At 43.9% G+C, this 144179-nt stretch overlaps 2 protein-coding genes across 3 annotated transcripts; both read right to left on the bottom strand.

The window, feature by feature from the left end:
* Nucleotides 1-34690: 34690 nt before the first annotated feature.
* On the bottom strand, nucleotides 34691-38383 carry RPL37A (ribosomal protein L37a). Its single transcript, XM_025404269.1, has 4 exons — nucleotides 38299-38383; nucleotides 37778-37906; nucleotides 37145-37227; nucleotides 34691-35815 (listed from the first exon to the last, which is right to left on the bottom strand). Exons 1-4 carry the CDS (start codon nucleotides 38299-38301, stop codon nucleotides 35752-35754), a joined length of 279 nt encoding a protein of 92 aa, XP_025260054.1. The 5' UTR covers nucleotides 38302-38383; the 3' UTR covers nucleotides 34691-35751.
* Nucleotides 38384-54949: 16566 nt separating this feature from the next.
* On the bottom strand, nucleotides 54950-120737 carry SMARCAL1 (SWI/SNF related, matrix associated, actin dependent regulator of chromatin, subfamily a like 1). 2 transcript variants are annotated; one of them, XM_025404267.1, is made up of 18 exons: nucleotides 120508-120737; nucleotides 119283-119319; nucleotides 117729-118583; nucleotides 116929-116979; nucleotides 112714-112947; nucleotides 109551-109601; nucleotides 104450-104636; nucleotides 100163-100313; nucleotides 97540-97698; nucleotides 94165-94230; nucleotides 85534-85674; nucleotides 81613-81831; nucleotides 73896-73966; nucleotides 69913-70015; nucleotides 62763-62945; nucleotides 61000-61100; nucleotides 59596-59692; nucleotides 54950-55266 (listed from the first exon to the last, which is right to left on the bottom strand). In XM_025404267.1, exons 3-18 carry the CDS (start codon nucleotides 118522-118524, stop codon nucleotides 55027-55029), a joined length of 2850 nt encoding a protein of 949 aa, XP_025260052.1. In that variant the 5' UTR covers nucleotides 118525-118583; nucleotides 119283-119319; nucleotides 120508-120737; the 3' UTR covers nucleotides 54950-55026. The 2 variants fall into 2 exon arrangements, with proteins under 2 accessions (XP_025260052.1, XP_025260053.1); XM_025404268.1 differs by lacking the exon at nucleotides 120508-120737 and adding an exon at nucleotides 120360-120408.
* Nucleotides 120738-144179: the final 23442 nt, after the last annotated feature.

Raw genomic sequence — 144179 nt, 5'->3', positions numbered from 1 at the left:
TCTACGCCCAGCGCTGTTTTTATGACATAATTTAGCATCTCCTTCACACTAGGAAAGCTGCATCTGGAAGTTGGGGGAGGAGTTATGGACGGAAAAGCAAGACTGAAGAGTTGAATACACTGCCTGGCAAATTGTTTTAAAATGAGAAAGTCATACTTCGTTGCAAGGAAGTTCCTGTTTATGTAAGTCTGGTGAAGTCATCAGACCTTTTGCCTCTCCCCCGCCACTCCCTGAGGCATCCGGAGGTCCACAGAGGAAAAGGACACTGGTACAGAATGCACCCTACACTCCCACGCCGCTTGCTGTTCCCCCAACACTCCTGAGAGCATTCCACATTCCCACCACAGGATATTTGCTCACGCTGTTCCGGGACTGAATCCTCCCATCCCTACTCCCATCCATGCCTGGCGTAACCCTCCCTAGGCTTCAGGGACAGCTTAAAAGCTGCCCCCTCTGTGACTCTTTCCCAGCCATCAGAGCCAGGATGGACTTCCTGAGCTCCAGGGGCAGTTGAAAGCTAGTGGGGAAAGTTCTGGCTCCTGCATCAGCCAGGTCTGGATCTCTGTTTTGATTCTCTGTTCTCTGCTCACTTAAGTGTGACCCTGGGCAAGAACCTTCATGATCTCCCTGTCTCCATTCTCCCACTTATCAAATGGGAATAATAATAGTCCCCTCCTCATGAGGTTATACAATAAGATCAACATATATAAAGAAAGCATTTAGTACAGGGCTTGGTACTTAGTAAATGGGAGACATGATTGCCGCTCTTGGAGGTCTTATTCCACATGCTTTTTTGATTTATGGTTGTTTGGATTTGTATCGTATCTCCCCTTCTAGAGAGATATCTATCTGTTGGCAGGAACTGTGTCAAGTTCAACTTTCCAATCCTGCTGCACTCTGAGCCTTGTGCATAGTTGTGCTTTGTGAGCAATGTGTTAAGTTGAATTGTAACAAAAAAGATAATTGTGGCGAAAAGCAGGGCATTACAGTTTTTGTAAAAAGTCTATGATGACTGTCTTTATAAATAGACTTCAGAGGTTCTGGGTAGATGTGCACAGTAGAATACTGCTTTCAGCTCTCATTACTAGTGTTCTTAAGGATGAGGTTGAGAAAAGCAATAATAATAACATCCTCCTATCAAGGACTTCAAATGGTCCATGTTAGGTTCTTTGTACCTTCATTTATTGGCTACTAACACTCTCTAAGGTAGACATTATTATCCCTATATATGGATAGGAAATTGTCCCTATATATGGATAGATTCAGAGAGATCAAGTCACTCAATAAGGTCGGATAGCAAGTACAGAGCTGAGGCTGGGTTTGAATCTAAGCCTGTCTGACTCCCAAGGCCATGCTGTACCCTGAGCAGGTCTGAAGACCGCCTTCTGCCATCTGACCTAGGGCTTGTTTTGGTGTGGCCATCAAGTCAAGGTGGGTTTTTACACTTCTAAATAGTTGAAAAAAATGAAAAGATTAATATTTTGTGACACATGAAAGTTACATGGAATTTAAATTTTAGTGTCCATAAATAAAGTTCTACTGGAACACAGCCACATCGGTTCATCTATACATTATATAATGTATAGTCCTGCCAACTATACGTTGGCTGCTATAACAGAAGTGTTGAAATATTTGCAGGAGACACTGCATGCCCCTTAAAGCCTATATTCCCTATCTAATTTTTTCAGAAAAAGTTTGCTACACCCTGCTGTATGTCATACTGACTCTTACAGACAAACTTAATGCAAAGAAAACTGCCCTTTCCATACAAGTCATGCTACAAAAAGGGCACCCATCTCTGCAGCAATAAATCTTGGTCTCCAGATTCTGACTTTCCTTTATGCGTGCTGAGGCCCCTTGGTTCTTGCTTTCATCCAGCTCGCAATGTGATTTGAAAGGCAGAGCCAGGAGCAGCCACCAGACTCTGCCGGGCAGAGACAACAGGCCACAGCAAGCCTGAAAGCAAAGGGAAAGGAATTTAGAGCCAGAAGTCAGCTCAGCTTCATTAATGCCTTCACCCCCTTGATTCATGGTTTCCTGCCACATCTTGTTCAGCTGTGAACGTGCCCAGGCCCCAAGCAGGGGCAGGAGGCTGGAAATGATGAAAGCACAGGGGCTTCAGGCTCCCTGATTCTTTATCCGGCCTCCACCCTGACCACTGGGCAGAGGCCTGGCTCAGCAGATCTCTCCCTGGGAAGCCTCAGGCAGTCCCTCTCCCTGCAGAGTACTCAGTCTGAATGTAAAATGAGCGCCTGGCCCAGCTGTTCCATTGCCCATCTACCTCACTCACCTGTTTTCCTTCTCCTTCACACTGCACAAACACCTTTTGACCCTCCATTGTCTCCCTATGGGGTGAGCTCTTTGTGGCATTCCTTCATCCAGCAAGGGCTTTTGAACATCTGTTGTGTGTTCCGCTTTGTAGAGATACAAAGGAAGTAAAAGTAACCCAGGAGGTTTCTATTTGTTTCAGGATACCAGGGATACACATGGGAAGCCACAGAATGATCCTTGAAGAAATGCTGAGCACCAGTTATGTGCTTGGTATGTATGCTCTAGGTGCCTTCATAACCATGCTTTTGCTTAAGCCATAAAACACACCTGTGGGCCCAGGCATCCTTATGCCCATTTTACAGATAAGAAAACTGAGAATCTGAGAGATTGCCTGGAGATCAGATGGCTATTAAGGGATGGAGCTAGGGTTTCAATTCAGGTCTCACTGGTTACAAAATGCATGCATCTTTGAAAAACTGGGCTGCTCCCTCTACCAGGATGTCATTGGGTGCCTCAGGGCTACAGGATGGGGATTTTAAGACAAATTTCTTCAGGAAAACAATCAGAAGTCCTTACACAGCAGCAGAAAGCACACTGGAACACCAACAAAAAATTCTAGACACAGCCTGGCCAATCCTATAGTTAAAAAAAAAATTCTTCTAGACCCAACTCTTCCTTTAATGAGTCATATGTCTCTAGGTATGATTTCTTCCCTTCCCTGGGTCTCAGTTTCTACATCTGTAAAACTAAAGTAGACAGTCTGGACAAAGTGATCTCAAAGCATCGCCCACCTTCACTGCTTCTCTCTGTTCCTGCTTCACAAATGCAGTGCTTGGGCACAGGATTCAAAGTTCAGCTCTAGCCCTGAGTCACAAAACTCAACCCAGGTGCCCCCATCTGAACCCTGAAAAGACAGAAAAAAAAAAAAAAAGCCCTAATAAAACTCAGATAGTCTGGTTATATGGGTTCAAACCACAAAACTAAATTTTTAAAAAATGGAGACAAAAGATATTATATAGTTGTTATATTCCTTTCTAAATTTCTTCCTGCTTGGTTTTCATGGAACTGTTTCCAAGAATAAATCAGGCTTCTGTTGCATTTGCATTGCTAGAGCCTCCTGAAGCAGGAGATAAGAGGCAGCAATGTCAAAAAGGAAGCTGGGGTGGTAGGGTGGGAGGTGGAGGCAGAAGGAGGCCTGAAGCTTGAAGGACAGGAAGGATTTAAACAAAGTGGGGACAAAAATTAAAAAACAAACAGACAAAAAGAATAAAACCCCAAGGCCTTTTGGGGAAACTGTAAGGCGACCAATTAGTTTTAATAGGAATTATCAGGGAATTAAGGAGAGACTAGAAATATAGGCAATCTTAAATGTTTTCAGCAAATTAAAAATGTGACTTAACATCCCAGTAGCTATAAGTACACTTAGCATCCAGATCTTCGTTTTCTAGTAACACTGTCCAATATAAAAAGAATTAGCATTCTTTGAAGAAATGCCTGATTCTAGTAGGACTGCAGCAAGAAATATACAAAATGAGTTTGGAATATCTTGAAATACCAGAAAATAAGGAAATGATCAAAAATGAATTTTTAAAAAAACCTACAATACAGCTGGGCACAGTGGTACATGCCTGTAATCCCAGCACTTTGGGAGGCCAAGGTGGGAGGACAATTTGAGCCCAGGAGTTTGAGATCTGCTGGGCAACATAGCAAGACCACACTCAATTATGTATAATTTACCCCCTGCAATTTTCTTTTTATTCTTTTTTTTTTTTTTTTTTTTTTTTTTTGAGACAGGGTCTCATTCTGTTACCCAGGCTGGAGTGCGGTGGCGCAATCTCAACTCACTGCAACATCTGCCTCCTAAGCTCAAGTGATCCTCCCGCCTCAGCCTCCCAAGTAGCTGGTACTATAGGAATGTGCCACCGCACCTGGCTAATTTTTTTGTATTTTGGGTAGAGACAAGGTTTTGCCATGTTGACCAGGTTGCTCTCCAATTCCTGGTCTCAAGCGATCCATCTTTGGCCTCCCAAAGTGTTGGGATTACAGGCGTCAGCCACCATGCCTGGCCCCCAATTTTTTTTTAATTAGCCAGGTGCGGTGGCGCATGCCTGTAGTCGCACCTACTCAGGAGGCTGAGGCAGGAGGGTTCACCTGAGCACAGGAGTTGGAGGTTGCAGAGCCATGATTGTGCCACTGCATTTCAGCCTGGGCAACAGATGTATACTCTTGTCTCTTAAAAAACAAAACAAAACGGGCCGGGCGCGGTGGCTCACGCCTGTAATCCCAGCACTTTCGGAGGCCGAGGCGGGCGGATCACGAGGTCAGGAGATCGAGACCATTCTGGCTAACGCGGTGAAACCCTGTCTGTACTAAAAATACAAAAAAAGTAGCTGGGCGTGGTGGCGGGCACCTGTAGTACCAGCTATGTGGGAGGCTGAGGCAGGAGAATGGCGTGAACCCAGGGGGTGGAACTTGCAGTGAGCCACTATGTGCCACTGCACTCCAGCCTGGGCGACAGAGCGAGACTCCGTCTCAAAAAAATAAACAAAACCCTACCATAATGGGGATATGTCAAAGGGATGCAGGAGCCAACTGAAAGAGCTACCAATGGACAAAGCTGGAAAAATTTAAGCAATAAAATGAAGTAGTGTTGATTTGTAACCCAAAAATAATGTAAAATAAATATCCATAAATCCACACTGATAGAAGTAACCGAATAAATGGAAAGAGAAAAAAAAATATCCTATAGGAGAATCCCAAATAATTGATGTAGATATTGTATCCTCCAGAAGAGGGAACGTAACTCTCCATTCCTTAAGTGTGGGCTGGGCAGAGTGACTTCCTTCCAAAGAGTAGGAAAGGGGGGAAAGAGTACCTTAACAGTGGAGAAACAGATAAACACTGCTGAACCGGGTGATCAAGATCAACAGTAACAGTGATAAATCATGTCGGTAACATGTGCCTTTGATATGATGTCATTAAAATGGCACTTTACCTCTGTGGTCCTCTTCCCAAAAACCCAAAATCCCAGGCTAATCACGAAACAAAACATCAAACTAATTCCCATAAAGGGGCTTCCTGCAAAATACCTGGCCAGTGCTACTTAGAACTGTCAAGATCATTAAAACCAAGAAAAGTCTGAGAAACTGTCACAGCCAAAAGGAATCTGAGGAGGCATGACAAGTAAATGTACTGTGGTACCCTGGATGAGATCCTCAAACAGAAATAGACATCAGGTAGAAACTATGGACTGTAGCACATAATAATGTATCAATATTGTTTCACTGATTATAACAAATAGAGCACACGAACGTAAAATGTTAATAGGGAACATTATGTATATATAGAGGGCATATGCGAACTCTCCGTGCTATCTGCTCAAATTTTCCTTAAATCTAAAACTATTCTAAAAAATAAAGTCTACTAATTTTTAAAAAGCCTAAAAAATGTGACTTAGGAAACTACCATTAGCAGGCACTTGGTCAGAAACTAGGGTAAAACTCCTGCTCCAGAACCTTCCTCCCTGGGAAAGTGCAAGAGGCAGGCACCTTTCTAATTTCTAGGACAAGGCCAACATGTGGTGAGCCTCAGGGACCTCCTCACTTTTACCCAGTGAGCCTATAAGCAGGATCAAGCCTTCCTTGTGCCCAGACAGGTATGTGTTACCAAACTGAACTGGGTCTGTTTGACTGCATGCAATGAAAAGCCAAACATGGCTGGGGGTAGTAGCTCACATCTGTAATCCCAGCACTTTGGGAGGCCAAGGTGGGAGAACTGACCAAGGTGGAGTTCAAAACCAGCTTGGAGAGCATAGTGAGACTCTGTCTCTCCAAAAAAATGTTTTAAAATTAGCCAGGTGTAGTAGCATGCACCTGTAGTCCCAGCTACTTGGGAGGCTGAGGCAGGAGGATTGCTTGAACCCCAGAGTTTAAGGCTACAGTGAGCCATGATTGTGCCACTGCACCCCAGCCTGGGTTACAGAGCGAGACCCTGTATCCAAAAAAAAAAAAAAAAAAAAAAAATCCAAACACCAAAGCACTGGGTTTTTGTAGAAAGAAAAGTTTATTGCAAGGCTGCAGAGAAAAGACAGGAGACTGGCTCAAATCTGTCTCCTGGAGCTGGGGGCTGGGGCAGGTTTTATAGGCAGAAGGTAAAGGCATGATCTTGGGTCTTGCAATGAGGTGATGCCAGGAAGTGTGATCTAACTGGATCTTGCCATGGGATGATCTTTCCAGGGCTAAATCTGATTGGATCATGCCATGTGGTGTCCCTATTCCTTGGTCTGAGCACTTAGATTCCATCAGCTTTGCATTTGGTCCATTTGGGTTTGCTTAGGTCACCTGCAACATGGAGGTAACTGAAAATTAACCATTTTCAGTTACATGAAGTAACACAAAGTTGAACCGGATTGGGCTGGTTTTGCAGTTATGTGTGTAGAACCACCTAGCTGATGGCTCCCTTGGCTTACCTAACACAGTATCGCCTCAGCTACACAACAGCAGATTGGGCGGAATGGCAGAAGGTAAGAGAGTCTGGGACCACAGTCAGACTGATTTCCACTGTTGGATTACATCAACAAGAAGCCTCAGTTTCAACCTGTCATTAACACCCCCTTAAACTTCCTGATTTCTCTTTTTAACAAGAAAGAACACATCTCAGACTCAGACCTTTCTATAGGCAACAACATCCAGCACACATTTAACAGTACTTTTTTCTTTGTTTTTATTTTGACAGTTACATTCTATATGTGAAAAACATGCTAGTATTCAATTTACAATAGTAATAGAGCATTTCCTTGGTAAATAAAATAGGTTAAGAATATAAAATAATCACTTTCACCTTTCAGTTTAGGGGAAAACACTAAGTTTGAAAACAATTTGATGGTGAAGCTGTGGGTAAAAAACATGCATCGCTGTGTACTGCTGAAGGGAATTAAAGCGGGTATCCCTTTCATTCAGTAATTCGGCAACACGTATCAAATTTGTAAATGCATTCCCCTCTTGACCTCCATGTTTCTATTTCTGGCAATTTTAGCTTTCAGACATGCTTACTGTATTAGTAAGCTCAGGCTGCCATAACAAAACACCATAGACTGGGTGACTTAAACAACAGAAATGTATTCTTACAGTTCTGGACGCCAGAAAGTTCAAGATGAAGGAGCCAGCTGATTTGGCTCCCGGTAAAGGATGTCTTCCTGACTTACAGACAGCCACTTTCTCACTGTGTCCTCACATGGCAGAGAAAGATCTCTGATGTCTCTCGCACTTCTTACAAGGGTACCAGGCCTAATGGGTCAGGGCCCCATTATGCCCTCATTTAACTTCATTACCTCCTCACAGGCCGTATCCCCCAATAGAATCACATTGGGAGTTAGGGCTTCAGCATATTTGATGGGGAAACACAAATACTCAGTCTATAACACATGTATAAACAAAATGACATATGTTCAATCTTACAGACTGAAAAAATCATAAAAGAAAACAGCAAGATTCACAGACATATATATATCATATATAAAATATAAATCATATTATATATATCATATATAAAATATAAATCATATTTTATATATATAAAATAGCACTATTTATAATAGCAAAGATGTGCGGGTTAAAGCAACTCCATTTTACATGCTAATCTACCATGTTGACTTCTGATTAATCCCAGTTTCGGGAATACCTCTAAGATTTCTATTTTATCTACTGTTCCTTGTGTAAGAGCATGTACTTAACCATAAATCCTGCACTTAGATCAAAACAACCTTGACCATAAATCCTGCCCTTAGGAAGATTCACATAGCATTCTTGCCTTTCCTTAAGGGGCCAACTTCAATTATCCTACACATTTCTTCTCTAGGGTATAGAAGCCCTGGGTCTGGGGGAGTAATGGCCCAGGATCTACTATCTCCTGCTGAGATGATGGCTTCTGTTCATAAATCCCTATTAAATGTGAGACACTGGATTTGTCAGCCTCTTTGATCTGTCAGCTTCCTCAGCCTTTAGGAAAACATTTACGTAAGATCTGCCCACTGTGGAACAAAATAATGGGAACAAACCTAAATATTCATTAATAGAATGTCTGGTTTAAATAAATTCTGGTAGATGCATACAATGAAAATTCTGGCCGAGTGCGGTGGCTACACCTGTAATACCAACACTTTGGGAGGCTGAGGCAGGAGGATTAGTTTGCTTGAACCCAGGAGTTCAAGACCAGCCTGGGCAATGTGGCGAAACCCTGTCTCTATAAAAAAAGAAAAAAGAAAAAATTAGCCAGGTGTGGTGGTGCATACCTATCCTATAGTCCCAGCTACTCGGGGGCTGGGCTGAGGTGGGAGGATGCCTTGAGTGTAGGAGGTAGAGGTTGCAGTGCAGTGAGCTGTGATCACACCATGGCACTGTAGCCTGGGTGACCAAGTGAGGAGGAAAGAAAGAAACAGAGAGAGAGAGAAAAAGCGAGAAAGAGGGAAGGGAAGGGAAGGGAAGGGAAGGGAAGGGAAGGGAGGGGAAGGGAAGGGAGGGGAAGGGAGGGGAAGGGAGGGGAAGGGAAGGGAAGGGGCAAGAGGAAAGAAAGGAAGGAAAGGAAAGGAAAGAAAGGAAAGAAGGAAAGGAAGGAAAGGAAGGAAGGAAGGAGAGAGAGAGAGAGAGAGAGGGAGGGAGGGAGGGAGGGAGGGAGGACAAAACAAAGAAAGAAAAGGAAAACAATTCTATGCAGCTAGTAAAAGCCAAGAATGAACATGCTCTGTATGGAACACTATGGAAATATCTCCAAGGTATATGGTTAAGTAAAACAAGTAGGTCCATATCTATTTAACCTGCAAAACTTTTGTGTAAAGAAAGATGGGGGCTGGGGATAAGAATATTTGCATGGGCCAGGAGTAGTGGCCCTTTGGGAGGCCAAGGCAGAAGGATTGCTTGAGTCTAGGAGTTTAAGACCAGCATGGTAACATAGTGAGACCACTTCTCCACAAAAAAAATTTAAAAAGTAGCCAGGTATGGTGGTGCACGCCTGTAGTCCCAGCAACTCTGAAGGCTGAGCGGGGAGGATCACTTAAGCCCAGGAACTGCAAGCTGTTACCAACCAGACCTGTTTTCAATAAAACAGCAGAGCAGCTTTCCTGCAGCCTCATTTTCATTTTCATTTAAGATTAAGGTGGGGGAGGAGGAGCACATTGGAGTAGGGGTTTGGTGCTGAGAATATACATACAGACGAATGAGTCAGGGCTGGAAGTGGCCACATGGCCAGTATGAAAAGTTTTACAGTCACAGTCAGTCCTCTTTCCCTTGAGGGACCCAAGATAGAGGACTGTGAGGCAAAACAGAGTCTAATTCTGTCTGTTTTACAGGATGTCGCAGCACATGGACTCCTGTGTGACTGGCCCTACCCCTACACTTCAGAGAGCACACAGAAACAGAACAATCCAATCAGACGTGCGTTTGCCTGTCTATGGTATGTACAAGTGTCAATGCATTATTCATCGATTGCATCAGTTTACCAACTTAATTAATTCTTCCACTTGCTCAGTGCCTAGCCTGTGCCTTTCAGGCCCCTCCAGTACAGGCCCTGTGACCACCCAGAAAAGCACTGACCTCAGCTTAGTTCATGTAGTAAAATATAGTAATAAAAACAACAGCTAACACTCATGGACTTCTTTCTTGTGCCAAGTATTTTGCTAAGCACTCCACTCTTGTCTTATTTAATTTTCAGATAAATTTCTTGAGATAGAAATTGTTATTATCTCCATTTTACAAATGGGGAAACTGAGGTTTGGAGAAGTTAAATGTCTTCCCAGAGTCACATAGCTAGGGAGAGCCAGAGTCAAGACGACCCAGGTAATCTGGTTCAAGCCCACCCTCTGAACCAGTCCCCTCTACTGCCTTATTAGCTTCTGATGGCTACGACAGCTTCACTGGTGACCCTTGCTCATGTTCATGGCAGGATGATCAGTGGAAATCCCTCGTTGGACTCAGAGCTGTCACTCATAAAGACCTGTCCTCAGGAGTTGCACACCTCCATTCTGACTCTGCACAAGTGTCCCCCAGGAATGTTCCATGCTGTGCAGCTGGCACTAATTCCCCTCTGCACAGCTTCTCCTTTCAGTATCACAGACACCCTCAGAGGTGGACAGGGTGGGCCTTTCTATATCCACTCAACAAATGGGGGAACTGGGCCTAACAGGGGTAAAGAAACTTGTCAAGGTCACTGCAAATGTTTGGTGGAGCTGGGATGCTAGCCCAGTTTTCTAAAGACAAGGCCATCTTCTATTGCTGGTGCCACAACAAAGAACTAACACAGAAAGTACATAACAAAGAAAAGGAAGGAGACTCTCTAGGGTCTTTGGTTTTTTTCCTCCTTTCACCAGAGGTCTGAAAACAGTTCTCTGGAATTCTCCCTGCTATGGTCAGAATGTTTGTGGCCCTGCAAAATTTCTGTGTTGAAATCCTAAACTGCAAGGTGATGGTATTTGGAGGTAGGGACTTGGGGAGGGGAATTAGGTCATGAGAATGGAGCCATCATTAATGGAGTTAGTGCCCTTATAAGAAGCCCTAGAGCCAGGTGTGGTGGCTCATGCTTGTGATCCCAACACTTTGGGAGGCCAAGGTGGGCGGATCATGAGGTCAAAAGATCGAGACCAACCTGGCCAACACAGTGAAACCCCATCTCTACTAAAAATACAAAAATTAGCCTGGCGTGGTGACGGGAGCCTATAGTCCCAGCTACTCCGGAGGTTGAGGCAGGAGAATCGCTTGAACCCAGGAGGCAGAGGTTGCAGTGAGTCAAGATCATGCCATTGCACTCCAGCCTGGCAACAGAGCGAGACTCCATCTTCAAAAAAAAAAAAAAAAAGAGAAAAAGAGGCCCTAGAGAGCTAGCTGACCGTTTCCATTATGTGAGAACATAGCTAGAAGGCACCATCTATGAGCCAGAAAGCAGGCCCTCACTAGGCATCAAATCTGCCTTGTTCTTGAACTTCCCAGCCTCCAGAGCTGTGAGAAATACATTTCTGTTTTTCATGAGCACCTAGTTTATGATATTTTGTTATGGCAGCCTGAATGGACTAAGACATTCCCTAATGACAGACAACCGAGAGATTCCTTCCCAGTCAAGACTCTCCCCCCGAATCATCTGTTCCTTAGGGTTATACAGCTCCCAAAATTGGCCTTGTGTTCAAAGCAAAAATATACCCCTGAGTAACACACAAGCTCCCTAATTTTTTCACTTTGAGAGAGTTCACAGTCTCATTGGGACAGAAAGGAGAACACCAGGCTAAAAGTTAGGCAAGGGGCCAGAGGTGAAGGAGACAGTTGACAGGAGATGAAGAGGACTGAAAACCACATAAAACTTCTTTATGGTTTTCCTAAAGTTCATCCCGTGGGCTATAGACAGTCTGCTGGGTTTAGGGAGTGAGATGAGGCCTCCATCTTCTGACCCTTCGTTTGGTCTTTTCTGCCTTCTCTCCCTCATACTTACCTGGACCACCACAGTGTTAAGGGATGCCAGAATCCAAGGGTGGGGATCAAGTGATAGGTGTGGGATTCATAGAGCTTTCTTGTAGGAGTGAATTCTCTGCCAGAGGCAGTCTGGGTATAAATGAGGCCAACTGCTCATTCAGAGTTATTAGAGATGATGGAATAGTCCCAAAGACAGTTCTCAACAAAACACATCTCAGCATGGCTAGTTTATCATCACCTTACATAACCTTGGGTAGGTTGCCTATCCTCTCCAAATCCAGCTTCCTCAACAGAAAAATGAAACTAATAAGAACACCTATCTCCATGGTATTGGTGAATCAAATGAGACAGGCTGGGTGCTGTGGCTCACAACTATAGTCCCAGCATTTTGGGAGACCAAGGCAGGAGGATTGCTTGAGGCCAAGAGTTCAAGACCAGCCTGGGCAACAAAGCAAGATCCCATCTCTACAAAAATTTAAAATACTAGCCAGGCATGGTGGTATGCAGCAGTAGTCCTAGCTACTCATGAGGCTGAGTAGAAGGATTGCTTGAGCTCGGGAGTTTGAGGATGCAGTGAGCTATGATTGTGCCACTGCCCTCCAGCCTGAGCAACAGAGGGAGACCCTCTTAAGAAAAAAAAAAAAGATAGAGACCAATCTAAGTTCTTTGTAAACTGTAAGCCAACAGAGAGATGTCATTAGTCCTTATTCATTAATCACCTTTACCTCTAATTGGCTGTTGTACACAAAGTGGGTACCAGATTCTGCCATAAAATTGTTTTATTGGAAGAGATAAAAGGCAACACAATTAAAAAAAAAAAAAGAAAGAAAGAAACATGTTAGCACAAGAAAGCAGTTTTGAAGAGATGGTCCTGAACTGAAGTCAACAGCAGCCTTGAAAAAGAAATGCCAAGTTCTCTAACCTTTATACCACACTTCAAAGGGCATTGGCCTCTGACTCACAGGTAACACAAATATTTTTTACTCCAATGTATTTCTTTGTTCAATATGCTCACCCCATTTTTCCCTGGGCCCTCTCTACATGCATCAATATTATGACTCTCTTTTGAGCAGTAACCTTCAAACTTCAAGTGTGATCAAAATATCATAGGCACTTGTTTGAAATGTCAATTTCTGGGTCCCACATCCAGAAAATCTAGGGTAGACCCCACAAGTCTGCATTATGAACAAGCTCCCTGGGAGATTCACCTTTTCTTTAAGACTTATTCTGGTCTTCAAGAGAGACCTATTCTTTGAGACCCTATGCTTACTTAAGTCCCAAAAGGCATGGACTGTGTCATTTAACTGCCTAGCACATTGCCAATGCCCAACACTCAGAAAAGATGCTTGCTAATAAATAAGAAATACTAGGAACCCGGAATACTTGCTTCTAAAAAGATATAAATGTTTGTCTCCAACATCATCATGATGACTAGTTGCATAATTCTCACACCTTTTTAAGAATGAAATTCCAGCAACCTCAGCTTTCCCATGCCAAACTTTTCTGACATTCCCATGCTAGATGAAGTGACTCTCCTTTGTGGTTTCACAGCCTTCAGCCCATACCAGCACTTACAATATATTCTATGTATTGACTTTACTATTAGTCTTCCCCCACTGGAAGGAAGTTTTCCTCCTTCCTTAAGGATAAGATCTGTGCCCCCTTCTCTTGTGTTTCTACCATCTAGACCAGTGATTAGCACCAAATCAGCAGACACTAATGGAATGAAATGCAAAAAAGGGAATGAAATAGGATGGGATAGGTTGAAAACACTTTAAGAGGGGAGAAGGGAGGTGAGCCCTCTGTGATGTTCTGGTATAAGGAAGGACATCCTAGGGTGAGTCACATGACTCAGTGTGGTTAATATTCAGTAAGTGGAAGTTTTTATTCTGTCCGTGGTTTGGGGCTTTTGAGATATTTTTTCAAGGAGTGGGCATCAATAGATGTTTCTGTTAATGCCGCGGTAGGGTCATCTAGTTTTGCATACCGATTTTGACATCTTGGGGCAGGTGTTTCAATTGGTTAATGCCAGGGGATAGCTCACACTAAGATCATCTTTGCTTAGATAGCAGATGGTCATAAATTATATTATTCTTCACCAATATCTGGTTACCTCCCTGTAAGATTATGCTTACCCACACTGTTGAACTCCCATATGCCATGTGGCTTGCTTTGTTCATGAAATGTGGGCAGAAGTGGTCCGAGTCACTTCCAAAGGACTGGCCATGTACTTCATCTGCCTGGGTCCTGAAAAAAGGACAGTAATAGGACCTAGTAGAGCCTACAGCTGGACCCACAGTGGACATGGAATGTAGGCAGGAAGTGGACATTTGGGAGTTATTACTGCAACATAACCTGGCCTTTCCTGGCTTATGTTCCCTTATTTCCAAGCAATGGAAATGTTCATATACAATTAGTTTGCATTTGTGACTTTAAGAAACATTACCTCTTAGGGCCTTAGTTTCAATGTCTATGAAGTGAAGAGGATAACATAATGATAAAAAATATCAAACATAAATTGATTGCTTATCATGTGTCTGGCTAAGCGTTTTAGAAAAATTATCTCATTTTATCCTTATAACAACCTATGAGGTTGGTATTATTATTAGCCTCATTTTATAGACCAGGAAACAGAGGCCTCAAGAGGTTAGGAAACTTGCCCAGTGGGTAGCAAGAGTACTCAGATACTAAGAATAATTACTGATAGAATGCAAATGGCCTGACACCAGAGCCCAGCCTCCTAATCTCCATGTTGCATCAGGTCATCTCTAAGACCTCATCTGTCTGGGATACACCAAGACTCTGTGATGTCATCATGTGGTAACAACTGCCCTAGTCTTCAATTTTTAAACCAAGACCTGTTTTCACCACTGCCCTCCTCTTGAGGGGTGAAGACAACTCCTTCCTCAGCCTCTCAAGTAGCTGGGACTACAGGTATGAGCTACTGTGCCTGGCTAAGCTGGCCTCTTGAGCTTCTTTCATTCCCAAGAGACAGATCATTGAGAGAGGGCCATGGAGAATGAGAATGTCCCCTTGAAAATATTTTGGACTTCTGTCTACCAAAAGAATGGCAGTAATAAGGAAGGACGCACGAGGGTCTGTTTGTTGCATGGTCTTTGTTGCATGGTCTTCCTGGGCACAGGATATGGGAAGTCTGGGTGTGTTCCACCGATGCTGTTCTATAAAAGGTGTAGGACTTCCCTTCCTGGAATCATTATTGTTCCTTGTTCCTGTCTTAGGGGGCTGAGGGGCACCTGTTGTGAGGCCTAGTAGGACAAAATGAACAAACCTCCCTGGGACCTGCAAATCTGAGTATAGAGACACATCATGAGCCCATCCTTACCTACCTTCCAGCAATATCCAGCTCTCCCCCTGTCCACACTACTAGTGTGCACAACCTGTGCATGAGCAAATACAGAAGGAGGGCAGCCGATGCCATCAGCCACTGAGGATGAAAACTCAGCAGCTCCAGCAAAAGGATAGGGTTGAGCTGCTGTTGGGATGTATCTGAGAATTTCACTTACCTGCCTTTTCCTCGTCTTCCATTAGCAGAGTTCATGGAGATTTGGTTCCATTTTGGCATCTCTAGAAGAGTAGAGCTGAAGCACAAAAGAGACAAGACTGGGGTTCCTTTTTAGGGCCTTAGGCAATGACTTGAGTAAGCTCTTGTGATTTACTACAGGAAAGTGCTCCATCAAGAGCCACTGGTCAACAACATCAGCAGGTCAGAGAGCATCCTCCTCTGACCACCTCCCACAGTGCCAACCCTTCAGATGCTCCTGGCTATACCTTCCTTTAGGACCACTAAATTCTTACTCCATCCCCACAATTTCCTGCAGTACTCCCCACTCCCCGCAGCTGATTTTGGCCCTGACTCATTGGTGCTGACTCAACAAAGAAAAGCAGACCCCTCAGGCAGCCGGACAGTGGACCAGGGCCAGAGCCTGCAGGCGTGGGCGAGAGGGCAGGCAAGGCGGGAATCCATCAATCAGCTTGTCACCAAGTCTTTGCTGAGCCCCCCTGAAGACTTGGTCCCATGCCGAGCTACGCAGTGGGGGTCCCAGAAAAAGAAGGAGAGAAGACAGGAGCCTTTATTTTGTGGCAACTATGGATGTGGAATTGGAGCTCCTTCGTTTTGAGGGTCTCCAAGCACACACAGCCTGGCCCAGCCCACCATTACTCACCAGAGGGAGCCTGAGGGCTGCCAGGAAAGGCCAGAAACAGTGGAGCTTAGGGAAGGTTGGGAGGTGGCAGCCAGGAAGGATTTTGAAGCGTATTTGCAAGCTTTTGACATAAGATTCAGATAATATCAATTTTTTTAAAAGAGACCAGGTGGGGGTGGTGGTAAATGGAAATTATGGGGGGATTTTAAAGCCCCCATATCCACATCCTGGATACTGCCATTGCTACCAGCCTCCACATCTTTCCCCACAAGCCTGCTGGGTGTGGGGTACCTCCCTTGAGTTAATGCACTGTGTTTCTGAAATGTCCCTGCTAAAATGAACCTACTACGTTACTCTGAGAGTGTCTTTCTAACGCCCTTTGCATTTGCAGAGGGGGAAAAAGGACCATAGATGTGAGGGCACAGAACAGTGACTTTGGCATGAGGATTCACTTAAAATCCTAGAGCCCTAAGAATTGGAATCCTGACTCAATTACGTACCAGTTGTGTAATTCAACCTGGGGTAGTTCTCTGAGCCTTACTTTCTTCATCTTGTAAAGAGGAAGGAATAAAGCAGCAAGCTCACAGAGCATTGTGAGGACAGGCACAACTGCTAGCACATCATGGCCACTTCTGTTAGGAAATAATATACAACTGTTATTGTAAAGAAGTAAAGACAGAGTGGGGAGAAATAAGCTCATGGTCCGAGAGCACCAGGGAAAGTGTCACTCTCTCCATCTTCTTACCTTGACGGTCAAAACTCATCAAGGGCTCCCTCTGCTGTCCATTCTGTGCATTCATTTTCCTATATAGAAAGTAACACTCATATTCCTTCATGTGGGGCACAGAATGTGCAAATGCCCTAATTTAATCAGTGGAACTCTGTTTGCTCTTCATTAACATTATCTTTCAAAAACATTCTTTCCAGGCTGGGCAAGGTGGCTCACGCCTGTAATCCCAGCACTTTCAGGGGCCAAGGTGGGAGGATCCCCTGAGTTCAGGAATTTGAGACCAGACTGGGTAACATAGTAAGACCTTGTCTTTACTAAAAAATAAAAAAATTATAAAACAGCCGAGTGTGGTGGTATGTGCCTGTAGTCTCAGCTACGCAGGAGGGCTAAGGCAGGAGGATTGTTTGAGCCCAGGAGGTTGAAGCTGCGGTGAGCCGTGATCACGCCACTTCACTCCAGCCTGGGAAATAGAGTGAGGCTCTGTCTCAAAAAAAAAGTAAAAGAAAAAAGAGAAAGCATTCTTTCCTTTCCATTCTGTTGTTCTTCCCCTAATTGTATCCCTTTGTCTCATTCCTGGGTTGGCCCTCCCAATCACCAAAATCTGTCGCAATATGCCACTCCACATGGGTTTCTTATACTCTCTGAGGGTTTTTGTTTGTTTGTTTGTTTTTGAGACAGAGTCTCGCTCTGTCGTACAGGCTGGAGTGCAATGGCACTGTATCAGCTCACTGCAAACTCCGCCTCCCGGGTTCAAGCGATTCTCCTGCCTCAACCTCCTGAGTAGCTGGGATTACAGGCGCATACCACCACACCCAGTTAATTTTTGTATTTTTAGTAGAGACGGGGTTTCACCATGTTGGTCAGTCTGGTCTTTAACTTCTGACCTCGTGATCCCCCCGCTGCGGCCTCCCAAAGTGCTGGGATTACAGGCGTGAGCCACTGCACCTATCCTCTCTGAGGTTTAAGCTAGTAAACGGCAGAGCTGTAGTTGGATAACGTAACTTCTAGGTCCAAAGCTCATCCTTTTCCCACATTATTATCCCTTTCTGAAGTGTATAATCTAGACATGACATTCAACTTATCTAAGCTTCTTTTCCTCATCTGTAAAATGGGGGAAACAATCATATTAATCCATGAGTTTGAGGGAAAGAGAAGGGGAGACAGTGCAGGGGGAGACACGCTTGCCAATAGAAAGAGTACAATAAATACTAGCTACAGTATTCAGGCATGTTCAAGTAACTCAAAGAAGTTCAGTACTGCTGGTGCTTAGAGTGGAAATAGGATGTGACAACAGATGCAGCTGGCAAGACAAGCAGGGGTCAAGTCATTAAGAGCTTTGTAAAATATGGTCCCACAGTTACCTAGGGCAGAGCTGTCATGAGGATTAAATGAGTTTATATAGTTCAAGTCCTCGGAATGCAGCCTGGCTCACAGCAAGGTGCATGTGTTAGGTATTCCTGATAAAACCCTCCCAATGCTAATCATGACTTAGGGACTAAGGAAGAGAAGCATATAAGCAGAACAGCCTTGAGTTGAAAGAATAGTTGTTTTGGGGAGGGATGTGCAAAAGACTTTCAGAAGAACATCAGGAAAGAGAAGAGCCACATCACCCCTATAATATTGGTCTTCAACCTTAACAAATTACATCATTTCATGTGTAAAGGTGTGAAGGTGAGGCATGCACCTTAGAGTGCCCACTGGACAGAAACAATGACTCTCCTCCTGGCTCCCCTCCAAGTTATGCTTCCACTGAGCATCCCATTGGCTCTGCCCGGTGGCAGTGCCATCAGGGTGTCTCCCTCCGTCAGTGTAACCTTTTGACCCACCTGCCAGGGTCTGGGCTCTCACTTAGCTTCCCTCATCAGTTCACGTCTTCATTGCTCTACTCAACTACAAAGTCCAGTGTTTATAATGGTGTATTTAATACTGTCCTCCTATACTGGTTTTCCTTTTTAAAGGAAAAAAAAATTCTTGAACACCCTGAAAATGTGGCCACAGACCTAAACACTATAATTTGAGAAACACCTGATAAAGTCGCAGTCAATGAAATATACTTTAATGATACATTATCACTGAAGTTTTGCTTTTATATCTGATAATTTTTAATATAATCAACAAAAACAAAACACTAAATTCAACTTTTCTAATGAACAGATCATAGAAAATACACCCAAGTTCATCTTCATTATGTATTAGTGGGTGGTTTGTCCCAGAAGACCTATACTTATTAACTCCTTTTGGTCTTTTTTTAAAAGCTCGGTCGTATTATATTAATTTAAAAAGAATTGGTATTTACTAAACTGTAATTTTACACAGGCTTGTATCCATTTTATATATGCCCTCAAAATGGATCTTCCAAACCTTACATTTAATTCTTGTCAGGCTATTTTCCTTCCTCTGGCTATGTTCTATCACCCTCTAGTGTTACATATGATGCTTACAGTCAATACATAATTGACAAATTTCTCTGCTTTGTTGAAGGAATGAGTATCTGCAGATAAGTACTTTCTTGGTTTACAGGTTAGGTTCCCCAAAAATGTATGAAAATGCATTAAGTTCCAAGGCAAAAGTGCACTATGTATATCTTCAAAAACTAGAGGACCTATTGACTATACTGTGACACCTAGGTCAGTACACAAAACAGATAGTGAATATGGTGATATACATGCAACAATAACTATTGTATTTCCCTCTTGACATTGTTATGAATAGCCAGGCATGGTGGCTCATGCCTGTAATCCCAGCACTTTGGAAGGCTGAGGCAGGAGGATCGCTTGAGCTCAGGAGTTTGAGACCAGCTTGGGAAACATAGTGAGACTTCGTCTCTACTGAAAATGAAAAAATTAGCCAGGCATGGTGGTGCATGCCTGTAGTCCCAGTTACTCAAAAAGCTAATGCAGGAGGATCACTTGAGACCAGGAGTTTCAGGCTGCAGTGAACCGTGATTGTGCCACTGCACTACAGCCTGGGCAACAGAGCAAAACCCTGTCTCAAAAACAAAAGAGACATTTTTAGGAATACATCAATGTTTAATGCCAATTCAGGAAACAAAATGGAACAGGCAGGCTTCAGGAGCAGAAAACAAATCACAAAGGTGTTGGTTTTTGTACAGTGTGAAAAGTCAATTTAAAAAAAAAAATGATTAGCATTGGCCAGGCCCATGGTGGCTCATGCCTGTAATACTAGCACTTTGGGAGGCTGAGGTAGGTGGATCACTTGAGGTCAGGAGTTGGTCACCAGCCTGACCAACATGATGAAACCACATTTCTACTAAAAATACAAAAAAAAAAATTAGCTGGGCATGGTGGTGCATGCCTGTAATCTGTCATTGAGAGGCTGAGACAGGAGAATCGCTTGAACCCGGGAGGCAGAGATTATAATGAGCCAAGATCACGCCATTGTACTCCAGCCTGGATGAAAGAGCAAGACTCTATCTCAAAAAAAAGAAAAAAAAAAAAGATGATTAGCATCTATTACTGCTACCTCTTGAGTGCTGAGACATTTCTTTTTTTTTTTTTTGAGACGGAGTCTCGCTCTGTAGCCCAGGCTGGAGTGCAGTGGCCGGATCTCAGCTCACTGCAAGCTCCGCCTCCCGGGTTCACGCCATTCTCCGGCCTCAGCCTCCCGAGTAGCTGGGACTACAGGCGCCCGCCACCTCGCCCGGCTATTTTTTGTATTTCTTAGTAGAGAGGGGGTTTCACCGGGTTAGCCAGGATGGTCTCGATCTCCTGACCTTGTGATCCGCCCGTCTTGGCCTCCCAAAGTGCTGGGATTACAGGCTTGAGCCACCGCGCCCGGCCGAGACATTTCTTAACATTTTGAGTTTTGCTCCACAGGGATTTCTATTATTTAGAAATTAACAAATTCACAGTTTCCATCTTATGATGATTTCAACTTGCTGGGTCATCTTGTTCATTGCCACTGATGTTCTTTTTTCCTTTTTTTTTTCTTTTTTTTTTCATATAGGATCTGGCTCCGTCGCCCAAGCTGGAGTGAAGTGGTGCGATCTCAGCTCAGCTCACTCCAACCTTTGCCTCATGGGCTCAAGCCATCCTTGCACCTCAGCCTCCCAAGTAGCTGGGACCACAGGCACATGCCACCACACCTGGCTAATTTTTCTACTTTTTGTACAGACAAGACTTCGCCATGTTGCCCAAGCTGGTTTCGAACTCCTGGGCTCAAGTAATCTGCCCACCTCGGCCTCCCAAAGTGCTGGGATTACAGGTGTGAGCCACCATACCTAGTCCCTTGATTTTCTCTAGTCAGTGTTCCTCTGAGTTCTTTAATTAATTGTTCAATTTGCACCTCAAGAATATTTTCAGAGCCACTGCCACCTACTTATCTAGTGTTTCATATCTTTATTGATGCCCCAGAATTGTTGAAAAATCATGCACACATTTTCCATATGTTTAACAATATAAATGTCCTTCTTTGTCTCTGGTAATGCTTTTTTGCCTTTAAGTCCACACTGACAGATATTAACATAGCTTTCATTTCATGGATCATTATTTCTTAAACGCCTGTTATATCTTTTTCCATCCTTTTACTTTCAATCTTTCAGTATCTTTAAAACTTTTGTGAGTCTGTAGCCTTATATTTTATTTTTATATCTGATTCTCTATGCTTTAGGTTTTTCTTGAATCCTTATACTTTGGGTATGTAATCCAATTTGATTATATCTTTTAATTGACACACAGTCTATTTGTATGCAAAGTTTACTGGCACATTTACATATATAATATGTATATTATACATGTGTATATATACATGTCTACACAGGTATAGGTTATATATAATATTGTAATACATATGTAGTATGTACTATATTATAAATATATAAATATATATTACAAATGTATATTATAAATGTGCCAATAATATATATATGTGTGTGTGTATATATACACGTGTACGCAGGTATGTTTAAATCCACCTTACTAGGTACTACTTGCCTTACAAATTCCTCTCTCCTGTTTTTCAATTCTATTTCCATTGTATTGTTAGTTATATATTACTTTCTATTCTTTTCATGACTATCCGAGATTACAACATATACTAACTTTGTAGTTTGACTTCTTACAGAACAATGCAAGAATCTTCGGATATTTAACACTATTTACCCTTTCCCAATGTATATGCTGCAGTAATACATTTTTGTATCACTCCCCAAAGCTGTTGCTGCTACTATTCATGTGGTCTAAATTCACTTGTATTTACTGACACAGTTCCCGTTTGTTGACTGCCATTCCTTCCTTCATCTTCAAGTCTCATCCATGGATTCTTTACTTTCTGTGTGATGTGTGGGTGTGCTAGTGATCAATTCTGTCAGTATTTTATTGCTGGTGGTGGCGGAGGAAACTGTTTTTGTTTCACCTTCATATTGTGATGATATAATTGCTGAGTACAGAACTTGAAGCTCTTTCAAAGTATAACTCTATTGTCTTCTAGATTCTATGGTTGTTAAGAAGTTAACTGTTAGTGTTACACCTTTTCTGCTGCTTTTATGATGCTCTTTTTATCTTTGGTATTCAGTAATACTATGACATTCTTAGGTGTAACTTTTAAATTTTTATTTTGTGTAAGTTTACAGGGATACTTTAATCTGTGGCTTGGTATCTTGATCCAATCTCTACCAAAAAAAAAAAAATAGTAAGCCAGGTGTAACACACGCCTGTTGGCCTAGCTACTCGGAAGGCTGAGGCCAGATCACTTGAGCCTAGAAGTCCCAGGCTGCAATGAGCTATGATCATGCCACTGCACTCTTGCCTGGGCAACAGAGGAGACTGTCTCTAAAAAGAAAATAACTCTTAACTAGCTCCTACGGCTTGTACACGTATTTGTTCTTTTCCTTTTTTGGTGCTTCTTTCTGGATATTTTCTTTTGATAGAGCAAGATATCTGAAGCACAGAGCTCAAATTGGATGGTAAAGGTGATGTATCTGGAGAGACCACGTTTTCCGCCTGCTGGTTCAGCAGTAGAATGAGCTCAAAGTGATCAGAGAACTGACTCAAGATTTCAATTTAGATGGAACCAAGGTTGAACTCCCTGAGAGAAACATTACTTCCTTAGGAACTAGGACCTCCAAAGTCACCAAACTCAAAAGCAGGTCAAAAGCAGGGGAAATAAAAATGTTTTCAGTGGGTTAACTGGCAGAATTTTCAATGTAGTAGGCTCCACCTCCATCACTTGATTTCTTGACCTATCCGTTCTGGCTATGGAAGAGATAGCACTATATACTGATAGATTTAAGATATAAACTACATCTTGTAGGACAGTACCTTAATCTCTATATGGTATGGGATATCACACTGATAGATAAGGCATTCTGCAAGCCCATGAATGGTAATGCTGGCAGATATACTGTAGGTAAGAAAGACAACCCCATACCCATAATACATGTCTATCCCTGGGATGACAAACTGCTGCCCTTTGCATGATGGGAGACATCTAACGTACCCTTAGGGAATAGTGTCACATTAGCTGCTCAGCAAAGGCCTCTTTTGTTGCGGTTCTATCCACATATCCATGCTTGAAATATCCTCGTCTTCCAACCTTGAAGAAGTATCCCGTCTTCCATGCTTGTTCCTTCCAAATCTCTGGCCAGCTGGTACCAATCCATTAGCCATTTCAAGGTGATGTGAATACCTGGAGACACCACCTTTTCTGCCTGCTCATCAATCAGTGTAAGTCTCTACTTTAGGCCATCTCTTCTTGCATGCAAGGGGATATTATCTTAAGTTCTGCCCACTGGGAGGACTTCCCTTTACCACTGTCTTCCCTCTACCTCTGTCCATTTTCAGCTGATGCCAGTATAGTATGTAGTTCCATCCATAATGCACTTTTCCCTCTTCCATTAGCTGATATAACGAACTCCCCAAGAAGACAACTCATTACAGGAGAAACAGTGAGGCAGTAAGAGAATACACCTAAATATATTCCATGGGAATCTACATGCTTAAACAGCTTACTTGTATTTTCTGGATATTCTCTGGTCCAATTTTGTATAAACCGTTTCCATTTTAGAATGGAATGCTGTGGCACATATCTAATTTTATAATTTTATAGATCAGATAACATCAAGTTTATAGTAAACAGATTCAGTTGCAAAGAAAGTTGATGTTCCATGCTCAGGTATTCTACCAGGGTCGAGTAGCAAACCAGACCTAATTTTTAAATAGATAACAGATGTCAGCAGAAGAGGTCATTAATTTCAAATCCCTAGTGCACTACGATTTTTCTTTTGCAGCATCATAGAGCATCTCTGTCTGCCACTAACACCTCAAATCTACTTAGATTTGCTAGGTCATACAGAGCAAGTGCCAGAACAACTTGGGACTACAACTTGGATCTGCTGCCAAGTCTGTTCTTTCTCCAGGCTCTACTGAAAACTCTGACAGACTCCACTCAAGTCTTACAGGTTACTCAGTAAATGGGACAGAGAAGCACACTCAAATGTGATTTATTTTGCAACCATCCCCCTCAATCCAAACGGACCCAATAAAGATTCTCTCTCTTAGTTGGGAGTAGTCTAAAGTGCAGCAACTTGTCTATCACTTTAGGTAGGAAATCCCCGATAACCTAAACACCATATTCATATCATACTAGGCATATCATTCTCAACACTTCCTGATCTCTTTAGGTCCACTTGTTATGTCATCGGTATAATGAATCAATATCTTCCCTGAGACACCAAAATGGTCAAGATCTTTCTGGATTATATTATGGTATATGAGGCCGGGCACAGTGGCTCATGCCTGTAATCCCAGCACTTTGGGAGGCTGAGGCAGGCAGATCACCTGAGGTCAGGAGTTTGAGACCAGCCTGGTCCATGTGGTGAAACCCTGTCTCTACTAAAAATACAAAAAAATTGCCGGGCGCGGTGGCTCAAGCCTGTAATCCCAGCACTTTGGGAGGCCGAGGCGGGTGGATCACGAGGTCAGGAGATCGAGACCATCCTGGCTAACATGGTGAAACCCCGTCTCTACTAAAAATACAAAAAACTAGCCGGGCGTGGTGGCGGGCGCCTGTAGTCCCAGCTACTCGGAGGCTGAGGCGGGAGAATGGCGTGAACCTGGGAGGCGGAGCTTGCAGTGAGCCGAGATCGCGCCACTGCACTCCAGCCTGGGTGACACAGCGCGAGACTCCGTCTCAAAAAAAAAAAAAAAAAATAAAAAAAAATTAGTCGGGCATGGTGGTGCATGCCTGTAATCCCAGCTACTCAGGAGGCCAAGGCAGGAGAATTGCTTGAACCCAGGAGGCAGAGGTTGCAGAGCTATCACACCACTGCACTCCAGCCTGGGCAACAGAGTGAAACTCTGTCTCAAAAAAACAAAAAGGAATTAATACTGGGAATTTAAAAAAAAATTTACCAATTCATTTAAAAATAACAATAACCCCATTACATGTTAACATCAATAACATATATGAGCTGTATATGAGTATATGAGTTGATAGCCCTGAAGTAAAACAGTGAAAGTATACTGCTGTCCCTGCAATGTGAAGATAAACTAGTTTTGACTACTTTGCAGATAGGGATGAAAGGAAAAAACACATTTGTTAGGTTAATAGCAGCGGTATGTCGTGGCCAGGAGATATGTTGATTTCCTCCAATACAGATTTATACCCAGAATCATAGCGGAGGTTAGTTATGATCGTAAGATCATTATTCATGAAAATGTCAGATGTTTGGCTAAGCCATTTATCTGTGATCGACCCAGGGATTCCTTTTGTTTTACTGTGTGTAGGAGAGGCAACCCTAGAGGTTTGCATTTGATTTTCCAACCCTAATAGCCCTCCCTCCATGGGCCATGGGTCAAATAAAGCAGTTTCATCATTCTGGAAATAGGGTAAAAAACAAAGGATGGAGCCACCATTCCACATTACCCACTGTGAGATATTCAATCCAAGACATCATCTACCATCTGACCTCCATAAGCTCCTACTTTGACCAGTCAGTGGTCTCAGGTTCTCATGGGGAAGAGGTGGAGGGTACTTGGCCCCCCAACTTGTATACTCTGGCTCTGTTGTAGTGTTCTTCCATGAGTTGAAGGACAAAATCCAAGAGGCATTACCTTCTAGTAAGATGGTTTATAAAAGGGTAAGTAGTACAAATACACTCTAAATGGTAATTCAAGCTTGACGTGAAGAACATTTTATGGATAATCTCTAATTCCCTATTAGAGATTTATTTCTCCTCTGTCATCTGTAGTCTTGGTGGGACTGCCAACTAAGGTGCCAAGGGATAGAAGTGTGGCCCCCAACTAGGCCACTGGACTCTTCTGTTCAGGTTTTTGACTCCTGAATAGTGTCAAGACAAAACAGACCAGAAGCTCAGCTCCCCACTGGGGATTTTTTAAGGGGATTGTCTTTCACTCATCCCTTTGGTATCTGTGAGAACGCCCTATTTTCTTCCCCTTATAAACCTGATCCTTTAGATTTTTTTCAATCCTGTGAAGCACTCTATTACTCTCCAATAAAAACTTTTCTGCTTTAGTTACCTGCAGTCAGTCTTTATTGCATGCAACCAAACACTCCGGCTGGGATAGGAATTGGGGCAGTGTTGTGATCCTGGCAGCAGGAGGCATGCACTTTTCCCAAAGCTTAATGATCTTGCCTTCGTTTAACTCAGCTCCTGTGTCATTTGATCCAAATTCTCTAAAGATAATTGATTGGTTCCATTTACTCTATCAATCAACTGAGCCTACTGAGAGTGTTCAGTTATGAGAAACAGAGTACCAAAGGCTAGATGACAGAAGTTATTTTTATGTTTTTTATTATTTTTTTTTAAGACAGAGTCTCACTCCCTCACCCAGGCTGGAGTGCAGTGAAGTGATCTCAGCTCACTGCAACCTCCACCTCCCGAGTTCAAGTGATTCTCCTGCCTCAGCCTCCTGAGTAGCTGCGATTACAGGTGTGTGCCACCACGCCTGGCTAATTATTTTATTTTTTTAATAGAGACGGGATTTCACCATGTTGGTCAGGCTGGTCACAAACTCCTGACCTCACCTGGTCCACCTGCCTCAGCCTCTCAAAGTGCTGGGATTACAGGCGGGAGCCACCACATCCGGCTAATTATTTTATTTTTCTAGTAAAGACAGGGTTTCACCATGTTGGTCTGGCTGGTCACAAACTCCCGACCTCAGGTGATCCACCTGCGCCTCCCAAAGTGCTGGGATTACAGGTGTGAGCCACTGCGCCCAGATATGATTATGATGGAATCTCTAATGCATTCTACATGCCTCTTTCCTTACATGCAATTCCAAAGATGCCCCAAAGTATCACATGTGGAACCAAAAATCTCTTCACTAATCAACCCAAATTCCCAATTAGCTACCATACCAAGATGCGATACTTTTGTAAGCTGCTTCTCAATCAGAGACTGGTGATGACAATCCTCACAATTCTGCAAAATATGGAGAGTTGACTGGCCCAAGAATAGGCAAAACTTCATGTATCAAAAGGACTAGGTAATCTGATCATCAGAAAAGTATCAAGACCAGCTAACAGACATAGGAAATATGATGTCAGTAAAGGGAGAATATGAACAAGTCACTAAACACCAAGTAACAGGCAAAATGAAGAGACAGTAGAATATTTATATTCTTGTGACCATAAAATTGAAATGAGCCAAGACAAAAGTTGGAATATGACACAGATGGCTCAACACACCCCTTTCAAGAGTACCAGCAATTGTGCTTCCTCTGAATGCCTAAGACATTATAATCAGACAGTTTTACAAATACTTAATAAGTAGGCTGGGGGCAGTGGCTCATGCCTGTAATCTCAGCACTTTATGCCAAGGTAGGCATATCACTTGAGTCCAGGAGTTCAAGACCAGCCTGGACAACCTGGCAAAACCCCGTCTCTACAAAAAAATACAAAAAAAATTAGCCGGGCGTGGTGGCACCTGCCTGTAGTCCCAGTTACTCAGGAGGCTGAGGTGGAAGGATCACTTGAGCCTGGGAGGCAGAAGTTGCTGTGAGCCCAGATCATGCCACTGCACTCCAACCTGGGTGACAGTGAGACCCGTCTAAATTAACCACCAAAAAAGTAAACTAATAGGAGATGGGGACCACAAAATGGTCAGAGCTTTCAGGACATTTAAAATCTCCTCTCTAGTACCATCCATTTATTTATTAAATCATAAAATAACAGAGGACCCATTTTATCCCAGACCCTATTATGGGGACTAGATTGCACAAAGTGCCATAATTCTGTATCTACACCCTTTGTAATGTGTAGCTTGTTGCATCAAGAAATGAGTATATTTTCTTACTCCTTAAATCTGGATTTGCCTTGAGACCGACTTCTTTGCACTATAATGCAGAACAAGTAATGATGTGTGAACTTCAATTACCCTGCCACTGAACTGTGAGCCAACCCAGGCTAGCTGCTGAATGACAGACACATGACCCAGTCACACTTACTGCTCCAAACGCCAGCCAACTACCAGCCAGATATGAGGCCATCCTAGACCAATCAGATCCCCACCGACCTAACAGCTGACCACAGATGCAAGAACAAGCCAAGCCCAGAATGACTCAGATTATCAGAATGACTTTTGAGTAATATTAATGCTTATTGTTTTCAGTTCTTGAGTTCTGAGGTGGTTTGGATTTTGCAGTAGCTAATACAAGAGGACATAAAGAACGAAACCTAGTCCCTACCCACAAGGACTGCACAATGACAACCTATTGAAGTTGAAAATCTTCAAGATCCGGCCGGGTGCGGTGGCTCAAGCCTGTAATATCAGCACTTTGGGAGGCCGAGACGGGCGGATCACGAGGTCAGGAGATCGAGACCATCCTGGCTAACACGGTGAAACCCCGTCTCTACTAAAAAAAAAAATACAAAAAACTAGCCGGGCGAGGTGGTGGGCGCCTGTAGTCCCAGCTACTCCGGAGGCTGAGGCAAGAGAATGGCGTAAACCCGGGAGGTGGAGCTCACAGTGAGCTGAGATCCGGCCACTGCACTCCAGCCTGGGCGGCAGAGCAAGACTCCATCTCAAAAAAAAAAAAAAAGAAAATCTTCAAGATCAACTTCTGATCTTAACAGAATGCAGAGCCCTAACAGATGGTATACGCTTGACAGTTTTCACATGCATCTCCGACGTCATCCTCCTCTCTTCACTATCTTGATCTCTGCTCCAGGAGGCTGACCTCTATGTACTATGTAAATGGGTTCTTTTGCCTACTGGTTGGGCTTGGTCACTGGAGAACAGTAGCAGATAAGAAGAGAGAATGAGGATGGGATATTCATCCCCTTGGGTCACTCTGCATGGCCATATTTCATTGGTTGAATCACTTTAAGGTCACCCTTTCCACAGGGCTTTCCTTAACAATTTCCAGTAACTACTCACTCTCCTCCCTTTCAGGCCACTCTACTATCTCCTATGGCTTTTCCAACGTACTGTACACACTTTTGTAAATGTCTTTATAAAAACCTTGTATTTTTGTAATTTGAATGTGTCATCTGTTCCCTGCTAGGACACTGACATATTACCCAATCAGGGAAATAGTAGGGAGTCTGGGAGGAGTTCAGGTATACCACAAATAATGTTGTCATAAAAAGAAACTTTAGTTGTTGATATGGTCTGGATCTGTGTCCCGACTCAAATCTCATGTTCAATTGAAATCTCCAACTTTGGAGATTGGGCCTGGTGGGAGGTAAATGGATCATGGGGACGGTTTCTTATGGTTTAGCACCATCCCGCTAGTGCTGTTCTTGTGAGAGTTCTCACAAGATCTGGTTGTTTTTAGTGTGTAGTACCACCTCCTACCCACCCCCCGAGCCCCCACTCTTCCTCCTGCTCTAAGCTCCAGCCATGTGAAGTTTCCTGATCTGGCTTTGCCTACCACAGTGAGTAAAAGCTCCTTGAGGCCTCCCCAGTCATGCCACCTGTGTACTCCATGAAACTGTAAGCCAATTAAATCTTTCTTTATAAATTATCCAGTCTCAGGTATTTCTTTATAGCAGTACAAGAATGGACCAATACGGTTGTATATAAAAGTGTTGGCTGGGTGTGGTGGCTCATGCCTGTAATCTTGACACTCTGCGAGGCCAAGGCGGGCGGATCACTTGAAGTCAGGAGTTCGAGACCAGCCTGCCCAAGATGGTGAAACCCCGTCTCTATAGAAAAATTAGCTGGGCATGGTGCCACATGCTTGTAATCCCAGCTACTCAGGAGGCTGAGGAGGAAGATCACTTGAACCCAGGACGCAGAGGTTATAACAAGCCGAGATCACACCACTGCATTCCAGCCTGGGCGAGAGTGAGACTCCATCTCAAACAAACAAAAAAAAAGTGTTACCTTTTGCTTGCATGCTCCAAACTCCAGCTTACTCTAGTCTAGTGGGTGTAGACAATAAATCATGTAGTTGTAGATCCGTGTGGTTGGTCTCCTACTTTTTTCATTGATTATTGCCTGGAAGGAACCACGGGACACACAGATAGAAACTCGTTCTTCTAATGTTCTTATAAATGGGCCTAAGATGCAAGTGATGTTGGCATCTTGCTGCTTATAGCAATCTCCCAGTCACTGGAGGTCCCAACCTTCTATATCTAGAAAAACTAGGTGCAGCCAACTCAATGGGAGAGCAGAACAGAGAAGCAATAAGAACCAGCTCTCAGCCACCAGGAATTAAATCTGTCCTCAGTTCTTGTGGTTTCTATTTTTTCAGAATGGCTTTTTCTATCTCTAGTCAGTGCCCTCTAACTAAGCAAATGGCACCATCCTTTTCCCACAGTGCTTGGAACAATCCTTTTATGGTTCCTGTGTAAATGCAGCCAATACATCTCATTTTCTCTATGACCTGAAGTAAGCCAGAGACTAACTAACCAAAAATTACACGAAATTACTTAAGTGAAGCCCCTGGGAAAACAGGGCATTACTTGACCCTTAGCACAAATGTGCTAGAATTTAACCGATGACAAACAGGTCCACACGACAACTTCCCATAGACAATATAAACAGCAAAGGCAGATCCGATGGAAAAGAGGAAAATAAGCCTTTCTTGGAATTTCTAAGATTCAAGAGATTTGAACCTCAAGAGTGTTTCATATTCTGGGCACGGTGGCTCACGCCAGTAATCTTAGTACTATAGGAGGCCGCAGCAGGTGGATTGCTTGAGCTCAGGAGTGTGAGACCAACATGGGCAACATGGTGAAACCCTGTCTCTATGAAAAATACAAAAGTTAGCCAGGCAAGGTGGCACACGCCTGTAGTCCCAGCTACTGGGGAGGATAAAGTGGGAGGACGGCTTGACCCTGGGAGGCAGAGGTTGCAGTGAACTGAGACCACACCACTGCACTCTAGCCTGGGCAACAGAGCCAGACCCTATCTCAAAAAAAAAAAATTAATAAAAAACAAAAACAAATCAGTTGTGTATTAACGTACACACACACAAAATGACTTCAAAGTATTTTCAATTACTTCAAAGTATGTTCAAAGATCTTACTGAAGCTCCTTGGGACAAAAACAGAAAGGCTTCCTTGGCCTGAACCCTGTCTCTCCCTTTCCCTGACATCATAACTCATCCTTTCACCACAGACAGTCTCCCTCCTGATTCCTTCTCCTTTGGCCTGACAGCACCCTCTAACACTCACCCACCACCCCATCTTTGAAAAACAGCATTATGTCCAAAGTGTTTTTTGTCTTTCCAAGATCTACAGTCCCTGAACCTCACTATGAGTGTTCTAGATCCAAATTTATCTAACTTGTTCTGTTTAAGAGGAAAACTATTATATCCATCTTACAGATGAAAAGATTAGGCCGGGCACAATGGCTTATGCCTGTAATCCCAGCGCTTTGGGAGGCCAAAGTGGGTGGATCACCTGAGGTTAGGAGTTCAAGACCAGCCTGGCCAACATGGTGAAATCCCGTCTCTACTAAAAATACAAAAACTAGCCGGGCGTGGTGGCGCACACCTGTAATCCCAGCTACTCGGGAGGCTGAGACAGAAGAATCGCTTGAACTCAGGAGGCGGGCGGAGGTTGCAGTGGGCCAAGATCATGATATTGCACTCCAGCTTGGCGACACAGCAAGACTCTGTCTCGGGAAAAAAAGACTCTTGTCTCGGGGGAAAAAAAAAAAGAGTAAAGTTCAGGAGAGGATTAAATAATTCCTCCAAGGTCACACAGCCAGTATAGCAGAACAACCAAATAACTCCTGCTTCTGACTCTAGAATCCACATTCTTTTTTTTTTTCTTTGAGATGGAGTCTTGCTCTGTAGCCCAGGCTGGAGTGCAGTGGTGTGATCCCGGCTCACACCATTCTCCTGCCTCAGCCTCCATTCTTTTTTTTTTTTTTTTTTTTTGAGACGGAGTCTCGCTCTGTAGCCCAGGCTGGAGTGCAGTGGCCGGATCTCAGCTCACTGCAAGCTCCGCCTCCCGGGTTCACGCCATTCTCCGGCCTCAGCCTCCCGAGTAGCTGGGACTACAGGCGCCTGCCACCTCGCCCGGCTAGTTTTTTGTATTTCTTAGTAGAGACGGGGTTTCACCGTGTTAGCCAGGATGGTCTCGATCTCCTGACCTCGTGATCCGCCCGTCTCGGCCTCCCAAAGTGCTGGGATTACAGGCTTGAGCCACCGCGCCCGGCAGCCTCCATTCTTAACCATTATGCTGGAGACAGTTCTTGTCCTTTCCAACTGTTGTTTGTGTTCCCGAATAAATTTGAAAAATATTTTGCACAGCTCTGGGGGTTAAAAAGAAAAATTAGCGTTCTGATTGGAATTGGCATGTATATATACATAATTAGGAGGAAATAACACTTTCACCACAGTTGTGTCTAGCTCAAAGAGTTTATAATTAAGCTTAATTAAGCATACTGTTTCCCCTGTTATACTGGGACTTGAGGATGGTGATCAGGTCCTGTCCATACTGCACGGAGTGGTCAACACAGGTTGGTTTAATGAAGAGTCTCTACCCTCAACCAAGCCCCCGCTTCATTAAGTGAACCCATGTGGGTCTCTGTGTCAACCATACCACCCACTCTCCAGACACTACTCTGCTCTCAAGGTTCCTGACATACAGGGTTGATTGTGGCAGAACATTAACTTTACCCTCAATTTATCTTGATGTACCCCAAAGCATATAAACAATGTTTCCATTCCCTGTTGATGAATTCTGACCTGAAGTGCTATCAACAAAATGGCTTTTAGTTTCCCAGAGGAAGACAGCCACCAGTAAAAACGCTGTACAGATTGCTTGGTTCTAGTTGCTACATTCCCAAGTTGATGTATTATTTCCAATCTTAATTGAACAGATCCTCCCCAAATCCCTTCAGTCCCAGTTCTCCACACCTCACCTATTGCTGACAAAATGAAGTTCAAGCTTACCCATGTCTCAACTTCATACCCAAAACTTGGAATTAGACGTGCTTCTGTATTGGCTATCTGTACATTTATCACAGCCACCCGCATAGTTAGGATACAATGAAATGGCCTGGTGAAAAACACAAGCCTAACTTACTTTTTATATCACGACACAATGTTCAATTAAATGACTTAAGAGTCAAACGCTCAGAAAACCACTGTGAAAACAAGCCAGGGGATGAAGTTGCTTAAATAACAAAATGAAGGTGGGCATCTTTAGTATGGGAAGAGGCAGGTAAGGAATACTCTTGAGCCCATAAAATAGAAGGCAGACTAGTACAGCAGGAAATCACAGACTAGGGGTCAGAAACCTGATTTTCAGCCCTACCTACATCACCTGCCTCCCTAACATCTTGGGAAAATCACTATTTCCTTAGATATAAAAACATTTATCTCAACACTTTCACTGGTCTGTAAACTGTCCGCTGCCCTTTCCTCTTTAACTGTCATAAAAAAGCAATCAATACATGGCTGGTTGAGGCGGTTTACAAAATCCCAGCACTTTCGGAGGCCAAGGCTGACATACCACTTGAGTCCGGGAGTTCGAGACCAGCCTGGTCAACATGGCGAAAGCCTGTCTCTACTAAAAATACAAACACTAGCTGGGCTTAGTGGCATAAGCCTGTAATCCCAGCTACTTCGGAGGCTGAGGCATGAGAAGTGCTTGAACCTGGGAGGTGGAGGCTGCAGTGAGCTGAGATTGTGCCATTGCACTTCAGCCTGGGTGACAGTGAGACTGTCTCAGAAAACAATCAAAAAGCAGTACTTCACTTATTACAAAAATTGAGTAGTTTTCCATGCCTAATCATGTTCAAAGGCAACATACCAGCTTTGTTAAGACTCCAAATTAGTAATCCAAACACCCATCATCTACTCCATTCTACTACCACGAATTATACAGGAAACTGAAGCAGAGAGGTTGTTACTTAACCCAGGTCACACAACTACCTAGGCAGTTTGGCTAAGTTGGTGTTCTTAACCACAGCATTAGGCCATCTAATGCTCACTCAGTTCCCTATGCTTATGTGAAATCCTGGTCACTCACCTGGAGATCCTACGGAGAGCTTCTCCAGGAGATTCACCTGGAGAGCTGCGTCACGCCTATGAAGCCTGAAAATCCTGACTTGTCACTCCTGGTCCTACCCCTACTGACCTACAGTACTTGCTTCACAGTACAAAATCAGTAGTACCACTTTGTGACACAAATGAGATCCAAAGATGACCAGTTACTGCTATGGATCTAGCAAACGCTTGACCCAGTTAAGTATTCTTCTAGGGTAGTTATGTTTCTGCCAGAGGCAATGCAGGAGGTAAAGGTCAAGGGAGACATCTGTGCAAAAGCCAGTAATGGGCAAAAAAAAAAAGTTATAGAAGACAGGGGTCAGCCCAAGTGAAACAAAGGTTTTTACTTTGTCCTAAAGATGAAGTAAATCCACATTCTTACCGAATTAAATTTGCATCCTTAAAGGATTACTGACTCTGGAATAGACAAAAGACATACCAATTAGGAGGACTGAGAAGTCCATACCACAGATGGTTGAGAAGTTAGACTAAATTGGCAGTGAATTAAGTGCATAAAAGTGTCAAAGACAGACCTAAAATAACTTGAATTCCTCCAAGGCAATTCACTTTGTTACTACAACCATCTGTCAATCTGAAATCAATCCTACAAATCCTTATGTGCAAACTAAAAACTGGAGAATTGCAGACGTTTGCAACATTTAATGTGAAATTAGTTTCATACTGTTTCCTGAAGATGCTGACACAGTGTAGGCCAAATGAAACATCATAGAAGAGGCAGTATATGTATATCCTTCAGTATATCTTTTACCTTCAGAAATTTTTTTTGGGGGGACAGAGTGTTGCCCAGGCTAAAGTGCAGTGGCACAATCCTGGCTCACTGCAACCTCCCCCTCCTAGGTTCAAGTGATTCTTGTGCCTGAGCCTCCCAAGTAGCTGGGATTACAGGCATGTGCCACCATACCAAGCTATTTTTTATATTTTTTGTCAAGATGGGTTTTCGCTATGTTGTCCACACTGGTCTCAATCTCCTGGCCTCAAGTAATCCACCTGCCTCAGTCACCCAAAGTGCTGGGATTTCAGGCATGAGTCACCGCACCCAGCCTAAACATATTTTATAAAAATACTAGACTGTAAGGCTGGGCTTGGTGGCTCACGCCTGTAATCCCAGCACTCTGGGAGGCCGAGGCAGATGGATCACTTGAGGTCAGTTCAAGACCAGCCTGGCCAATGTGGCGAAAACCTCATCTCTACTCAAAATACAAAAATTAGCTGGGCATGGTGGTGCGTGACTGTAATCCCAGCTACTCGGGAGGCTGAGGCAGGAGAATCGCTTGAACCTAAGAGGTGGAGGTTGCAGTGGGCCAAGATCAGTACACTGCACTCCAGCCTGGGTGACAAAGACCCGCCTAGAAAACAAACAAAAAAATATTAACTGTAATTTAAAAACTAAAGTTCACAGTTGGCTCCAATGTATCTCAAAGTCAAACTGGCAAGAGCAGACTTATAAAAAGCTAATACACATATCTAACTTGAAGACTTATATTCTTATGCTGCATTTTACCATTTGACTACTAAAAAGGAGACTGAATTACAATATTCCATCTTGGCATGCTTTTCCAATACAACAGTATTTACACAATGCAAACATCAGAATGTCTAATAAAGTTAACAAGCCAACGCAATTTTGTTACATAAATTAACCCATTTATTATAGGCCAGTGATGTCTCAAAGAGTAGAAGAGCGTCTACTGGTCTTTCAACTCCTTCAGTCTTCTGATGGCGGACTTTACCGTGACAGCGGAAGTGGTACTGGAAAGAAAGATTCAGTTTCCAACATAATTAAGCATGTTAACATAGAAAATGGCAAGTAAGTAAATCTGCCTCGTTTTTGTGGTGAAGTCTCTTCCCAAATTTTCCCGGAAAGAATTATACTGAGATAGACTGCTCTACCAATACTTTGCTGCAGTCGATCCAAACATCTAACCAACATTAGATTACTCCCCCGAAATGAGTGGCTTCTAAACTACAGGATGGCATCCTTTAAGAGCCATGCCTTCAGGATCTTGCAGAATTAGACATGCAATCACATGCACGTGATTTCTCAACCAGTTTTTTTTTTTTTTTTTAGGAACTCAGTTGTGGACAAGCAAGCTTTAACTCCCCCTACCCCACCCCACAAAACAGAAATGGTTCTAAGAGGCTGACCCAAACTTACTAAAAGGGAATGGACAGATTACAAGAAATGAATAAATTACAAGATGGTACAGTGAGAATAATGAATAAGGAAATAGAGTGGACACTAAAGTGCCTTTCGGAAAGACAGCTACTGAAATGACTACAAAAGTTTTACCACAAAATTCAGGAACTATACCTGAAAATCACCATCCTATATGGTGAGTATATAAATGCGAATTAACTTTCCTATCAGAACCAAGAAAGCACTCTAGTTCCCATTTTCCATTCTGCCCTAATAAAAACCCCCACAAGGTGTGTGTGTGTGTGTGTATATATATGTATGTATTTCAACATTTTCCACTTTGGTTTAAGTTTAAATTGACTGAAACTTAAAATCCCATTCTTTAATTACACTAGCCATATAGGTGCTTAGTGTATTGGACAACACAGGTCTGGACACTGGTTTGTAGTGTAGTGTTTGTAGTATCGCCCTGTCAAGTGATACTGAGTTGCAGATTCACAAACCTGCAGGAGTCTAACACTGTTCAGAAAGACGAAATTGCGGTGGTCCTGATGGCCTCAAGTTTCCAAATACAGTTTTGAACTAATTGACCTCTTCACCTATTTTTGTCAACACTTGCAATGCACATCAACGTTCAGCAGATTCAGCCCCACTAACAGACCTGCACAGTATCATGACAATGTTCACAACTATGTGCCCAGTGACCATCTAATTCTAAAACAGTCTGTGAAATAGATTTCCGACTTCTATTTTGGTAGTTTTGTGTTTACTCTTTCAGTAACTGAAAATAAATCACCACAAAAGAATCCTGAAAATACAAGGGCATCCTTATTCTCTCTGTCCTGAGAAAGTGTTAACACGAGTCCATCCAGCAACAACCTGGAATGTGGGCCTATGTGGCCCACACACTTCGAAATACAAGGACAAGGAAACAGACTCACTTGTATGTCCAGGCACCGCCGGCCACTGTCTTCATGCAGGAACCACAGTGCCAGATCCCCACAGCTCGTCTCTTCATCTTGGTCTATAAAAGAGAACAAATTTTCACCATGAACCAAGTATTTTATCTTACAAGCATCCAGAAGTCTAAATTTGGATTCACCTTATTGTCAAGGATGTGAAAGCCTTCCTTCCTCCCTCAAAAACAAAAACAAGGATTGCTGTAATGTAGTATTTTGCACATAAACATTCAAACCTTTATCAAACAAAAATCGCAGAACAAGTAGAATGGTATTAGATGGACAGACTAGGTATCTTGGGGGTTGGTACAGAAACATCAGTAGACAAAACTGATGGAATCATTTCCCACAAAGCAGGTTTGGCTTAGGCTGGGGGCGCTCTGTCAAATGATTATTTTACCCATTACCTTTTAAGTGGTTTTCTTTAAATGAAAAACGTTTCACAAAATCTAAAGTTACCATCAACACTTTTACCTTAAAACTCATGATCAACGAACGGCACGAGTAATTCTAACTGCTCACGAGCACACGGCTTACAAAATACCTTGAAGTCAGACCTCACTTGGGTAAGAAACCTGTCCTCCCTCTCCCCTCACCAGACTTTGCCTTACTTACTTTGCCACAGAAAGAGCAAGTGTACTTGGCGTGCTGGCTGATTTCAATTTTCTTCACCATTTTCCGGAGGGAGGCCCCATAGCGCGTCCCGTATTTACCGACGATCCCGACTTTCTTGGTACGTTTGGCCTGTTTAGAGTGAAGGGAGAAACCAGTGATAGACCTGGAACCCAGGCAGGCCCCGGAGCCTCCACACACCGTTCCTCCACCTCACTGACGGGTGACCGACATGTGAATTACATGTGACCTAGTTTTCCCTAAATTCAACCCAACAAAACCAGCGCCCAGGACTCGCTGCGCGCTCCGAACGCCCGGCGTTAACCCGGCCGGAGCGCGCCAGGACCAGCCAAGGCGCCTCGCTCCTCCGCTGTGGGGCAGCGTCCGACAGTGGTGTCTCCTGCGAAGGCATGGAGACAGGAGAGAACACGGGGCAAGGCAGGTGAGGAGACGGGTGCGCGAGAAGAAAACAAGGACAGATGCAGGCAGATAGAGACCTAGGCCGCACAGAAAACCGCACTCACCATGTCGTCGCGAACTAGGTCCGAGCCCAGAGAGGAAGAAATGCGGTGCGCAGGCGCGGTATTAGGCAGACGAGCGGAAGTGGCTGGTGGAGGCCTAGCTAGGAACTGAGCTCTATGGTTCGGGCGTTTTCCGGCGACCTCCTGAGAAATATTTGCAATTGTAAGGTGTCTCTCTCACCAAGTTTATCCGGATTTGCAAACTATGGCGACAAACAACCATAGCAGAAGCACGTCCAGATTATTTCAGATATATTACAAAATCCTGCAAAGGTACGAGTTCCTCCATTCGATGCACAGCGCTTGGCTTGGAGAAGTGCATAAATCTTACCTCTGTGGGGCCGGACGCAGTGGCTCACGCCTTAATTCTAACACTTTGGGAGGCGGGGCGGGTCAGGAGTTCGAGACCAGCCTGGTCAGCAGGATGAAACCCCGTCTGTATTCCAAATCTCATTTCTTTCCCTGCTGCATTATACTCTCTAAAAGTGGCTGACTGCAGGATGCTAGCGACAGTAGTGACTAAAATCCAAAGTTCCACTCCCAGAACAAGTTGCAGGCCAGCAGCAAACAATCGTATAGCCACAGTAAGAAGTTAGATAGTTCAAACTGATCAGAGTTCTGAAGGAAAGGACGATGGTTCCGCCCGCGACTAATTCAGAAGAGCCTGGCGTTCCCTGAGGAAAGTCTGAAATTGGAAGGCTGGGGAAAAGTTAACAGTCACCTTGGAGTTTTGTGTTCCAGCTGCTCCATCTCAGTGCGGATGGCCCGCCTTCCACTTCATTTCAGAACCCACTCCCATGGCCCCACACTAGGCTGTTAGGCAGCTTCCTGGTCCAGGCCTGAACCCTTAAACTCTAACATCTTAACCTCTACCCACCATCAATTCTCTGTCCCTCCAGGTCTCTCAAAGGGGTCAGCAGGGAAGAACTGGATTTCTCGTTGAGGCCCGGGGTGGGGAGGGTGTGTTCTGGGACTAGACACATGATTTTCTTTCTTTATGTAGAACACACACACTAGGAAGTTTGGCTGCCTTTTTTCAGGGGATGGCTAATCCAGAGGATAAGAAGCTCAGAAAAATACTGGAATAAGACTGTAAGAGAGAATCCATGATTTGAGGACCAAGAAAGACCATGAGAGCTGAAAGGCATTGTGTGGCCCTAATTCCAATCAGAACTCTGCTAACAAGTAGCTTCCGTTCCCGAAGCTTAATATTAACAATATTAACTGTCTCAAATAATTTTGCACCTGTTCACTTTTCCTCACAATTATATTAAAATCAACTTGCATACCTGGGCTGAAGTGAGAAGATCACTTGAGCCTGGGAGGTTGAGGCTGCGCTGTCATTACACCACTGCAGTCCAGCCTGGGCAACAGAGTGAGAGCCTGTCTCAAAAAATATATATAAATCAAATCACAGCAACTTGTAGACAGCTATGCACTTCATATGGTTACAGTTGTTGGAAGGTAACACATGGTAGGCACTGAGTATTTTATATGGATGTGCTCATTTAATTTTCCATTATCCTTTATGATAGGAATGATTATCTTCATTACTAAGAAAAAGAGAGGAAGTCTCATGTAATGATTAGGAACTTAGAGGCTCTGGATTCAGTCTGGGTTCAAAACAACTATTTACCAGCTGTGGGACCTCTGACAAGTTATTATATTCTTTCTTTTTTCTGTTTTTTTGTTTTTTGTTTTTTATTTTTGAGACAGAGTCTCTCTTGCAAAGGATTCTTTGAGGCCAGGAGTTCTAGGCACCCCGGACAATATAGCAAGACCCCATCTCCACAAAAAGTAAAAATAATAAGCCAGGTATGGTGGCACACACCTGTGGTTCTAGCTGCTCAGGAGGCTGAAATGTGAGGATTGCTTTAGCCCAGGAGTTCAGAGGTTACAGTGAGCTATGATCACACCATTGCACTCCAACCTGGACAACAGAGTGAGATCCTTTCTCAAAACAACAAAAAAAAGAAAAAAGCAACTCAATCTCAGGGAAGTTAAGAATCTTGCTCAATGTCACACAGCAATTAGAACTCAAATCCGGTCTGTCTGACCCCAAAGTTAGTTCTCCTAATTGCTGGCTTGTACTACTCTAAATCATAATATTTAGTGCACTGAAAAAGCACATTATGAAAAATGTGCTTTTTCAAGTATGAAAAAACATACTTGAATTAGAATCAGGTCCCTGGCACTCGGTCTGGGCCAGGCTCTATAACTACCTTGTGGTTTGACTCTAGGTAAGCCACAGTCCCCACATGAAGAACCACCTCCCCACCTCCCAGCAACCACCATCTTTATTTACAAGGAGCTGGACCAGGTGGTCTCCAAGGTCCTGTCCCGTTCTTCCCTCCCATGATTCCAGGAAGAGCTTCCAGACTTTGAGTGCCATTGGGGCAGTGACCTACCATGTGCTTTATGTCATCACATCTTGCACATGTTTGTGGAAAAAGGGTAGTAGTCTCTTTATCCTCCCCAATCTGTTATTCCAACTCTGGCTGTGTAAATTCAAGGAGGAGAAAAAGCAAAAAGTAGTGGATAGTGGAAATAGTTAAATTGATTTTTGCATACATTTTTGAATTTTCTAATTATCTGTTATAATAAGCATGTGTTTCTTTTATAATCTAAAAAACTCCCATTAAAAAAAATCCAAACATCTCCAGTAACAACGAGTATACCTACCGCCCCAGATCTCAGGGTTTGTTTTTATTTGTTTTGTTTTGTTTTGTTTTGTTTTGAGACAGGGTCTTGCTCTGTCCCCCAGGCTGGTGTGCAGTGGTGTGATCACAGCTCACTATAGCCTTGACCTCCCCAGGCTCAAGCAATCCTTTCACCTCAGTCTCCTGAGTAGTGCTCAGATAATTTTTTTATTTTTGTAGAGACGGTCTCGCCATGTCGCCCAGGCTGGTCTGGAATTCCTGGGTTCAAGCAATCCTCCAGCCTCAGTCTTCCAGAGTGCTGGAATTACAGGCATGAGCCACTATGCCTGGACCCCAGATCTTGGTTTATAATATCATTCTTTAATGAAAGGAACCAGGACCCCTTAGAGAAGTGACTCATTCTAGGACTGCAGCAGGAAATATACAAGGTGAGCCTGCAGTATCTTGTAGTGCCAGAAAGTAAGGAAATGTTCAGAAAACCCTACACTGATGGAGATATGTCAGAGAGACATAGGAGTCAACTGAAAGAACTCCGAATAGCCAAAGCTAGAAATTTTTGAGCAATAAATAAAGTAGTATTGATTTATAACCCAAGTGTAAAATAAATATCCATGGGTCCACGTGGGTATAAATAAATGATAGACTAAATAAATAAATGAAGGACAAGAGGCAATTCTCTTTTGCAGAAGAATTTTTTTTTTTTTTTTGAGACCGAGTCTTGCTCTGTCACCCAGGCTGGAGTACAGTGGCGTGATCTTGGCTCACTGCAACCTCTGCCTCCTAGGTTCAAGCAATTCTCCTGCCTCAGCCTCCTGAGCAGCTGGGACTATAGGCATGCACCATCACGCCCAGCTAATTTTTGTATTTTTAGTAGAGATGGGGTTTCGCCATATTGGCCAGGCTGGTCTCGAACTCCTGACCTCGTGATCCACCTGCCTCGACCTCCCAAAGTGCTAGGATTACAGGCGTGAGCCACTGCGCCTGGCCAAGAAGAATTTCAAATAATTTATGTGGATATTCTGCCCTCAAGGGTGAGCATAACTCCCCACTTCCTTAGTGTGGGTTGCACAGAATGACTTCCTTCCAAAGAGCACAGTATAGAAAGGGAAAAAAAGAGTAACTTTATGGCCAACACGACCTCAGCCAAGGTGATGAAGGTCAACATCAAAAGTGATAAATCATCTTATTAGTATGTCCCCTTGATGTGGAATGAAAATGGCATTTTGCCTTTGTGATCTTTCTCCCAAAACCTATAATCTCAGGCTAATTGTGAGAACAATAGACAAATTCCAAAAGAGGGACATCCTTCAGTATACCTGACCAGGGCTCCTTAAAACTGTCAAACCAGGAAAGCCTGAGAAACTGTCACAGCCAAGAGGAGCCTAAGGTGACATGATGACTAAATGTAACATGATGTCTTAGAACAAAAAAAGACAATACGTTAAAAACTAGGAAGATCCAAATAAACTATAGACTTTAGGTCATAATAATGTATTAATCTTGCTTTATGAATTGTAACCAATTTACCATACTAATGTTAAGACGTTGCCGGGCGCGGTGGCTCACGCCTGTAATCCCAGCACTTTGAGAAGCTGAGGTGGGCAGATCACAAGGTCAGGAGATTGAGACCATCCTGGCTAACACAGTGAAACCCTGTCTCTACTAAAAATACAAAAAATTAGCCAGGCATGTTGGCACGTGCCTATAATCCCAGCTACTCGGGAGGCTGAGGCAGGAGAATCACTTGAACCTGGGAGGTGGAGGTGGAGTGAGCTGAGATCGTGCCACTGCACTCCAGCCTGGGCGACAGAGCAAGACTTCGTCTCAAAAAAAAAAAAAAATGTTAACAATAGAGAGAATTGGGTAAGGGTATACAAAAGCTACTCTCTCCTCAATTTTTTTTAATATAATTCTAAAACTGTTCTACAAAATAAAGTCTATTTTAAAACAACCACCACCACCCAAAGAGGTCACCACAAGTCAATTCCATGAGAACAGGGCTTATGTTGTTCACCTCTGCATCCCAGGACCTATACAAAAGCCTGACATGACAGCAGTAATATCTGTTGAATGGGGGATAGTTACCTTGCATGGTATAATGGTGATGGGTATATGAAGCGTTTTATATGTTTTGGTTTCTCTGGAAACCCAAACTGGAAACTGAGGCCCACGGAGGTCAAATGACTTGCCCAAGGTCACATAGCCATTAAGTGACATCTAGACGTGTGTTCTCTCCACTGTATCACATGATTCAGATCTCTAGGTCTCTTTCCTCAGCTGCAAAATGAGTACACTATACACCTCTTAAGGGTCTCCAGAGGATAAAATAACTTTCATGAAGTGTCTAGTGGACATTTTAAAATACTGGCCAGTGTGTTTGCTGAGATGCTGCTGCTACCTGATTTCAACATCTCTTTCTGCCTTTTCTTTTTTCTTATTTTTTTTTTTTGAGACAGAGTCTGGCTCTGTTGCCCAGGCTGGAGTGCCCTGGCGCCATCTCGGGCTCACTGCAAGCTCCGCCTCCTGGGTTCACGCCATTCCCGGCCTCAGCCTCCCGAGTAGCTGGGACTACAGGCACCCGCCACCACGCCCGGCTATTTTTTGTATTTTCAGTAGAGATGGGGTTTCACTGTGTTAGCTAGGATGGTCTCGATCTCCTGACCTCGTGATCCGCCCGCCTCGGCCTCCCAAAGTGCTGGGATTACAGGCGTGAGCCACCGCGCCCAGCCCTCTTTCTGCCTTTTCAATCCTCTCTCCTCTTCTGCCATACTCAAGGAACTACAGAAGATCTGCCTTCTCCTTTCCCTTAAAAATATGCCCATCTCTTTTCTCCTTAATTTCTTTAGCTTGAACACAATGAAACCACTACAGTCATGGTAACTGCTACTTGAGGCCCACAAAGGGAGTGAGACGTGCTGCAGATGTTTCGCTTCCACCACAGGCCTCATGCACCCTCTGCCCCCATAGGTTAGGGTGGAAGATGGCAAGGGGCCAAGGGAACAAGTCCCTCTTCCTTCAGAAGGGAAATGCACTGCATTTTGGGGTTGTCTGGAAAACTCTCCACCTAAACAATGCCTGCCTCCAGAGAACTATAAATTAAAACAAAAACATATCCATATTGGTACAAACAAAGGAAACTAGTGGAAGGAATCTTAAACACTCACCACAGTCCTCCCTTTTCAGACTGTGCCTCTTGGCCAAGCAGGATGGTGCTCAATTGACCTGGGGAGTGGGTGAGTCAGCTTCATGCTGGGGCAGTCCAGGCAGAGCTGAGGTGAGCCATCCTGGGCTGGCGCTAGTTAGCAAATGTGCTGCCTCCCCCACGCCCTCCGCTGCAGAGCCTCCTACGACTCTGGCCTTCAGGGGGTCTGAGAGAGAGAGCAAGAGAAGAGGGAATGCATGAGTAGGAATGCAATAAGCAGCTGAAAATGAGACACTCCATAATAGGAGGAAATTGTTCATGTTCAGAGCAATTTTGTCAAAACTGAACAATTCTCTTTAAATAGCAGGCTTGAGGATGTACAAATAGCACTCATGAAATCAGCTCTGAGTGACTTCAGAGAATTGGCCCTCTCCTAAAGTCTCAATTTGTCTTATCTGTGGGCTCATAAATTTCCATCCCTATTAGAGGACATCCGGTGTAGAGAATGTTAACTGTAATGTGTCCCCATAAAAAACTCAGTAAAAATCACTGCTGACTCACCTCTGCTCCTAAGGAGCCCTCAACATTCACTGTTTGCCTTTAGAAAAATAAGTAAGTTGGCTGGGCGCGGTGGCTCATGCCTGTAATCCTAGCACTTTGGGAGGCCGAGGCGGGTGGATCACGAGGTCAGGAGATCGAGAGCATCCTGGCCAACGTGGTGAAACTCCATCTCTACTAAAAAAAAAAATACAAAAAATTAGCCAGGTGTGGTGCCGGGCGCCTGTAGTCCCAGCTACTTGGGAGGCTGAGGCAGGAGAATGGCGTGAACCCAGGAGGCGGAGCTTGCAGTGAGCTGAGATTGCGCCACTGCACTCCAGCCTGGAGAAAAATAAATAAGTTAAAAGTTGCCTCCAGAGAGGAGTTCTTGTAGCTATTAACCAGTTCTCTTGAGGCATATGGAACATTTTATTCTTGAAAGAAATCTGAGGTGCAAGCGTCGTTCCAGATTCTTCTTGTGCTGGAGACAGAAAGGATTTATCGGGGCGTTTTTCTTTCACTTCGTGCCTCAAGAGAGCCTGCTCTCCACAAAGGCCCTGGTGGCCACAGACAGGAGTGGGGCCCATACAGCATTGTTGAGAGCCCTGTAAGCCCAGAGCCACAGGTAAGAGCTGACCCAGCAGGAGAGGTGAGGCCCTCCAAGGCAGTCCTGGATGCCCCGCAAGAATAAGAGTGTGGGAAATTGACTTAGGCAACCCTCCATTCCTTTCCTCCTTCTCGCCTCAAATTCCGTTTAAACTTGTTCTAGTTATTAATGGACCCGTCACAGAGCATTTACACAGGAAGTGCACGTGTAAAGACTGGAGTAGTCACTTGGCAACTCTTAAGTGGGATAAGGTATGTTAAAAGAAAAACCTTCAACAAATTAAATTTAATAGAGTTTAATTAAGCCAAGAATGATTTGTGAATTGGACAGGCCCCACAACCAGAGAGGTTCAGAGCAGCTCCAGGGTTGCCACATGGTTGGATTACATTTATGGACAGAACAAAGAAAGTAACATACAGAAAAGGGAAGTGAGGACAGAAAGAGCTGGATTGGTTGCAACTCCACATTTGCCTTATTTGAACACAGTGCGAATGGTTGGCCACCTGTGATTGGCTGAAATGTGGCTGCAGTAATTGCCTGAAACTTGGCTACTTGTTACAAGCGTGGGTCCCAGTCTGTTTACCAATCCAGTTAGGTTACAGTTCACTCTGTACAGAGAAACTTTTAGGCCGACTTTAAAATATGTAACGAGGCACCATTGGATTAAACTTAGTTTAACTAGTAGCAGGAGGCGGAGGTTGCAGTGAGCTGAGATCACACCATTGCACTCAAGCCTGGGCGACAGAGAGAGGCTCTGTCTCAAAAAATAACTAACTAAATAACTAAATAAATAAATAATAATTTAATGGGTAGATCAATATGAAACAATGGTCAAATACATCATGTGAAGTGAGTCATTTTCAGTATGAAGAATTTGATAAAATTTTTGTAAAAACATTCTATGTGTATTTTGCATATATTTGTATGCATAGAGAATGAATTACAAATGGCTTCATCTCAAATTATTTAGTTATTACTTCTAGGAGGTAGGGCTGAGGGTGGGAGGGAGGAGAATGCAGGACTCTTATTTTTGAGCTTATACATTTCTAGATGAATTTTTTTTTTTTTTTTGAGATGGAGTCTCACTCTATTGCCCAGGCTGGAGTACAGTGTCACGATCTCAGCTTACTGCAACCTCCGCCTCCCGGGTTCAAGTGATTCTCCTGCCTCAGCCTCCTGAGTAGCTGAGATTACAGGCGCCCAACACCATGTCCAGCTGATTTTTTTTTGCATTTTTAGTAAAGATGGGTTTTCACCATGTTGGCCAGGGTGGTCTCAAACTCCTGACCTCAGGTCATCCGCCTGCCTTGGGCTCCCAAGGTGCTGGGATTACAGACATGAGCCACCACGCCCAGCCTTAGATGTATTTTTACATCAAGTTCATAATATTGGAAAGAAGGCACTGCAGAGCAGTAGGTGGAAGGACCGCCTTTTCCGTAAGTGGTGCCGAGCTAACTGCATATTCATATGGAAAAAATTAACCTTGGCCTTACCTCGCCCCATATACAAAAATAAACTGCAGGTGGATTGTAGATCTAAACATTAAAGGCAAAACACAAAAGCTTCTACAACATGCTATTTTCTTTTTCTTTTCTTTTTTTTTTTTTTTTAGACGAAGTCTTGCTCTGTTGCCCAGGCAGCCTCGCCCTGTGGCCCAGGCTGGAGTGCAGTGGCATGATCTCAGCTCACTGCAACCTTTGCCTCCTGGGTTCAAGTGATTCTTCTGCCTCAGCCTCCTGAGTGGCTGGGACTACAGGACTACAGGCATGCACCACCACGCCCAGCTATTTTTTTTTTTTTTTAGTAGAGATGTGGTTTCACCATGTTGGTCAGGCTGGTCTCGAACTCCCGACCTCAGGTGATCCGCCTGCCTCGGTCTCCCAAAATGCTGGAATTACAAGCATGAGACACCGTACCTGACCTCACAACATACTATTTTTATAACCTTGGGGTCATGGTTACATGGATGTTTATTTTAAAATATTTTGTTAAACTATAAATTGTTTTATGAACTTTTCTGTATATTGTATTTTGCCCCCAAAAAGAGGGGTTAAAAAAAGAGAAAAAGAGCCTCAAAATCTGTTGAATAGGGGGTGGGAGAGACATGTGTGCAGAGGATCTTGCAAAATCAAATAACTGTTGATTGTCATCATGCCCAAAAGACTGTGACTCACAGGCTTCTTAATGCTTTCTGCTGTGGTCAGGAATTCATTTCCTTCACCGAGACCTCACAGGAAAACACAAAACCAAAACAAAACACAGGTAGAAGAGACTTCTCCGATTAACCCTCTTTAAACTTCCAAGCCATTTTTTATGTTGGTAATTCTGAACTTGGTGAGAAGTGGGAGGATGGAGTAAATATAAGGTTGGACTTCATTCTCTCCCCTTTGCAAAAAAGAGGATAGAACTTTCTGAGCATTGAGGTTCTAACAGACAAGAATGAACAGACAAGGCAACACCTCAGAGCCAGTGGTGTGGGGATGACACCTCCTGCTCGATTTCTCAGCTCTCCCACTGATCTAGAAAAAGGCTCCTCTGAAGCCAAGAAGGAAAAAGACATGATTAATTCAAGCACAAGTGGATCAAGACTAACAGGATCCTTTGCTGCCTCTTAGAGGCTTCCTTGATGCCAGCCCTAGAGGCAGAAATCAACCAGGATCACTCAGGAAACAAGATACCTCTCAGTGACCCTGGTGAGGGAAGGCAGAGACCAGCTCCAGGGGCCAGAGGGGATCTCTAGTAAAATCCTGTAAGGGTACAATTGATGGCAGGGACAGGAGTGGGAGGAGATGGGCCCAGATTTTCTTCATTTCAGTTGACGCTTCCAGAAAACACAGTTCTGGGGGTCTGGACTGTGCTGTGAAATGGAGGAGGAAAAGGAGTTAGTGTGGAAATATTAATACCACTTTAAACCCAGTGATATTCACTCTCTATATAAATAAGCCCAAGTGTCTTTTGCCGAATTATGCAGAACTGGCTAGGTGACTCGTAACAAATTTCAGAGGTACATATGGGATGGTCTAACTTAAAATAGATAGGCTACATGGTATAAATAAAATTTGCTTTGGAGGACCTCAGCGACATCTCAGAGAGAGAGTTCGTTTTTTTCCAGAACAGCTAAAACTGAGGTTCAACTAGAGGCCTCAGATGGAGGCTCAACAGGCCGTGTTTACTAAGACTACAGACGAATAATGGTTTTAAATATGAGCACCAGGCCGGGCGCGGTGGCTCAAGCCTGTAATCCCAGCACTTTGGGAGGCCGAGACGGGCGGATCATGAGGTCAGGAGATCGAGACCATCCTGGCTAACACGGTGAAACCCCGTCTCTACTAAAAAATACAAAAAACTAGCCGGGTGAGGTGGCGGGCGCCTGTAGTCCCAGCTACTTGGGAGGCTGAGGCAGGAGAATGGCGTAAACCTGGGAGGCAGAGCTTGCAGTGAGCTGAGATCCGGCCACTGCACTCCAGCCTGGGCGACAGAGCGAGACTCCTTCTCAAAAAAAAAAAAAAATGAGCACCAGGCAGGGTGCGGTGGCTCACGCCTGTAATCCCAGCACTTTGGGAGGCCAAGGTGGGTGGATCACCTAGGGTCAGGACTTCAAAACCACCCTGGCCAACATGGTGAAACCCCATCTCTACCAAAAATACAAAAATTAGCCAGATGTGGTGGCGGGTGCCTGTAATCCCAGCTACTCGGGAGGCTGAGGCAGGAGAATTCCTTGAACTCAGTGGGTGGAGGTTGCACTGAGCTGAGATCGCCCCACTGCACTCCAGCCTGGGTGACAGAGTGAGATTCTGCCTCAAATAAATAAATAAATAAATAAATAAATAAATAAGGGCACCAAATTGCAAGGAACGAGAGCAAGGCCTCCCATTGGCAGCCACTGACCTGACTTCTTGCAATATCACGAGGGCCACTCTGTGCTGCAGGTCCCGGGGTGAATACAGCAGGAATTTAGTAATTTAATGATGATCGGTGATTCACCATAGCAACACTGGGTATGAAGGTCTCTAAAATCACCTGTACATTTCACTTTTATTTTTGAAGCATAACCATTGTATACCATCGTATCCTAACCACATTCCTGGAGGAGAAACTGTTAATGGGAATAGAGAATGAGATCCTAAGAGATCCAAGTCCATAGAGCCCACATAAAAGCTGCATCAAAACTCTGGTGGGGACTGAGTGAGCAGCAGGCAGGTGGAAGCATCTCGGGAGATGTCCACAGGGCCCCGGGTGAGGGCTTCTTCATGTTTCTCAAGCCATGTGATTCAGATACACAGAGCAGAGGCTTTGGATGGGCACTGGGGCAGGTGAGGAAGAAATATTCCTTCCTGAAGTTCTCTCAAGATCTGCCTGTGATCCAAAATCTTTTCTACTTCCTGGGCCTTGACTCATTCCAAAGATTTTTCCCTAATGAAGTGACTGTGTTGTTTCCATTGAGAAGACCCCCAAGTCTGCAAAAATCCATGCAAACAACATGTGGGCAAAATTTATGTACAATTTTAGCATTTCTTTTTATACAGGGTCTGTCCCTCTTGGACCACCTCCCATTATGCCACACAGGACGTGAACGACTATGTCCTTCTCCAAACCTGCATTAATCTCTGGGTCCATTGCCAATTATAAACCTCCAAGGGCAATAGCCATGAGGTGATGTACAGTCATGCATCACTTAATAATCAGGATACATTCTGAGAAATTCATCGTTAGGCAATTTTGTCATTGCATGAATCTCACAGAGTGTACTTATGCTAACCTAGATAGTAGCATCCAGTAAACGCCTGGGCTATATGGTCTAGCATATTGCTCCTAGGCTACAAACCTGTATAGCATGTTACTGTGCTGAATATGTAGGCACTTGTAACACAATGGTAAGTGTTTCTGTATCTAAACATATCTAAACATAGGAAAGGTAATGCATTGTGCTACAGCATTACAATGGCTATGACAGACACTAGGCAACATGAATTTTCCAGCTCCATTATAATCTTAAGGGACCACCATGGTACATGCAGTCCATTGTTGACCAAAAGTTGTTATGTGGTGAATGACTATAATTGGCTTTTCAGAGCAACCACTCACAAGGGGGTGTAGTATAGCTTACTAGATGAAACTGCACCCATTGCTCTGTTTTTTGCTCTTCGAAAACTGAGTGCCTGATTTGGACAAAATCATAATAAAATTTAGATAGAGCCAACATTTGTCCTCTGGAAGCTTCTGACAAGACACAAGTCACTGTTATAATAGTCAAATGTCAAACTGGTATATCTAACAAAATTAAAACAAAGAGCTAGGAGTGAGAATATTTAAGAAAATTCAGGTGGCCCAAAGGAAAGCCAAGACAAGACATTCTCTCGGCCTTTGGCCCCGGATTTTCATTTCAGCAGATAATGAGGGGACCAAAGGCCTAGTTATTTATGGAGATCTGGGGCCACAGCAGAGCTCCTTGTGGCAGGATAAGCCAGTGGAAAGCAGACTCAAGGGCTAATCCCACAGTCCTCCTCAGCAAGCTGGGAGAAGCAACTGATGCCACTTAGACTCAGATGCTTAGACTGGGCCTTCTGGAAGAGATCTGGCCTAAGGAGCAGCTGGCAGCTTGACCCAGTGACCAGCTTGAAGCACAGCAGCTGCACGCCATGCAGCAAGGTGATCATCTTCACTCATTTCCTGAGGCCAGAGCCTTCCTTATGCAGGACATGGATGCCCTGGTCCCAACTGTGCTGAGGTGTCAGGAAGCCTCCCCCGCCCCCACCCTGAACAACAGTGAAGGGGGTTAGGTGGCCTCAAAAGATCTACTCTGTCAACTGGAGCTTTTGAGAAGCTCAGGAAAGGGAATTAAAAAGGATAAGAAAGTGGTGCATTCCAGTGTCTTCCTGTTCTCTGCTGCAGAGAGCCAGCAGGTGGACTGCAGAGACAGACTTCCAGCCAGGGCCAAGCCCTTCAGGAAGGGAGCCATGTACCAAACTCAGCTAACGGACCACCAAGGCACCACTGAGCCTCCTGCTGGGGAACAGCACACCTGTGGGTGGGCTCTAGGGGTGGGGTGGCCTGGTTGCAGTTTCTGCTATGCCACTTCTTAGCTTCTTAGCTAGACTCGAGCAATTTGTACTATTTCTTGGCTCAGTTTCTTCACCTGCACAATCAAAATACCACTACCTTCCTCCAAGATTGCATTAAGTGTGACAATTATGTAAAGCACTTAGTCCAGTGCCTGGCACCTAGTAAGTACTGAATAGTGAAAACAATTTAAGTCTAACAAATCCACACACCATGACGTCAGACAAATTAAGTATCTTTCATTGCTGCTGTGAAAATTGCACTAACTCTAAACTCTAGCGTACATCTGGCTCACTGCCCTTCTGTAAGACCAGTTAGAGCAGCAGCTCCTTCTTTGGTAAAATACTTTTAAAAACTCCCATTCCTGGTTGGGTGCGGGGGCTCACACTTGTAATCCCAGTAGTTTGGGAGGCTGAGGCGGGCGAATCACTTGAGGTCAGGAGTTCGAGACTAGTCTGGCCAACATGGTGAAACTCCATCTCTACTAAAAATACAAAATTAGCCGGGCGTGGTGGCAGGTGCCTGTAATCCCAGCTACTCGGGAGGCTGAGGCAGAAGAGTCGCCTGGAGGTGGAGGATGCAGTGAGCTAAGATCGTGCCACTACTCTCCAACCTGGCAACAGAGTGAGACTCTGTCTCAAAAAACAAACAAACAAAAAATCCCAAAAACTCCCATTCCTGGACACCCATTCTGGTTTTCTTCCTCATTTACTTCCCTGCACAGTCGTCTCTCTATGTTGCAGTTTGTGGGGGTCAGTCAGAACTGCTTTTTTTCGTAAGCCACTCTTACCCTTTTGGTGACCTCATTCAGCCCATGCTGGGGCAGAATCCACAGCTCTTTCTCTGACCTTTCCACAGTCTGAAGACTCACACATCCAACTGCCTGCAGGACATCTCCACTTGGATCTTGCTAGATTGTGTGGGTTTTCCAGAAACAGGCACCAAGATAGAGTTTGGGGCACAAGATATCTATTAGGGATTAACACCCGTGAAAGGAAAGGGATGGAGGCCTGTTTGGCATGGGGAGAGGGGAACTGTGATACAGGCCTGCAGGAACCTTAGACAATCCAGCAGGGAGCTCTGCAGCGAGTACTGCCCAGGACATAGTCCCTGGGCTATATGGTCTAGCCTATTGCCCCTAGGCTACAAACTATATAGCATGTTCCTGTACTGAATATGCAGGCACTTGTAACACGATGTTAAGTATTTCATCAGAGCTGCCCTGCATCAGGCCAAAGTGGCCCAGCCTTTGTGCCCTGCCTTGCTCAGTCATGGATGCAAGCTGCCTTAAGAAGGGTGTGACCTCAGACAAAGTGGCTTTCTGCAGACCAGTTGTGGCCAGGTGGAAGTCATCTGCCAGCTTCACTCCCCACAGCTGAGCAAGCCCCTCCTTGAAGGGGATCTGGGTGGGGTGTCTCCAAGTTTGCTAGATTATCTCCCAGCCATTTCGAACTCAACAAGTCCACAACCAAACCCTTGATTTTACCCGGCTCCCCAACCTCCCCTTCCCACTCTTTCTTCTCTTACCACGTTGCTCACGCCAACACCAAAGTCCCAGCCTCTCTTCCACAAATGCCCGACAGTCAATCTATCTACACATATCGTTCCATCGCTTCTTTCAGAATACGTCCAGAACCCAACCACTTCTCATCTCCTCCATGGTGCAGCCCATACTCAGCCACACTCCAGCACCAACCCCATGGATAGTCACAATAGCTTCATAGCTTCCTACCTAAGCGTTCCCTCTGCCCACCTTTCCTGCTGTATTTTCTGCACATGCATTGGCGTGAAATACTTTTTATTTTATTTTATTAAATAGAGACAGGGTGTTGCTATGTTGGGCCTGATTATATTTATAAAAAATAAAAAAGGGCCAGGCGTAGTGGCTCACACCTGTAGTCCCAGCACTTTGGGAGGCCGAGGTGGTAGGATCACTTGAGGCCAGGAATTTAAGACCCGTCTGGCAACATAGTGAGATGCTGTGTCTTTATTTAAGAATATATATATATATATATTTATAATTTTATAAGTTTTAAAAATATAATCAGATTGCCTCATATGTCTGCTCAAAGCCATTTGGTGGCTTCCATTCATATTCAGAATTAAACCCAGATTCCTTTCTATGGCCTATGAGCTCTGCATCATTCTATCCCTCTCCTCAACATTATCAACTATTGCTCTTCCCCACATGACATCCTACTCCCTTATCACTCTCTAAACCAGAGCTCTCCAACACAGGAACCACCAGTCTCATATGGCTACTGGGCACGTTAAACCTGTGGCTAGTCCAAATTGAGATGCTGCCCATGTCAAATACATCATTTCAGACTTAGTTCAGAAAAGAGAATGTAAAATTTCTTATTTGTTTTTTTGAGACAGAGTCTTGCTCTGTTGCCCAGGCTGGATTGCAGTGGCACAATCTTGGCTCACTGCAACCTCCACCTTCCAGGTTCAAGTGATTCTTGTGCCTCAGCCTCCTGAGTAACTGGGATTACAGGCGCGTGCCACCACACCTGGCTAATTTTTGTATTTTTAGTAGAGATGGGGTTTCTCCATGTTGGTTAGGCTGGTCTGGAACTCCTGACCTCAAGTGATCCACTCACTTTGGCCTCCCAAAGTGCTGGGATTACAGGCATGAGCCACTGCGCCCAGCCCAAGAATGTAAAATTTCCCATTAATAATTTTTAAATATTGTTTGTAAATTGAAATAACATAATCTATTGGGTTAAATATATTATTAATCTTTTTTTTTTTTTGAGATAAGAGTTTTGCTCTTGTTGCCCAGGCTGCAGTGCAATGGCGTGATCTCAGCTCACTGCAAGCTCCGCCGCCCGGTTCAAGTGATTCTCCTGCCTCAGCCTCCCAAGTAGCTGGGATTACAGGCATGCACCACCACACCTGACTGATTTCATAATTTTAGTAGAAACAGAGTTTTTCCATGTTAGTCAGGCTGGTCCTGAACTCCTGACTTCAGGTGATCCTCCTGCCTCAGCCTCCCTATATTATTAATCTTAAATTGAAATCTTCTATTAGAAAAGTTACAATCACATATGCAGCTTGCATTACATTACTATTGGACCATGCTGCTCTAAACCAGGGTTGGCAACTATGGGCAGTGAACAGCTTCCAGCCCACTGTCGGTTTCTGTACAGCTGGTAAACAAGGAATGGTTTTTACATTTTTAAATGGCAGAAAAAAAAATAATTTGTGATACATGAACATTAATAAAATTCAAATTTCAGTGTCCATGAAGAGTTGTATTGGAAAAGAGAACCTACAACCATTGCTTCTCCCACTGCGTAAGTTCCACAAAGGCTCATACTTTGTCTTTTGTTGGACGAATGACTGCCAGCACCTAGGACAGTGCCTGCACAAATTAGGTGTCCTATAAATATTTGTTGAGTCAGTAAATTTTAAAATTCTAGATTATGGGGACTGTGTAGGAAGGACCTCATTATTTAGAGAACATGAATTACCCACTACTACGACTTGCTGTGTCCATCCCTAAGCCAGAAGAGCAGAGGTTAAGACCCCAAGCAAGCCCACACATAATGACACAGGAATGGAAAGTTGATGCTCGGCCTGGTCTCCTGCTGAGCCTGGACACAGGCACAGGCACTGCTGCAATGGCAAGAGAAGTGCAAAAAGTTTTAAAACAAAATACATTACTTTATTTTAATTCCATGATTTTAAAATACTTTTTATTTTTTTTCTTTTTGCCCCTTTTACAGGGGAGAGGTAAAGCTGTCCCAGTTATCAAAAAATTCAAATCTCCTTTTCTTCTGTGGACTGGCTGTCAATGAGCTTTCATCCAGGGTGTCTCCCATGTTCTGGGAACTACTTCCAGATGTTCCTGAAGCACTTCCTGGGTCAAAGGACTCTGCTGCTTCCAGGAGCTCCATATCACTTCCTTCTTTCTCAAAGGACTTCTGGAATAGGTCATAGATCTTCTGCTGCTTTGGGTCCTTCATCACAGAAAGAAAAGAAAAGATAAAAGGAAGAACCCAAGCTCCAACACTGACTCTCCTCCACTGGGGCTGATGGGAGAATATAAAGATGAGAGACCACATATTTTATGGTGTCAGGGAGCTACATGATGGCAAGTGCACATCATCTCAGCAAACCATCACTAAAGCAGCCTCATTGTTTTAGTGACTGACATCTTACCCTCTCTGCACTCACAGGGTTAGGAAAAAGAAATGATTGTGAGTGCAAAGAAGCTGCTCTCACGCTATAATTTACATTGGAAATGTTTTCCTTTGAACTTTCCAAATCACTATTTCAATACTGCACTCAAGATGTCATTTCCTCCAAAGCCTTTCTCTACTAAGGGTCAGTTAAGGTGTAATTCAACTTCTAAATCTCTATTTTTAAATTTATTTTTATTTTTTAAATTTTTTAAGAGACAGGATCTCACTAAATGTTGCCCAGACTGGTCTCAAACTCCTGAGTGTAAACGATCTGCCCACCTCAGCTTCCCAAAATGCTGGGATTGCAGGTGTGAGCCACCATGTGCCCAGCCCCCTAGACTTCCAAATCTCTGTGTTCAGCCATGGCTTATACCTAATTTTCAAAGTGGTGGAAAAAACATACACACATTTAACATATTCATAAGTAGATATATGTACCTATTCTGATTACCTTAAATTACAAATAATCAAAATACCTACCAACAGCATCTATACATTGATGACAATGGTGTAGTGTTAAAACCATGACCAGTGGATACCACTACAACACACGATCACTATCATCCCTCTGCCGATCTTTCTTACATCTAAATTTTCAACCTTGACCATTTTTCAATCCAGAGGTATATTTTCCATATCTCCACTGACATCCCACAGTTTCATAAAACTAAACTGGTTTAAAATCAAATGATCTCTTAGCTGGGCACAGTGGCTCTTGCCTGTAATCCCAGTACTTTAGGAGGCCGAGGTGGATGGATCGCCTGAGGTCAGGAGTTCGAGACCAGCCTGGCCAATATGGTGAAACCCCCATCTCTACTAAAAATACAAAAAATTAGCCAGACATGGTGGTGCACACCTGTGGTCCCAGCTACTTGGGAGGCTGAGGCATAAGAATTGCTTGAACCCGTGAGGCAGAGGTTGCAGTGAGCCACGATTACGCCACTGCACTCCAGCCCGAGTGACAGAGGGAGATTCTGTCTCAAAAAAATAAATAAATAAATAAATAAATAAATAAATAAATAAATAAATAAATAAAAATAAGGCTGGCTGCAAGGGCTCACGCCTGTAATCCCAGCACTTTGGGAGGCTGAGGCGGGGGGATCATCTAAGCTCAGGAATTAGAGACCAGCCTGGGCAACATGGTGAAACCCCATCTCTACCAAAAATACAAAAAATTAGCCAGGTGTTGGCAGCGTGCGCCTGTAGTTCCAGCTACTTGGGAGGCTGAGATGAGGGGATCACTTGAGCCTGGGAGGCGGAGGTTGCAGTGAGCCGGGATAGTGCCACTGTACTCCAGCCTGGGTGACAGAGTGAGACCCTGTCTCTAAATAAATAAATAAATAAAAACAATCAATGGTCTCTCATCTCTCTCCTATACTCCCAAAGCAGCTTCTCTTCCTGTAAGTCTATTTTTTATAGTCTACCTGCATTCTCGTAGTCTCCCAGGTGGAAATCATCCAGGCAGAGTCCTCAGCTCATGCAAGTTTGTTCCCCCCATCAGTTCCCTCCTCTCTCCTTCTAGGCACCATCTTTACTTGGGCCACATCACTTGGTACTGCATGGATTTGCAACAGCTCAATTGCACTTCCTGCCTCAGGTTTCTTTCCATTTCAAACAGCGTACAGATCTTTGCCAGCTGGCCACTGTTTCTCACTATTCCTTAACCAAATCCCTCCACAATGGTGAAGGAGGGTTCCTTGAAAACTGATGACAGCCTGTCACTTAAGAACTTCAGATTATTCAATTAACCTGCTCCCAAAATCTCCTAGCCTTTCAGGATCCCAGCCCTGCAGAGGGAAGTGATATGAAAGATCATCAAGGTTGACCCCCAAATAACCCACATGTCCTCCTCCAGGATGCCCTCATCAGCCTCTTTCTGAATGCCTGCAATGTCAAGCAAATGCCACCCTGTAAGGCAGCCTATTCCAAGTAGAAAAAGCTGCTAATGTGCATTTGATTATGATGATGGCAACACTGTATGCTAACTTGGGGCATGCATAATTAATTGGAAGCGAGTTCCAAGATCAGATTAATATTTCATTTCCCCTCTCAGAAGGAAGCCTATCTCAGTGAGATATAACCTCTTCTGCTTTTGTCTCCTATATTGGAAGCAACATTTTCTTTTTCTAGTAGTTTGTTAAAATTTTTCAGCCCCATCTTAATTAAAAAATAAATTGATATAGTTATTAATCAAAATAAATATTGAGAAAACTCATTGATATTACCTTGCACTTATATTTTAGGTAGAAATTCTTAACTAATTTAGAGTCAGAGAAAGGCAAGGAGGAATAAATGAGTTCAAGTGAGACTCTTTTAAAACTAGGCTTTTTTTTTCTTTTTTGAGACAAGGTCTAGCTCTGTTGCCTAGGCTGAAATGCAGTGGTGTGATCTTGGCTCACTGCAACCTCCGCCTCCCAGGTCCAGGGAATCCTCCTGCCTCAGCCTCCTGAGTAGCTGGGAATACAGGCATGTGCCACCATGCCTGGCTAATTTTTGTATTTTTTTGTAGAGATGGGGGTTTCACCATGTTGCCCAGGCTGGTCTCAAACTCTTGGGCTCAAGCCATCTGCCCACCTCGGCCTGGGATTAGAGGCTTGAGCCACTATACCTGCTCAGGCTCTTTCTTTTCAAAAGGCGTATGATAACCTAGGCTCTGTTACCATTTACCATTCAGCTGAACTGGACAGTTCTTTAAAAAGCTTAAAAATAAGGTTGTTTTAAAATTGGCTTATTAACTATATATGCCTGAAAGGATAATTTGCAATCTGCATTTAAAAATATGATCTGAGTCTTATTTATCCCAATATTTAGCAAATAAATTCTTGCAAAGAAAGAATTTATTTGCTAAATAAATGTAAGTGAATGAGCAGATCCAGAGAGTCTTAAGTCTTGGTGTCAACGATAAGATTTAACTCAACTTCTTATTTATTTAAACTTTTTTCTTTCTTTTCCTTTTTTTTTTTTTTTTTTTTGAGGCAGGCTCTTGCTCTGTTGCCCAGTCTGGAGTACAGTGACCATCATGGGTGACTACAGCCTTGACCTCCTAGGCTCAAATGATCCTCACCTTTTCCTCCCGAGTAGCTGGGACTACAGGTGTGCACCACCACACTTGCCCTAACTCAGCTTCTGATGGTGATTTCACAGGAAGGAGGAGGTGCTTCACTTTCCTGATAAGCTACCGTAAGGCCCCTTTCTGCATGAGGCTCAGACCTGATTCAAGCTCTGGCAGAAACAATTCAACCATGAGCTGTGCTCGAGGAGGCCATACTCCTAGTTTTCACCTTCTGGCCAACAATCCAAGCTGGGGAAGGAAAACAAGCTTTCGAAAGGCTCTCGGTCTCTTGCTCCCTCCATTGTGTTTCACTGAAATGGGGGAGGAAGAGTCTGTGGCAGCCACTGGGCTGGAGCACTGAGGCCAGGCAGGCATGATGCGCCCAGGGCTGTCCCGTCCAGAGGCAACAGCCTTCCCCCTCAGCACCTTTGACAAGGCCTGCCTGGTTATGGAGGGATGCCTCTTATACTCCTCTACAACAAGGGGCTGAACTCAAAAGAAGAATGCTGGGCCAAGTCAGGAAGCCTTCTTCCTTGGGCTGGCTTCACATGCCCTGTGACTTTGTGCAAGGCTACTGCACTGCCATGTCTCAGTTTACCCCTCTATCAAGTGGGGAGACACTGAGAATAAAATAAAATGACAGAGGGGAAAATATGTTCTGTGAAGCCAGTATCCTATTTTAAACACTCCCCATTCTGTGCTGGGGACACATTCCTGCAGCAGCCCTGTGTGTGGTGTTGCTGTGTACTTTCTGAAACAATTCAACATTTGCCATAGGGAGTTTTGTCAGTTTCTAACGGTCTGATTGAAGAGGCAGCATTCGGAGTCTGTGCGGGAATGTCAGCAGCTGTAGGAGCTAATGCCATCACTTCCCCATAAAGCGACGCATGCATGGTTCAACTGAGAATGACTGCAGGCCATTGCTTTCAGCTCTGGGGCTAGGGGAGGTCCCTAGGAGTGATTCACATCCTCCTACTCAGGACCCAAAGACTTGGCAGACAGCTTAATGCCTCCCTCTGCTCCAGGGGTGAAGAGCCATGTGCTGGCATTACCTTGTAGAGGTAATCAGTGGATTCTGTCATTTCTGAAAAATTGGTCTCAGAAAGCCCAGCTTCCGCCAGAACTTTAATCTTCTCTTGAATCAGGGGCCTGTTGGGGAGAAATAAGCTGCAGTGAATACAACCTGTGCAGAACCACCAGACTAATGAAAATGAAGCCACCCTCCTCCTTGTTCTTATGGGACCACGGCTTGTTCACAGTTTCACATCTTTGCATCTCTCAAGGCGCAAACATCCATGTTGAAAAATTTGCCCCCTCTCATTTGTAAAAACTCCAATTTAGGGCTAAGAATACCATCAGGTTCCATATTCTTTCTAATGGAAGATGTGTAGGAAATAAATCCTGCCTCATTACAACACAATTTTGAATCTGGTAGTGTTATGAGCTGCCCAATTAACGAATCCACTAAACAGAGGGAAGTAGGAGTGGCCCACACACATTGCAAAGGGAAGACTCCTTAGTCATAAGGCTGGAAACAGACAAGCAGTGGAAATGAATAAGATAATCAAGAAATTTAATATCAGGAAGAGGGAGATAAAGGGAAGAAGCTTTTTGAGATTTTTCACTTAGGTAACAGACAGAAACCCCCGGGTTGAAAATCTTACTCCAGCTCTGCTAACAAAGTACACTACATGGTCCAGGGTAAGCCACTTCCTCCCTGTGGTCCAGCAGCAGCAATGTAAGATGTACCCACCAGATAAATGCACATCATAAAGGGTAAAAAACTGTCACCCTGTCCTAACAAATGCCTTCACGTCTGGGAACAGGGTGTTTTACAAACTAAATTCCATCTACATTTTGTCACAATCGGCACCTCTCCCTGCCTCAGACCAGCAGGAAAAGGAGTCACAACCCCTTATTGCTATAAGATTCCACATGCACCCTGCAAGCCACCAGTGAACACTAGTGAGGGAGACCAAATATGGTCATGATGAAAGCAGGAGGGCATTACTAGTCAATTTTCGTTTTCTTTTTTTTTTTGAGACAGAGACACGCCTTATCACCCAGGCTGGAGTGCAGTGGCTCAGTCTCAGCTCACTGCAACCTCTGCCTCCCAGGTGCAAGCGATTCTCCTGCCTCAGCCTCCCGAGTAGCTGGCACTACAGGTGTGTGTCACCACACCCAGCTAATTTTGTCGTATTTTTGTAGAGACCGGGTTCCACCCTGTTGGCCAGGCTGGTCTCGAACTCCTAACCTCAAGTGATCTGCCCGCCTCGGCCTCCAAAAGTGCCGGGATTACAGACGTGAGCCATTGCGCCTGGCCACTAGTCAATTTTCTATAGATCCTTAAAGACCTTACTTAGCAAAAGCAGAAGCACTTAGGGAGCAAAGTAAACATATCATCAGCTTCCACCCTTGCTCAACTCCAAATGCCAGGCCATGCAGCCAAACCATACCAAAGGTAGTCGTCAGCTGTGCCCTTTGCCACGAGGTAGTGAATGCCCACTGAGCTGGTCTGTCCAATGCGGTGCACGCGGTCCTCAGCCTGGATCAGCACCTGTGTGTCCAGAAATCGAGACAGGCAGGTAAAGGCCTGAAGCAGTTCCACCCACCATAGCAGGTAGCCTCTCCACCCCATTTCCAGCCCCACCACAACCCTCCCTCCTCAAAGCACTTCACTGTCTCAGACCTAGAAATAACCTGCACTTCACTATCTCAGACCTACAAATGACCTGCCACTTTAACAAAAGAGAGAACCCAAAACAGCCCTGGTTGGGGAACTGGCATCTGGAACAGAAGATCTGCAGGTGGCCGTTCGGTGCTGGGCACTGAGCTAGGTGCTGCAAATGAAAAGGCACAGGCTCTGCCATCAGGCTGCATGGGCAGGGGCCAGTGATGGAGGCCTGCACACTTCCATTTCTTCTCTGTGTGAAATAAAAAGTTATCTTCTAAATAAATAAAAACATCACACACAAGGGAGAGGCTATCCATGATTTGGGCATAGGGTGGTGGTTTAATATAGTGGTAAGCCTTATAATAAATACTTAAAGGCTGGGCGTGGTGGCTCACACCTGCAATCCCAGCACTTTAGGAGGCCAAGGCTGGTAGATTGCTCGAGCCCAGGAGTTCTAGAACAGCTTGGGCAACATGGCGAAACCCTATCTCTACAAAAAATACAAAAATTAGTCAGGCATGGAGGTGTGCACCTGTAGTCCCCTGCTACTCAGGAGGCTGAGGTGGGAGGATCACCTGAGCTTGGGAAATCAAGGCTGCAGTGAGCCAATAAGTTCCTGCAGTCCAGCCCGGGTGACAGAGCAAGACCCTGTCTCAAAAAAGGAAAAAAAAAAAGAAACCACCTAACATCATGAGCATTATTTTTTTTATAAAATGGCTTCACTCTCAAGGTCTACCCATTATTAATGTAGTCCCTCATGTGTAGCCAACAAAAGCCATAATATCAGATATTAAAGGGGATATAACTTCCTGGAGATTACCAGAAAAATTTATGAGTTCAAACAAATGTTTTATCTCTGCTCTGAGTTGGTCAGCTAAGGCCAATAGTGGTCTCCAGGGAACTACTCACTGCTGTTACTCTGCCATCAGGCAGGTCCATTGTTAAAGCAGCTCACAATGATGGCTACTGAAGGGGGCACAGGCTGGAATGTGAGGTCTGGGCTGCAACCTGGTGCCACCACGTGTCCCTCTTCAGTTACGGCAGTGCAGTCCTTCCTGCCTCACCCCTTGAGCTCTCGGTGCCTTAACTTCCTCCTATGAGACATGAAGTCTAAGATTCCTTCTAGCCCTGGAAGACTTCAACCTTCCTGTTGATAAAACGGAGTCGATAATCCTACAGGTTGCTGTGAAAATCTAGAAACCAGCCAATCGCCTGGCACGGTGGCTCACGCCTGTGATCCCAGCTACTCAGGAGGCTGAGGCAGGGGAATCACTTGAACCCAGGAGGCGGAGGTTGCAGTGAGTCGAGATCACACCACTGCACTCCAGCCTGCGTGATAAGAGACTGTCTCAAAAAAGAAAAAAAAAAAAAAGAAAGAAACTAGCCGATCGACACAGAAGTGCTTAAAGGAAGTGAAAACTGACTTGTGGGAAGTATAATGAATGGATAAAAAGGAAACCACACTTTCCACGACCGACACTCGCTGCTTCCTGCCCACAGCCATGAGCATGCCAGTGGGGTATCCAAGTCTTCTGCGTCTCTTACCCCTGGGTTCCAAAACAGCTCAGCGAACACCACCAGGTCAGCCGAGGAGAAGGTGAGGCCCATATTGGCAGCGGTGATGGACAGCACGGCCACGGCATGCCTCTCCGACAGCTGGAACTGCTGGCACAGGTCCTCCCGCTCAGCCGACGATGTGGAGCCATCGATGCGGATGTGCTGCACGTGCTGTAGGAACAAGGGGCAGAAGCAAGGTGGGCAACAGCCCCGGGTCGGGGGCTTCTGAGCAAACCATACCCAGCCACAGCTCAAACATGGAACCAGGTTCCAGCTCAGCAGAGGCCCCTGCCTTCAGAGATTTTCTTTTCAAATTGAAATTGGTATGGAGATGATTGCTTATACTCAGGTGCCATTGTAAGAAATAATACAGAGATCCCTCTTAGGCCTTTGCCCAGTTTCCCACAATGGTTAACATTCTATAAAAACTATAGTATGATACCGCAGCCAGGATGCTGACTTTTATACAATCCACTGATCTTCAGATTTCTTGTTTTACTTGTATGTGTGTGTTCTACACAATTTTATCACCTGGGTAGGTTTTCATGTATTCACCTCCAATGTCAAGATACTGAACAATTCCAACATTGCAAGGATCCTTTTACCTCCCTCCCCTTTCCACGATCCTTAGCTCCTGATAGCCACTAATCTGACCTGCATTTCTAAAAAATTTTTTTTTCTTTTTCTTTTTTAAGATGAAGTTTTGCTCTTGTCACTCAGGCTGGAGTGCAGTGGCTCATGGCAACTTCCGCCCCCCAGGATTCAAGCAATTCTCCTGCCTCAGCCTCCCAACTAGGTGGGATTACAGGTGTGCACCACCATGTCTGGCTAATTTTTGTATTTTTAGTAGAGGCGGGGGTTCTGCCATATTGGCCAGCTGGTCTTGAACTCCTGAGTTCAGGTGATCCGCCTGCCTTGGCCCCCCAAAGGGCTGGGATTACAGGCGTGAGCCACTGCACCTGGCCAATTTTTTTTTCCCCCAAGAATGCTCTATAGGCCAGGCACAGTGGCTCACACCTGTAATCCCAACACTTTGGGAGGCCAAGGCGGGTGGATCACCTGAGGTCAGGAGTTCGAGACCAGCTGGCCAACATGGTGGAACCCTGCCTCTACTAAAAATACAAAAATTAGTGAGACATGGTGGTGCACGCCTGTAATCCCGGCTACTCAGGAGGCTGAGGCAGGAGAATCATTTGAACCCAGGGCAGAGGTTGCGGTGAGCTGAGATCCCACCACTGCACTCCAGCCTGGGCAACAGAGCGACTATCTCAAAAACAAAAAAAAGAAAAAGGAATGCTATACAAATGTTATATAAATTGCACAGCATATAACCTTTTGGAATGGACCTTTGCATTCAGCACTCTCTGGAGATTCATCCAAGTTGTTACCTGTATCAGTAATTTTCTCCTTTTTTTTGCCGAGAAGTAGCCCACGGTATGGATATACCATAGTTTCAGCATCCATCTGTTGAAGGACATCTGAGTTGATTCCAATTTGGGGCTACTACAAATGAAGCTGCTATGAACATTTGTGTACAGGTTTTTCTGTTAACCTAAGTTTTCATTTCCCAGAGGAAAAATGCTCAAAAGTCAATCGTTGTGTTGTATGGTAATGCATGTTTAGTTTAGCTATTTTCTTTTAAATGGCATTTATTTATTCTTGGTAGTGATAAACATGATAAGGAAAATAAAAACATGTAGTAATCTAAGCAATCTACTTTTCCCTGTCTCTTTTTTTAATGTGTATGGTATATATATCTTTTAAATAAAAAGTTTTATATCCTGTTTTCCCCCAATAAAACGTATTGTAAGTAAAACTGTATTATTAAGCATTCTAAAATATCATTTTTAATGGCCCTATACGATGTCATTATGCATCAACAGCATAATTTAACCATTCTATTTCTGCAGATTTAGGGGTCTCTAATTTTTCCTAAAAGGATGTGTTGGTAAATGTCCATCAACAGGTGAACAGACGATGTACAATGGGATGTTATTCAGCACTAAAAGGGAGTGAATATCTGCAGGTCTAAATAACCAAAAAAGAAAAAAAAAACAAAAAAGGAAAACCAAGGAGTGAACACTAAAAAGAAGTGAGACACACAACACGGATAAATCTCAAAAAAAAAAAGTACATCCTGAATGTCCTTTTCTCCACATTTATATTCCATATTCATATAAAATTCTAAAAAACTGCAAACCAATCCGCAGTGACAGACCGTAGACCAGAGTTGGCTTGGGGATGGGAGGGTGAGGGAAGGGGCAGGAGGGAGTGATTACAAAGGGACACGAGAAACTCTGGGGCTGGGGGCAGCGGGCGGCAGATATGTTTCCTGTCTTGATTCTTATAAAATTGTACACATTATGTGCAGTTTACTGCATGTCAATTATACCTCAATAATGCTATTAAAATGGAAAGTTTTTAAGAGGATGCCAATTTTTGGTGATTTTCTTAGACTGGACTACAAATCAAAGTACAATAGCAAAAAGAAAAAACTTAATTTAAGGCTCCTGGTATTATTGCCAAATTGCTTTCCAATAACTAATGTATTAGCATGTCCATCTTGGTGCACTTTCATCAACAGTGAGCCCCGCACATTTTTAAAACCTCTGCTGACTTGATGCGGTGAAAAAAGAAAATCTTTTTTTCACTAACTTGATTACTAGTGAAATTGAGTGTTTTCACATCGTTTAATTGGCTATTGGTGTCATTTCTTTGATGAACTATCTATTTATGCAGGTTGCCCATTTTGTTTTTTTTCCTACTGGGAGTTAGGAAATACCTTTACATGTAAAAACTATTATTTGTATGTCACAGAGGTGGCTAATAGTTTCCCTAGCTTATTTCCTTCTATTAATTTTCTGTTGTTTTCTAAATGCTCCTTTATTTTTAAAAACATGTAAATTTTCTTATTATAAAAAGAATACACACTCATTGCAAAAATGTAGAAAACCTAAAAAGATAATGACGACTACTTAGAGATAATCATCATTAACATACTGGTATATATTCATCAGGCTTTTTTCTATGCATGACTATTTTATTTATTTTATTTTTGAGACAGAGTCTTGTCTGCCACCCCGGCTGGAGTGCAGTGGCAGGATCTCGACTCACTGCAGCCGCTGCCTCCCAGGTTCAAGCAATTCTCGTGTCTCAGCCTCCTGACTAGCTGGGATTACAGGCATGCACCACCACGCCCAGCTACTTTTTGTATTTTTAGTAGAGTTGGGGTTCTGCCATGTTGTCCAGGCTGTTCTAGAATTCCTAACCTCAGGTTATCTGCCCGCCTCAGTCTCCCAAAGTGCTGGGATTACAGGCGTGAGCCACTGCGCCCAGACAACATGACAATTTTTAAAAATTATTATACATACAATAGCTTTTTGTCCATAGTATGGACATCTTCTGATAGCAATACATACTAACCAGATACCAAGAGCTTCAATTTTGGAGCTTCTTCAGGTTCTTACAGTGTTCAGTGATGTCCAAAGTTAGGAACCACTGATCAACATTATATTTTATGGCTGAATGGACTATAATTTATTTAATAGTATATCTGTTGATAAAAACTTAGATTTCCAATTATTGAATATTATAAACAGCATGAAATATTCTCATTTATAAATCTGACTAGTCTGATGATTTCCTTAGGATAAATTCCTAAAGTGAAATTTGAAAAACTGAGTGCACACCTTAAGTTACTGCCAAACTGCTCTCCAAAAATGTAACAAATGTACAAGAGAATCATAACCACTGTGGGCCAGGCATGGTGGCTCACGCCTGTAATCTTAGCACTTTGGGAGGCCGAGGTGGGTGGATCACCTGAGGCCGAGAGTTTGAGACCAGCCTGACCAACACAGTGAAACCCTGTCTCTACTAAAAATACAAAGATTAACTGGGCATGGTAGCAGGCACCTGTAGTCCTAGCTACTTGGGAGGCTGAGACAGGAGAATTGCTTGAAGCCAGGAGGTGAAGGTTGCAGTAAGCCGAGATTGCACCACAGCATTGCAGCCTGAGCGAAAGAGAAAAAACCCCCCCCAAAAAAAAAAAAAAAAAAAAAAATTTAACCACTGTATATACGTATCACAGAAAAAATCCATCTGTTTAGGTAATTCGAATCAATTTTTCCTTTTGTAATTTCTTTGTTTTTATGCTTAGAAAGTCATTCTCCACCCAGTGATCAGCTATTGTTCATTGGTATTTTCTTCTAATACTTCACAGTTTCAAGGATCTTTGATTCACCTGGAATTTAATATAGTAAACAGTGAGGTAAAGTTTCATCTACCCTCCCCACCCCCCAATTATTCAGGCAATTACCCAAACTTTGTTGAAGAAATTGAAAATGGACTTGTGACAATTCCTTGATCATGTATTTGCTTCCCATTTATGGTAAAGGGCTATCTATTCTCTTCCACCCATCTGGCCATCTCTCTGGGGCCAGCATGGCTGACATTTAATTATTGGTGTTTTATAATACATTTTAATATTTAATATCTGAAGAGTCAAGTCTTCCAACATTGCTCTTCTTTTTCATAGTTGCTTAGATATCTCTCCTTTTTTTTTTTTTTTTTTGAGATGTTCGTGGGAATAACAGTATAAAGTTCCCTTTAAAAAAATCCACCTGGAGGCTGGATACGGTGGCTAATGCCTGTAATCCCAGCACTTTGGTAGGCCGAGGCAAAAGAATTGCTTGAGCCCAGTTCTAGACCAGCCTGGGCAACATGGCAAGACACCGTCTCTACAGAAAAATTTAAAAATTTGCCAGGCGTGGTGGTACATTCCTGAGGTCCCAGCTACTGGGGAGGCTCAGGCAGGAGGATCACTTGAGCCTAGGAGGTTGAGGCTTCAGTGATCAGTATTCATGCCACTGAACTCCAGTGTGGGAGACAGAGTCAGACTCTGCCTCAAAAAAAAAAAAAAAAAAAAAGAAAAGAAAAAAGAAAAAAAAAGATCTAGTTGGAGTTTTTATTAGAATTGAATTAAACCAGCTGGGCCTGGTGGCTCACACTTGTAATCCCAGCATTTCGAGAGGCTGAAGCGGGTGGATCACTTGAGGCCAGGAGTTCAAGACCAATCTGGCTAACATAGTGAAACTCCATCTCTACTAAAAAAATTAAAAAAAAATTAGCTGGGCATGGTGGTGCGCACCAGTAATCCCAGCTATTCACGAGCCTGAGGCACGAGAATCTCTTAAACCAGGAGGCAGAGGCTGTAGCGAGCTGAGATGAAGCCACTGCACTCCAGCCTGGGCAATGGAGCGAGAGCCTCTCCCCAGCAAAAGAAATTTAAAAGATAAAAAGATAACTGATAAAACATTAATATCCAGAATTTATAAAGAATTTTCCTAGATCAATAAGAAAAAAAACAATCCAACAGAAAAACAGGCAAAGGATACAAACAGAATATTCACAGGAGACAGCTAAAATGGCCATAAATAAATAAATAAATAATAAATAAAATTATACACATTTTACTGGTAGTCAGGGAAATGCAAATTAGAGCAAGAATGAGATGATATTTCATATCTCTGGATTGGTAAAATTAAAAAGTCGGATAATACCAGTGTTAATGGGCACATAGAACAACAGGGACCCTTATATGTTGTTAGTGAGATTATAAATGTGATGGCCACCTTGGAGAACAATTTGACACCACTTAGTACAAAGATGAGCCTATTTAATAACCATGCAAGAGCATGCCCGAATATGCCTGTCCTACACAAAGCACATACACAAGGCATAAAGAAATGCATAAATACAAACATACACCTACTGTTATATTCACACAATAGCAACCATCAGCAGGAGAATGGATAAACTGCAGTATAGCTGTCCAATGAGATACAATTCCACAGTTACAGTGAATGAACTATATGTGTAATGTAGCATAAAATCTCAAAAACAATGCTGAGAAAAAAACAAGTTGCAGGATAATTACACCATGCTGTCATTTATTTTAAATTTTAAAAAATATGCAAAAAGGAGACTATAAATTGCTTAAGATACATACTCCTAGAATAAAGTATGACAACATGGAGGGCAAGGATACCCATTACCTTCATAATAGTGATGTTATTGCTGGAGAGATGGAAGGGGAATAGAGTTAGAACACTGAGGGGACCTAAGTATTTTATTACTAAAAATAAATCTTCACGCCGGGTGTGGTGGCTCATGCCTGTAATCCAAGCACTTTGGGAGGCCGAGGCAGGCAGATCACTTGAGGCCAGGAGTTCAAGACCAGTCTGGGGAACACGGTGAAACCCCGTCTCTACTAAAAATACAAAAATTAGGCAAGGTGGGGTAGTCCCAGCTACTTGGGAGGCTGAGGCACGAGAATCACTTGAACCTGAGAAGCGGAGGCTACAGTGAGCTGAGATCCTGCCACCACTGCACTCCAGTGTGGGCAACACAGCAAGACTCTGCCTCAAAATAAAAAAACTAAAACAACCTTGAAATAAATACAGTGAAACTTTTCATTTATTAAATCTGGGTGGGAGATACATGGGTGTTTGTTGTATATTTCTCTGTATCCTTAATGTATATTCAAATATTATATAAAAATAAATGATAAGGGAAGACAAAGAGCAATTTACTGCCTTAAATTTAACCAAAATGAAAAGGGGATGAAATGTGTTCAGTTTTCATAAACATCCTTGGAAATCCTTCTAGATCCCTTTCGTTCAATTCCAAGAGAGCCATAAAACTCTCTTCTAACGTCTGCACACCGCCACGTGTAATTAATAAAAGTGCTTTGACAGTGCTGAGGAGGAATGAAAGGAAGGAAAAGAGGAAAACATTCACATAAATACTTGTCTCCATACAAAAGGACAATTTTGCTATCTCCTCTCTTGCCAACTTTGTAATTATTTATGCAGAATAATGAACAGCCCCTGGGAGACGTTCCTAAAGCAAGACTCCTGCGATATCTATTTGGAGCATGGAGGAAGTTAAAATGACAGGGCTGGGGAAACATTTTGACCCCACTGTGGTTCTACAAACAAGAAGAACTGTTCTTCAGAAAGTCTTCAGCAATGCTTCCGGAAGCCATCGGTCTCACTTTGCTTGGATCTGATCTAAGCCTGACCAGAACAACTTGGAACATGGCAAAAGCAGCCCATAGTGAATTTCAAAGGGAGCTCACCTTTCTCTCAAGCTCCTGTGTAATTGCATCCAGGACCACCTTATGGTGTGCAAACACTAGAAACTTCTCTCTTCCACTTTCCAGTAGGTCCAAGATATATTCACTGCATTTGACAATGACAACAAAACAGATTAAACATATACTTCTTATGTTTTATGTGTCTCTGGTATGTTACTGAAACATTCTTATTATCTGGGATCACAGAAGATGATCAACAGTTTTCACTTTACCTCCGACTATCATTATTATTATTATTTTTTTTTTTTTTTGAGACGGAGTCTCGCTCTGTCACCCAGGCTGGACTGCAGTGGCCGGATCTCAGCTCACTGCAAGCTCCGCCTCCCGGGTTCACACCATTCTCCGGCCTCAGCCTCCCGAGTAGCTGGGACTACAGGCGCCCGCCACCTCGCCCGGCTAGTTTTTTGTATTTCTTAATAGAGACGGGGTTTCACCGTGTTAGCCAGGATGGTCTCGATCTCCTGACCTCGTGATCCGCCCGTCTCGGCCTCCCAAAGTGCTGGGATTACAGGCTTGAGCCACCGCGCCCGGCCCCGACTATCATTATAATGTATTTTATATACAAATTAGAGTGTCCTCTGTAGAACTGAAAGTACTTAGGGAGGGGACTAAGGAATTATTGACAGTACACAGATTTCTAGAAGCTAAACATTGAGACATATACAATACTAAAGAGACATTCCGGGAAGGATCTCCAGCTCCTCCCACTTTAGACCTCAAATGACAGGGCCAGTAATTAAGTCAGTAGTAAATAAATTCTCTTCCAAGGCAGAGGACTATGGAGAGAAGGATCTCATTTGTTTGGCCTACCTTTAATTTACTTCTCCGTTCCATCCACTGTGTTTTTTCTTAGCTTCCCACCTTTTTTTTTTTTCCTAAGACTGAGTTTCACTCTGTCGCCCAGGCTGGAGTGCAGTGCTGAAATCTCGGCTCACTGCAACCTCCGCCTCCCGGGTTCAAGCAACTCTCTTGCCTCAGCCTCCTGAGTAGCTGGGATTATGGACACCGCCACGCCCAGCTAATTTTTGTATTTTTAGGAGAGATGGGGTTTTACCATGTTGGCCAGGCTGGTCTCAAACTCCTGACCTCAAGCGATTTGCCTGCCTCGGTCTCCCAAAGTGCTGGGATTACAGGCGTGAGCCACCGCACCTGGCAAGCTTCCCACCTCTTATCTTTCGCTTGGCCTTAAGGTGGCTACCCTCAGGGAGCAGTGGGGTGGGAAGTCACCGGGTTAAGAGACCCTGGCTGGGTCCCCCTCTCCCCTGGTAGCTCCCTGAAGAGGGATCACAATTCCAAAGAGGTAAGCCCAGTAGTGGCAAGTGAGCTCCTTCGCTGAAGCCATCACCAGCCATGGGTGCGTCTGGGCGGGGAACAGACTCTACCTTCCTTAAAGAAGGATATGTCTTAGGTGGGGGAAGGGTACGTGGACTGCCCTGTAAACATCCAAGAGTCATTTCAAACAGCACTATGACTGACCAGGGCACCAGATTTGAGTTCAATTTGTGAACTGTTCATACTAATAGAATTTACTTTAATTATTTTGAGAGACATAAAATTTGCCATGATATAAGCAAAAAAGTTTATGGCTACAGCATCAAAAAGTCACAAGGCCACAAAATCCACTTGGTGAGCTCATAATAACCACAGGCCCCAATTTTCCTAATGCCTCTATCCCCTCTATATCTCATACACAGTTTTGTGGTTCTATAACCTTCTACAAGTTCCTAGGCTTGAAATATCTGCCTACCACAACAACCTTGGCTTTTTTATTAAAAGATGCCCATTAAAATGAAAAAACAAACAACAGCAAAAAAGAAAAGAAAAACAACTGGCTGAGGAAATTGGAGTTTTGAAGACGTACAGTCTAATTTCCACTGACTAGCTGTGTGACTCTGAGGGCCAGAGAGTCACAGATTCACTCAGTGTCTGCATTTTTAAAAACGGAGCCAGTGTGACTTACGTGATCTCACAAAGATGCTGTAAATGTGAAATGAGTTCGCAGGTGTAAAAAATGTTTGGAAACTACAAAGTACTATACAATTTATTGTATATAGAATTTTGAGAAAGTATATATAAGGTATGACCAAAGTTTATTTATGAGGTGGTAGAAAGACTTAAAATTTCTAAGGGAAATGGGTGGCTCCGGGTGCAGTATCTGAAGAGAGAGGCACCCGGTGGACTCTGAATTTTGCAGGTCCTGAGCTGAGGGAGCAAGGGAGAAACGCACACCCTTGCCATCTGTTATTCCACAGCACATGAGAAATGGGTTGGCGGGGGCAACTCAGATGTGTTTCTGGGAGAAAAGTTTCCAGGCCATAAAAACCACATCTGGAGTTCATGAGCTCCGTAACAGGGTCATAAATGAAAAGGGCAAGCCGGGCGCAGTGGCTCATGCCTGTAATCCCAGCACTTTGGGAGGCCGAGGCGGGTGGATCGCCTGAGGTCGGGAGTTCGAGACCAGCCTGACCAACATGGAGAAACCCCGTCTCTACTAAAAATATAAAATTAGCTGGGCCTGGTGGCACATGCCTATAATCCCAGCTACTAGGGAGGCTGAGGCAGGAGAATTGCTTGAACCTGGGAGGCGGAGGTTGCGGTGAGCTGAGATCGTGCCATTGCACTCCAGCCTGGGCAACAAGAGTGAAACTCTGCCTCAGAAAAAAAAAAAAGAAAAGGGCAGTGCCCAGGAGGTGAAGGGGACAGGCCAGCACTGGGCAGTTTTTCCAGGGAGCAGTGCAGATCGAGTGGTGTGGGGAACTCTCTTGCCTCAGTGGAGGGTGTGGAGAGGTAGGTGGGCCGAGTACGAGGGTGGGGAAGGTATGTTTCCTAATTTATCCCCAGATCTCAGTCCCCACAGCCAGTCTGGCACCACTCAGCCCTACGGAATCCATTCTCATCGTAATTTCATCAGTTGGACCATTATCCTGCCAGAGCATCACATGAATGTTAAACAAAAAAAAAAGTCAGGCAAACTGCACATCATTAGAACTGCCAGGTTTCTACCCCAGTGATATTTAAATAGGAGTGGGTTTTTCCTTAAGAAAGGCATACGATTGAGGATTCCGTCATGAATAATTCTAAGAATAGAAATTATTACTTTAGCTTAGTTTATGAGGTGGAAATAGAACTAAGCATGACAATGCCCGTATCTTTTGAACAGACTTTGACATTTATCTTTTTATTTAGGTTAGTAATGGATGACAATCCCTGACTTTGGGGAAGACCCGAGTATCCCCATAAGGCAGTTTTTCCTTCTCATTTTTTTTCCCTAAAGGCAAATGATCCCAGTTCTCCTAGAAAAACTCTCCCTTTTAGTGTTGGGGACAACCCCACCCTCCTAGGGCTCCCAGCCTACTTGGCTCAAGACAGGATCTCTTAGGGACCCAGGTGCATCCTAGTAGTAGCTCCAGTTACTGGCCAACTTACACCTTGTGGGTAATCAAGGGCATGGTGCCCTAAACTTTTACTTTTTTCATTTTTCCCTTGAGACAGGGTTTCAGTCTCTTGCTTAGGCTGGAGTGCAGTGGCACCATCGTAGCTCACTGCAGCCTCAACCGTCCTCCCTCCCAAGAAATCCTCCCTCCTCAGCCTCCCAAGTAGTTGGGACCACAGGTGTATGCCACCATGCCCAGCTAATTCTGTTCATTTTTTGTAGAGATGGGGCCTCACTATGTTGTCCAGGCTGGTCTCAAACTCCTTGACTCAAGCAATCCTCCCACCTTGTCCTCCCAAAGTGCTGGGATTATAGGCATAAGCCTGGCCCCTAAATTTTATTTTCAAGGCAGCTATGATTCTACTCTCTGATCATCTGTTTTATTTTTTCCTTCCTCAACAAAAGGCACATTTAATAATCTCTGGTCATTTCTTAGCAGTAAAATCATTCAGGCAGACTAAAGTAATAAGTTGTTTTTTTTTTTTTTTTTAAAGATGAGAGAGAGAGAGGTCGACGCTTAGTGACCACTTACATGACAGATGGGATTTTAGCTTCAGCCGTTCTGTTGAAGAAGAGAATGAGGGCATCTTTCTGCTGCTGTTTCTGTTGAAAGAGAAATTAAGAATGTTAAGTGCCCCAGTCTGAGACTCTGGGATGAGTGGATCTAATTATTGCTCCTATGTGTTTTACAAATCTCAACCACCCCTCACGAGAGTCAGGAGACCCTGGTGCTGACATAATTCCCCTTTCACTTTCGCCAAGTCAGAAGACCTGCCTGGGTCTGGTTTTGTCCTCAGAGACAGCATTAGAGCCACTCTGCCATTGTCCAAGAACTGTTGCAAGAATCCGAGAGGCAAGAAACATAAAAGCTCTTTGGAAAAGCATTTCAGGTAGGCATTTCACCATATACACCAAACCCATGTGATGCACTGAAATGTGGCCTTGGCTAAGCATACCTATTTACCACAGCCTGGTGACAACTTACATGTGACATCTCCCCAACTTGCTTTTTGCTTCCCTCTTTTCTTCTGCCAAGCTGTCACTACCTGACTTACAGAGCTTACCTCTCTCCAAGACTTACTTAATCAATTCCAATGGACCATGACTATCTATTTTACTATCATTTTATTTTACCTTATTTTTTATTTTTTTGAGATGAAGTCTCGCTCTGTCTTGCCCAGGCTGGAGTGCAGTGGCGCGATCTCGGCTTACTGCAGCCTCTGCCTCCCAGGTTCAAGCGATTCTCCTGTCTCAGCCTCTGAGTAGCTGGGACTACAGGCGTGTGCCACTATGCCCAGCTAATTTTGTATCTTTAGTAGAGACAGAGTTTCACCATGTTGGCCAGGTTGGTCTCAAACTCCTGATGTCTGGTGATCTACTCACCTCGGCCTCCCAAAGTGCTGGGACTACAGGCGTGAGTCATTGTGCCTGGTCTATTTTAGCATCATTTTAAAACCATTATTCAGATGTTCTTGGTCTACCTCCCCCATAGGGTAATTAACTTCCCAGAAGAAGAAACGGTGTTTTCTTTAGGGTTTACATTTACATGACTCCTAATAAAGATCGCTAACACAGGAGATGCTCAAATCGTTTCATAATAATGTGAGATCACCTTTACTATTGCTCTGGCCTCCCAGAGATCATATTCTTACCATCATCAGTAAGAGTGTCCCCCCAAAATTCATAATCTGAAACTTAATTTCCAGTACAGTGGTGGTAGGAAGTGGGGCATCTGGGAGATGCTTAGGTCATGAGGACAGAGAGCGTGTTTGTTCCTTCCACCCTCTTTGAAACAGAGACTGGGCCCTCACTAGACACTGAATCTGCTGGCCACTTGACCTTGAACTTCCCAGCCCCTAAAACTGTGAGCAATACGTTTCTGTTTATAGAAGACTCAGTCTAAAGTATTTTGTTACAGCACAAATGGACCAAGACAGGTGGCCATCTCCTTCCACCAGCAAGCACGGTTTTACAGGTGGACCTTCTTCTTGTGCCTGGCCTCTGTAAGATCTGTGACTGACAGGACAGCTTCCCCGGGGAACAAAGACATGATTCAACAGCAATAACATCTACAGCCTTGAACCTGTCATTCTTGAGATCTCAATAACTCAAGAAAGCAACCACAGCCAGACTACCTAAAACTAATAACCATGGATGGAGGAAAAAGCTGTCTGGTTAAAACAGCTTCTTGGCTTTGGGGTTGTTTTTATTGTTTTTGAGACAGGGTCTTGCTCTGCCACCCAGGCTGGACACGATCATGGCTCACTGTAGCCTCAGCCTCTTGGGCTCATGCGATCCTCCCACATCAGCCTCCCAAGTAACTGGGACTAAAGGTGTGCACCACCACACCAGCTTTTTAAAAATTTTTTTGTACAGACAGGATCTCACTATGTTTTCCAGATTGGTCTCAAACTCTTGGGCTCAAGTAACCCTCCCATCTCGGCCTCTTACAGTGCTGGGATTATAGGCATGAGCCACTGCACCTGGCCAGCTTCTTAGCTTTGAATGATGTCTTTCCTCTAGGACTTTACCGGCAAAAAGAAAGATGCTGAGGAACCACAGGAAGCTGTGGGGTCACTGATTAGACCATAGATCCCTTTCATATCCTACATGTGTCTTGGCAGTGGCAGCGACCTATCCTATTTTATATCAGGCTCTGGAAACATACACAACTTTTCACCTGTGGCTAGTGAGCTCAGACTTCATGAAATCCATTTATGGACCTCTAAGGGTCCCCAGCAGCAGGCTAGCCCTCCAACCCAATGCAGTTTCTAGTAGCCAAAGGGGCAGGGCAGGCTTACATATGATGACCTCACTCGCAGCATGTGTGCCTCCATCAGACTGCACCCCATTCGGTCCCCCCTACAATTTTACTCCTGTGTCCTTCAGAGACAGCCTACCCCTCCCATCCACACTCACTCATGCCACACTCCCTAATAAGAAAGAAAGAGGGCAAAACAAACAGATGGAAAACTGCTGAGAAGCATTTTCAGGAATCTTGCCCTAACATTTGGCACCTAGAGTTGATGAGAGTGTGAAGAAACAAACACTAGTATACATGACTGGTGGGATGGTACACTGGGCTAGCCCTTTTGGGGATGATGCAGCAAAATGTACCAACCCCCTTTAAAATATGCCAAAACCCCATCATCCAGCAACTTACTCCTTAAAAGTGATTCTCATTATAAAATCACATGTGCACAAATTTCTATGTAAGCTACTTTTTCAGTACAGTATTACTCAGAATAGTGAGCAATTGAAAATAACTTAAAGGCCCAACAAAAACGATCCACGAAATTATAGCCATGTGAGAAAACACTACGCAGTCTTTAAATATAACGATTTTGTTGTTGTTGTTGTTGTTTTTTCTGAGACAAGGTCTCTGTCTGTCAGACTGGAACGCAGTGGCACAATCATAGCTCACCTCAGTCCTAAATTCCCAGGCTCAGGTGATCCTCCCACCTCAACCTCCTACCCGAGTAGCTGGGACTTCCCACCTCAGCCTCCCACCAGAGTAGCTGGGACTACAGGTACACACTAATTTTTTTGTATTTTTTGTAGAGACAGGGTTTTGCCATGTTGTCCAGGCTAGTATCAATCTCCTGGGCTCAAGTGATCCTCCCGCCTTGGCCTCCCAAAATGTTGGGATTACAGGAGTGAGCCAGCACACCTGGCTAAATATTATGTTTTAAGAGAATATTTAACAACATGGAAAAGTCTTCATAAGTCAGTAACCTGTTTTCCTTCCCACTTGACGTATTTGTACGATCCCAGTTCTGCTTTTAAAATATACGTATTGCTTATTGCATATATAAAATATAATATTTTATATATATTTATGTGCAGATATAAAAAATATATCTTAAAGCAACATATACACACATAATTATAGAAAAATACTCAAATTATACATGCCAAAATTATGGTTGTATAAAAGATGATTCTTTTTTATAGTATAGTAATAAAAATAACAACTCTCATATACCACTTATTATGGGCCAAGCAGTGGTCTAAGAACTAAGCATGCATTAACTCATTTAATAATTAGCATTGCTATGAGGGAGGCACTATTATCACCACTGCACAGATTAGGAAACTGAGGCAAAAAAAGTCAAGGGAGTATACTTGTCACACTGCTACTAAATGGTAGAACCAGAATTTGTAGCACTTAAAAGTGCAGGCTCTGAGGCTCAAATATCTGGGCTGATGGTGAGAATTTAATGACCCAATACACGTAAAGCACCATGCCCAGCACATAGCAAGTATTCAATAAATGTTACTGATTTTAAGTATTTTTCTTTATTTTTCAGATTTTATACAATGGATATCTATTGTATTAATACTTTTAATGTGGGAGAAATCAATAGTTTTAGCTTTAAAAAAACTCCCCCAAACTATGCAGACATAATACTCTCTATTCATGATCTTACTTCTTTTGCCAGCTACTGTCCAGGAAATTTTAAATAACCTGCATTCTTTGTTCCTGACTAGACCTTAATTAAATTAGATCCAATGGAGTTTTTAAATTTTTCTACATCGGAAATTTGAGTGGATTATCAAATGGCAAGGGTGAACTGATATTGTCACCAGGAAATCTGTATGGACTTGTTCCATTTCTCTGCTCCTGGTCTTGAGGACGAAAAAATGGCTTTAGACAAAAGATGACCACAGTCAGCTTTCCTTAGCCTGTGAAGCGAAATCCATTATTTCAGCTGAAAAAATGAGAAAAGGCTTTCATTATACATTATATTCTATAAATTGGCTCCTTCACCTCGGCTCCTGTGATATAAAGTTTTTTTTTTTTTTTTTTTTTTTTTTTTTTTTTTTGAGACGGAGTCTGGCTCTGTTGCCCAGGCTGGAGTGCAGTGGCCGGATCTCAGCTCACTGCAAGCCCCGCCTCCCGGGTTCACGCCATTCTCCTGCCTCAGCCTCCCGAGTAGCTGGGACTACAGGCACCCGCCACCTCGCCCGGCTAATTTTTTTTGTATTTTAGTAGAGACGGGGTTTCACCGTGTTAGCCAGGATGGTCTCGATCTCCTGAACTCGTGATCCGCCCGTCTCGGACTCCCAAAGTGCTGGGATTACAGGCTTGAGCCACCGCGCCCGGCCGATATAAAGTTTTTTAAGAAATGTATTCTTCCAGATGGAAAGGTGTGAAGGAACAAAGAAAGAATCAATTCTTGACAGGCAGGTCAGCAGTGCTTGGCTGGAGTCACCATGATTTGCAAAATTGCAAGGAAACTTGGGACTAAAAAGTAACTTAAAAAACTGGGGGCAGTGGAGAGAGGGGACTTTCTATAGGTCCATAGGGCCTCCTTATTCGACTAAAACCAGACAAAAAAAAACCAAACCATAATTCCCCATTTTAACCCTTCCAACTCAGGATTTCATAGCTGGCCAGGGTTTGGAAGACATGCCTACGGTCATGTAGTCCAGCCTGCAGCTGATGCTGACTCCCTTCCTGAAGCAAGTTACAGCAATGCTCCTGATTAGATCCATGGTTTAGAAATGCACCAAATCAATGACTTTAGAAATCCAAAGCTTCTGATGGCCCAAAGCACACACATCTGTTTTCTACTTGGATTTTCCATTATAAAAATGGATTTATATTAAGACACAAAAAGGCAGCAAGTTCTTAAGGAATTATTATCTGAAAGAATTTAGTGTCTGGCTTCAGCCATCACACTGAAGGTAATCTGTACCAACTCAATTTCTATCTTTCAGGGATAAACATTTAATTTTCCTAAGCCTCCAAGGAAGCAGACAGCAACTCTCCAGTGCTGAACTGAGAAGAGCTCCGGGCTCTTTCTCAGCTGGATTCTTGAAGAGTGATGCTGCAATTTAGGCTTCATTTTCATCATCTGCAAAATGGAGTTAAGACTGCAGTGTTTACAAAGCAAGGAGGATAATCACCCAACAGGCAGGATTCTAGGCAACCGGCACTATCCTTATGTACTTTTTTTTTTTTTTGGAAAAGGAGTCTCACTCTGTCGCCCAGGCTGGAGTACAGTGGCGCAATCTCGGCTCACTGCAAGCTCTGCCTCCCGGGTTGACGTCATTCTCCTGCCTCAGCCTCCCGAGTAGCTGGGACTACAGGTGCCCGCCACCAAGCCCGGCTAATTTTTTGTATTTTTAGTAGAGACAGGGGTTTCACTGTGTTAGCCAGGACGGTCTCGATCTCCTGACCTTGTGATCCGCCTGCCTCGGCCTCCCAAAGTGCTGGGACTACAGGCTTGAGCCACCACCCCCGGCCCCTTATGTACTTTTCCACAACCAAAAGGGAGTTGTAGCTCCATTTCTAAGCAAGAAAATATGAAAATATCCCCCAAAATACTGGATTTGTATAGCTACCTAAAGTTATGAAACACCCAACATTCCTAAGTTTCATGGTACTTCCTAATTAATTTCATAGCATCACCAACAAGCTCAGAAATCAAACTTTCAGGTGGCATCTGAAACCATCTTTGAAAAGAGCCACTCCCTTTACTTGAAGAACTATACAAGTTGGTGGAAGTTTACAAAATGCTTTCAAATCTTGTTGCACTAAGTACAAAATTTCTACTGCTTTTCTTTTTTTCTTTTTGGCCATACTACATAATTCACAGTTGTGTTTTAACAAGCTAATGTGCTTTTCCTCTTTAATTCAAATGCCCACTAATTGCTTCTTCAGGTGTCTACCTTGGCTGTTCTGGAACTGGTTCAGGAGGTGAACCAGGTATTGGTGAGGGTGTTCTCTGGGGAATCTCACGAAACACTAACAAACTTACTTCCATCTCACACACACAAGGAACAACTTTGCTGGCAAAAAAAAAAAATAACCTTTTATAAATATTCAGATCTTTGCATTTAAAAATATTGCATGTCTCAATTTTTCCATTAATATATTTGCTATACCAGTTCATTTGTTTTGTCTGGTAGAGTTCACCAGTAGACAAAAGTTACTGTTTAAGAAAAAGTTATAAGAAAAAACTTCAAATTGAGAAAAAATATTTTACTCATTGCATTTTTATCTCTAAAAATAAACAAAAGAGCACCAAGATTGATTTTAGTGACAAAGCTTCCTGGTTTTACTCATGGTTCCACTGAAATATAATCTGGGAACACTGGTCTCTACGTTCACATCAATGTTGTTTAACTTTGTTTGAAAACTTCACAGTAAAGAGATGATGCCTGCTCACTTACTCCAGACCATCCAGTTTATTACATGTAATACAGCATAAATTCAATACAGCTTGACATTTTGCCAGTGCATCCTCTATCCTGCCGTTTCTTAAAAGTTATCAATGAATCTTGCTCATCACATGGTAAAATAACATGAAAAACATGCATTCTGTCTCTTGTCATTCTTACTTATTTTGTAACCTCCCAGAAGGCTGCGATCTATATCTAAATATCTTTATATGGGGTAATATCAAGCCCAGCTAATGCTTCATGATGTTGAAAACTATCAATGACTGTTATTTTCTTGGTAATACAAATTACAAGGTTTTATCTAAGAGGACAGAAACAGAGCTGGTGTAGCTTATAGCACTTAGCACAGTATGACACTAAAGACAGAAATAAAATAAAAGTGTTTGAAAAGATAAAACCATCATAGTGAAAAGAGTCCTAAAATATAGGGGCAAGAGGCTTGGTTCCAACCTCAGCTCTGCGGTGGAGCAGCTGAGAGACCCTGGCAAACTGCAATCTCTGTGAGCCTCAGTTTCCCTCTCTGTAAAAGGGGGCTGCCAACTTCCTGCTAACCATAAATGCCTGTAATAGGGATTTAAAAGGTTAGGAGGATTTGAAAACTCTATTTTGTTATATGAATGTTGACTTATTATTTTGACTAACACAAATGACACAGTATGGTTAAAGGATTAACATATGTATCAAATACGTTAGGACTAATTTTCTAACAACTGTTACTAGACTGAGGCATTCTCAAAATATAGTAGACATAATTTCCACATTCTTTGAGAGATTCGGAATATTGATCACCACCCTGCTGTTGCCTGTGCTTATCTTTATGGCCATCCATCAACAGCGATCTATACAAGTATAAAACCACAAATTAATAAGGGATTTTTTCAAAACCGACTTAGGTAGGCTGAGGAATGAAATGGACTTGCTCTTCTTGCTTAGAGAAGAGGGAAAAGGTGTTACAGAAAGGAAAGCTGAGAGAACGCCGGGTCATTTTCAAGGGCCCCTCATGGAAAGGAACGCCTAGACACGTCTGCTTCCAAATCCGTCTCCAGCCCTGGACTCACAGTTTTGTCCATGGTGGTCATTTCCTTGGCTGCAGCATCCAGGGCAGCTCTGGTCCTGGCATTGATCCGTCCTGGGGCAATCACCACTATCTTGCGCTGCTTGGCAGGCAGCTGGGAAAGGACGTCAGACTTCAGGCGCCGCAGCATGACCGCTTCCTCCAGCAGAAGCTTCAGCTCTCCCAGGTTGGAGGAACCTGAGTAGTCCCACCCCCAAGGCATCTGCAGAGAACAAGACAGCGACAGCCCTGTGAGGCTCCTTTCAGGCCCAGTCCAACAGGGATGTGGGATCCTAGGAGGTCCCTCTTCTCACAACCACCCCTGGCTTAGCTCAGAGAATTTCAAGTGACTTATAGGGACAAATAAACCCCCCAGTAAAACAAATGAGAAACGGAAAGGAAAAGAGAGAAAAAGTCAGGAATGAGGTGAACAAAAAACACCTATCACGGCATTCTACAATTTGGCAGTGAGCTTTCTTTTCCAGCAGCAAATGCCGGAAGTCAAGCAATTGCATGTCCATTTTATTAAAAAACAAACAAAAAACTTGGCTTGTCAGACTATTCCTGTACACTAAATACTAAATCTTCCCTATGGCTTATCCTACAGAGTCTGTTGCACAATGTAATAAAATAATGTCAGTAACATCTTTATTTGATGAGACTTATGGGGATTTTAAAAACTGTTGTTCCTCAGTATGGATTACACCAGCACAAACAAGTACAATATAATAAAAGTAACTGCAGTGTTGTTGTTGATGGCAGCTGGGGTTGGCAGGAGGAGCCCACCACATAGGCTTCTGGCAGTCCGGCTGAGTGCCTAGGTAGTCCTTCATAAACATGGCCCCCCTTGTTGAGTAGCTCATGGGAGGCAGTGAGCTCAAATGTCCATTACCTGTCACACAGCTAGAGAAGACGTTACTGGCCAGGCACAGTGGCTCACACCTGTAATCCCAACACTTTGGGAGGCGGAGGCAGGCAGATCACTTGAGGTCAGGAGTTCGAGACAATCCTGGCCAACATGGCAAAACCCTATCTCTACTAAAAATACAAAAATTAGCTGGCGTGGCAGCGTGTGCCTGTAATCCCAGCTACTGGGGAGGCTGAGGCAGGAGAATTGCTTGAACCTGGGAGGCAGAGGTTGCAGTGAGCCAAGATGGCGTCACTGCACTCCAACCTGGGCAACAGACCAAGACTCTGTCTCAAAGAAAAAAAAAAAAAAGAAGACATTACCATTAAAAACCCTATCCTTCACCAATAATCTTACTGGAAATGGAACTGATTTCTACAATCTTGTAGAAAATCAGGGAGCTAGTGTGCCTGCTACTTTGTATTTTAAGGAGCTCATCTCCCCTCCTAGCTGATGAGCTAGTTACCTGAGGGTAGGGGCTAGGCTTTTCCATTATAGAGGGCTAGAGAGCCTAGCATAATAGTGGAGACAGAATAGGTGTCTCATAAACCTTTGCTAAATTGACAGAAGGAAGAGATGGTCAAAGGTGGAGGAATAAAATGTTGTAAAGCTGTTTCTTCTTTTTAAAAAATACTCTGAAATCAACTGCAAGTTCTCAGCAAATGCCTTCAGATAGTTAGTGGTTTGCAAATGAGCTCAGCATGAAGTTCTCTTTTCAGTGGTTTCTTAATGCATGAAGCTGGCAAAAAAAAATTAAAAAAAAAAAAAAAAAAAAAAGCAGCCCTGGCTTCTGGGTTGCATTAAATAAAAACCATGCTGAGAACAAGTGGATATCATAATTAGTTTGGATATTGCTATGGCTTAAATGTGTCTCCCAAATTTCACATGTTAGAAAAGTAATCCCCAAATTCATATGTTGATTGAATGTGGGGCCTTTGGGAGGTAATTAGGATTAGATAAGGTCATCATGGTGGGTCCCCCATGTTGGGACTGGTAGCTTTATAAGAAAAGGACCAGAGACCTGAGCTGACACATATGCTCTTGCTCTCTTCTCCATATGATGCCTTCTGCCATGTCATAAATACGAAGCAGCAAGAAGGCCCTCACTAGATGCCAGTGCCATGCTCTTGAACTTCCCAGTCTCCAGAACCATGAGCTAAATAAACCTCTATTCTTTATAAGTTACTTAGTCTATGGTATTTAGTTACAGCAACAGAAAACAGACTAAGACAGATATCGTGCTCCTAGGTTCTAATACTGTTAGCTCTTAATCTTGTAGGTTAAAACTTAGTAATACCAAATTAATTTGTTACTTTTTTTTTTTTTTTTTTTGAGACAGAGTCTTACTCTGTCACCCAGGCTGGAGTGCAGTGGCATGATCTTGGCTCACTGCAACCTCCGCCTCCTGGGTTCAAGCGAGTCTCGTGCCTCAGCCTCCAGAGTAGCTGGGACTACAGGTGTGTAACACTGCATGCAGCAAATATTTTAAACTGGACTTTGGGATAGTCACAATCCAACAAGTTTTTATTGAAAAATTACCACATACCAGGCACTGGGCTAGGTTGAAAGAAGGATGTGAAGATGAGGAGGAAGGCATTCTTTGTTGTATTGGGGAGGTGTATCGAGAAGGCAGGAAAAGGAGAATTCAAAGTTAATGCCTTAGTTTCTGGCAGGAGAAACTACTGAGGAGATGCTGGCCTAAGATTGGGAACATAGGAAGGGACAGTTTGGGGAGGAAAGGCAATGAATTTTATCTTCAGCTCCTTTCATCACTAGCTGAACATTATTATGCCATGGGCCCAGATAGTCAAGAAAGAGAAGATCCTTTTTAGAAAGTGGACTGTTTGCAAATAGGACAGAAATCTAAATCATACATGAAGAGTTTTGAGGCACCATGAAAACTATATAGCATCAATCTAATCTGGATTGATCTACAGGGAAAATGAATTAAATATATGATTAAAGAAGTATATGGCTTTTAAACACATTTAACAATTGGGAAATTTCCTGCCTCAATAACCAGCTAAAAATAGTTTGCAATTAACTATGCTAAGCACTATAATTTACATTATAAGTACTTTGTTTGAGTGTAAGTGGATATTTTTAAAGTACTTGAAAACTTTTTTTCTTCTTTTAAAAATTTAAAAAATAAGGCAGACACTCTTGTTTATATCATGTATTTGCACAGCAAGGCTTTTCCCTCATAGATGGGTGGTCCCCTCACAGATGGCTTGTAGGGTAAGTTGCAGCCATTTCTCCAAAGTGTCAATACATTTGTGACTTGATCACAAAACAAGAATCCCTAAGGTCCGAATTAATGTGGTTTTAAAAACAAAGATTCCACGGCAATGCATTTGTGTTTATAGGGCTTCCTTGCCATTTTGGGAGAGCATTTTTGGGGTGCTGGCTATAGGTCCTGAGGTGCCTGCTCCACTGGCATTGCACTCACAGAGCCCACCCAAGGCAGTTTGGGATCAGACTCCCCAGTCTACCTTTATCTTTTTTTTTTTCTTTTCTTTTGGCACAGGGAGGAATTTCCCACCTTTACTTCATATTCTTCCCATGCCAGGAGGAAGCCCTTACCCCCTCACCTACTTCTTCCCTCTGCCTGGGGCCTCAGCCTCACTCCTAGCTCACGTCAGTGCCAGCATCTTCTCTAGGGCCAGCAATTGACATGGACTTTCCTTTTATAGCTCCAGCAGTGTGCCTCATGCAGAGCTGTGACCCTGAGCAAGAGGGCAGCCAGCTCTCAGAGCTCCACACACCTATATATCAGCCACTGGTCCCTTTACTGGAAAACGATGACTTAGGATCACCATAACCATTAAAACTAGATGACCATTTTCCTCTTACCACTGAGGACATTCCAAAGCCATAGTAAGAAACAGAAGGACTGAAATCCATTTCCCTGGCCAGTGCTCTTCTGATCACATCATGGCCAGAGAGAAGGAAGAGAAAGGTAAGTGTCAAAAACAGGGTGAGAAATGGGTGGGCTGGGAGGGAAGAGATAATAAATACCCGCTTGGCATCACAGTAGCGAAGTCCAAAGGCATGAAACTGGGGGAAGAACGTTGGCTTGACTGCGATGATCTGCGTGTAGAGCTCTGCAGGCCGGGACATGGCTGGTGTGCCCGACAACAGGATCACCCTCTTGGCAACCTAACAGACAAACAGCCAAAGGTGCTCTGAACACAGGGAGGAACACACAGGAAATGTTCAAAATGCCCCAGTGACGGAGGAGCTGGATGCCCAGGGTGTGGCAAGAACCTAATGGCATTGCCAATGCAAGCAGTTAGATGGCATCTCCTTTTCTTTAAATCTTCCCTGCCTGCCCTCTGCTGAGCTCTATCTTAGTGCTTAACATATTACATTGAATTATAACTTTTCTGCCTCCCTTGTTAGATTGCAAGCCTCTTGAGATAAGGACTGGGCTGTATTCACCTTTATTTTCTGTAGCATATGCCTGACACCAAGTAACCAATAAATGTTCACTGTATGCTGCAAAAAAATTCACAAGGAAGCTAATTAGTATCCTAGGGAACACAGAGTAAACTCAAAGATTCCAGCATTGGGCAGGAAGTGGGAGAAGACAGTGGCAGGTCTGAACTTCCTCCAGAGTGAATCTGTGACATGCAAGTTGAACTTAGATAATGACAATTACAATCAGCCCTCTCCCATTCCCAAGAGGAAGTGTCAGGGGTTGCCAATGTATACGTCTCCATGTGACTTCCTTTAAAGGAAAATAAGGCCTTTACTAACTCAGCTTCACAATGCTTCAAGCCTACCCTGACTCAGGCTCATTTTGCAGTTATTAATAATAAGAACCTTAAAAGGTGATACTTGGTTCCATTCTCCCTAAACTCAGCCCAGATCTGCAGCAGCCTGCTTAGCATGGGCAAGATGGGAAAAAATAGTTGGTCAACAGCAATGACAGATTCCAAGTTCCTCACTACCCAGACACCAATCTGACCCATGGGGATCAGACCTAAAGATCCCACCTCCTATTATTAAGATGGGAAAGATGGTGAGAAAAAAAAAAAAAAAAAAAAAGAGACACTTCCTACTGTGTTAGAACACAGAATCACTACAAATTACTGGAGGTAAAATTCACTTCAGCTCTGGGAAGGGACCCTACCATGGAGCTCAGTTGTCTAGAAACAGCTTGTTAACCACTGTAACCTTGAGTTAATGACAGTAATGCAAGGCAATTGCATGTAATAAATCACCTAGGACAATAAATTAGGTTTATAGATGGATACACTGCCTCATAAAAATAAATAAATAAAGGTGCAACAGTGAAAAGAAAAATCATTCTTTATAAATATACAATATATACAATAATCAAAACGCACTTATGCCCTCACAGCAATCGCCAATATCTAATTCCATTATGATGGGAGAGCTATGAATGTCTCCAGCTATAATTTTCCACAGTTCAATTACCTAAGCCTTCTAATTTCCTGCACGGTTTAAGGCAGACTCATTAAAATAACAATGAGCTGACGTTGGTAGCATCTCTTGCCTTGGCTTTAAGATCATTTCAATGAAAAAGGGAAAATGAAAAGTTTTATCAATAAGAGAAAATCTCCTCATCACCCCAAACCTATTCTTCATGTCGCTGTGCTGGCCTGGGGATGGAGCCAGGGCAAAAACAGTTCATGGATCAGATGATGGAAATTAACTCCGGGGTCTTCTGTCAGATATTTATAGGATATAGTTAGTATTGAATCGCTTCTCCCATACACTGCCCAGACTAGAGAGTGATGGGAGCATTGCAAAGGGGTGTTTGTGGGCCTCAAAAAGGCAGAGGCAGCATTACAAAAAAAGAAAAAGACCAGCTTTGAAAAGAACCCAGAATGGCACCTCGTCTGTAATGGCGTGATTTGGCCTGCTCCCTGCTCAGTCCCCAACATGTGTGTATGTCATCACAATCACCCATAAGGGCTTTAACACATGCCCAGCTGCAAAGGTGTCATATGTCACCCTCTACTTCTGAAAACTCCCAAATCTAGGAAAACATAAATCTGTAAAACTACAGAAATCAACACTAAATTCAACAGTTTACAGTGAACTCCCATGGCTAAGGGAGAAAAGCAACACCTGAGAAATCTACGATAGAACAACGTAAAAAAATACTTTCTGTGTGGTGTTAAAAAGATAATGTGATTCACATGTGCAGACACTGTTGGGGTCAGGTGACCCTCAAAGACAGGCTTCGTTTCTTCTTGGGCTGGGGGTGGGAAAGTCCTGCAGAATAGGTTGAGTTAGTGTATATATAATTCGCCACAGAGAGTTCAATGTAGTAATTGAAAGTGGATAAACTATACATAGTTGTAAAATTAAGAGCTGGCCGGGCATGGTGCTCACGCCTGTAGTCTCAGCACTTTGGGAGGCTGAGGCAGGCAGATTACTTGAGGTCAGGAGTTCGAGACGAGCCTGGCCAACATGGTGAAACCCTGCCTCTACTAAAAATACAAAATTAGCCAGGTACAGTGGTGCACACCTGTAATCCCACTACTTGGGAGGCTGAGGCAGGAGAATCACTTCAGCAGGGGAGGCAGAGGTTGCAGTGAGCTGAGATCATGCCATTGTACTCCAGCCTGGGTGACAAGAATGAAACTCCGTCTCAAAAAAATATAAAATAAAATAAAAAATAAAATTAAGAGCCAAGAGAATGTACTACTGTAGAGGAAAGAGCTGAAGTCCTAAGTTTATATAAGAAGCAGTCCAGAAATTCTTCATCACTTTATGTTATTTCTTTTTTTTTTTTCCCAACTGAGCCAGTAACTCACTTTACTGAATTATTCTGATGGGCTGTAATATATTTCACCAAAACCCCAGACTAGGAAAACAAAGCTCAGTCCAGTCTTATACCCAGAATTATTCCTAATGGTACTCTAAATAAATTTACACAATACCATATATTCAGTTTAGAAATAAGACATGAAGAAGGCAGGTAACATCAAAGAGAAGGTCAAGTCCACACTGCTGGAAAGTCTCCATACTCAGAAACCCTGATGTGGCAGGGACATTGAAGCTGTGTTTTAATTAGTTCAGAGGTCATTATACAATCTTCAAAAATAAGGATAGTGGCAAGCATAGTCTGGGGACAAGTGACCAAAAGTACACAGATCAAGAATAAATGTGGGATCACAGTCACTATCCAAGGAGCAACAAAAGAGACACCTGTAGTTAAATCGAAAGTCTAAGAGCGAAAGGAAAAGCTCAACGTTCAGGAGAAACCCAGTGCTTGGAGTCAGGGAAGGAGACCGTAGGTGTATTCTTTACTCCTGAGTGGTGCCCCCCAAAACAAACCAGGCCAAACCAAGAAAACAGCATAATTATGGCCACTGCTGACTAGAGGCTGCCCTAAGCACTGGCAGAAGGCCACCTACCACTCAGTGATACTTTATACATGGCCTCTGAATCTCTGGTCAGGTCCGCTTATTTCACATAAATGGTTCCCTCTAGGTTCTAGCCCATGTTCTAAAAGAGGCAAAGTTCTAGTCACAAATCTGAATAGTACTAACCTTAACTAAACCAATTTGCTATGATAACCATAATGCCTTCAAGCTAAATGAGTATTGTTGCTCTAACATAAATGAAATTTTAATGCTACATATAAAGCAGTTCTTGGGTAAGAACAGACAGAATGAAGACAGTGATTGCATGTACATTGGTCCAAAAATACCAAAATATTATAATGAGAATACATCGAATGGTATAATTATAGCTGATAAAAGTATGCCATTCCAAGCTTTTTTCTTTTCTTTCTTTTCTCTTTTTTTTTTTTTTGAGACAGAGTATCACTCTGTCACCCAGGCTAGAGTGCAGTGACATGATCTCGGCTCACTGCAACCTCCACCTCCCAGGTTCGAGTGACCCTCCTGCCTCAGTCTCCCATATAGCTGGGATTATAGGTGCACACCACCATTCCCAGCTAATTTTGTAGAGATGGGTTTCACCATGTTGGCCAGGCCGTTCTCAAACTCTTAACCTCAAGTGATCTGCCCACCTCAGCTTCCCAAAGTGGTGGGATTATAGACATCAGCCACTGCGCCTGGCCTAAGGTAGATTTTTTTTACTCCGGAAAAGACAGTCTATTTTACCATAGGTTTCAAACTCTAATAATTTCCTTTTTAAGTCTGATTATGTAATGAAAGTGAGGAAATAAATGAGAATGGTCGGACCCCAGGGGACTTCTATAGCCTCATCACACTAGGGGAGAAAACAGCATCTGCCAGCTGACACCGCTCTCCCCTCTGGCCTGATAAGCAGAAAGCTATCTCAGACACAGAGGGATTGCATTTTCTACTCTCCACGTCTCTATCATATGAAAAAATTGTCATTGCAATATTGCATGTAATAGCTGCTATTTGGTTACAAATCCATCAAAAGAGAACAGATGATACATAGTATGATACATTTATCCAATAGAATGCTATTTGCAAGAATGCGGTAGAAGTCATTTGGAACCATATGGAATGATTTTCAAGATACATTATTAAGGGGATAAAGACAAGTGTAAAACAATGGTGGCAAAACACTCTAAGGAGGCAGAAAGGAAACACACATTTGTACTTCCATAGATGCAGGCTGTTCTATGGAAGTAAACCTGAAAACTGGTAACTATAGCTGCCTTTGGGGAAAGAGACTGGGGACTAGGGATCCAGAGGGGTTGAAAGACTTACTTTTCACTGTCCATCCTTTTGTATCATTTGAATTTTTTTTTTTGAGACACAGTCTAGCTCTGATGCCCAGGCTGGAGTGCGATCTCGGCTCAGGGTAACCTCCACCTCCCAAGTTCAAGTGATTCTCCTGCCTCAGCCTCCCGAGTAGCTGGGATTACAGGCGGGTGCCAGCACGCCCGGCTAATTTTTGTATTTTTAGTAGAGATGGGGTTTTGCCATTTTGGCCAGGCTGATCTCAAACTCCTGACCTCAGGTGATCCTCCTGCTACAGACCTCCCAAAGCATTAAGATTACAGGCATGAGCCACTGCGCCTGGCCCCATTTGAATTTATCATCTATTTAAACTACTTTAATTACAAAGGAAAAAGAAAAAAGCCTTATACATTTTAGCTACTATCTCATCCAGCCAATCAACAGAGATATAAAAAGTACTCTCTACTTACAGAAAAAGAGAAACAGCTGCTTATTAGGAAAGAATGGTAGGATTCTGGCAGCCTTTGCCTTTTAAAAATTTTTAATTTTGTTATTATACTAGTTTAACAATAAAAGCCAGTGTAAACAAAAGACAACTAAACTAAACCAAAAAACCCCCCACACACCTCACTGTTCAAAAGAGTGCCGATAATCCTGAGGGCTGGAGTCATGTGGGGAAAAAAAGCCTCTGACTGAAGACTGAATGGGAGTGAAGACTGTTATGCCTGGCCAGACTGGACTTCAGAGGCCTCCCCCAAAAAGGTCAAATGAAAACTGACCTGGCAATTCTGATTGTAGGAATTTGTCCTAATAGGATAAATATGCAAGGTACATGTAGATGATGTTCACTTGCAGAATTATTTATAACAGCAACAACGGAAAACAACCACATATCTGACACTGAGGATTAAATTATGGGATGTGTCTCTACTATGTAAATGCTCCATAGTTATTGAAAAATGATGATCTTGCCCAATAACTGACATGCTGGAAAAATAAGCTGTTAACAGTGGCTTTTTCTGTTGCAGGGATTAACGGTAATTTTAACTTTGTTCTTTTTAGCTTCTATCATGTCTACTTTCATATATTTATATATAAAAATAGATCTACCTCATTTAGGATTAGTAGCCACAGCAAACAGTGCTGTGGGGGATGAAAAAGGTCACATTTCCCAGGGGATGGTGACACCAGTTTCTTACAATCTAACACGTCCTCTCTCTGCTGACTCAAAGGCCACATTTTCTAGACACGATCTGGCCCTGCTATCCAACGAACTGTATGATTTAATCTAAATACCTCATTATGCCTATTTGCTGAAAATATGCTCGTAATATTATTTATCAGAATATAGTTCTAAGAGATGTTCACATTAGAGGAACAATCAAGTGGTATTAAATTAGGTCCTTATGTGGCTTTTCAAAGACATACTTTACTTTCTCCTAACTACCTTATTATTCCAAAAACATTTAGATTCATCTCCTTATTTAGATTGGTGGTTCTCCATGGGGTTGGGGTAGGGCAAGGTGGGTAGAGAGCGATTTGTCCTCCTTCAGAGGACATTCGGTAGCATCTGGAGACAATTTTGGTTGTCATGACTGGGGAGGAACTGCTGGCATCTAGTGGGTAGAGGCCACGGATGCTGCTAAACATCCTAAAATGCACAGGACAGCCCCCCAACAACAGAGTCACCAGCCCAAAACGTCAACAGTGCCAAGGTTGAGACTCCAATCTAGATGAAAATACAATAGACAGAGATGAAAGGTTCGGTTAACAGAATAGCACAGAATGCTCCATCCCATTCCTTCACCCCAGTCCTGCCACAGTCCAGCGTTACATGAAGTCAATGTTGCAGAAGAGCGTGGCCTCAAGACACCTTCATAAACACAGGCCATGTTCGTGGGGTTATTTTAAAATATTAATTCAACCAAGTTCTACAGCAAATGCAGAGTAGTACATATTAGTTAGCAGTTTAAAGATTTCTTTTAAACCTGTCACTTTGAAACATCCTTAAGATATTAAAGAGGTATATGCTGCTTCCAAAGGTCTGGATGAGAAGCACACATTTCAGAAACCACTATCTGGCTCAGCTTGCCCAGCCAGGCAATGACTACATTAACAAGTGGTTGCTAAGAAGCTTTCACATTGTATCTTTAATGATAGAATCTATCTATTGTGCAATTTCTTTTGTCTAAACAATCAGGAGTAAAGATTTAATTTAGTTATGGCTGAAATACTGAAACCATAATACCAAAGCCTATTTTTTTTCCTACAGAAAGCATATTAAAGCCTCCCAAAAGAAAGGTCACCAACCTAGGAAAAACATTTTATTTAAGTGTGTCCATCAACAGCTCTCAGCATATAAATATTTATAGGTATTACTGGCAGAGAATCAAGGTATTTTTTTTTTTTGAGACAGTCTCGCTCTGTCACCCAGGCTGGAGTTCAGTGGTGCAATCTTGGCTCACTGCAACCTCCCCCTCTCAGGTTCAAGCAATTCTCCTGCCTCAGCTTCCTGAGTAGCTGGGACTACAGGTGTACACCACCATGCCTGGCTCATTTTTCTATTTTTAGTACAGATAGGATTTCATCTTGTTGCTCAGACTGGTCTCAAACTCCTGGCCTCAAGTGACCCACCTGCCTCGGCCTCCCAAAGTGCTGGGATTACAGGCGTGAGCCACCACCCCAGCAAAACCAAACTTTCTCAGTAAAAGACTTTTATTCTTAGGTTTGGCACATGACATGACCCTGCCTTGGAAGATGTGTCATATTCCGTTATTCCTAAACACATGAAAACTTGAAATGAGTGGACACTTACGTGTGTTTTGTGAGGAACTGGTAAGATTAATGCTCAAATGCTAAGCTTCATTAACATTTAGCATATTTGTTTTCCCCAGTTTAGGTAAAAGTTAAAGCTTCTTTTAATCAATAAAAAGCTACTTTTAAAATGCTGATACAACACAAAGGTTGCTTTGAGCACAAGAAAAACACACACTTTGGTTAGCTCAGTCTGAACAAACCAAAGTGGATACCTCCAAAGTCATCTGTGATACATTTCTAACTTGTTACGAGAGAAAAGGCTACTTTTCTAATTGCACTTCCCCTTCCCTCTTCCAGTAATAGGAAAAAAATCACCCTCCCCAAAAATGGAAGGAAATTTGGAGGCCTACCCTCTGCTGGGATGGGAGACCAAGAAACCAAACACAGACAGAAGAGAGAGACAGATGAAACACAGAGCCTATATTGCAGATCAGAACATGCTTAGATAAAGACTAGAATCTGCATCACATACCCACGCCTGCCTGCTGTGAAGCCAGAACTCACACCCACCAAAGCACTCAGAGATGAGTTTAGGCCACCACAGGGAGGAATGTGGATGGCTGCCCCTTCTGTCAACCAAAGAGGCTCAGAGTAGCCACAGAAAACAGTATCAACTTTTAAAGCCCATCTCGGCTTTACCAGCACATCTCACTGACCCCGCCAGCCCTTGCTCAGTTCTGTTTGTATTAGGTTGATGCAAAAGTAATTACATTTTTTTTGCCATTACTTTCATTAATACAACTCTTCTTCCCTGATTTCCAGCATCTTGACAGCTTTGCCACTACAAGTGACTTAGAAGACAGGCAGTTTTTCTAAGCTATTTAGTGGACAAGCTGCTAGAGGCTCTCCCTTGTCTAAGCAGGAAGCCAGAGGAGGATTCTGGAGTCCAGTGCCCATCCAGCCTCAATAGTCTTGACCTTCGAGAGACAAAGGCAGTACTACTGACTACCAGTACTGATTACTAGTTCCTTAGCAGGATGTTAGGAAGAAAGATGAAATTGGTACCATAGCCCTAAGGAGGGAGAGATACCCTAAGTCAACACCAAGTCATGACCATGGCCCACAGGTCTGTACTTGCAACCCCTGCTGGACTAGGACCACATGCAAGCCTGAGCAAAATATTACAGGATGCCAACGCTCAGTGGGCTCGGTTCTCAGAAGTACTCACCTTTAGGACCGGCATAGCTGCTCGACAGCGGGCAGTCCTACTGTTTTTGAGGAAGTGAGATTCATCCTGAAAAGAAGCAACCACGTAAGTGAACAAGGTCCAATCCTGAGTGGACAGAAATAAGGGCCACTTGAGGCTTGACCCTGGCATGGCAAGTGCAAGGTGGACGCTCCCTTAGCACTTTCTCATTTAAAGAGATGGCTCAGTGGGCCTAGGTCAGGACCCAGGGTTCTGGTGGCAGCTTCTCTACTGCATTCTGAGCAAGTTGCTTCATCTCTTTGGGGACAATTTTCTATCTATAAAGTGGGATTCATGATTCCCTGCTCCACCCACCTCAGAGGCTGCTCAAAGAAACCACTAGAAGGTGGTTTGCTGCTTTGTAAGAGGCACCTCGCACCTGTGGAGCACTAGACCAAGTGCCCCATAGTGGGCCCTGCACTGATGCAAAGCTCTGGGGTGTCCAGCCCCTGCTCTCAGGGGCTCAGGGTGCAGGAAGGATGCCAGACACACTGACAAGCGATCAGGCTATATTATTAGTACTGAGGTGAGTGTAAACAAAACGCTGGGGAAACTGAGAAATGGAAAGAAGATGATGTGATTCCCATCCTCAAGGAACTGCTATGTTTAGAACATGAAGTCTGATTAACCACTCTGCACTGGTGCATAAGAAAATACATATATATATGTTTATACATAGTTTGTTTTTCTTTATTCTTTTTTTTCTTTTTGTTGCATAAGCAAATATACAGTTGATCATATTTTCTAAAGCCAAATGAGTAACTAATACATGAGTATTTGAGTGGAAATTTTCTAGTTTGGTACAGTCAAATTCCTTGCTGTGTGACTGTAAACAACTACCTCTCTGTAGTGCCAGTTTTGCTATTTGTAAAATGGGTACCATAGTTCCTTATGTATTAGGTTCCTGTGAGTCTTAAATGAGCTAACACATGTAAAGTCCTTAGCACAGCCCTGCCACTCAGTAAGCACTCAATGCTATCAGCCTTCCTATAGCTGGGATACCACTGAGATCCCAACTCTGTCCTTAAAGATGATCTATAAGAAATTCCATTTCAGCTATCACGAGCAAATAGGGCCACAAAAGCACAATAGAGGGGAGTGTGAAATAACCCTCAAAATGTTAAGACAGTATCTTGTCCAGAAAGCTGGAGTGCTATAGTCATATGCCTTTCTGATGATGAGGCCTCATTACAGTCAAGAAAAAGGTATTTGTGGAGAAAAAACACAGAGAGTACAGAGGATATGGAAGAGAATGGGCCCTTTCAACCAACAGGCAAAAATGTGCCAGTACTGGAACAAATCACAAAGAATGGCTGGAAACCGAAGCCTCTTCTGAGAAGTGTGACACTTCAGAGCCATCACTCTGTTCTTTCCTACAACATTTCTCTGAAAGCAAGAGGACAGAGCTCTTACTTAACTGAAGAACAAACCAACAATGGTGGTAAGTGGCTTGCCAAAAAATCATACGGCAGGTTAAGTGATGGGCCAGAAAGAGAACATGAATTCTGAAGGCAGACGCAACCCAGCTTTAATCAATAACCTCCAACTTGCTAGCTTCGTGCCTTTGGGCAAATTTATGTACCCACTCTCATTGCCAGTTTCATCAGCTGTGAAATGGATAATTCACAAGGATAAAAGATAAAGCCTGTTCAGGGACCACTGGGAAAATAGATGATTATATGTCAGCAGCTAACACAAGGCAACAGTCAAGAATTGAAAGCATTATTCTTCCCACACACTCTAGAGCCATCCCCATCATCCTGGAAAACTTCTTATAATGTTTTCATTTCACATGTATGCTGACAGCTGACATCTTTTCTTTTTCTTTTTTCTTTTCTTTTTTTTTTTTTGAGATGGAGTCTCGCTCTGTTGCTAAGGCTGGAGTATAGTGGCCAGATCTCAGCTCACTGCAAGCTACGCCTCCCGGGTTTATGCCATTCTCCTGCCTCAGCCTCCCGAGTAGCTGGGACTACAGGCGCCCACCACCTTGCCCAGCTAGTTTTTTGTATTTTTTAGTAGAGATGGGGTTTCACCGTGTTAGCCAGGATGGTCTCGATCTCCTTACCTCATGATCCACCCGTCTTGGCCTCCCAAAGTGCTGGGATTACAAGCTTGAGCCACCGCGCCCAGCAATGCTGACATCTTTTCCAAGCCACACTTGAATTTGTGCCAAACCAGAAATGACTCCCCCAAAGACTCATTACCTCTATCATTTTGCAAAACTATCAATGCTCAAGTTTGCTTATGCTAAGAATACAGTGTGGTTCTCATGTCCAAAACATAATAATAGATCCCCTGAGGTCAGTAACGGTATCTTCTCCTTCCTTTCTCTAAGCTCCCACAGGGTCGGAGTTAGCTCAAGCAGTTACCTCCTCATGCCGGACTTTCTAACTAAGCTCCCACAATATTTGTGTGAGCTATGTAAATACACTGAGTACTGACAGAGATGGCTGGGTACCAAATCTGTCTAGAGATCCTTAGGAAGTATGTAAGGAGTTAAAAGTCGGAAAGCCTGTGTGTAATTGAAAGATACGTTGTCAAATCTGGAAGCGGGTCCAGTAAGACCTTCTTTAAAAAACAATTAGAGGCCAGGTGAGGTGGCTCACGCCTGTAATCCCAGTACCTTGGGAGGCCAAGGTGGGTGGATCACCTGAGGTCAGGAGTTCGAGACTAGCTTGGCCAACATGGTGAAATCCTGTCTGTACTAAAAATACAAAAATTAGCTGGGCGTGGTGGCGGGTGCCTAAAATCCCAGCCACTCGGGGAGCTGAGGCAGGAGAATTGCTTAAACCCGGGAGGCGGAGGTTGCAGTGAGCCGAGATCGTGACACTGCACTCCAGCCTGGGTGACAAGAGTAAAACTCTGTCTCCATAAAAAAAAAAAAAAAAAGCCCCCAAAAAACAATTAGAGTAAAAAGTGCTTTTGTGGGGTGGGGGTGTATCTTCACATTGGCTGGAAGAAAACTCAATTGTTTGAGTAAGATGGCACCAGATGTGGGCACACCCCCTTGCCGTCTAGGTTGTAGTCCCCAGAGCCCCAGGTGGCCTGGGGTCCACATCATGGCCTCCATCCATGACTCATGCTGGGAAAGAGATGAGCTAGAAATCCCCAGCAAAGACTAATTAAATCACAATTTCAAAAAAAGCTCACTACGAGATTCTAGTATGCAGCCAGAGTTGAGAATGGCTATTTGAAGGCAATGAATTTCCAGTTCCTCACAAAATAAAGACAGTGATTTCTATTCTTCTAGAAACTAAATGGGGCTCAAGGAGATTATAGACATGAAAGTTCTCAGAGCTTTTACAAAGAAAGTTTCCAGAGAGATGAAGTACTTAAAGACTTTGCCAAGTTTCTTACAATGATGACAACTTTAAAAGGGGTTTTTAGCTGTTTTTCCAACTTGCTAAGAAGGTCAAAGCTGACAATGTTGATCAGGCCAGCTGTCAGGCGGTCCTTCCCAGTCACCACGACGTTGATGCAGTCTGGGCTCAGAGACGGTAGCCAGCGAAGGAAGGCCTGTGGATGACAGGAGGGAATAAAGCTACAATGAACACCCAGCACAGCAGCTGTTGGTTGTGACAGCAGCAGTCTCATGGCCATGAACAGCCATCACCTCTACCTTCCTCTCACCCACCTGCACCCCTTCACTTGCCACTGACAGGACACTCCTTGTTTTGTTTTTTTTTTAAGAGTTGGGGGAGCTGGGCGTGGTCGCTCATGCCTGTAGTCCCAGCACTTGGGGAGGCCGAGGAGGGCGGATCACCTGAGATCAGGAGTTTGAGACCAGTCTGACCAACATGGAGAAACCCTGTCTCTACTAAAAGTACAAAATTAGCTGGGCATGGTGGTGCATGCCTGTAATCCCAGCTACTTGGGAGGCTGAGGCAGGAGAATCACTTGAACCTGGGAGGCGGAGGTTGTGGTGAGCCGAGATCGCACCATTGCACTCCAGCCTGGGCAACAAGAGCGAAAATTCGGGTCTCAAAAGAGTTGTGTTGGTCTCACTTTGTTGCCCAGGCTGGAGTACAGTGGCACCATCACAGCTTACTGCAGCCTCAAACTCCTAGGTTCAAGTGATCCTCCTGCCTCAGCCTCCCAAGTTGCTGGGACTACAGGTGCACACCACCATGATTGGCTAATTTCTTTCTTTCTTCTTTTTTTTAAAGAGATGGGTCTCAGTATGTTGCTCAGACTGGTCTTGAACTAGTGGCCTCAAGCGTCCTCCTGCCTCAGCTTCCCAAGTTGCTGTGACTACAGCCGTGAACCACCATGCCTGGCTATCTCCCTGCCTGTCAGCAGTCACTTCATGGTGTCTGGGTTTCATCTCTAAGATCTCTAACTAGATGGTAAGTTTCTGCAGGGAAAGAATATGACTCTTTTTAAAAGGAATTTTATGAAGGACTTAGCAGAGCCTGGTACACTGAAGGCAAATCATAAACGTTTATTGATGATGATGAAACTATTTATGTCAATATTCCTACAAATCCACCTTCTCTCTCTGGCAATCTGAGCATCTCTAGCCAAACCCACCCAGGCATCTGGGTGCTCACCTGCACCACCTGGGCTGACATTGTTCGATACAAGGAGGGCTGGCCTTTTCTCTAACCTCAGGCTGGTCACCATCTGGCTGACTCTTCCTAGAATTTCTGAGGGTGCCGTGGGAACCTAACACACACAAAATATGTACTGAAGATTACTTTCTACAGGCACTGGCAGAATTCATATCACAAGACTTGGGAGGCCAAGACAGAAGGATCACTGACCTCAAAAGTTCAAGACCAGCCTGGGCAACATAATGAGACTCTGTCTCATTAAAAAAAAAAAAAAAAATTAAAAATTAAAATTAAAAAAAAGAATTCAGATCACTGAGACAGAAAAAAAACGAGGTGCACATTTTTTAGTTTTTCTTTTTTTTGTTTTTTTTTTTTGCCATCTCTTCGGTCAGAACGTCTGGGCCTTGGGCTGACCGGCAGCAGGAGGAGCTGCCTCCTCTGCACGAGAGGCTCATGGAGGCCTCAGGAAGAAGCCCCAGGCTGACGTCAGTGGCATAAAGTTAGAAAAAGCTGTGGACGATAGACTAGGTCTTCCTTCTTCACTAAGTTTGTTCATGGACTTTTTATTCATTTCACAAAACCAACCACTGATTCCTGGATTTACAGTAGAAAAAGCTCAAGGGTGAGTGATACAGTGTTCTTGCCAGGCTCTGCATCCATAAAGTTACCGGGCAGACGGCGAACATCCCACTCACTCCCCGCTCGACAGAGTGCAAAATCCCTGAGTTGGGCAGTCAGGAGATGCCACAAGACCCGGCAGGGCTCCTCATTAACAGGAAGCACGGAGCTTAACCTCTGAGATTCCGTTTTCTCGTCTATAAATAGGGTTACTATCTATTGTACCTACCGCACAGGACTGTCACGGGATTGAGGAAAACATAGGAGGTAAAAATATTTTAAAAATTAAGTGTGGGCCGGGCACAGTGGCTCACGCCTATAATCCCAGCACTTTGGGAGGCCAAGACAGGTGGATCACTTGAACCCAGGAGTTCGGGAACCAGCCTGGGCAACATGGCAAAACCTCATCTTTACAAAAAGTACAAAAACTAGCCAGTCTCATAATCCAGTTTCAAAATAAATAAAAATTTAAAAAAACAATAAACGAGAAAAATAAAGAAAACTAAGTGTGGTACAGATGAAAAGTATTATAAGCAGGGCACAGAGGTCCCAGAAGTGCCTGCTGACAGATGAACACAAGTCTCTAAGCCGGTTTTTCCTCGGCTTTCTTCCCTCAAGGTGTAACCTGATTCTAATCCAGAAAACCCCCAGCCTGCCCTCAGGTGGCATCTCATCTCTCTTCCTGCCTTTGCCTTTACTTGAGACAGGATCCTTAAAGATCCCTAGGCCCTGTCCGCAAACCATTATTTTATGACTCTAACACTGAAGAAAACCTTCTCTGTGAAAACTGCAATTTGAAGAGCATTAACCTGCTCCCAAGTGAAGCGCACGGAGGATGGCACCACCACCAGGAGAGGCCACTCCTTCCGGTAAAACGCTGCGATGCAGATGGCTTGGATGGTCTTCCCCAGGCCCATGTCGTCAGCGAGCAGCAGGCGGCCTCCTTTGGCTATGGCAAAACTGAAGGCAGACAAGGTGAGGATGGCACGTTTCCCGGGGCACGAGTTCATCTGCCCTCACGTCCGGTGGGTCAGCACTGTCGGGTGAAGGCCACCGCACTGGCCAGCCCAGGCCCAGCCCACCACCAGACTTGCTCCCCAGAAGGGAAGGAGCATGGGCCAAATAGGGAGCAGAATAAAAAAGAGAGAGAGAGAGAGAAAGTCTAAAAAGGAAAAATGTGGAATGTGGTCGAAAGGTAGGGAGAAGATCTGGAAGATGATTAGGTCGTGGAGGCCAAGGAAGGAAGTTTCCAGGGAGGAGTCACCTCAGCCCACTGTAGGCAGGACCCAGGGGACGTATGTGGAGGAGGGTGATGGGAGTCCAGGACTAGCACTGAGGAGGGCATGCTTACTCACTCCAGAGTCTGCCTTGAAAGGAAGGAAAGGGTCAGGCGCGGTGGCTCATGCCTGTAATCCCAGCACTTTGAGAGGCCGAGGTGGGCGGATCACCTGAGGCCAGGAGTTTAACACCAGCCTGACCAACATGGTGAAACGCCATCTCTACAGGCACATGCCTGTAATCCCAGCTACTCGGGAGGCTGAGGGAGGAGAATCGCTTGAACCTGGGAGGCAGAGATTGCAGTGAGCCAAGATTGCACCATTGTACTCCAGCCTGGACAACAAAAGCGAAACTCCATCTCAAAAAAAAAAAAAAAAGAAAGAAAGGAAGGAAAGAAGGGCTGGTGGGTGAAAAGAAGGCTTTCTGAAGATCAGAGAGCATTCAGTATGCATAAAGGCAGAGAAAGGGGCTGGCAAAGACAGAAGATGCTGGTAACGAGAAGAGAGGTAGAGAAAAGGATCGGAGGAAGGGTGCTTGGCCAAAAGCGAGCACCGACCTCAGCATCGAGTTTTTCATTATGGCAGCCTCCAGGACCCTAAAGCCCGTAAGTGCAGCATCCCTTGCTAATAGTTTATGAATAAAGGTGTACTCCACTATTTCGGAGCCAGACTGGCTGGGGTTGGAGTCCCAATTCCATCACTCAGCAGCTGTATACCTTCATGCCCATGATTTAACCTCCCTATACCTCAGCCCCCTCAGCAGTAAGAAGGGAGTAATAACAGTACCTATCTCATGAAGCTGTGGGAGGGTTAATAAAGCTAATACTGAAAACAGTGCTTGGAAACATCATAAGCATTAAGGAAGTGCTTCTATCATAACTACTATTCCACAAAAAGAAAAAGAATCAAAACACAAACAGTAAAAATGACTTGCTCGTGTCGCATGATGAAACAGTGAAAAGCTAAAAGGATCCCAAGTGCCAGATGTCTGGTCCTCTGTGCCAAATACTAGTCTTTTTTCATCTAATCTCTGAAAAGGAGATCATTTGCTCAGAATCCTGATAATAAGCCGCTGGGATAGCTCTTTCTCTTTCCTTCTCACACAGTGAAAACAGAGAATGTCACCTCTTCTAATCAGCAGCTAGCAGGGCTGACAAGAAGTCTAGGCTACACTTGCCCTTTCTGAATTGCCTGGAAACACCATTTCCAAAGATGGAAAACTGGGCAGCAAATCCCCAGGCAGCCCGAGGCCAGTAGAGTGTGGAGACAACAGGCATCATGGCATGGCACCCTTCTGTTCTCCCTGCAGCCTGAGCGGGCCCCTGCCTGGGAGAGGAGGCAGCCCTTCCCAAAGCCCTGCTTTGGCGGCCTCACCCTCCACTGGGGAGGAACGGAGCCGAGCGGTGGGCTGCCTCACCTCTCCAGAACAGGCACAGCCTCCTCCCTGTACACCCACCTCTATGAAATCTTCTGGACCATTTCTGGGATCAACCCACAACACAGACAGATGGGGGGAGGGCAGGTGTGAAAAGATGTATTTTCTACCTCACTTTCTGATTTACAAAATTGGTGGCCAGCGAGGACAGGCAGTACCTAAGCAACGGAATCCATGGAGAGCCCCACGCCCTTTGAGCGTCTTTTGTTTCAGCCTCCTCATCTTTACCATCTATAATTTCCAGAAGTTTGGTCTATCCACATCCTTAGAGCAGAATGGACCCCCTGAATTTCACATTCTTTCTCTCCTTTTTCCCCTGCCTAGAGGGAGCCCAACTAAGGAACAAAGTGGCCAAAAAGTGACAACAAAGACAGAAAAAGCCTGGATAACAGAGGAACAATAACATAATTAAATGTCATCCTCCACAGGATAGTTGAATATAATAGAAAAAATTTTCTGGAGTCCTGTTTACAATTTATGTTTTTAAAATTTGAATTGTAGTATTTATATTATTACTATTTTTATGATTTATTGAATAGAGACATTGATTTTTTTATGTTATGTCTATAAGGCAACATGACTGTAACTACAAATATGCAAAATTAAACACATGCCAAAATTGAAAAAAAAAAAGAAATAGAAAAAAATGCCATACTCAGAAATTAATCAATCAGAAAACACAGATTTAAGCCCCAGTTCCACTTTTGGCAGCTGAATAACTTTAGGCAACTGACTGTCTTTCTGAGCCTCAACTCATTCACCTGCTGAAGAGGCCGACTTGGATATTAGAAGATGCTGACATTTCTAAGAGATTTTGCTTTATAAATTAAAGGGTGTTTTCAATTGTAGTTCTTGCATTAAAGACAACAAAACACGGAATTGACAGCCCTCCTCCTCCAATGCCAAGCCCCCACCTCTTCAGAGTATGAAAGTTAAAATCTGAGTTTATTTAGAAAATTCTGAAGAAAGATTACAAGTACTGTTAGCAGCTTTAGAGCCACAGAGGGAGAAACAGATCTGCCCTGGGGCGCCTCACACACAGAGCCTCTCTCATGGATAATGGGGTAACGGGTAAGACCAGCACCCACCACGTGGGCCCAAGGATGACTAACAGTGCCACGAAGAACTTGGATGCTGAAGCCAGGGGCTGCCCAGGGGGTGGGGCTGGGCAACCTCTACTGCAGCTTTAATAAAGAGCCCAGAGGAAGAAAGATGAAAGGGAAAAACCACCCTGAGCCCGGTTAAAACAAGGCCCAAAGGACATCTCACCAGCTGAAGGATTGGAATGGCAATGCCAGAGGACGTTTTGCAGAGTGTGCTATTTAAGAGAGATGGAAGGAAAGGAAGAAAAGAATTAGGGGGAAGGGCTGGGCCAGGTAATGTAATAAAGTGCATTGTGCCCAAACAGCACACCGAGACCCAAATCCTGCCAGAGACGGTAGCCAAGCTTTCACCAAAATACCACAATCAGGCTTCAAGCAGGCAGGCTGTCGCGGTGTGTCAGTGCCATTGATAATTTAGGTTCCTTCCCTTGCACAGGGCTCTATGTCCAACTACACGGTCTAATAACAGCTTCTTATTTCTAGACAGACTATCAAGACTTCCTCTTTCTTCTCCTTGAACTCCCATATTTTTAAGAGAAGTCTATTTCAAATCTGGCATTTTGCTTCTCCCAAGTAACTCTAGAAAAAAAGGAAAGATCAAGATGTAGGTTTACCTTTTTTCTTCCTCTAATAAGAGCACCTTGACTTTCTTTTGGAGAACTGCTACCTCCCACTTTCGATCCAAGTAATTTAGGTGGGCAGGTCTTACCCTCTGGTTCTAGGGATGGGCCTATCACCAAGTCTAATCAACAAGACCTCAAGCCTCCAAGGCCACGATGACTGGCTCCAACGTTGGTACCAGACTTAAGCCATTGCAGTGTTAGCCCAATTAGGAAAAAGGTGCTTCTGTGTGTTGCTAAGCTGAGAATGCAAGCTGGAAGCCCCTGGCTGCCCGAGCTGCCACACTTGAGGAGCACCTGCTTGGGAACAGAGCAAACAAACAGAAAGCAGATCTGAGAGAGGACAGCAGCCTGATGAGATCTTTAAAGATGCTGGATTTTCTCTTACAGGCACTGAGAAATCTCTTTCCTTAAGCTAGTTTGAATTGGGTTTCTGCATACCTGTAATTCCGAGTCTTGATTAACCCATGGAATTTGAAATCAATGGTTACAATAAGGCTTTGGTAACAGCACACCTGGCTGTTTAATGCCTACACTCTTCTAAATTTTCATCTATCCGTGGAAAATAAAAGTTCATAAAACAGGAAGCATCTGAATGTGGTCTGTGGTGAGTAATGAAATTCCAGCAAGAGAGGAAGAGAGAGGAAGCTCAAGAACCTACTTGACTCCAGCTCTCTGAAAGGGCATCAGATTAGACACGAGCTTGGGGTCCACTTCAGAAAGGTCTGCCTCTGGGACATCTGGCGTGAGACTGAGCGATGTCTTCTTGAGCTGAGAAGCAAACGCCAGGGTGAGAGTCGTGGGCAGAGGATCCAGCTGAACTTGTGGGAGGCAGCGCACCTTTGCAACTGGAAAGAAGAACAGAAGCATATGAGCTGGAGTGTTCATGCCCAAAAGATTTGGAGAAAGAGAAGCTTTGGGATATAAATATTTCCTTCCAGTGATGCTGGTCCTAGGTCCCTATCTAATGGGTGGAGAAATCTCTCCTAGTCAGGATCATTAACCCAAATGGGAAAAATAAATTACTTGGGATCTACATGGAAATGAAAGCAAATGAATTGCACTGACCTTGCTTTCTGAAAGAATGCAGTCTCACCTGATTTTAAACTTCAAAAACGAGGAAAAAAAAAAAAAAAAACCTTTATTCAACAGAGAAACAGAAAAAGAATAAACCAGAGAGATAAAAAAAACACATAATTCTTGAGAGAAGGAGGCTGAATTACAAATTAAAAATGCATAGAAAAAAATGACGGACCTAGAGACCTCTGGCAGTGGAATCACCGTTAAATCACTAACCACAGCCTGCTGTCCTGCAGGCTGTCACTTTCAGGATGTTCTTCCCTTTTATCATTTTCCTTTGAAAAATCTAATTAGAAGAGTAGTCATTATTTACAGATCGTCAATTGCTCTTTATCCTTTACCCTTTCAAGGGCACCCTGGGAGTGAGAGTGACCCACCAAGAGGCTAATTGTCCTCCGGTATCCAGTAAAGGAAACTACAAAGAGAAACTGGGTATTATTTTACTTCTATCCAATCTTATTTGGAATTCTAAGGCTGGTTCTCTAGTTCACATGGTCATGTGTGATCGTGTTTTCTTAATACCCTCACAACCGATTCCAAAAGTCTTTTGCCACAACCATCAATCGGTTACCACCGTAAATGCTGATGTGAACGTGCAGGGCTGAGCCATCTACTGCTACCTCCAACTGCTTTGTATTTCAATGTATTTAAGTCCATTTCTCTCCTCCACTAAATATAAGTACCAGTTATTTCTGGAAACAGTTTCCACGAAAAGAATCACCATGAGAGGAAATTAGGTAAGGTTGAAGGCTTTAATACAGAATAGACTGTCCATATTGATGCACAAATACATTTTATACCTCCAAATTAAATCTTAGCATGCTGATTTCTGCACACTTCAGGAGGCTGAGCACTCCATGTGCTTTCAGAAAAACCATTTTCATTTTAATTCTAGTGATCTTCAGAACTCAAATACCTGATGAAAGTTACGAAAGGGCTGATGAACTGGCTGATAGAAAATGCAGTGCTCTGTAGGCATTATGTTCCTTCAGCCATTTAAGAGGAATAAAACCAACATCTACTCTGTCTCCTACCAACTACTGTTTCCAAAATCCGATGCTGCTAGTTCAGCCATCTCGGTGTTTCTGAGAAAGCCACCATTCCCTGACAACAACTGTCTCTACTGTCCTTTCCCTGGTACTGGGAGATGACAGACGTGCTGTCTGGCTTCGTGAGTCATCTAGAAGTCATTTCTGTAAAATAGCTCTTTGGCAGAATGCTACTAGCCACATAGCAGAGATGCTAATGTTTTCAAATAGCAGCTGACAAGACAAGATTGTTGAGAACCCTTCTGGACTGACAGCAAGGGGAAAACAAAAGGCCTTATGCCAATTTCACTGGGGGCAAAAGGCCTGAGTCACTTAGAAAAGAGGGAGGAGGAAAGCTTAGATTCTCCTTACTAGAGAAAATAACTCCCACTGCTTCACCCATGAGCATGCACGTACGCAGGTCTTATTGTCATTTCTTCATTAGTTTCCTAGGCACACGTTCATTAGCTCAGGGTCAACCATCTAATTTCACTCATGAGGAAGGAGAGCATGGGGTGAGGAGAGAGGTGGGCATTCCCCAGGTTCACAGTACTGGCAAAGAAATTGGAACTAAATTGGAACTGGGCTCTATTCTCACCGCTTTCCCTCCCCAGCTTCTTAGTATAGCTAGCTTCTAAATTTTATAATGGGTCATGTTACAAAGGCAGATGGCAATTCTAGTCTTATTTCTGTCACTGACTTTACTGTGACCTTGCAATGCTCCCAGTAAGAAAAGCCACTGTTTCCTTTCTCTGGGCCCAACCTTCTCTCAGTCTACGAAATAGGAAGATCAGTCTTATCTTCCGTGAGACACTGTCGTGATGAGATAGCAGGTAAAAACTCTAAATCTAGAATCTTCACTCAGGATCCATGAAATCATTTTTATCAAGTGCAAAATCTTATTTGTGGCCATTATGTGCATTTCTTTTCTGGGTGAAGAATCCATTATTTTCATCAGGTATTTCAAGGAGTGTGTTGTCTGCAAAAGATTAGGAACCACTCTACAATGCTATGTGAGTCACAAGTCATGGTTTTTCAACACTACATTTATCTACCAATGCTGTAAGTGTCCTGCTTTTTGTTGTTCCGTAAAAGTCAAGACTTTATAGCTAACATATTTGTGTTTCCTGGTTGAAAGACAAAGGCGAGAAGGAAAGAACTCACTCCTATTTCTCATCAACAATTCAGCTTTTGCAGCCAGGCATGGTGGCTCAGGCCTGTAATCCCACCACTTTGGGAGGCCAAGGTGGGAGGATCACTTGAGGCCAGGAGTTCAAGACCAGCCTGGCCAACATGGCGAATCTCCATCTCTACTAAAAATACAAAAATTAGCCAAGCATGGGGATATGCACCTACAATTCCAGCTGATAACAGCAGGAGGCAGACAACTTCATAGGCAGACAGGGGTGGGTCCACAGTGAAACCCAACCTTCAAGTTGAAGACAGACTAAAACCTGAAAACCGGGCTGCCAGTTCTAGGTGGAGTCCACAACCCAGAGTGAGAACTTCCTTAGTGCCTTTTAGCCAACTGAATGGTGCTTTTTCCAGGCCTGCCCATGGACGAATCAGCAAACATGCCCCCATTCTGAGCCCATAAAAACCCTGGACTCAGCCACACGTTGGGATTACCCACTTTGGGTCCCCTTTCCACTGAAAGCTGTTCTGTTGATCAATAAAACCCTTCTCTGCCTTGCTCACTCTCCAGTTGTTCATGTAACCTCATTCTTCTTGGATGCAGGGCAAGAATCTGGGACCCGCTGAATGGCAGGTGAGAAAAGGGCTATAACACGTTCCTAGTCTGCTCGCCAAGCTGCAGGCAGTGATGTGCTCCTGTTTGCCAGACCACAGGAGTGAAGAGCGGCAACCTTTCTGGGGGCCCACACCTTGGGACTCCCTAAGCCAGAGCTGTAACATGCTGTAACACCCCCTTGGGGCTCCACGGGTGCTGGTATCTTTAAGTTTTTGGGCGCCAGCATATTCCCATCATCCAGATGCTGGTGCCCAAGGCAGAAGCAGCTTGTGGTATGCCTAGTCCAGCTGCAGCCTCACATGGAGCTAGTACCCGTGCCACAGTTTGGAGCTGCCCGCTCCGGTGCAGCAACTGGTGCACCTGGCTGTGTGCCATGGCCAGACCATACACTCACTCGCTCACACACCCTCCACTGCTCCATGCCTAGCTTGCCCTCAGTGAGTGTGGAATCTGGACTAGTAGCGTGAGCTGAGCGGGCAGAGCAAGCCCAGCGGCAAGCCCAGCTGGCAAAGTGGCACCAAAAGGATTCTGTGTAACAGCTACTTGGGAGGCTGAGGCACAACAATCGCTTGAGCCTGGGAGGCAGAGGTTGCAGTGAGTTGAAACTGTGCCACTGCACTCCAGCCTGGGTGACAGTGAGACGCTGTCTCAAAAAGAAAAAAAATTCAGCTTTTGCCAAATAATTCCCTCTAAATCACAAGTTCCAAATAGTAGCAGCCAGAGAGTCTCAAGATCAACACGAGCCATCCTTTCTGCTTCAGCCAGCACTTATTAAGTTATCATCTCATATTCAAACCTAATTGTGCAGTTCATAGCAAGTTTTGCTCAAGGAACCAAAGGCTCTTCCTTTATATTTAATTCCTATGTCAGGAGAGCAGATAGAGATTAAAGACCACCTCTTTTTTTTTACTAAAGGGACAATGGGACCCAAAATGTTTAATTATTTACCCAGTGTCACACAGTAAGTCACATAAGAAGGAGACAAAAGGAAGGAACCCAGTTTTTCCCTCACATTGAAGCCCTAGCCTGCCAGGCAAGATGGCCAATGACTCAGAGCTCCCAGGGTTGGTTCATGTCTGTCCTGGCCTGATTGGTACCCACAGATGACTCCTTCCTTGGTTTGGGAGGCCCAGTAGGCCGTCAGGATTGGGAGTAAAGTAGAGGAACATAAGCTATACTAGCTGCAAACCCAATGCAGAATTGTTACAGCCAGATAGATCAGGGACTAGTATTCTGGTACAGTCTGAGATATGACCATATTTCCTTTTTCCAGGCATATTAGAATTTATTGCCCTATCTAAGCAAAACACAGAGAAGAAAAATGATAAGCCCAAACTGGCTTCTTCTTCTTGCACTTATGCTGTCTGTACACATACCCCTTGCCTTGGTCAGTCTGTAAAGTGCTTGTTACAATGCAGAAGTCCCTGGCCTTGACTTCTGCCTCAGACAGAACTCTATTAGGAAGTCCATTCCTAGTGAGACTCTCCTATCTTTCTTGATCATCCCATCCAGTTTTAGAAGTACACTGAGAGCCTATTCTCAGAAGTAATCTATGGTCACTTCCACCTAAGCTAAGCAATCCTAGCTCACTTCTAATTCCTAAAGTCTATGTACCCATGCTTCTAGCACTTCCATGACAGCAGGAAGGTTTCCCAGGCCTGGGAAATTTCACTACTGCCACCTCACCCTTATGGCAAAAGAGGCCTGGCATTTGTCTGGGCTGTCATAAAGCCACCAACTCAGTGGATGTGGACAAGGCTGCATCCTCACCGTTACTTACCCTGTACTCAAGCATCCCACCAGAGCAAACGAAGGAGAAGATTCTTCGAAAATACATCAAATTTAAGGTGAATTATTAAAGCTTAACAAAGCATGATATAAAACAAGTAAGGAAGGCTTCTCACTTAGTTTACTGTGCTCTTCCAAGAGAAAGCTCCACTTCCTGGTCTTGGCATCTGCAATGACAAGAAATAAATAAGCAAATAAGACACCCTGTCCTCCTGCTACGTGATCACACTTACTCATTTATTACTTGGCTTCATAAACTTCCATTAAGCTTAAAGACAATGTGGCAGCTGGTCCTGTACCTAGCACTGTGGATAGAGAAGTTAGGAGAGTACTTTCCCTGGAGGCTTCCCCAATATACTGGGAGGAAAGAGAGGCAGAGATGCTGGCAACACTGGGTTGTAAGGGTTGTGACAAAAGGTGCCACAGGATACACAGCTGGGGAGGGTCTAGCAGGTCAGAAATGCCCTGAGTGACAGGGGTGATAACTGTAGCTCACACCTAAGCAGCATTCATGTTCAGCCCGGCACTGTGCCAACACTCAGTGGCACCATCTCATCTACCCTCCCAAGTGGGCTGTTGTTAACTCCATTTTACACATGGGAAAGAAGCTGCATGTGGTCAGAGTGGTCAAACTGCCGAAGTTTCCATTTCAGCTCTGCCTCTTGCTAGCTATGTCACCTTGGGCAATTCACTGTAACACCTCTCCCTCAGTTTCCATATCTGAAAAATAAAGATACCACAGCCCCTACCTCACTGCTTACTGTGAGGATTATGTGAAATTAAAGTAAAATGCTTATAAAAGTATGACTGGAAAACAATGAGCACCCTAAAAATCCAGTTATTATGAATTATTGTTAGTGTGATTATTATATCATCTGCTAATTAGCATAGTGTAGTATAAATTACACACATTATCAACTAAAAAGGTGAGCATCTTTCTACCCAATGGTGGCTCATTATTTAAATAGAGGAATTTCTCTACTAATCTATCTTTTGAAAAATCAAGGACGCTTGGTCTCGGTAAATGCTATCTGGGCAGCGAAAGTTCATTCTTCACTGTATGGTTCCTTCAAAAGCAAGGTGGTCAGACAGAGGCATCTTGGACACAGTGAGTCAGTTTCAGGAAAAAGCAAGGTCGTCCAGGTACAACCTGATGGAAGGAACAAAGCAGACAGACTAATCTTAAATGCAGAACTAGAAGAGGAAGGCCCTTCCTGACAACTTGATTCTCACAGTGGCACAGCAGCAATCAGGAAACGTTGTGAACAACAGCTGAGGCAAAGGAACCAATCATGGTTTTTGGACATCCGGGTGTGAGCAGTATCAGTATCAATACTTTCATGGTACCCACTCCCAGAATGCAGACCATGTCAGGAGTGTGATCTCACAGGCCGGTGACAGACACACATCACTGTATTTGCCTTTTTTATCTTTTATTGAGATTGTAGCCCAGGCTGGAGTGCAGTGGTACGATCTTGGTTCACTGCAACCTCTGCATCCCAGACTCAAGCGATTCTCCCGCCTCAGCCTCCCAAGTAGCTGGGATTACAGACTGGAACCACCATGCCTGGCTAGTTTTTGTATTTTTAGTAGGCAGGGTTTCACCATGTTGGCCAGGCTGGTCTCAAACTCCTGTGACCTCAGGTGATCTACCCACCTCGGCCTCCCAAACTGCTGGGATTACAGGCCATTGCACCCGGCCTGTATTTGCCTTTTACGGGCCACCCCAAGCAGAAGCCAAACATCCAAGGGGGCAGGAAAGGCAAAGGATCTACGCTGTTGTGGAGCAGCTCATTTCACGACCTGTCTGGGCCTTGCACAACTCCCCTATACCCCGCTCACCAGCCTGCCCTCATCAGTCCAAACTCCATCCATCTAAGGATGATGACGTAGCAACCAGCATGAGCCTCCCCCGGAAGGAACCAAAATCCTGATGAAAACTCTTGTTGAGCAAGCAATTCTAGAGGCTTCTTCCAGGACGATGCTTGAATGTGAGGTCTCAAAGGCATGAGGTTTTAAGTATTTAAGTTCTACCTGATTAAGAACAAGATTAAACCAATTCAAGAATGGGAAAACACCGATCCATAAAAACTACATCGTTTTTAAAAAACAATGTGGCCCAAGCTAAGAATGACACCCAGGAGTCCAGAATCTATAGCTGCTTCTCCTCTATTCTGATGGGGCAGCTTTTGAAGAACCTCACAAAAAGATAAAGCAAAACAACCAGGCGTGGTGGCTCACGCCTGTGATTAATCCCAGCACTTTGGGAGGCCAAGGCGGGCGGAGAAGTTCGAGATCAGCCTGGCCAACATGATGAAACTCCGCCTCTACTAAAAATACAAAAATTAGCCCAGTGTGGTGGCAGGTGCCTGTAGTCCCTGCTACTCAGGAGGCTGAGGCAGGAAAATCACTTGAACCCAGGAGGCAGAGGTTGCAATGAGCCAAGATTGTGCCACTGCACTCCAGCCTGGGCAACCGAGTGAAACTCTGTCTCAAAAATAAATAAAATACAGCAAAACTATTCTGCCTTGGCCAGTAGATTTCAAGACTGGCTTATAATTAGGCTCATCTGAAGATTAAAAAAAAAAATGAAACAAACAAACAAAACAGCAATGTCCAAGCCCCACCTCAGACAAAATAAATCAACTTATCTGGATAAGAACTAGGCATCGGTGTTTCTGAAGTGGCCCCGTGATGCTGACGGGCAGGCCGAGAGGAGAACTATCAGCATTTTCAAACTATGGCACCATCACCAGCAGCAGCACCAGCTCAGAGAACTTGTGAGAAATGCAAATTTTTGGCTCCATGCTCAAGTTCCAGAATCAGAAACTCTGGTAGTGGGGCCCAGCGATCTGCGTTTTAACAACCCCTGCAGGCGGTTCCCTGCATGCTCAAGTTTGAAAACCACGAAGTTTGCATATGGAAAAGCATTTATTTTTATGGTAACCACCTGTTTTTTTGCTCTGCAAAGGCCAAAATAAAAACAGATGGGTTTTAAATGGCTGAAGCAGGAATTTACCTGCTTCCACCAAGAAGGCATTGACCAGGGGGAAATTATGGGGTCTTCTCTTTGGAAGGCCTTAATGACAAAACAGCCGCCACTGTATGTTTACCATCTGGAATAATTAACGTGTCATCTTTCTATAGGAAGAGGAGCAGAACGGGAAGGCTTTCCCAAGAAAGTAAATTTTGAATATTCAAGGTAGAGAAAAACACCCTATGTTGAGATCACAGACCATACTACACATTCGGGGAATCAGACAAAGACCAATTACTTGCCGTATCTTCTGGAATCCATCTGTTTAAAAAGTGCAATCAGGTCCTGTGAATATCCGATGTCTGCCTCAAAGTAGGCCCTGGATATGAGCATGCATCGCCCTTTGACAAAGGAAAGCGATGGAGCTGATGGAAGGCCAGCCTGTCCCTCACTGCTGGTGGAGGGTGACTCGCTGCTGCCATAGGCCCATTCCAGAGGCTGCAGGTTGACCGTGGGGAGGCTCTGGGCTGCTTTCACTGCCAAAGAAGAAGAATCGAACAGAAGTGATAAAGCAGAGGGCTATGATGTGGCTTTGAAACACAGGCAAGGGAAGAGGGAGAAAGTGGGGAAGGCACATGGTCAAGAGGCACTAGGTTTGGCAGGACGGCAAGAAAAGGCACTGTTAGATTAGGAAGGCTTGAAAGTGTTTTCTAGTTGGGGCTTTGGGAATTTCAATATTTGTTGAATGTAACTTTCCATCTCCTTAAGTTTTTCTTTTTTTTTTTTTTTTTTGAGACAGGGTCTTGCTCTGTCACCCAGGCTGGAGTGCAGTGCCATGATCAGGGCTTACTGCAGCCTCAACCTCCCTGGCTCAAACCATCCTCCACCTCAGACTCCCCAGTAGCTGGGACCACAGGCGTGCACCACCACATGGGGTTAACTTTCGTACTTTTTGTCGAGACAGGGCTTCGCTATGTTGCCCAGGCTGGTATCAAACCCCTAAGCTCAAGCCATCTACCCGCCTGAGCCTTCCGAAGTGCTGGTATTACAGGCGTGAGGCACCGTACCTGGCCTCCCTACATTTTTCAAATCAAAAAATTTAAAATTCAGAAATTAACAAGGGGAAGAGGAAGCTTACCAGGATGAATAAACTTATTAGATAATTTCTGGCACTGTGTTAGAGAAGCCACTGAGGTCAGCACACCACAAATCACCCAGTTAAGCCCACTCCTAGGTCGCTACTCTGTCTACTGCTCAGAGAAGAAAGGAGTGAGGACCAGGATCACCAGGTCACAAACACACAATTCTAAACATTATTTCATCTACTACAGATGCATTTTTATAATTAACAAATTCAACTGTATAACACTAAGCTGTCTACAGACACACACTGAAGTGAAAGGCAAAAACCCTGAGTAAAGAAATATAAAAAGAGCTTATGCTTTGAAAAAGTACTAAGACCACAAAAGAAGAGGATAGAGATGTAGCCAATTCAAAACAGGAGGAAGAAGACTTACAAACATTTGAAGAAATGTTCACTTTCACAAATAATCAGAAAAATAAGAGACTTTTTTACTTATCAAACTTGTCAAAATTACTTATCAAAATTGATGAGAAACAATTAGACAACCATATTGCTAGTTGGGAATAAAACCTTCTGGAAAACAATTTGGCAATTATAGCAAGAGCTCTAAGAATAATGATTCAACTTCTGGGAATCTATCCCAACTACCAATTGAAAATACAGACCAAAACTTAGGTACGAAGGTGTTCCTCTCCAGCTTTAAAACTGGAAAAACAGGCAGGAAATTAAAATCAAGCAGGAAAAAAAAAACACACACAATTTAAGCAATGTACGACACATTCATAAGACAGAATGTTATATAGCTATTAAAATTTATTTTGTACTAAAAATTTTGGAAAAGACAAAAGTAATTCAACAACACGAAACCATTTTGTGAAGGCCAAAATGGCCCATTATGATAATGGACACATTTTCATCACTTAGAATTAACCGTTAACATTCAGTAAAATAAATATGCTTTATGCTGGAGCATTAAATTAAAAGGGCAAAATAAAAAGTATATGCATATATAAAACTTGATATTTTAATGCATAGAAAAAAGGCTGGAGGATATGAAACCAAAATGTTAATAATGGTTAGTTGAGTGGGGAGATTACAGGGGATAGTTTTTCTTCTTCACAGTCAAAATATGTTCTACAGTGAGTATGTGGTAGGGTTAATGAAGCAAAATCCAGAGATACACCTAAAGCAAAATGACAGAAAGACTGATACAGAGACAATTTTATATGTTATACTGATAAAAAGCCAATCACGACACACGATCATGAACCTATCTGAAACTTAGAAATACAAGGAGAAATTCACAAATCCATAATTATGGCAAGAAATTTCAAGCAGGCAAAAGGCCAAGTGTGTAACACATTGGTAAAGATATAGAGGAGTCAAACAATCAGAAAAATTCATCTAAAAGCTATATGGAAATTTTTTTTTTCTCTTCTGTAAGCTTCATTGAGAAGTATATAGGCAGAATTTTGTACTCAATAAACATGGTTTTCAAAACATGTGAGCATTACACAAAGCAATGGTAGTCAGGCACAGTGGCTCACACCTATAATCCCAGCACTTTTGGAGGCTGAGGCAGGTGGATCACCTGAGGTCAGGGGTTCAAGAGCAGCCTGGCCAACATGGAGGAAGCCCCATCTCTACTAAAAATACAAAAAATAGCCAGGTGTGGTGGTATATGCCTGAAATCCCAGCTACTCAAGAGGCTGAGGCAGGAGAATCACTTGAACCCAGAAGGCAGAAGTTGCAGGGAGTCAAGACTGCGCCACTGCACTCCAGCCTGGGTGACAGAGTGAGACTCTGTCTCAAAAGAAAAAAAAAAGTAATGATATCAGACAAAAAACCTAAATGAATCTGCAAAAGCAGGAGTCATCTAAGCCACCAGGCACCGTGATCACAACAAGCGTAAAAGACAAAACAAACAACCGCAATAGGGAAACCACTGGTTTAAAATCACCAGCAAGGAGAATACCAGGCGTCAAAATCTGCAATCTTTATCCAGAGCCTTGGGTCTCCCCCTTCCAACACCAAACAAATGGATTAAAAAATGAGCCCTCTCTAGACGGAGCTAGCAGCAAGCAGTGTTACAGATTGAACTGTGTCCCTCCGAAATTCATGTTAAACACATAGCACAGGACCTCAGAATGTGATTGTATATGGAGACAGGGCCTTTAAAGATTAATAAGGTAAATGAGGTCACCAAGGTGGGCAACAGTCCAATGAATGGTGTTCTTCTAAGAAAAGGGAGAGACGCTAGGGATTTGCACACACAAAGGAAAATCCACACAAGGACACAGAGAGGAGGCAGCCGCCGCAGGGCATGGAGAGAGGCCTCTGAAGAAACCAACCCTACCAATCTTAGGCTTCCAGCCTCCAGGACTGTGAAAAAACAAACTTCTACTGTTTAAGCCACCCAGTCAGTGGTACTTTGTCACGGCAGCCCTCGCAAACGAACACGCTAGCAGCTACCAAAGAGATATCGCCTAATGTACACATTTCAAGAGGCCAAGGAGAAAACCAGGAAATTCTACAGGGAGCTGTCCCATCACTGGCCCAAACCACCCTCCCCACAAACTGTACTGGTGCCTCCAGATCATCCTACCTCATGCCCCAAATCTGCAAATCGGCCTAAGCATACATCCTTATCTTTTCCCTTCTTAAGCTGGGGGGAGGAAGAGAGGGTGTAGAAATGGCAGGTCGGGGAGAAGAGTAGAATAAATGGAAGATGAAAACACACATGGCTGACGCTTTAACACACGTGTGCAGGCTCCATGCGCCAGGATCAAGTGACAAAAACTTCAGTGTATGATAGTTTTCTCAGAAGACAGAGGGACGTAACCAGGTACTGACTATGACCAGACACTGCATTAGAACTTGCCTGGCCAATGCCCCTTCCTTGCATTTTTGAGTAGTTCGCTGCACAGAGAGTACTCTGAGGATCTGTGCTGTTTGCTGAACTGTTACCTTCCTGGGAGCAGGGGCTGGCAGGCTGCCTGAGCTGCCTGTCACTGCTGGGGCCAGCATAGTCTGGTGGGAACATGTAGTCTGAAGTCACACTGTCTGGGTTTGAATCCCAGTTGTACAACTTATTGGCTATGTGACCCTGTGTTACTGACTCATCCTCCCTGGGCCTCAGTTTTGCCATCTTTAAAAGTTATTATAAGGAATAAAAGTTAGCTTAAGAGACTTAGAATTGCCTAATGCATAGCAAGCATCATTTACTGCTAGCTTTTGTTAATATTACCAATGGCCTTCACCCACAGAGCTGCTTCATTAGGCTAGACATAGTGGGAAGGAGTGTGGGGTGGTGCCCTGAAAGCTTTCACCACCTGTAAAGCCATGCATACCATAAGCTAGACTACATGTGATACTCTAAAGATTTTCAGCGCCAGGGTCGCCCTCCATGAGGGACAGCCATGTGCCTACTTACTCAGGGCACTATAGTCATTCATGCTGAAGTTCCACGTCTTGGTGTCAGGATCTGAAACAAAACAGAGAGCTGATGACTGTGGTTACAATTTGTACTTGGGCACTCAACACAAGCTTGTCTTCTAAATGAATCAATGAATGCACGCCAAGTTCAAAACAGCTGACCAGCAAGCCTCCACTGATCTATAAAAATCTCTGTAGAGGACAAACAGTAAATATAGATAATTCTTTTATTCCATGTAGTGGAATCCAACTCAGGCCCTGGGAAGTTATGAACTTCACCTAAGTGGACTGAGGGCAGAGTTAGGACTAGAATCCAAGTTCTCCAGGTCATAGTGTGGTCAGGAAAAGCAGTATGAGGAGCAATGGCTCCGGGCTGTAATTGAGCTGGTCACATCCTGACGCTGCCTTTCCAGACCAATGAAACTGGGCCTGTCACTTACTCTTGCTGAGCCAGTTCCATCGCCTTAAAAACTGAAATTACATCTACTTATTTCAAAAAAACTGCTGTTCAGCTTAAGTGCTACAATGCATATAAAGCACCTGGCAGAGGAAGCGTCTTCTCAGTAACATTCAACCATTCTCCAGATGGCCATGTGACAACCATCAAGTTTGGCAGCTGTTTGAGGGAATGACTATTATGAAGGGAAACACAAGCTAAAATTGAAAAATTTTTAACAACTGGATGGACAGAATGTGCCAATGCACTCTCTTAATATTTATGAGAAACTGTTAGATTAAAAGAGACTCCAAAAATAAGAAAAAAAAAAACACCAAACACCTGAAGAACAAAGACATTACCATATCTCTTGCTGGGCAGGCTCTTAAACACTGCAATGAGTTCCGCATTGTACCCAATTAACACCTGGAAACGATCGCCGTTCCTTATGCACTTTCCCTTCTGAGAGATCACTCCTTTTTCGACTGAGGACCCTGACTTCTGTTGGAGTCTTCCTTCTGTCCCTGAGCTCGAATGGATATAAGAAATGTTCTGCCCCGAGGTGGAGGCTTTTGCTGTCTCGGCCTCTAACTTAGCATCCCTGGGAGGCTGTCCAGAGGAACGAGCTGGTGTCTCTTGGGAATTCTTTGCTTTGGCCAAAGGCTCATGAGTTGGGTGAGCAAAGGGTGTGAACCTGATCTCAGGTGAAGCCTCGGCATGACCTTGACCTAACTCATAACTCAAGAGCTGCTGTTTAGGGACCTCTGGAGGACTTTGTGCCAAGGGAGGAGAGATTCCAGCGAGAGCCATTTGACTTCGTGGGCTGTGGCCTGGGCAGGCAGCAGGCATTTCTTCTGGCTTTTTCCATATTCCCTTTGCTTGAAAACTGTGGGAATCATGAGGTCTTTGGTCAGCATTAGATGAGCTACTGAGATTCTGTTGCTTGAAAATTACACCATGGCTCACTGGCTTACAAGACTCCCTTGGGAAATTTTGGGATGGGCCTTGCTTGGCCTGGGATAGGTTGCCAGCAATGGAGGTGCCCGAGCTAGTCCTCTGATGCTGTTCTGCCAATAACTTCTCGGCTCTACGGGCCAGAGCCTTTTGTCGATTCTCTTCAATCTTTTTCCTCTGCTCCTCTGTAAGAGGCAAGGACATTTTCACAGAGAAATGCTTATGCAGGAATGTCAATCTTTAATTGGAAAAATTGGCAAAAGCTGTGGAAGAAAGTAAGCAGAATTAAATGAACATTACATGTATTAATTGCCATGCTCCAACCATGATTTTAACAAGCTTTTGTCCGGGAAAATGCATAATGCGCACAACTAAAGGATATATTAAAGTTTCTTTTATAATTGCACACACACTGAAATAGTAGGTAGCATATGATAAAATAAAGATCCTGATCAAAAAGCAAAAAGCAGGCCAGGTATGGTGGCTCATGCCTGTAATCCCAGCACTTTGGGAAGCTGAGGCAGGCAGATCACTTGAGATCAGGAGTTTGAGACCAGCCTGGCCAACATGGTGAAACCCTGTCTCTACTAAAAATACAAAATTAGCCAGGCGTGGTGGTGCATGCCTGTAATCCCAGCTACTTGGGAAGCTGAGGCAGGAGAATTGCTTGATCCTGGGAGGCAGAGGTTGCAGTGAGCCAAGATCATGACACCGCACTCCAGCCTGGATGACAAGAGCAAAATTCTCAAAAAAAAAAAAAAAAAAGCAAAAAGCAAATCCAAAGCTAAAAAGGCATTTCAGAGGCAATATTTCTTTCCTTCCCATGGCTCAGCCCAGGTGAGTTATCAGAACCTAACAAAGTTATGCAGTGCAACTTAAATCCATCAGGATAATGAGAAAGGTCACATTTTTAACCAGAAAGCGTAATAGATTAGACTGAAATAGACCAACCAACCACATACCATGGCGTGACACTTGCTAAAATAGACTCTTTCCAACCTAGAAGAAGGAAAAAAAGCATTAGCCTCCCATAGACTGCACAATAAATTCTCCCCTCACATTCACCCCTGTTTATCATTCCTGGCACATCAGTCAGTCTGCCTGTGGCTCAGTGCAAGCCACAGCAGCTGGCCTTAGTACCTGATTTCCAAAACACAACACATGGGACAACTGACTAACTCTCCTGGGAAAATAAGGGGCAGAAAAAAAATTATGTGTTTACTGTGCAAATTAAGATGCTACGTAAAGATGTAAACAAAAAAAGAATAAAATTAATCTGTAATCTTACCAGCCATCAATAACCAGAGTTGAAATTAATAATTTAGAGTATATAGTTCGGATTTTTTTTTCATCCATAACCATATGGCACATACTTAGGAGACATAATTTATTATAAAGTAGTAACATTGTAAACATTCCATATTGCATCATGATTATTTTTTTCCGTGAATTTACCCGGAATATTTATTTTCCTATGAGCTGAGACATTTTTACAGTATTTTAGAAGCAGGGGGCAGGACACCAATTTGTCTGGCTTGGTTCAGACTAAATAGCCTAATGTAATGCTGTGTAATGGTTAGAATGACGATGTAGGGGTACTCCAGTAGCACTGCTTAGGCCTCTGGGCAGCTATAGGGTTCAAAGGCTTCCTTCCCTGCTGGGGCTCCCTTTGGCCAGAACCCAACCCCTCTCCCCACTCCCCCACCACGAAGTATCTATCCCCAGAGAACTTCCACCTTCTTCAACCATTAGCAGTTAGGAAGGGGTGAAGAGGTTAGGGAAAGGTTTTGGAGGTGCACAGCAGAAGCCCTCAGTCTCGCTGGGTAACACACTACTGCCTAAGTTTCCAACCAGGGATCTCCTGCACCTCCAAACTCCCCAAATCCCAGGCCTGGTGAGCTGTCTCCATTAACCAGGGAGATGAGGCCATAAGACCCACTGATCAGCCCCAAACCATAAATCCATCCCGCCACATGGGCGCCCCTCTTCCTCGCTAGGCAGGGACCTCTACCTCCCCGGCATTTCGGGGCGCGCCTCACCCGGCCTCAAGGTAAGCGGGCGCCACGCCCCACTCCCACCCCTACGATCTCCACTTGGATTCACCCTTCCCTGGCCCACTTCCTCCTCCAGGCTGGCATTGGTCTCGTCCGCCTCCGCCGCCTTCCTGCCAGTCTACCACTTTCTCACCCAGGGAGGCCCAGAACGCGAGCCGCATTAGCCCCCGGCCCTGACCCCAGGCGCGACTCCAGAGCCTCCCGAGAGGGGCCAGTCTTCCGAGTGGACGGTTAGGCCCTGGGTATTCAAGCGCTGCGAGTTCACCCGCCTTATTGTAGCGGCCAGGTCTGAAGGGCTCGGCTACCGCTGAACTACACTTCCCAGCAGGCAACGCGGCCTCAGTTTCGCGTCCAAAAGTAAGACGAGAACGCGAGCGGGGCTGCAGGGTCTTCTGGGACTTGTAGTTCGGGACGGGAGCCTGGCGAGAAACGGGAGCTGCAACGTCACGGGCGGCGAGAAAGTGGTGCACCCTGGAAGTTGTAGTTCTCCAGAGGTTTAGCCAAACGCCAGGTCCTGAAAGCCTGGGACATTGAGGTTCCCAAATCCGGAGTCTCGTGTCTCCAGAGGGCATCCCAGACAGCCATACTAACTTGGCAGCTCTTAATAAAAAGTATCTCCCCGGGGCATCCATTCCTGGTGTTGCTACACTTGCAATTTAAGCCCTACCCGCTGCGCCCGCCTGCCATCGTCGTCATCATTGCAGTCATCAGTCACTGCGTTTAGCATAAATATGAGTCACCTCATTTAACCGCACAACACCCTATGGAACACATTCTTGTCCCCATTTTACAGAGGGGGAAATTGAGACAGCTAGTTGATAATATTTCTCAAGGCTTTATTAAGCTAGCTTGTGATTCTGATTCCATAGTCTCTCCTCTTGAGAGAAGATGAGTCATGAGACTTGAGTCATTTTACCCCATCCTGAGCACCAACATCCTGAGCTATCCTGAGCACCATTGGTGATAAATATAATATTTCTTTATCATCAGTGTGCATATCAATGTTGCTATTGTTCTATTTTCAAACATGGCTTATTTAAAAACAAACATGTCTACTAAAGGATTTGGAAAAAAATGGACAAGACATGCTAAGAAAAAGGAAGCACAGCAATGTGTGTAGTTTGATTCTTTTTGTTTGTTTGTTTTTTTAATCCTCACCTATACATGTATGTAAACTCATAAAGGTCTGGGAAGGAAACTTGAAAACTCACCAAACTGTCCAGGAGCAGAGTGGCATGGAATACAGTTTTCAGCTTTTTAATCTCTATTTTTCAGAATGATTTGAATTTTCTAAAATAATAATGTAGAACTTGTGTGACTTTTGAAGCAATAAATAATCTTCCTTCCTCCTTCCTTCCTTGCTTTTTTTTTTCTTTTTGACAGAGTCTCATTCTGTTGCCCAGACTGAGTGCAGTGGTGTGATCTTGGCTCACTGCAGCCTCCGCCTCCTGGGTTCAAATGATTCTCCTGCCTCAGCCTCCCAAATAGCTGGGATTATGGGTGCACACCACCATGCCTGGTTAATTTTTGTATTTTTAGTAGAGACAGAGTTTCACCATGTTGGCCAGGCTGATTTCGAACTCCTGACCTCAAGTGATCCACCTGCCTTGGTCTCCCAAAGTGCTGGGATTACAGGTGTGAGCCATTGCGCCTGGCCCATTTTTCTTAAATAACAAAGACATTGCCTGTCTTAGGGGATTTGTGTGAGGTTTAGTAGTAGAAAGTATTCAAATCTCAGCTCTGCCCTTTTTATTGACCTGACATACCCAGTGACTGGGCCTCCATTTTCTCATCTGTAAAGTAAATGTAGAAAACAATACCACCTTGGTAAATCCCCTTGTTATTAGAATCAAAGCAGGGCATTATGAGGGGAAGTGCTTAGTGAACTGTGAAATCCCAGAACAGGTAAGAGAGGGATGTTGTTATTATTTGAGGTAAATCTCTTATATCGTCCATTTCTCTATACCTAGTGCTCATTTCCTACTGTATAGTGTGAACAGAAACTAGTTAATGAACACCTGTCCCTGCCCTTCCTGTCTCCCAACAGAGCCAGTTAATTTGCTAAGAAAGCTGAGTGCTGTGCACTTGACTCATGTCTGTCACCAATTCATATGACCATCACTTCACTTTCCTGGGCCTCAGTCGTCTCACCTGTAAAATGATATCCTGCTATGACATATGCTAAGAGGGCCTGTGGACCAGCGGATCCTAATCTTAGATCCTAGAATTCTTGTAGATTCACAGATCTTACCCCAGAAATTCCAATTCAGTAAGTCTGGAATTGAGTTAGAAGATGTAATTACCTTTCTAGCTCTACCATTATAAAATTCTAAGAATAGGAAATTAAAATATGCATTTGAGGCCAGGTGTAGTGGCTCATGCCTATAATCCCAGCACTTTGGGAGGCCAAGGTGGGCAGGATCACCTGAGGTCCAGAGTTCAAGACTAGCCTAGCCAACATGGTGATACTCCAACTCTACAAAACCCCATCTAATAGAAAAATTAGCCAGGTGTGGTCGTGCACGCCTGTAATTCCAGCTACTCGGGAGGCTGAGGAAGGAGAATCGCTTGAACCCCAGAGGCGAAGGTTGCAGTGAGCTGAGATCATGCCATTGCTCTTCAGCCTGGGCGACAAGAGTGAAACTCCATCTCAACAACAACAAAAAATGCATTTGGGAGGAATAATCATCTTCAGAAAGTAAACTAATAGATCCCACTCAATAGTTACATCTTTTGCTTTGTCAATAGCATCGTCTACTGAAGTCTTAATGTATGCAAGGCTTTTTTAAAAACTATATTTCACCAGTTCTTAAGGTAGATTATAATGAAAATTCATTTAGTAAAAAAAAGTTTAAAGGCCTGGAAGAAAACATAGGAAACAAGGAGTGAAAAGAGAGGAGAAGACAGTTGTAGCAATCAAGCTCCAATTTGACCTTGAGCTTTCTAGCGGATAAGCAAAAATGTCCAGAAGTCATGTAAGACCTTCAACCAAACACAGCACAGCTGAAGCTCCCAAATACTGGTTACCTAAGCACTGAGCAGTGCCAAAATGGTTGGAAGCGTCACCTGGTTGCCTTAGAAACAAGCAAACAAAAGGACAATGGAATGAATATGTTGTAAAACTAAATTTTTACAATTAATTATAAAATCCTGAGGGTCTATTTAATAGGTTTTAAAGTTTAACTGGTTTTTCTTTAGTAAAGTGATGATTATCATAAATACCTCTATTGGGCAAAATAAAAAGTTGTTTTTTCTTCCAAAACTTAATCCAATAATGTTTAGTCTGTGAAATCCAAAAAGCTGGCAGACACCACTATAAGGGAATCCAGAGATGAGTAAGGTCCAGTTTTTCTCCCTCCAAAAGGTTACAGTACTTGGAGAACAGAAGACAAATAACTAGAACAGCCAGATTTAACAAATGTCTCAAATATTTGTCCCAAATATTGTGTGGGATATACTTGCACTAAAAATGGATTTAAACATATCTGAAATTCAAATGTAACTGGGCATACTGTATTTTACTTAACAGCCTCCTATTATCAGTAGCTCAGGACTTAGTTGAGCAGCAAGCAAATATGCATTGATAGATGATTCACGGATATATTGACACACTGCATTTTAAAGCTAGAAGGGGCTTTAGAGACCATCTGGTTTCATAGGTGAGGGAATAGAGGCCAGATCGGCTGCCAGTCCATATGGCACCTGTGTTAGTCTGCTCAGGCTACAAAAAAAAAAAAAAAAAAAAAAGCCACCACCATAGACTGGGTGGCTTAAACAACAGAAATTTATCTTCTCACAATTTTGGACGCTGCAAAGTCCAAGATCGAGGCCGATTTGGTTTCTGGTGAGGACTCTCTTCCTCTCCTCTCCATGTCCTCATGCAGTGGAGAGGGAGAGAGCACAGGCCCCTCTGGTGTCCCTTGTTAGGACGCTGATCCTGTCATATCAGAGCCTCGCCCTTAGGACCTCACTGAACCTTCATTCCCTCCTTGCAGGTCTTGTCTCCAAATATGGTCACAGTAGGGATTAGGGCTTCAGTATATGAATCTCAGGGGCACACAGTTCAGTCCATAGCAGCACCTTTGTGTGTTGTAAAAACACACCCCTTTCTCCCAGGAAAGCAGTCTGGCTCCAGAACCCACTGCAAGCAGAGTATTGCCAGCCCCCAGCGGCGTCCCCGGCCAAATGGCAGTCTTGCTGCCACCCCAGAAGAATGCCTCGCTTTTGCCAAAGCTAATTCCCCAGGTGGAAGAAACATCGATTTCCCATCTCTCTTTGGAGTAACCATCCCTCCTCAACTTCATGCAGACTTGGGAGAGTGTTCATCAGAGGGCCTCACCCTCGGGGAAAGTAGTGGATGCAAAACATGAGGGAAAACATCAGACTCCTCCTTCTGGGAACTTAATCTATAAGGATATGATACAATGAGAAAAAGACAACGGAGCTGATAGAGCCCAGCAGTGGCTTTGAATGGAGTCTGTTCCTTAGCTCCTGTCACCTAGCTTCGAGAGTCACCCTGCCCCCGTTATTCCTAAGCCTTGATTTTGCTATTCTGTGAACTACCTCTAGCCTTCCAGTGAATTCTTTATTTTTATTTTTGGAGCAGGGAGACTCTAATTAACCAAAGTCAGTCTCTGTTGCTTGCATCCAAAGAACTCCGACTTCTTCTTCTTCTTCTTTTTTTTGTGTGTTTTGAGGCGGAGTCTCGCCCTGTCACCCAGGCTGGAGTGCAGTGGCGCGATCTCGGTTCACTGCAACTTCTGCCTCCTGGATTCAAGCAATTCTCCTACCTCAGCCTTCTGAGTAGCTGGGATTACAGACGCAAACCACCATGCCCAGCTAAATTTTGTACTTTTAGTAGAGACAGGGTGTCACCATGTTGGACAGGCTAGTCTTGAACTCCTGGGCTCAAGTGATCCACCCACCTCAGCCTCCCAAATTGCTAGGATTACAGGCGTGAGCCACTGTGCCTGGCCAAGAACCCTGACTTCTAACTCTCCAGTCAAAGGAATTTTATCCTCCCTCCCTCCCTTTTCCTTCCTTCTTTTCATCCTTCCCTGAAATATGCTGAACTCTCAATAAGCTGAAAGTTTAGTGGAAAATACAGGTGCAAAAAGGCAACGTTTACAAAAGGATCCAAATAATGTGTATTTGTCATTCTCAGGTTCAACCAAAGTCCCTTAGGATCCACAACATCGTCTCTAGGTTATCTTGGATTCTTGGTCCCTTGAGGACAAGAGTTGCATCTAAGACATATTCTTTCCAGTCTATAACTCTTAATTATCCACCTTGTGTACTCTGGGGTCCTCAAAGTGTAATAGCAGCACTACGAATACATTTCCAGAGAATCTATCTCATTTTCTTTTCCTAACCCATAAAGTGGGATTTAGAAAGGACCTTAGAGAGCATTAATCTGTCTTTAGAGCTAAAGAAATGGAAGCCCCAAGAAGTTAGCTATGCTTGATGTCATAGACCAGGCAGAGGCCAGGCTGGAATGAGGCACCTCGGTCCCCTGGTAGGGCTCTTTCTAGATACTAATTAAATGCTTGCCCTTGCCTGACAGTGTATGTCTGGGCACCTAAAGCAGCTTCAAGTTCCTCTCTCTGGAGCTTACCTGCTAGTGATGTAAGTACTGGGCTTCCCTCTTCCCTCAGCAAGGATTCCCTAGAGAGCGCTTGACAGCCCTTTGGAGAGAGCCTTTTTGACAGCCACCCCTAGGGCATGTCATCGCTCAGGTTAATTACACCTAGAGTGCTGTGATGAGATTCAGGAGCAGATGCAAGACTTTGGGTGGAAAAGGAGGCTATTCCCCTCTCAGATGCTGCCAGTTGGCAAAGACATTTGCATATCCAAAGCACAGAGGAGTAATGTAAAGGTTTATAAGCCAAGAAATTCACCTTCCTTAGCGGTTGTTCCGTTCTGATGGACTTAGTTGCTTGGAGTCTGACAGTTCCGTTTTTCTTCCTCCTCTTGTCTGCCTCCGTCTAGCCCTCCTTCTCCCTCAACTCTAAATGTCTTATGAAGACAGAATCTCCATGTGATTTCTTTACACCACGCATTCCATGGCTTGGTGTGAGAGTTCTCTTAGTGTCTTAATTTCTCTAACTGGTCTTGGTGGCTGTGATTACTTCACAAGCCTCTCTCTCAAACCTGGCACATTTTTTTGCTGGGATGGCTTTGTCCGTCCTTTGCTAAAAGCACCCATCTAGACACCCTGCTCCAGTGTTTTTAGACTTAAGAAATTTTACTTTTTCTATTCCTTCAATATTGCAAATTCCACTTATTATTCACATTTATCCATTCGTTCTTTTTCTTCTTTTTTTTTTAGACAGGGGCTGAGTCTGTCATTCAGGTTGTAGTGCAGTGGTGTGACCTTGTCTCACTGCAAACTCTGCCTCCCGGGCTCAGATGATCCGCCCACCTCAGCCTCCCAAGTAACTGGGACTACAGGTGTGCACCAGCGTGCCCGGCTACTTTTTGTATTTTTAGTAGAGACGGGCTTTTGCCATATTGCCCAGGCTGGTCTCGAACTCCTGGCCTCAAGTGATCCACCCGTCTCAGCCTCCCAAAGTGATCCCCCAAAGGGATTGATTACATGTGTGAGCCACCACACCTAGCCCTCATCCATTCGTTCTTATTTTCACTTAACAAAAATTCAAGGACCTACTATGGGCCGCACAGTGTGCAGAGGCACCAAGGCTGCAATACTGATGTCACCCTTTTAAAATAATGGTTACAGTTTAGTTAGGGAGGCAGATCCCCCACATCCAAAAGAAACAAAAAGAAATAAAACAGCTAAATGATAAGTGCTGTGAGGGACCTTAACAGAGGGCCCAGTTGGACACTTAAGATGGAACTATTTCAGAGTGGTCAGGAAAGGTGTTCCCAGGGGAGACCTGAAGGAGGAGAGGAGGCAGCCATGCGGAGCTCAGAGGGATGCGGGTTCTGAATGAGCTACAAAGGCAAGCAACATTGAGCCCAGGCAAGGAAGAGCTGAGCTGGACATGTTTGGGAAGTGGAAGCGAGGATGGCTTGGCTGGAGGAAGTGCAAGAGGATAAAAAGGACACAAGATGGGGCTGGGGAGAGAAATAGGACAGATAACATCCAGGTTCTGCAGTACCACACAAAGACATTGGGAATTTGTTCTGAGAGCAACAGGAGGCCCCTAATAAGATGCACACCAGAGTGGAGTAACTTGTGTGTCTCAGGAAGGTTCCTGCTTTCTGGGGCAGAAAGCCCCAGAGGAGGGCAGAGTGCCGACAGGAGGACCTCTTAGGAAGCCGTTGCAGGAGTTTGGGGAAGAGATGATGGTGATGGAACTGGATGGACAGATTGGAAAGCTATTTGGTGGTGGCTCCAGCACCATCTCTCTATCTCAGGGAGCCTGAATCTCTGAGTCCAGCACATGCACGTGCAGAACTCCCCTGCTCGCCTCCTGTTGGCCACAATGGACATGAAGTTGGCTTAGAAATTGGAGTTTGGCTAGGCGTGATGGCTTATTCCTGTAATCCCAGCACTTTAGGAGGCTGAGGCGGGCGGATTACTTGAGGTCAGGAATTTGAGACCAGCCTGGCTGATGTGGTAAAACTCCATCTCTATTAAAAATACAAAAAAATTAGCTGAGTATGGTGGCACATGCCTGTGATCCCAGCTACTCAGGAGGCCAAGGCAAGAGAATCGCTTGAACTTAGGAAGTGGAGGTTGCAGTGAGCCAAGATCATGCCACTGTACTCCAGCCTGGGTGACAAAGCGAGACTCTCTCAAAAAAAAAAAGAAAGAAAGAAAGAGAAAAAAAGAAAAAAAAAAGAAAGAAAAAAGAAAGAAAGAAAGAAAGAAAGAAAGAAAGAAAGAAAGAAAAAGAAAGAAAGAAAGAAAGAAAGAAAGAAAGAAAGAAAGAAAGAAAGAAAAAGAAAGAAAGAAAGGAAGAAAGAAAGGAAGGAAGGAAGAAAATTGAGGTTATATACTAAACTTTCTTTTACTTTTTTCTTTTTTTGAGACATGATCTTGCGCTATCACCCCAGGCTGGAATGCAGTGACATGATCATAAATCACTGCAACGTTGAACTTCTCAGCTCAAGGGATCATTTCACCTCAGCCTCTTGACTATCTGAAATTACAGGCACATGCCACCAAGCCCGGCTAATTTTTAAGATTATTTTTTGTAGAGATGGGGTCTCACTAGTTGCCCAGGCTGGTCTTGAACTCCTGAGCTCAAGTGATCCTCCTGCCTTGGCCTCCCAAATTGCTGAGATTTCAAGTGTGAGCCATCACATTGGGCTGGACTTTCTTATGGACCATTTATTCCTGCATATGAGGCAGCTTATTTACAGAGACATAGATTGGAAAAATTATATTCTTTCATGATTATTAAGGGAGAATGAAGGCAAAGGGAAGCCAAGTAGCTTGTGCAAGGATATAGAGAACACTGGAGTCCAACCTTGGTATCAGGCATCCTAGTTTCTTCTACTTATCCAGCAGGCCACTGTAGCTCCAGCAAGTGGAGCACCATCAGCCTTTGCTCAGTAGTCTGCTTTTAATATAATTGAATCCACCACACTGGAAATTCCGTAAGTGTTCACAGTGCATTTTTGTCTACAGATGTGAAATGTTAAGGTTGGATTAGAAGTCATTGGCTGACTGCAATGTCCCTGAGGACCACAAGGGGGCGAATAGATAGGCTGCCTGTGTCCCTCTGTCCCTCCGTCTCTGTGTCTCACTTGCCCCCTCTGTACTCCTTAATTTTTTTTTTTTTTTTTTTTTTTTTTTGAGAGTCTTGCTCTGTCGCCCAAGCTGGAGTCCAATGGTACAATCTTGGCTCACTGTAATCTCCACCTCCCGATTTCAAACAATTCTCCCGCCTCAGCCTCCCAAGCTGGGGATTACAGGCACTCGCCACCACGCCCGGCTAATTTTTGTGTTGTTAGTAGAGACAGGGTTTCACCATGTTGACCAGGCTGGTCTCGAACTACTGGCCTCAAGTGATCTGCCTGCCTGGGCCTCCGAAAGTGCTGGGATTACAGGCGTGAACCACCACACCCGGCCTACTCCTTAATTCTACATGTGTATGCTTTGTCTCTTTGTGTCATTCTTTTTCATTTTATTACAGTAAGTTACATCTATTTCCACCCCCCTTTTTTTTTAGATGGAGTCTTGCTCTGTCGCCCAGGCTGGAGTGCAGTGGCGCCATCTCGGCTCACTGCAAGCTCCGCCTCCTGGGTTCACACCATTCTCCTGCCTCAGTTTCCTGAGTAGCTGGGACTACAGGCGCCCACCACCAAGCCCGGTTAATTTTTTGTATTTTTAGTAGAGATGGGGTTTCACCATATTAGCCAGGATGGTCTCGATCTCCTGACCTCATGATCCGCCCACCTCCCAAAGTGCTGGGATTACAGGTGTGAGCCACCATGCCTGGCCACATCTATTTGCTTTTTATCTTTCCCTCTCTCTCTCTTTTTTTTTTCTGTGCTCCTCTAACCCCACATCCAGCTGCCCATCACATGGAGCTAAAGCTTATTTCACCCAGTTTGCCTATGTGTTAAATTGCTCCTGGTTTTCAGTTCTCAAAGGGTACAGATGAAACATTTCGTATTTTCCTCCTCTAGCCTTTCCTCACGCTAATTTGATGTTTTCTTACATGGACACCAATTACCTTCCTCTCTTCTAGCTGAGTGGTCTTCAGTAGAAAAAGAAAGGGATCTACCCCTGATTGAAATAAAATAGCACACACAGAAACAAAAGGCCAATCAGTTCTTAAGGAATTTCCTGAGTAGGGAAAAGGTAAGCTTTGAGGCCTGCATCCTGTCTCTACTGCAACTAAGATGGCACCAAAATAACCACCCAAAGTGTGGGATTCCTGTGGATCTGGGCAAAAGGCAATTCCTTCCTTCCCTTTCTCCAGCATTTCACATTTCTTATTGTCAGATTATTCTTTTTAGTGTTCGGTCCAAATTCTCTGCAAATTCTGTCCAAATTCTCTGCTAATTTGTTCTGTCCATGGGGGAAAGGTAAATGGAGGGGCTGCTAGCTATTTTGTGTTCCTGGAGGACTTACAATCATCCCCTTGCACAGAGCCAGGCTACAAGCTGCAGGTTCAGACCTCGGGGTGGTGAGGATACAAGGCTGGCTTTCTGCCCCAAACAGAACTGTTTATAACTGCATTCGATGGAGGCACAACCCAGACTAAATCAGGGAGAAGGAACGGTCCCATTCATCGCAAGGATAAATTACCCTAATTGAGTGGTTAAGAGCCTGAATGATTTCTAGATACTTTACAGTAAGGGACCTGCTACTCCTAGATGCAATAATAGAAAACCACGGACCGTCAGAGCCATTTGGGAAAGAGCATTAGCATCCCGTCTGCTCACATCCTTGGTCCTCAGCACTGGTTTCCAGGAAATCAGCTCCGTTTTAACAATTAGTGCAATATTATTTGAGTTTTTATTTTAATTTTCTCTTGTACGTTTCTGAAAAAGCAGGGTCTCTTTTTCTTATCCCTACGTGTATACATGTGCAGTATATGCCTTTTATTTTTAATTTTTTTTCATTTTTCCATGTTATAACAGTATATGCCTTTTAGACTTCTGACACAAATCTCTGCTTCTGAATTATGAAAGTAAATTCCTACATCCCTCTACCCCACCTCCATAAAACAGGCAACTCTGGAATTCCTCCTCAGCACCCCCTCCAGCTTGCTATAGGCATAGACACCTCTGCTTCTGGAAAAATGAAAGCTTAGTTATTTACTTTTTGAAAAATATAAAATCTTGCTTTATGCAGTCAGTTGGAGAACTAGCTTTTAAAAATATTCTTATTATTATTTTTGAGACAGAGTCTCACTGTGTTACCCAGGTTGGAGTGCAATGGCATAATCTCGGTTCACTGCAACTTCTGCCTCCTGGGTTCAAGCAATTCTCCTGCCTCAGCTTCCTGAGTAGCTAGGCTTACAGGTGTGTGCCACCATGCCCAGCTATTTTTTGGGTTTTTAGTAGAGATGAGGTTTCACCATGTTGGCCAAGCTGGTCTTGAACTGCTGACCTCAAGTGATCTGCCGGCCTTAGGCTCCTAAAGTGCTGGGATTACAAATGTGAGCCACTGTGCCTGGCAAAACAAAAAATATAAATTTTTAAAAAACTGTATCTTTTTGAACAGACAATGCATTTACATGATTAAAATTCCATATATTTAATACATACAAAAGTATATACAGTGGACTGTCTCCTTCCTGCTGAGGGCTGATTTAAAAAGTAACGCTTTATAAGCTATGGCATCAGGGATCCTTATCTGCACATATCCCTTCTAAGGCTCTGTATCTAATTTTGTATTTATAATTTTGTGGTTTTTTTTTTTGGTAAAAGTGCTCCCCCCAAAATGTATGAGCTTCAGTGCACCCAAAACTTGATTCTGCTCTTCTTCCATCCTTAACCCCCACATCCCATTCCCTTCCCAGCAGGCAGCCAATGCCATTCATTCCTTTTTTAAAAAAATTGTTTATTTTTAACTGGCTTATAATAATCATGGATATAATTGTTATATTTGAATTACATAATCAATTTCTTGCATATTTTTCTGGATATGTTTTATGCACATTTAAGTAAAAACATTTATTTATCTTCCCTTCCCTTTCATATAAATGGCAGTGTGCTATATACACTGTTCTGCACTTTTTGCATTTGTCTTGAAGTAAATTCATCTCTTTAAATTTTGTTTTTTCCATTTATAATATGGAAATAATTGTACCTATCCCGCAGACTTCTGTTAGGATTACCTGAGATAATGTAAAGCACTTAGCTCATTGCCTGGAATACATTAAGTGATCAATAAATTTAAGTTATTATTCTATTATTAATGTTTAAAATATACTACAAAGCTACAATAATAAAACTAGTGTGGCATTGATAACATACTAGCAGACTGATGAAACAAAGTAAGAAGCCTCTTCAACTTCTTCTTTATGATTTGTGTGCAAGATACTGTTGTCAACAGATGAAATACAAACACTAAAAAGAAAGTTTGTCTCAAGGAACTTAAAGACTAGGGGAAGAGAGAATATGTGTGTGTCAAAAATATAATACAAAAATAATTGTGGATAAGCTCAGTGCAGCGGTGTGTGCCTGTAGTCCCAGCTGCTTAGGAGGCTGAGTCAAGAGTGTTGCTTGAGCCTAGGAATTCAAGGCCTTAGTGGGCTGTGATTATGCCTGTGAATAGACACTGTGCTCCAGCCTGGGAAACATTGTGATACTCCATCTCTAAAAAGAAATCAATCAATCACAGATAAATGGCCTTGGGGGTTTAGTGAGGAGTTCTGATGATGGGGACACAGGGAATACAGAATCAGGAAGGTTAAGTGGATGAAGTGGTGTCTGAACTGATTAAGTAGAAATTTGGAATCCAACAATAATAGGAGGATAGTGGTTATGGCAAGGATGATCCAATCTGACAGAAGCACAAATGCTGAGAAAAATCTGGTTAACCAAAATAATGTGTAAAAGAGTTTATTCTTTAACATCGAGTTATAGATTGGCAGAATGTTTTCCTATATGACATGATCTCTGGGGTCCTTTCTACAAGTCTGAATAAGTAAAAGATGTGCATTTTGATTGAATTTGGCATCTCAGTCTAACTCCTAACTGCATTAAAGGGGGGAAACAGTATCAATATTAACAAAACCGATCCCTCATGAACAGACTCAAAATCTAAATCTTTAGCTAGCTCTTTATCAATAACATGTTCTAATTACATGTGGGGATTTGAAAATATACCTCTGTGTGATAATTGCTGGAAAGCAGATTTTAATCCCAGGAACTTACAAATTGCAGTTGTAAAGAAGTAGAAAGCTTATCAATTGACACTATTTAGTGTCATTTGTTTGCAACTGCAGATATTGACAGGACGCTGCTTGGAACAACGGGTGCCCTGACCCCCTTTGTGACCACTACCCCAGTAGATCAAGTGTATAAGTGACAGTTCATATGCAAAATGGTCTAAAGGCTACCTGATCACCCCCCAAGGCCACATGGGGCTTTGAGGAAACTGAATGCAAAGCCACATGTTAGATAAAATAAAGTTTATATCTTCTTCCCAGAAATTAAAAAACCTCCTGGCAAAGTCAGCTTCCAGACAAGCTGAGTCCCAAAAGAACCAGTTCCCCAAAGCTCTGTCATTGGATTGAATTGTTTCAGACCTGAGGAGAAGGGAGCTCCTGAAGCTGGCTCACCCTGGCACATGGAGGGTGGGCTTCTTCTGCCATCTGCCACCTCTTTATTCCAATGCCTTCTCCTCTCAGTCTAGATTTCCCTGGGCCCCCAGTACTCGCCCAACCAGTGTGTGCTGTTTGTGTGATCAGCAAATCATTTAGGGAAAACCTTTTAATTAAGAGGAAAGCAACAAATTATTAAATCAGAGTCATTTATTACCCTGCCATCTGGCCAGACTTCCTTCTGGCCCCCTTCTTCCTCAACCAAGCCTGCACAGGCATATAAAGTAACAAAGAGAATGGAAAAAGAGGAGATTCCTTTCTGCCTGGACTTGGAAAGGACTGTCCAGCTCTTCCTGGAAGCAGGGTAAGGGTTCTAGGAGGACTTTCCCACACCCTTTCTATACTGTAGAAGCCAAGTCTTGGTTTTCCTCTCCTATAAAACGGGGATGATGAGGTCTACCTCAGGGCTTCTGGATGCCTGGCCCAATGGCTGGTATAGTGGAGGCACTCAGGAAACAGAAGCTGAATCTGAAGCCTGCAAATTGGAAGCTTTGTTATGGATGGTGGCATCAGCAGTAGCGGAGGCAGTGATGGCTGGAGGGAGCCTACTACATGTTTCCATCCTGTAAGCCCCGCTGGCTCTCCCTCTGTTGTAACCCACAGAGGTATTCCCTTGCTGCCTCCCTGCAAATGTCAGGGGAGCTCAGGAAATTCATGCCCACCCCTTGCCCCCATCCCCAACCAAACCTGGATGCTAGGACATTATTCTAAGAGAAAGGCAGCTGGAGACCACAGTATCTGGTTCAGGCATGGTGAGAAGGACTGAGCAACACTTAGAGTAGGAAGAAGCTAAGGAATCACACATAAGGATGTATTTCAAAAGCCAACAGCTCAGGGAGGACTATACTGGGATACATAATAAGATAGTCAGGCACTATTTCCTAAAAGCAAAATCACCACAGTTATGACAGCTATGAATTAAAACTAATACAGGCATATTGGAGACTCAATTACCATGAGTGGTGTGGCAGTCAATGATGTGATTTTCCAAAAGAGTGAGCAACCCTGGTAAAGAAATTAACAACACAAACTATAACCTTCCCTTAACTTACAGTGTAGTTTCATTCTTAGCATATACTTCATGCATGTTAAAAATCATTTTTAAAAAGTCTCTCTGGGCTGGGCGCGGTGGCTCAAGCCTGTAATCCCAGCACTTTGGGAGGCCGAGACGGGCGGATCACGAGGTCAGGAGATCAAGACCATCCTGGCTAACACAGTGAAACCCCGTCTCTACTAAAAAATACAAAAAACTAGCTGGGCGAGGTGGCGGGCGCCTGTAGTCCCAGCTGCTCGGGAGGCTGAGGCAGGAGAATGGTGTAAACCCGGGAGGCGGAGCTTGCAGTGAGCTGAGATCTGGCCACTGCACTCCAGCCTGGGCGACAAACAAGACTCTGTCTCCAAAAAAAAAAAAAAAAAAAAAAAAAAAAAAGTCTCTCTGTTTACATATAAAACTAAGTTACTTTTTAAAGCTCAGATAGTTATAAACAAGTTATAAACAATTCTGTAAATATCTAGTAGAACATTTGAAAATTGTGTGGAATTCAGGTAAGTGTATATGAGATGGTGAGGTTGTCTCACAGATAGTAAAAGATTGAGCTGCCTGGGGTTCCAGCCTCTACTTGCCAGGACTGAGCCCCTTACCCATCATTGGGGTAACCAAAAACTCTCCACACTTTTTCAAAATGCCCCCTACTGGGTGATCCTGTGCTAAACTAAAAATTAAAATGTGAATCAAACTAAATTAAATGTTAAAAAGACCTCACTTTGACACAATCAGGAAATTTTGAATTTGAATGGATACCTGATGATAAGAAAGAATTTTTGTTTTGTTAGATACGATAATTGTCTTAGTCCATTTGTATTGCTGTAACAGATTACCACAGACTAGGTAATTTGTAAACCATCAAAATTTATCTGGCTCAGGGTTCTGGAGGCTGTGAAGTCCAACATGGAGGAGATGCATCTGGTGAGGGCCTTCTTGCTGTGTCATAACCTGGCAGAGGACATCACGTGGTGAGAAACCTCTCCAGAGAGCAAGAGAGCAAGAGGGGGCTGGACTTGCTTTTATAACTGTCCCACCCTGGAGACAACTAACCACTTCTGCAATCATGATTTTAATCCATTCTTGAGGGCAGAGCCTTCTGACCTAATTGCCTCTTACTTGGCCGTGCCTCCCAACACTTTTGCCTTGGGGAGTAAGTTTCCAACACACCAACTTTGGGGGACACATTCAGATCATAGTAATAATGAAATGGTTTTACATAAAAACACATTCAAACACGCATATACTCATATCAAAAAATCAGGCTCACAATAAAATTTCAGTATTGACCATCTGAGTACAATATATCTTTGCATTTTATAGAAAGTATTTCTTGGGGTGGCTACTCAGCTCCCAAAGACTCACTCATCTCATGGAACGTCATTAATACAGTAATCAAGGGGACCTTAGTAGTGGAGTTTGTGTCACTTACTCCCCTGTCTGTAGGTGATGGGTCTGTGTGGGGCTGGAGCATCCCTGACCCTATTGAAGCCCATCAGATACTCTTGCACAGAGATCTGGCCATTCTGAAAAGAGAGATGGGGGCCTGGGGTGTGGGAGCAGAGTCACATTGGTGGCAACTCCTAGAGAAGAGCCTTGTCCTGCAGGAACTGAGGTCTCCAAAGTCACCCTGTTCCCTGCCCTTGTTGAGGCTTAGTAATCCAGTCCTTCCAAGGTTTCTGTGAGACACCACAAAATCTTTCCCCCAGGTTCCCTTTATTTGTGTCCAAGACAGCTAAAGTTGGTACTTGTTGTTTATTACTAAATAATTTTAGCAAGATTATTTCGCTCTGGAGGCAAATAATATTTCAGGAGATGATTTACAGATGAAAGATGGACTACTTAAGACTAGGTCCTTTGGAAGTCAAAATTTGAGAATTGTTGTATTCCTGAATTTGTTTGTTTTTTAGATAAACACTGCAAAGGGGGATGCGGTTGAACTTGGCAAATCATCTGTCTTTGGATATATTGGAAATTCTCATTTAAATAGGATAGCTGTGATAGCCAGTTTCCAAAAGGGCCCCCAGTGTTGTTTCCTGCTTGGTATTCACGTTCTTGTTTAGTCTCCTTCCACACAGAATAAGGCTGACCTGTGTAAGCAATAAAATACTATGAAATATTATGTGTAGAGTCATAAAAAAGTGGAGGCTTCCACTTTGTCTCATGGATCACTCACCAGGGAGGAAGCTATTCCCCATGTCATGAGGACCCCATGGAGACGGCCATGTGGTGAGGAACAGAGCCTCCTGTCAACTGCCAGCACCCACTTGCCAGCCTTGTGAGTGTGAGCCACTTTGGAAGAGGGTCCTCCAGCCCCTTTCAAGAGCCTACAGATGAATACAGCACGTGGCCACCATCTTGATTACAATCTCACGAATGTCCCTAAGCCACTGAAACTGTGAGGTAATGAATGTTTGCTGTTGTTTTAAGCCACTGTGTTTTAAGTTTTGTTATATTCCAATAGATACTTAGCCCAAAAATCAAATCAAACTCCTCACAAACGGTACATGGCCTTCCCACTTTCTTTCCCCAGCCGCATTTTTTTTTTTTTTTTTTTTTGGAGACCAAGTCTCATTCTGTTGCCCAGGCTGGAGTATAGTGATGCGATCTCGATTCACTGCAACCTCTGCCTCCTGGGTTCAAGCAATTCTCCTTCCTCAGCCTCCCAAGTAACTGGGACTACAGATGCATACCATCATGCCTGGCTAATTTTTGTATTTTTAGTAGAGATGGCGTTTCTCCATGTTGCCCAGGCTGGTCTTGAACTCCTGACCTCAGGTGATCCACCCACCTTGGGCTCGCAAAGTACTAGGATTACTGGCATGAGCTACCACACCCGGCCTTTCCCAGCTACATCTTTGTTTTTTTCTTTTCTTTTCTTTTCTCTTCTTTTCAATTTCTTTTGTTTTTTCTTCCCCCAACTACATCTTTGACCTTATCTTCTGGTCCTCTCCCTCTCTCTCATTCTGCTCCAGATACCCTGGTCACCTGCTTTTCTTGGAACTTGCCTGGCACACATCTGCCTCACACACGTCGTATCTGCGGGCCTCTCTGCCTGAACCACCCTTCTCCCAGATACCTAAGTGACTCGTTCCCCCTGCCTCCTTCAACACTTGGTTTAAATCTCACCTTCTCAGTGATGCCTTCTCTAGTCACCATATTTAAAATGAAAATCCTTCTTCTTACCTGGTAATTCCACCCTCCTCTCCTGTTTTATTTTCTCCATCACTCTTATCGCCATTTTACATCCCCTATGTTTTACTTGTCCATCTTCTTTATCATCAGCTCCAGGAGGGCAAGGATTTAAGTACATTTTGTACATGGCGTCCTTAGGGTCCAAATCAATGCTTTGCATGCAGGAAGCTCCAATAATTATTTGCTAGGTGAATGAATAAATGAATTAATCTAGTTAGCTTAAAATATTAAACACATTATAGGGGTCCCTTGTAGGAAAATTAGAAACTATGATAATCCTTAGGAATGAAATAAGAACCACCATCTGGAAATATCCAATACTAACATTTTTCTAGCTATTCTTCTTTACTGTTCTCATTCATGCCCTAAGATTTGCAAGGAATGGAAATCCACTCTGGCTAACCCAGACAAAGGCTGCAGAGGACTCTAGGGAAATGGACAAGGCACAAGACACCTCTGGGGGTTAAGAGAACCAAAACTCCAACCAACATGCTGCTCTCTTTGGCTTGTGGGGCCTGAGGACCTCCCTCCTGTGGCATCTCTGCTTCCTCTCCTCACCTGCTCCAGTCTGCTCATTCATTAATTCACATGTGGTTTTCATGGCCATACTGGGACTGCCACGCTTTTCAGTCTCACTGGCTTAGTCCCTCTTTTTCCCAGTTCCCAAGTTCCAAGAAAACTCTAAGTATGCCAGATTGGGCCAGGCATCTTCGTCAGGTGGACGAGGTCATAAATCTGTATTTGTTTGCTGGAGCTGCCATAATGAAGTACTACAAACTGGGCGGCTCAAGCAATGGAAATCTGCTGTCTCATGGTTCTGGAGGCCAGAAATCTGAGATCGAGGGGTTGGCAGGTTGATTCCTTCTGAGGGCTGTGAGGGAGCATCTGCTCCATGCTGCTTGTCAAGCTTCACGTGGTTTGCTGGAAATCATTAGCATTTCCTGCCTTCCACTGCATCATGTGATCTCTGCCTTCATCTTCATATGACATTCCCCCTGTGTCTATCTCTTTGTTTCAAAATTTCCCCTTTTTATAAGGACACTAGTCGTATTGGATTATGGTGTACCTAACGACCTCTTCTTAATTTAATCATCCACAAAGACCTTATTTCCAAATGAAGTCACATGCTCTGGAATTGGGGGTTAGGGCTTCAGCATAGACCCCATGATGGTCACACTGAAACACAAATGCTCCCTGACTTATGATGGCTGCAGGACTCACCTCCTTTTCTCTGCTTCTGAGTGAGAGTGATGCTCTGATATCAACTTGCAAAAAGGACAGGTCTAGATGATGTTTTCCCCAACAGATTGTATTATATAAATGTCTCAACATCTGCCAAAAGGGAGACTTGGGCCAGATACTCTCAAACCTCTCTTTTAGATCTTAAAAACCTGTGGTCCCCAAACCTGAGCCATTGGCCTGGCAATATGGACAATGTACAGGAAAACAAGTGGTTCTATTTAGCCAGGACTCAGGGTGCCTTTTCCTACAGAGGGTCCTCTGGTTCCAGGCACCTGGAGGGACAGGATAAAGTCACATAAGTGGGAAGGTCATGTTGAATTCATCCCTGTATCCCTAGAGCCCAACACATTGCTGGGTCTTGCAGGACATGTTTGATGCCTAAGATAAAAACCCCTCGAATGACAGTGGCTCAGCTGAAGCCCCCATCCTCTGAGACCCCCAAACCATTTCTGAGAGTTTCCCAGAGTGCTGCCTTGCAAAGGTCCGGAAACAAATCCAGGAGATGATTTCTGTTGCCTTATCCCTGAGCCACTGCCTCCTTCATTGACTTTCACCATGTTTCAGCTGGATACGATTGCCCTGCTACTACCACTGATTCGATTTCTCTGGTCTCAAGGGAGGGGACACTGTCCACTGCTCTGCTGTTTGGTCCCAAATGGGTACCACACTCTTCCCTCAGCCCCTACAGCATCACTGAGACCAGGCTGTAAATCTTAAAGATACTTTTCTCTAAGTCTGAGATTAATGGAAGGAAATATAAAAACTGAAAATTACCAAAACTCTTGCCCCATATCAGGTTCTTCCCTAGGATCTCTTTCCTTGTTTGGTTCCTGGGCTGCCTGCATTTGGCAAAGGGCAGCCTTCCTTCTGCCCCAAAATGCACTCACTGGGAATATCCTACTCCTCTCTTGAGACACCAGATAAAGACATTCTGTGCTCTGGGGAAAATGAATACTTTTTTTTCTTTCCACTCTCTAAGTCTCTCCTCTTTATATCCTTATAGCCAGCATCAAATCAAATTCTTGCCAGGATGATGGACAATGACAGTATCCATTAGCTTCGTGGGCAAGCCCTCCCCATTCCTCCACCAGGGTGTGTCTGGCCTAGATAAGACAACCACAGAATGGCCTGACATGAATGAATTTCTTCACTTGGGTTCGCTAATCTTATTCATATGCACTTTATTGATGAAGCAATGAATGATGTGACCTAAATCAAGGTACCCACCCGAATTCCAACCAGCAAGGCCTACACCAAGCATCTTCTTAAGTATTCAGACAGCTTCCTCTTCACACCAGAGCTTATACATTCCCAGTACAGCCCCCCCCACGGATCAACACTATCCTCCCCTCCTCTGGCCATCGTCAGTTCTCCAAGCCCAGGATCATTAATCACTCTGCCCCCGCTAGGCCCTTTCTGTCAGCCGTGGTTTCTTCCAACGTGTCCTGTCAGTCCCTCTCCCTTGCCTCAGCCTCCGACAGCAGAGCTGAGGCTCACACCTGTCAGAATGGAACGGGCAAAACCAATCAACAGGGGTGTCAATCTCCCCTACTGCCCACCCTGCCGCCCACCCTTTCATTCCTCTACTTCTCAATAGTACGCCATGACCTGACACACTTAGATTTTTTCTTTTTTTCCTTTGAGAAGGGGTCTCACTCTATTGCCCAGGCTGGAGTGCAGCAGTGCGATCTCAGCTCACTGCAGCCTTGACCTCCCAGGCTCAAACGATCTCCCACCCTAGCCTCCTTAGTAGCTGGGACTACAAGCGTGCTGCACCATACCCAGCTAATTTTTGTACTTTTTGTAGGGACAGGGTTTCACCGTGTTGTCCAGGTTTGTCTGGAACTCCTGGGCTCAATTGATTCACCCACCTTGGCCTCCCAAAGTGCTGAGATGAAAGGAGTGAGCCATTGCACCCGGCCCACACTTGGATTTTTAATTTTTTCCTGGGATTAGCCAAGGGGAAGTGGTGATGAGAGGAAGAGGGGAAGAACTTCAGGAGAACAACAATCTCTGGGGGATCCTGTGGGGCTTTGGGTGCACCCTAATGCCTGGCTGGCCCAAGCACATAAAAAGTTCTCCAACTTGGACCCAGATTCCCATGAGGAGAAATTGCAAAACCTAAATGGAACTGCAAAGGAGAAGCAGAATATGATGCTTTACTTGTGAGTCCATTGCCTTATTTTCTTTACAGCCTGCTGCCTAATTTCTTCAGGGCCCTGGTCATATGGGCATGAATGAATTAAATGACTGGCATCTTAGTAGGAGGCAAAATTGTAAAGTAGGCCACTCCTGCCTCCTCTGAGCTTCTGGCCATATTAGCTTTTTGTGCTAAAAGGAGCAGACTCAAGGGCCTCCCTTCCACTCCCAGGAAGCCTGCTTTAATGGTGACCTGCTGGGAAACATGCCCTGTTCTTTGTCATCTAAACCCTTAGCAACTCTAATGGTAGAAATTTCAGGCTCGATAAGAAGGGACGGTGTCCCAGGCAGGTGGGTAGAGGAGCTATTTTTAGGCAGGCAGAGCCTCTGAGAACCCATCAAATCACAGCGGCCCGCCCACTCCACCTGTGTTGTCAGCTTTAAATTTGGATGGTATTTTTGGTGGCACAAAAGAGTCTATGCCTCCTGCCACTGGGAGGGCCCATTCTCCCACCCTGACATCTCTGGATGTTCCATCCTTCTCCTCCCTGCTGACCCCAGCACTCAGCTGGCTCCACTCAGCTTGAAAGACAGCAGGCTGCCAGAACAGCCGTGCTAGACTGGCCATCTGTCCCAGAAGAGGGTGGCAGTCCCACCTATCCCAGGACCTCCCAGGGCTGCTGACACAGCTGCTCCAAGAAGAAGATTTTATTTTATTTTAATTAATTTATTTATTTTGAGACAACATCTTGCTCTGTTGCCCAGGCTGGAGTGCAGCGGTGCAATCTCTGCTCCTGGCTCACTGTAGCCTCTGCCTCCTGGGCTCAAGCGATTCTTGTGCCCCAGCCTCCTGTGTAGCTGGGACTACAGGCACGCACCACCATGCCCAGCCTAATTTTTGTATTTTTAATAGAATGGGGTTTTGCCATGTTGGCCAGGCTGGACTTAAACTCCTGGCCTCAAGTGATTTGCCCTCCTCTGCCTTCCAAAGTGCTGGGATTATGAGTGTGAGCCACCATATCCGGCCAAGAGAGATTTGAAAGCATGTTTTCTCATAGGTGCCACCGACTGAGATTGGGGTGCAGGGATAGTGACTTCTAGCACTTCAAGCCAAATCCTCAATCTCTACATGGATCATTTAAGAAGATGGGACCCAGTATCAGACAGAGTTGGTGAGGGAAAATGAGCTGGGATAGAACAGTGAGGAGACGTGACTTCTGGTCCTGGCTCTACCACTCAGTAACTGAGTGACCTTGGTGATTATTTCCCTCTCTGGGCCTCCATTTCCTCCTCTGTAAAATGAAAAGGCTGGATAGGATGTATCTATTTCCTTTTAACTCTTCCTTTTTATGGATTTAATATGATTCTTATGACCAAATATCTGTATGAAGCATCCAGGCAATACCTGCAATGATTCAGTGGCATTTGAAGTCGTGACAACTGTCCAAACTTGAGGCCCATACTTTCTTTAATTTTATTAATATTTTAAGCAGAAGTATTTTGTTTTATTTGGGAAAGGTAACGGGGTGGGAGGAGGCTGGGTAGTTGCTTCATTCTACTTTATTTGCTGGTATAGATTAGATTTATTTGCTGGGTTCAGATTAATTTGAAAATACTTATATCTGTTGCCTGCACTGGAGGGACTTTTGGGTACTGGGAACTCTATTCCTACTCCATCTTTATCACTTAAATCTGTTGCAAGCAACAGAAACCCCACCCCTAATGGACTAAAGCCAAGCAAAGAAAATGTATTGTCTCATAAATCTAAACCATTTGTCACTAAGATCCACTTCTTCCCTCTCCTCAGCTCTGCATCCTCGAGTCCTAGATAGGGCCTTTCTTTGTGATTAGAAGAGAACTTCCAGGCCGGGCATGGTGGCTCATACCTGTAATCCCAGCACTTTGGGAGGCTGAGGTGAGCAGATCACCACGTCAGGAGTTCAAGACCAGCCTGGCCAATGTGGTAAAACCCCATCTCTACTAAAAATACAAAAATTAGCTGGGCCCAGTGGCACGTGCCTGTAATGCCAGCTTCTTGGGAGGCTAAGGCAGGAGAATTGCTTGAACTGAGACTCAGGAGGTGGAGGTTACAGTGAGCCGAGATGGCGCCACTGCACTCCAGCCTGGGCTACAGAGCGAGACTCCTTCTCAAAAAAAAAAACAAAAACAAAAACAAAAAGAGAGAGAGAACTTCCAGTGACTCCCAGGTCTACTTATGTCCTTATTGAAGTCTATGTCAGTTAGGATAATTTCAGCTGCAAACAACAGAAAATCTGTAGCTTAGATGATAAAGAAATTTTTCTTTTGAGACGGAGTCTCCCTCTGTCACCCAAGCTGGAGTGCAGTGGCGCTATCTCGGCTCACTGCAAGCTCCGCCTCCCAGGTTCATGCCATTCTCCTGCCTCAGCCTCCAGAGTAGCTGGGACTACAGGCACCTGCCACCATGCCCGGCTAATTTTTTGTATTTTTAGTAGAGACGGGGTTTCACTGTGTTAGCCAGGATGGTCTCACTCTTTTGACCTCATGATCCGTCCGCCTTGGCCTCCCAAAGTGCTGAGATTACAGGTGTGAGCCACTGCACCCAGTCAAGAAATTTTTCTCTGCACACAAGAAATACAAACATGTGGTGAGATCCAGAATGGTTGATTAAGCACCTCAACAATGTAGCTGAGATGCCAAGTTTTTCCCACCCCTTCATTTTCAGTGTCAACTCTCTCAGGATGGCTTCCCTCGTGGTTACACAATGGCCGTTAAATTTTTGAGTGTCATATTCAGACACTGCAATGTGCAGAAAAAGAAGTGAAACCACCTCTTCCTTCTGCTCTTTTGTCAGAAAAAGGAAATGTTTCCCAGAATCTCCTAAAAGACTTTTTACATCTTATGGGACAGAATTGCATCACATGCCCATTCTCACCCAGCCACTGATAAGTA

The sequence above is a fragment of the Theropithecus gelada genome, chromosome 12, assembly GCF_003255815.1.
Source record: "Theropithecus gelada isolate Dixy chromosome 12, Tgel_1.0, whole genome shotgun sequence".
NCBI lineage: Eukaryota > Metazoa > Chordata > Mammalia > Primates > Cercopithecidae > Theropithecus > Theropithecus gelada.
Note: the sequence above shows the minus strand (reverse complement) of the source record. Positions and strands in the feature narration are given on the sequence as shown.

What these genes read in the sequence shown, in the direction of transcription:
- RPL37A (XM_025404269.1), bottom strand. An exon ending in CTTGCTCTTTCTGTGGCAAA is followed by an intron (nt 37,228 to 37,777) that starts GTAAGTAAGGCA and finishes TCTCTTTTATAG; the next exon opens with ACCAAGATGAAGAGACGAGC. An exon ending in GGCGGTGCCTGGACATACAA is followed by an intron (nt 35,816 to 37,144) that starts GTGAGTCTGTTT and finishes CTTTCTTTCCAG; the next exon opens with TACCACTTCCGCTGTCACGG.
- SMARCAL1 (XM_025404267.1), bottom strand. Translation starts at nt 118,524, where the DNA reads ATGTCCTTGCCTCTTACAGAGGAGCAGAGGAAAAAGATTGAAGAGAAT. An exon ending in GGAAGAGCACAGTAAACTAA is followed by an intron (nt 104,637 to 109,550) that starts GTGAGAAGCCTT and finishes TCTTCTTTCCAG; the next exon opens with TTGCAAAGGTGCGCTGCCTC. An exon ending in TTTCAGAGAGCTGGAGTCAA is followed by an intron (nt 100,314 to 104,449) that starts GTAGGTTCTTGA and finishes GTCTGCCTTCAG; the next exon opens with TTTTGCCATAGCCAAAGGAG.